This window comes from Bos grunniens, chromosome 26, assembly GCF_055505025.1.
Source record: "Bos grunniens cultivar Pamir isolate PY7600 chromosome 26, Bosgru_T2T1.0, whole genome shotgun sequence".
Lineage (NCBI taxonomy): Eukaryota > Metazoa > Chordata > Mammalia > Artiodactyla > Bovidae > Bos > Bos grunniens.
In genome coordinates this window covers 30,145,484-30,288,112 of record NC_141190.1, presented here as the reverse complement: position 1 = coordinate 30,288,112, position 142,629 = coordinate 30,145,484, and the positions used below count along the sequence as shown (strand labels likewise).

General features: G+C 45.1%; 1 protein-coding gene, 1 long non-coding RNA gene and 1 other non-coding gene across 14 annotated transcripts; all 3 read left to right on the top strand.

Moving 5' to 3' along the window:
- The first annotated feature begins 44,312 nt into the window (after nucleotides 1-44,312).
- XPNPEP1 (X-prolyl aminopeptidase 1) lies at nucleotides 44,313-96,224 on the top strand. Of its 12 annotated transcripts, none has more exons than XR_015155364.1 (21): nucleotides 44,313-44,352; nucleotides 50,817-50,905; nucleotides 56,117-56,241; nucleotides 67,498-67,561; nucleotides 68,948-69,052; nucleotides 72,316-72,408; nucleotides 72,869-73,012; nucleotides 74,704-74,799; nucleotides 76,918-76,999; nucleotides 78,461-78,671; nucleotides 80,739-80,828; nucleotides 81,109-81,159; nucleotides 82,414-82,472; nucleotides 82,610-82,687; nucleotides 84,567-84,638; nucleotides 86,690-86,750; nucleotides 89,033-89,102; nucleotides 89,968-90,141; nucleotides 90,648-91,099; nucleotides 92,333-92,431; nucleotides 95,680-96,224. XR_015155364.1 is itself a non-coding variant. In XM_086377842.1 (21 exons), the coding sequence occupies exons 1-21, from the start codon at nucleotides 44,321-44,323 to the stop codon at nucleotides 95,806-95,808; spliced, it is 2,001 nt and encodes a 666-aa protein (XP_086233968.1). In that variant the 5' UTR covers nucleotides 44,313-44,320; the 3' UTR covers nucleotides 95,809-96,224. The 12 variants fall into 12 exon arrangements, 8 of the variants coding, with proteins under 8 accessions (XP_086233968.1, XP_086233970.1, XP_086233971.1 ...); XM_086377842.1 differs by having other exon boundaries at nucleotides 91,023-91,099; XM_086377844.1 differs by having other exon boundaries at nucleotides 44,313-44,447; nucleotides 91,023-91,099.
- Nucleotides 96,225-124,465: 28,241 nt separating this feature from the next.
- On the top strand, nucleotides 124,466-124,537 carry TRNAI-GAU (transfer RNA isoleucine (anticodon GAU)). The gene has a single exon. It is a non-coding gene; the product is annotated as a tRNA-Ile (tRNA).
- Nucleotides 124,538-135,154: 10,617 nt separating this feature from the next.
- LOC147344303 (uncharacterized) lies at nucleotides 135,155-142,132 on the top strand. Its single transcript, XR_015155686.1, has 2 exons — nucleotides 135,155-135,316; nucleotides 141,499-142,132. It is a non-coding gene; the product is annotated as an uncharacterized LOC147344303 (long non-coding RNA).
- The last annotated feature ends 497 nt before the right edge of the window (nucleotides 142,133-142,629 follow it).

Genomic DNA, 142,629 nt, shown 5'->3' with positions numbered 1-142,629 from the left:
GCAGGGCACGTCTACTCAGCCCCCAACGACAGCAAATGAACTACAGACACTGCCGTTGCATCAATACTGACTCTGGTCACACAGGATTTGGGGTCTTTTGCTGGTCAGGAAATGATCGTGTATTACTTTCCAAAGTTGAATCTGCTATTCCAGTTTAAACAAGGATTCTAAACAGTTTGCATTTTTGTTTTTTTCCATAACACACATCATAGACTGACTATAATTCTAATTTATCAGAGATTGAAAAGACAAACCAAATAAACAACACACAAAAAAATAACCCATCATACCAGAAGGCTGGGAGGAAATGAGTTGCGTCAGAGAAGAATTCCAGCAGGGACTTTTTGGTCGGCGTGTTAGACTTCTTACTTTCATGCAGTTGTTTCCTCTTTTGTCCTAGTCTCTGTCAAGACCCCTCTGAATGGCAAGCAGGACAACCAGTTGACCAAGGAATAACTGCTGGTTGGAAGCATCTCTTAGGTCCACACCATAAATCCTACTCCTTGAATTTTTCGTTCCCTCAAATTAGGTCTACACCATCCAATTATCCCAGAAAGTGAGAAAACCAACGGTAATATAAACATTTAATCTGTGAATTTACAGGAAAACGTAGGCATTCTGCCATGAAATATAATGAGATATAAGATGCTTAATCTGTAGCTCTAAATGGCTTAATTTTGCCAGTGTGCCATTTCATTTTGTTCTGTGTATACCTGAGATCAATGTCCTTTATGATTAAGAAAAAAAAAAATATTCTATTAGATCCTAGTTTGTATTTTTTTTGCAATATAAAATAAATATCTGTGATAACTTTGATTTAAACCTTTGTATTATGGAAAATTTTAAGGTAGAGAGACTATTATAATGATCTCTAAGTTTATGACCAGTCCCCAGCCTCTGCTCCCAGATTATTTTGAAGCAAATTCACATCATATCATTCATCTGTAAATGTTCAGTATGTAGTCCTAAAAGATAAAGTTTCTTCTAAAAACATAAACAATGTCATTATTATAGTATCAAAATTAACATTATCTCTTTAATATCAACCAGTATCCATTCATCTATTGATTTTTAAGCAGAAATATTACAGAAGGTCATGCTGATGAAAATCTAACAATTCTTGCACTGCTACAGGAACTGTGTAATTGTCCCTCACCCCCAACACCCCAAGGCAAGGATGCTTAAGAATCAGATGCACAAAAGTTCTTTCAAGGACTTGAGGCTGAATTCATGTGTCCAAACCTCGCTGGCTGCGGAGACCGGGTTGGATTCCCCAGCACTGTTGACTTTGGTCTGGATGTTTATCCATTCATTTTTCAGACCTCCAGTCGCTTGTTTATCTTGGCCATCCCTTTCCAGCCTGAGACTTCCCACACTCTGCCATCTGGCACCCTCTCTGGTTTCATTCCCACAGCCCCCGTCCTGAGTAGAAACCTTAGCGGAAGCCCAGATCTTGCAAAGGTCCCAAGTGCTGGGCCTGTGTTTTGGTACCCTAGTTTTCCTGTAGAAAAGAGGGGGCCAAAAGGGCATTTTGGAGAGTGTTCTCAAGCTTCATTACCAAAGACTACAACTCTATTGCCAGTTGATAGATTTACAGTTAATAAATATCTCAGTGCCTTGGTGAATATTATCACATTGTGATAAGCTTAGAAATCAAGTGTAGAACCGTTATCTAGTGGTTCTTCTTTTAAAAAAAATCCTTCATATAACTGAATATTCAACTTGCATCCTTAGACCTATAAATTGCTCTAGTCAAGGATAGCAGAATTTTTAGCTATAAGGATTTCAGGTTTAACAGAGCACTTTGGATAGTAAAGAAAAATTCTAATCTATCCCATGCAAACTGAAGCATGTCTATTTGACATTTCTTAAAATTGCCTCCCGTTTTCCTGCTGTCCTGAGAATCACAGGATTTTGTCAGATTTACCTATCCTTGAGGGTTCTATTGATCACTCAGGCCAAAGAGCTTCCTTCTCTAAATTCCGACAAGAGTGACACCATCTGCACCCCCAGGGTGTCTTTGACCGTTTCTGAGAACTTACTATGTGCCCCGCATTGTGCTTCATCCTTAGAGTATAGCACTTACTTTTAGTGTATTATCTCAACTAGACAACTCCAGAAAGGAAGAAAAAAAAAAAAGAAAGCCCACCCTTTAGAGATGAGGGGAATAATGAGAGAGTGAGTAAACAGCCAAGGGCACAGGGACAGTAAGTACAGAGCCGGGTCACAGGGCTCAGAGGACCTCCCCTCCTCTTTAAGCTGTTTTGCCTTAAAGACACCATACTCTACTTTGTGTGTCAACAACATGTTTGTGTACATGTGCCCTCTCCTTAACATTGGCAACGTAAAATCAATTAGTGCAGTGTCTGGCCAATACAGCGGCTGGATACTCAATAAATGTTGGATATTATGATTGTTGTTTTTGTTACCAGCAATTATGTATTGTCTAGCCCAGAACAGTCTTACTATGATGCTGAGTGCAGTGGTAGATGCGGAAGCATAAGAGACTGACCTTATTGTTGCCAGATGGGGCAAATAAAAATATGAGATGCAATACATGGAGCACACGTATACTGGGAAGCTATTTGTTGCTTCTCTGAAATTCAAATTTAACTGGGCATCCTGTATTTTATCTGGCAGCCTTTGTCGAGGGACTGAAACAGCAATCAAGAGAGATGACCACGGCACTACAGAGGAGGAGGCGTGCTCCCTGCCCAGACATATGGTGCTGATTAGTAGTGTTGCAGGAGTCCTGAGAAAGGAGGGCAGATTCGGTATTGGGCAACCAGAGAGGGCTTCACAGAGGAGGTGGGGCTCCCAAATAAGTCAGGATGGGCATTTTAAAAGACTTAAAGGCCAAAGAAAGGATTAATGGAAGCAGCAATAGACCAAGTGGCTTCTAAAATGTGCCTTTCTTGTTGTTCAGTCGCTGAGTCATGTCCGACTCTTTGTGACCCCATGAACTGCAGCGCTCCAGGCTTCCCTGTCTTTATCATCTCCCAGAGCTTGCTCAAACTCATGTCCACTGAGTCAGTGATGCCATCCAACCATCTCATCCTCTGTCTGGAAATAAATTCACAGAATAGAATTGAAAGAAAGGGAGTGGTCCTTTTAAGTTGTTTTGGGAAGCTGTCCATGATACTGATCCAGACTGGTTCAAAAAGAAGAGTTTCTGTGAGGCCAGAGGTATCCACCTTCCTGGTCTCTTGTTAGTAGAAGAAGTGAAATGAGCAAGGTCTAACCTTGGAGCCCCACTAGGCCCCAGAGAAAAGAAGTTGAGATGTGCTGAAGAGCAGGAGCGATCTGACTTTTGCTGGGGGCGGGGAGGGTGGAGGGGTGGGGAGAGCATAACTGCTATCTTGGAAAGATGCTCCCTCACAAGCAAAGGTGCCGGCTTAGTTCCCTCCTGCAGAGAGTGAGGACCTTCTGCATATAGATCCCATGATGCATTGCATAGGGCAGAGCATTTAGTCAGTGCCTGTGGAATACGACCCACTGGCTCAGGGGTGAAGAACCTGCTTGCAATACAGGAGATGCAGTTTCGATCCCTGAGTTGGTAAGATCCTCTGAAGGAAGAAAGTGACAACCCACTCCAGATTCTTACTGTGAAAATCCCAAGGACAGAGGAACCTGGCAGGCTACAGTCCATGGGGTTGCAAAGAGTCAGACATGACTGAGCAGGCATGCCTGTGGAATACAAGGCACAATTTAATTCTCATAGGAATGCTATTTTCTCTTGTAATCCTCACTTTATGGAAGAAGAAACAGAGGTTCAGAGAGCTCAGATATTTCACTCCAGGTCACCCAGCTAGCAAGTGGCAGAGCCAGGTTGCAGATTTACGTCTGCCAGATTTCCAATCCTGTTCCCTCTCTCCTCTACCACCTGGATATGAGTCAGTTCTCTGCCAGTCATTTTAAAGGAAACAAACCTGCCATCTCTCGTCCTTCACTTCCAGGACAACGACTATGTTCTCACTCCCAGTGAATGATGTCTTTGGCTCAGACTGGTAACTAGATTACTCCCGGATATTCAAGTCTTCTTTTTGACGATGCGGCATGTCCGTATGTCTTCACCCCTATCCTTGTGTGCTTGGGAGGGCAAATTCTTCCATGGCGCTGTGATCCAGATCCCTTAGGTATCTTTTTCTAGAATCTGAGGGGGGTTCTTGGCACCATGGAAGCCCCCTAAAACGCCTCCATCTGGCTTAGTGACTCCAGAGACCCCACCTCCTCTCAGATCCTCAGTATATGGTGCCGCCACCAAAGGAAGGTGAGGAATAAAAATGCATTTAATTAAAATAACTTTCCAGGTGCAGGACCAAAATCCAGGCTGATTACAGGCCAGGGTGGGTTTTAACCCCCAGGTTTTACAAATGTCTAGAAAGATCCTACTTGTGATGAGGAGCAGAGGGAAAGACACTTCCAACCACAAAAAGCTGAATGTTAAAGTTGAAGGGCTATGAAAACAATATATCTAATTTATTGGAACATGTTTTTCTAGGAGCTTTGGGTTAGAGCTGTGATTGCCTCCCTACAGGGATTTGTGACCTCATCCTTTCTCTTCCCCTCCCCCTCCACTGCCGGGCCCTAAACTGTAAGTATAGCGTTTTCCTGTCATAACCTAACATATGGTTTGCAGCAGGAAGTGCAAAATCCCAGGAATGAGTTAGAGGCTCAGGTTTCAGACTCAAGAGAGACTCAGGTGAGCTACAAGGAATGGGCTTTGTTTCCTACGAAAACAGAGCTGAAAAGAGCATGTTTAGTGAGCCCTTGGTTTGGAATGAGGTAATTAATTCTCCAGAAACTCCCTCTAGTTTCCGGGGCAACAAAATCAATGTGTTGTTGATAGAAAAACTGGGAACAATAAATTGGTTTACGTTGCAGATATTCTTCTTTTGTTTAAAATTGGGACTTCCTCCCCAACCACCAAAATATAAAACAAACCAAAAAGCACACAAAAAATTTAAACAACCCACACACAAACTCATATAAACTTAACTTTCCCTCACACCCTTGACTCAGCCTCACTCTTTAAAAATTTAAGTTTAGTCCTGTGTGAATATTACTCTGCTCAAGAAGACAGGGAAGTAGAAAGGTGGGTCAAATCCCATGCATAATTGTACACAGAGCAAGAACATTTTGGGGTAATCTTCAGGCCACAGACTCTTACTCTGAGTGGGGTGACGGCAGGGTCAGCATATCAGAATTCCTAGGGGGTGTCAGAGGGAGGGAACTGATATGAGGTTTGTGTTTATCAAAAAGTGCTGAGGATTAAACGAAATAAAAAAGACTGAGAAATTGACTTAGACTACTTTGGCTTTTTTCCCCCTATTTTAAAACCATTTAAGTAAGGTTTAGCTTTTTAATGACCAATTGAATAACTAGGGAAATGATGTGATCTTCTTAGAAATCCTTCTCAGAGCACTTTCAGAACTCCCAGTTGAAATCAAAGCGTATTTTCCCCCTCCCCCTCTGGGCAGTAGGAATCTCTTACTGTACGGCCTGGCAACACAGATGTCAGAACCAAACTGCTTGGACTATATGCTGGCTCTCTCACCTTGCACATCTTATTACATTTAAGATGACATTGACTGTAAAAGTGAAAGTGAAGGTCACTCAGTCGTGTCTGACTTTTTGCAACCCCACGGACTATACAGTCCACGGAATTCTCCAGGCCAGAATATTGGAGTGGGTAGCTTTTCCCTTCTCCAGGGGGCACACCATTATTTTAAGCATCACTAAGAAAAAGAGCTGCCAACTAAATTATGACACAATGCTAATATGCTGTCAATCGTAGGGCATACCTTAATTTCAGTGATGTTAAAATATGACAAAAATTTGTCTTTGAATTGATGAACTGTGGCACTTGTTTAGGAAATTTAATCTTTCTCACTTAACCTTTCTCTGTTTCATCTTCCCACTTAAAAGATAAAAATAATAATGGTACCTACCTCCTGGGATTGTTGTGAGGATTCAGTGATAATGCTGAATCACTTAAAATTCTGGTTCACTTAAAATGCTCAGACCATTCCTTGGTACATAAGAAGCACTGAATTAGCTATTATTATATTCGATACACAGGCTTCCCAGGTGGCTCAGTGGTAAGGAATCCGCCTGCCAATGTAGCAGACGAAAGAGTCGCGGGTTCAATCCCTGGATTGGGAAGATCGCCTGGAGTATGAAATGGCAACTCACTCCAGTATTCTTGCCTGGGAAATTCCATGGACAGAGGAGCCTGGTGGCCTGCAGTCCATGGGGTCGCAAAGAGTCAGATATGGCTGAAAGATTGAGTGTGCGTGCATACACACACACTCAATATACACCACTCTAATTGATAGATACTTTCTCAAACACAGGGTAGACAGTTTTTCATGGTTGTCATTTCTACTACGGTAAAAAACAGCATGGTAACGCCCACACACTGCAGACTGTGATTTTAGAGAAATAGAAGCGGGCCAAATTAGGAGAATGGTAACAGATCACTTCTCTCTGCCTTGGTCTTTGTTTCTTCCAGTACACCCTGGTTCCCACAGACAAGTACTTGGCTTGTCTGGTAATTGTTCTGTTGTGGGGAGAGTTTTTGTATTCATGATGCTCTTGTGGGTTATTTTTTGCCAAATTTGTGTTGCTCTAAGCCCTTCCTGGAGGCACCCCAGTCACAGGAGGGTTCTGACCTCTGAGGGTTGCCAGGCAGGATTTGATGCAAACAATCCATGCTCTGCCTGGGCCAGATGGCTCTACACAGCAAGCACTGTTATTTCATTCACAAAAGTCAGAAATAAGCTGACTTTTCCCTTTTAGCCCTAACAAATGGAAAAGTGAACAACTCTATCTTGATAAGCCAGGCCCATGTTGAAGAAACTCACTTTTGCAAATAGATGAACATGAGTGCAAATGAGAATTCCCAAAGTAAATACTGCTTAGATGTAGTTGACTCAAAATTAAAACCCATAAGGGCAAGACTCCAAGTCCACATATGTTTTCCAGACTCTTGGAAACTCTTGCATTTTGTTGTTGTCCTTAGCCTTCTGCGATCCCTAACTTCCTCCTGAAGTTATTGAAGAAATAGATACTTGGATGATTAGAATGTGATCTAGTTGGCATTCATTTAAAGGCACATGTCTGTTTTTACACCCAACTGAGTTTGATCAGAAAAAAGAAACTGCGTGGGAGTTGGCACCGGGGCTCACTTAGGATGCTTCGCTCCAGAGTTTGAGAAAAAGCAATGACTGGGCTTTAAGAAACATCAATCCAAGCCTCTATTTTGGGCCCAAGGTCACTCTTCACCATTCTCTGGCTCTTAGATTTCTCACCTATAGTGTCTCTCCTACCCCTGAATCTTTTTGATGTAAGGAACTTGGTTCTGCTGGAAGCCTTTATTTTTTAATTATTATTTTTAGAAGTATTTTTATTTGTTTATTTGGCTGTGCTGGGTCTTAATTGTGGTACACAGGATCTTTTTAGTTGTGGCATGCAATCTCTTAGTTGCAGCATGTGGGATCTCCCTGACCAAGGATTGAACCTGGGCCCCCTGCATAGGAGCGAGGAGTCTTAGCCACTGGGCCACCAGGGAAGTCCTTCTGCTGGGTACTTCTAAACAACACATGGAAGTTAATTTTATGTATCAGCTGACTAGGCTATGGTGTCCAGTTGTTTGGTCAAACACTAGTCTAGATATTGCTGTCAAGATAGATGTGTTTAACATTTACAATCAGTTCACTTTAAGTAAGGCTTCCCAGGTGGCGCTAGTGGTAAAGAACCCACTTGCCAGTGTAGGCGATGTAGGAGACAGGATTCAATCCCTGGGTTGGGAAGATTCCCTGGGGGAGGGCATGGCAAATAAGCGATTACCCTTTATAATATGGGTGGGTCTCATCTAATCAGTTGAAGACTTTAAGAGCAAAAACTCAGGTTTCTTGGATAAGAAGGAATTCTGTCTCAAGACTATGATAGAGAAATTTTGCCTGAATTGAAATTTTATTGACCAGCCACACATATTTAGTACTCAAGCCTGCAACACTGGCTCTTACTTGAATTTCCAGCCTGCTGGCTCTCTCTATAGATTTTGGAGTTGCCAGCCCCTACAAATGCATGAATCAATTTCTGAAAATAAACCTCTCTATCTCCTCTTTCTCTTGATATGAATTATTTCCTACTGGACCATTTGCGCTGACTCACCTTGCACCTGACCTTCCTATGTGACCGTCTCAGTTTTGAGCTTGTTTTTCTACACAGGAACTTGCTTCACCTCTCACCTCTACATTTCTAGTTCCATCCTTGTGTCTTTCTCCTAGATGACCAAGATTTTAACTTTCTTTTTGGCACAGTTACTGTTTATTTCCTTCAATAAAATCTTCAGATCTGCCTCCAACTCTGAGACCTCAGAGATTGACCCTGAGAGACCTGAACAGGTATGACTGAAATCAGCTCGGTACATGCACCATTGTGCCCATACTCACAGTCTCCAGGGCTTCTGCCTTTTTGTGCTTCAGTGGCTTATGGTGTTCTTGACCTACAAACAGAAGCTCAGAAGCCGTATTCTTTCCACAGTGCCCCTCTACTTTAACAAAGGGTTAAAATGCAGCCCAACTCATTTCCATCTCCTGGGGGGGTGTATTTCTTATTCATGTCATAGGAACTATGTGGCTCTAGAAGGACATATTTGTTAATTAAAAGGGAGTGTGTACAATTAGTTTTTGTTTACTCATAAGAGAGATTTTAAAAAGTAAGCATAGTTGCATGCAAGTGTGTAAAGTTATTTGACAGTAAATATTTGCAGAGCTCTTAGAGATCCATGAAGGGAGATTGCTTGGCCAAGGCCAAGAATTACTAGAAGCACAGGCTTTGCTGTTGTTGACTCTGCTCTAGAAGACTCTTATCATACAACAAGTGTTTGCCTTCCTAAGTGGCACCTTGCAGGAAGTCTAGGGCAGATTCTGACTTCAATGCATTGCCTGTCTGTCGGAGTCTGAAGGGCCCTCTATATGGTCTCCCAGTATGCTGTGTCCTTTAGACATTATATATTTTGCATTCCTTTGGACTCTGGTGGAATTAGGCCAAGTTAGTGTTATATAATACCCCCATCTCACTCTGTAATGAGCAATTTCTGAGGAGGCAGCAGGGGGATCAAAGCCACCTGCCCTTTGCCAACCCCTCCATGCTCTGCCAGTACACCTGCAGAGAGCTCTGAGGGCTCAGCCTGGAAGAGAGGCTGCTTATTATGTTTCATTGTGTAGATGACACTGGGCCTTTACAAGACAGGCTGGACTAAGAAAAATCTCTGCTTTGTTTCTTGGCCAGGTTTTATCCAAGGTCTCCTAGGGCTGAGGTATCACTAAGCAACTGCCTCACTGAACCCTTGACTTTCACTTCACCTGTTTTGAGAAATTTGATCAACTCAGACAGAGACATGAAATATTCAAAGGAAGCTCCAGCAGCTGGTGTCTCAACAGTTTTCAGGGTTTAAATTAGGGATGTGTCACTTGGTGGTTATAACATGTAATTGTTGCCCACAGTTCAAGTCTGATCCATCGGTGTGCTAAGTCAGACTGAAGTTTCATCACTGTTCTTAGTTGTAAGGGAAGGATCACTCTCTTCCCCATGGACTGCCGCTCTGGGGTGGAAAAGTTTATGAGATAGGGCCCTTTCTGTTGAGATAGAAACTCAGTTCAAATTGGTTTAAATGAAGCAGGACATGAATTGGATCAAGTAACTAAAAAGCCCAAGGCTAGCTTGGCTTCTGGGGTGGCTGGCTTCATGGCTTGAATGAGGTCAGCAAGACTTGGTTTCTCTCCATCTCTAGGTTCTGCCTTCTGTTTGATTGGCTTCATTTTCAGTGGTCAGGTGGTGGGCCCCAGCAGTTCCAGACTCCCCCTTGTGGTGGCAAGGTGGCTGCAATAGTTCTAGCCTCCTTAGTATTAGGTCAGGGGTCAGCAAGACGTTTCTTTAAAGGTGACAGATGGGAAATATTTTAGGCATTGTAGGCCACACAGCTTTTGTTGCAGCCATTCAATTCTTCTTTTAGAGTGTAAAAGCAGCAATAGATAGTATGTAAATGATGAGTATAACTGTGTTCCAATAAAACTTTATTGAAAAACATGCAGTGAACTGGATTTGGTCTGTGGTCTATAGTTTGCAAATCCCTGGAACTAAGTTGGTACTGGAAAAATAGCTGCGCAGCCAGGGGCTAATCTGTTCAGATCAGATCAGATCAGTCGCTCAGTCGTGTCCGACTCTTTGCGACCCCATGAATTGCAGCACGCCAGGCCTCCCTGTCCATCACCAACTCCTGGAGTTCACCCAGACTCACGTCCATCAAGTCAGTGATGCCATCCAGCCATCTCATCCCCTGTCGTCCCCTTCTCCTCCTGCCTCTAATCCCTCCCAGCATCAGAGTCTTTTCCAATGAGTCAACTCTTCGCATGAGGTGGCCAAAGTACTGGGGTTTCAGCTTTAGCATCATTCCTTCCAAAGAAATCCCAGGGCTGATCTCCTTCAGAATGGACTGGTTGGATCTCCTTGCCATCCAAGGGACTCTCAAGAATCTTCTCCAACACCACAATTCAAAAGCATCAATTCTTCGGCGCTCAGCCTTCTTCACAGTCCAACTCTCACATCCATACATGACCACAGGAAAAACCATAGCCTTGACTAGACGAACCTTTGTTGGCAAAGTAATGTCTCTACTTCTGAATATACTATCTAGGTTGTTCATAACTTTCCTTCCAAGGACTAAGTGTCTTTTAATTTCATGGCTGCAGTCACCATCTGCAGTGATTTTGGAGCCCAGAAAAATAAAGTCTGACACTATTTCCACTGTTTACCCATCTATTTCCCATGAAGTGATGGGACCAGATGCCATGATCTTCGTTTTCCGAATGTTGAGCTTTAAGCCAACTTTTTCACTCTCCACTTTCACTTTCATCAAGAGGCTTTTGAGTTCCTCTTCACTTTCTGCCATAAGGGTGGTGTCATCTGCATATCTGAGGTTATTGATATTTCTCCTGGCAATCTTGATTCCAGCTTGTGTTTCTTCCAGTCCAGCGTTTCTCATGATGTACTCTGCATAGAAGTTAAATAAGCAGGGTGACAATATACAGCCTTGACGTACTCTTTTTCCTATTTGGAACCAGTCTGTTGTTCCATGTCCAGTTCTAACTGTTGTTTCCTGACCTGCGTACAAATTTCTCAAGAGGCAGATCAGGTGTTTTGGTATTCCCATCTCTTTCAGAATTTTCCAGTTTATTGTGATCCACACAGTCAAAGGCTTTGGCATAGTCAATAAAGCAGAAATAGATGTTTTTCTGGAACTCTCTTGCTTTTTCCATGATCTAGAGTATGTTGGCAATTTGATCTCTGATTTCTCTGCCTTTTCTAAAACCAGCTTGAACATCAGGAAGTTCACGGTTCATATATTGCTGAAGCCTGCCTGGCTTGGAGAATTTTGAGCATTACTTTACTAGCGTGTGAGATGAGTGCAATTGTGCGGTAGTTTGAGCATTCTTTGGCATTGCCTTTCTTTGGGATTGGAATGAAAACTGACCTTTTCCAGTCCTGTGGCCACTGATGAGTCTTCCAAATTTGCTGGCATATTGAGTGCAGCACTTTCACAGCACCATCTTTCAAGATTTGGAATAGCTCAACTGGAATTCTATCACCTCCACTAGCTTTGTTCATAGTGATGCTTTCTAAGGCCCACTTGACTTCACATTCCAGGATGTCTGGCTCTAGGTGAGTGATCACACCATCATGATTATCTGGGTCATGAAGATCTTTTTTGTACAGTTCTTCTGTGTATTCTTGCCATCTCTTCTTAATATCTTCTGCTTCTGTTAGGTCCATACCATTTCTGTCCTTTATTGAGCCCATCTTTGCATGAAATGTTCCTTTGGTATCTCTGATTTTCTTGAAGAGATCTCTAGTCTTTCCCATTCTGTTGTTTTCCTCTATTTCTTTGCATTGATCGCTGAAGAAGGCTTTCTTATCTCTTCTTGCTATTCTTTGGAACTCTGCATTCAGATGTTTATATCTTTCCTTTTCTCCTTTGCTTTTCGCTTCTCTTCTTTTCACAGCTATTTGTAAGGCCTCCCTAGACAGCCATTTTGCTTTTTTGCATTTCTTTTCCATGGGGATGGTCTTGATCCCTGTCTCCGGTACAATGTTACGAACCTCATTCCATAGTTCATCAGGCACTCTATCTATCAGATCTAGGCCCTTAAATCTATTTCTCACTTCCACTGTATAATCATAAGGGATTTGATTTAGGTCATACCTGAATGGTCTAGTGGTTTTCCCTACTTTCTTCAATTTAAGTCTGAATTTGGCAATAAGGAGTTCATGGTCTGAGCCACAGTCAGCTCCTGGTCTTGTGTTTGCTGACTGTATAGAGCTTCTCCATCTTTGGCTGCAAAGAATATAATCAATCTGATTTCGGTGTTGACCATCTGGTGATGTCCATGTATAGAGTCTTCTTTTGTGTTGTTGGGAGAGGGTGTTTGTTATGACCAGTGCATTTTCTTGGCAAAACTCTATTAGGCTTTGCCCTGCTTCATTCCGTATTCCAAGGCCAAATTTGCCTGTTACTCCAGGTGTTTCTTGACTTCCTACTTTTGCATTCCAGTCCCCTATAATGAAAAGGACATCTTTTTTGGGTGTTAGTTCTAAAAGGTCTTGTGCTGCGACCGGCGTGCGGCCGAGAGGAGCCACCCCACGTCCGAGGTCAGGGGCAGAAGCTGGGAGGACCCCTTGCCTGAAGGGAGGCGGCCAAGAGGAGTTACCCCACGTCCAAGGTCAGGGGCAGCGGCCGAGAGTACCAGACTGTGACGGCGCAGGAACGGCGGAGAGGAGCTACCCCGTGTCCGAGGTCAGGGGGCGGCCGAGAGGAGATACCCAGCGTCTGAGGTCAGGGGCGGCGACGAGAGGTGTTACCCTGCGTCCAAGGTCAGGGGCGGTGGCTGGGAGGAGATACCTCACGCCCCTAAGCCCGAGGCCAGGGGTGGCGGGCGGAAGGAGCAACCCATGCCCGAGGCCAGGGGCGGCGGCCGGGAGGACCAACCCCACGTCCAAGGAGCCCTGGCTGCGCAGGCACAGGAGGGCCTAGAGGAACTATCCCATGTTGAAGGTCAGGAAGGGCGGCGGTGAGGAGATATCCCTCGTCCAAGGTAAAGAGCAGTGGCTGCGCTTTGCTGGAGCAGCTGTGAAGAGATACCCCATGCCCAAGGTAAGAGAAACCCAAGTAAGATGGTAGGTGTTGCAAGAGGGCATCAGAGGGCAAACACACTGAAACCATACTCACAGAAAACTAGTCAATCTAATCACACTAGGACCACAGCCTTGTCTAACTCAATGAAACTAAGCCATGCCCGTGGGGCAACCCAAGAGGGTGGGTCATGGTGGAGAGATCTGACAGAATGTGGTCCACTGGAGAAAGGAATGGCAAACCACTTCAGTATTCTTGCCTTGAGAACCCCATGAACAGTATGAAAAGGCAAAATGATAGGATACTGAAAGAGGAACTCCCCAGGTCAGTAGGTGCCCAATATGCTACTGGAGATCAGTGGAGAAATAACTCCAGAAAGAATGAAGGGATGGAGCCAAAGCAAAAAGAATACCCAGCTGTGGATGTGACTGGTGATAGAAGCAAAGTCTGATGCTGTAAAGAGCAATATTGCATAGGAACCTGGAATGTCAGGTCCATGAATCAAGGCAAATTGAAAGTGGTCAAATAGGGCATGGCAAGAGTGAATGTCGACATTCTAGGAATCAGCGAACTGAAATGGACTGGAATGGGTGAATTAATTCAGATGACCATTATATCTACTACTGTGGGCAGGAATCCCTCAGAAGAAATGGAGTAGCCATCATGGTCAACAAAAGAGTCCAAAATGCAGTACTTGGATGCAATCTCAAAAACGACAGAATGATCTCTGTTCGTTTCCAAGGCAAACCATTCAATATCACAGTAATCCAAGTCTATGCCCCAACCAGTAACGCTGAAGAAGCTGAAATTGAATGGTTCTATGAAGACCTACAAGACCTTTTAGCCTCCCTATAATTGGGTGTGGCCACATGACTGAATTCTAGCCAACGCAACACAAGTGGAAGTTATGTGGACCACTTCTGGGTCAAAGCTTTTAAAAGCAAGTATACCCTTCATCAGAGAAGGCAATGGCACCCCACTCCAGTACTCTTGCCTGGAAAATCCCATGGCGGAGGAGCCTGGTAGGCTGCAGTCCATGGGGTTGCTGAGAGTTGGACACGACTGAGCGACTTCACTTTCACTTTTCACTTTCATGCATTGGAGAAGGAAATGGAACCCACTCCAGTGTTCTTGCCTGGAGAATCCCAGGGACAGGGGAGCTTGGTGGGCTGTCGTCTATGGGGTTGCACAGAGTCTGACATGACGGAAGTGACTTAGTAGCAGCAGCATACCCCTTCATGGGCTCCCCAGGTGGCATAGTGGTAAAGAATTCGCTTGACAATGCAGGAGACACAAGAGATGTAGGTTCAACTCCTGGGATGGGAAGATCCCCTGGAGAAGGAGATGGCAGTCTACTCCACTATTCTTGCCTGGAGAATCCCATGGACAGAGGAGCCTGGTGGGCTACAGTCCATGGAGTCTGACACAACTGAGCAACTGAGTGACTAAGCAATGTGTATGTTTTAATGTTGCTCCCTCAATTGGACCCCCACTCCTCCCCCACTGTCATAGAGATCAGGCAAGGCTTTGTTGGGGTTCATGCTGCAGCTGAAGGGAGCAAAACCAAGAAACAGGTCCCCTTGCCCGCTTCGTAAGAGGAGAAACTTGGGTCCTTAAATGGGGTAACAGGGTGTATCTGTGGGATGGGCAGGAGTCGTGACTTAGGTGGTCTGTCCACCTCTTGGTGGCTCTGTGTGTAGCAATCATGGACAGCACCCTGCTTTTGCCCCCAGCATCTCAAAAATGGAAGTTTGCCTGTGGTGGTCTTTTTATATTTTATTGCTCGTGATTTCCCCAACTGCACATGCATGCAGTTATTTTTAGTCTCTTAAAGTTTATTTATATCTTATTGCTCAAGGAAACGTTTGTCCAGGTGCAGAGCACGCTGGTAGAGGATATTGGAGTCCCAGCCTGCCTCACTCTGGGATTGGACACAGAGGACGAGAAAGTTCCAGAAGTGGCAGAACCACAAGATAAAGGAGTCCGATTCCTGAATCACTGTGTGGAGGGGAGACATTCAATGGCCACGAACACCTGCCTTAGACTATTAGGCAAGTGGGAAATCAATTTCAATTTTGCTCAAATCATTTTACCTTTGGGCTTCCCAGGAGGCGCTAGTGGTAAAGAACCTGCCTGTCAATGCAGGAGATGTAAGAGACAGGGGTTTGGGAAGAACCCCTGGAGAAGAAAATGGCAACCACTCAAGTATTCTCGCCTGGAGAATCCCATAGACAGAGAAACCTGGCAGGCTACAGTCCATAGGGTCGCAAAGAGTCGGATACGACTGAAGCACCTTAGCAGACAGAGCTTACCTACCTTAAGTAATGCAGAAACTGGTGTTCAAAAAGGACTGCTAAGTAAGAAACACTTACATTATATGGCACTCATTTAGCAGATGTGCAGTGAGATACAAGAATATAGAGTGAGCTGCAAAAATGATGACCCATGTAATGCAGTGGCAGAATATTCAACTGTTGCCAGCAGTCATTTGGAATACAGATCAATATGAACCTGTATCTCTAGGGGAAGCCATTAGAAAGATACAGAATGTTAGTGTATGTTAGAGTTGAGTTCCTTGCTACTTAAAACAAGTTACTACTAGAAAAATATGAGCCCTGGCAATACTTGACTAGTTTATAAGCAGAAATAGAAAGGACCGAAGAAGGCCTCCAACTCTGAAACGCCTCTTGATTCTGGATCTCAAACAATAAGAAATAAGATTAGAAGAAAAAATTAAAACCCCAGACTTGGAAAAAGGACAAAAGCCCATTAAGAATTCTCAGTTAAATATAGCAGTTCAGTCTCTGCAGTTAAGATCAGATTAAGGGTTTCTACTCAAGCCTTTCCACTTGAGTTAGGTTTTCAGATGGCCTTTCTGTATCTGTCCCTAAGTTGGGAGAAATCTAGAGAGACTCAGAACCACATTCAGGAAAGAACTTGGGGCCTTGGGAATTTACTAGAAGCAAATTAATGACAAACTGACTAAAATTTTTGGGGGGATTGTATTACTAAAAGAGTCACAAACCTGGATGAAATAATCTTTGATTGGTCAAATCTTACCCTTTTGTCCTAAATTTGCATGAGTATAAAGTGGACTATGAACGCTGTGGAGTCTTCAAAGAGGGCACTTCAGAAGTGGCCCAAAAGCATAGTGAGCAAGGAAGGATATTGAGAGGATGGAGAAAGGGGCCCTAGAGAAAAATAGAGAGTGAATTCATCCCAAAGAGCAGATTGAAGGACTAAGCAGGAAATTTATTCCTTCTTACCAAAGGGTCTCCATACCATCCACCTAGCAGGGTTCCATCATGCTGTTAACCAAGGACTCTGTTTTTCCTAGCGTTCCTTTTTCTGAACTGGGGTCTTGCCAAGGTTATCAAGTCCTATTCCATCATGTTATAGTGGATGTGTGTTACAGGCCAGATAACTTGTCTTTTATTGATAGTTAATATATCATGGGCATATGAGGAGCCACCCACAGATATGATTGAGAAAACATTGCCTCCTTGGGAATCCCATACTTTGAGGTGAATGTAGTGACTACATGGAGCTTTGGTTGTCTTTCTTGAGGAGGGCACAAGTGTAGGCTCTTGATGTGGAAAGAAGGGTGCAAGTGGATAGTTAGTGTCTGGAAGGGTGGACCATGATAGATTGAAGCTATCTACTAAAAATCCATTTCTTCTTGAATGCACAGCTCGACCATACTTCCTGGGCTACATATGTAGTAGAACAGTTACATGAGTGAGTTCAGCCAAAAGAAAGGGAGTGGAAGTGATGTAAGCCATTTCAAGGCCAAGAAGGTCATATGTCCCATCCTTGCTTCGTTCCTTTACTGTTGCCTGGATATAGATAATGATGAGCTCCTAGACCCTGGAGAATAGTGAAACCACAAGCTAGAAAGAGGCTGGGTTTCTTAATCATCACATGGAAACGAGCTGTCTTCAGACTGTTGAGTAAGCAAAAAAATAAATTGCTATTGTTTTTGAGCAATCATAAAATTTTGTGTATTTGTCACTCCAGCTTAGCTTACTTAATTAATACAAGAAGCAAAATGGTCTCTGTGTCTGCTCAACCCTTTTTCTCTCTGAAGATGGGCTTTCGTTGCACTTCTGTATGTAACTCAGATATTAGCTGAAGCTTCTCTTCTCCTTGAGTTCTAGGTGAAACTGGAATGGACCCTAAGTTTCTTGTTATATCAATATCCAAAGACTTTCCCAAGATAGCTCTAAATTCCCAGTGAAACTGCTGTTTTTATGGATTCCTTTCCCTGTGAAGCTCCGCAGCTCAAATGGTCTTTGTTCTGTTCCACAGTAATCAGACATGAAACTTAACCCTTTTCTGACTTACACATATACATCACACACACCACTCATTCACACAAATTCTTTATGAGCATGAGAAACTTTACAGAGAAATTGGTGAGGAAAAATGGAGGAAGAGCTTACAACCACAAAGTGTAAACCTTCAATGAAACAGTAGGTGTCACCATTCTTAAACCACCCACCCCTGGTGAGCCTCACTAGCCCTTCAGTTCACCTAGCCTGAACTTTCCTCTTTAGTTTTCACTCTTCCCCCTCCCTCTTTCTCTTTCTTCTTTTTTATACCAAGAGCCAGACAAAAGCTCTTGGATGCAATGGACAGATTAACAATTTGGCACCCTGGGAAGACTGATAATTGGATGTCTTTTCCATATGCACCCCAATGTTCATTGTAGCACTGTTAACAATAGCCAGGACATGAAGCAACCTAAATATCCATAGACAGATGAATGAATAATGAAGATGTATACACACACACACACACACACACACACATACCCTATATATATATGTATATATACACACACACGTACATACACACACACAGTGGAATATTACTCAGCCATGAAAAAGGAACAAATGGGATCATTTGTAGTAGTGTGGATTGACCTAGAGTCTGTCATACAAAGTGAAGTAAGTCAGAAAGAGAAAAACAAATGTTGTATATTAACACATATATGTGGAATCTATATGTGGAATCTAAAAAATGATATAGATTAACTTATTTGCAGGGCAGGAATTTGCAGAAGTAGAAAATGGACATGTGGACACAGAGTGGGAGGAGGAGGGTGAGACAAATTGGGAGAGTAGTATTGACATATATACACTGCTGCTGCTAAGTTGCTTTGGTTGTGTCCGACTCTGTGTGAACCCCATAGACGACAGCCACGAGGCTCCCCCGTCCCTGGGATTCTCCAGGCAAGAACACTGGAGTGGGATGCCATTTCCTTCTCCAATGCATGAAAGTGAAAAGCGAAAGTGAAGTCGCTCAGTCGTGTCCGACTCTGAGCGACCCCATGGACTGCAGCCCACCAGGCTCCTCCGTCCATGGGATTTTCCAGGCAAGCGTACTGGAGTGGGGTGCCGTTGCCTTCTCCGATGTATACACTACCATGTATAAAATAGATAGCTAGTGAGAAGCTGCTGTGTAGCACAGGGAGCTTAACTCGATGCTCTGTGATGACCTAGAAGCGTGGGATGGGAGGGCTGGAGGCAGGTTTTAGAGGGAGGGAATATGTGTATACATACAGCTGATTCACTTCATTGTACAGCAGAAACTAACACAACATTGTAAAGCAATTAGACTCCAATAATAAAATAAAAAGAATTGGATGCCTTTTCAAATGGGTATGTGGAGGGGAGGCAATGACTTGCCTGGGTGCAAGAGGGCAGAGCAAAGGAGGAGTAGCACACTCAGCCTCTGCTTCGTCATCCTGATCAGTTCCATTCTCGTCCCGAAGATGCACAGCTCACTGAGTAAAATAAACATATTGTGTGTAACTTGACCCATCCTCCTAAAAGGTTGTTTTAAAACCAGTTATCTGTTTTTATACAATCATGTTCCTGGTGGCTCTTCCCAACCCACATGGCTTATCAGAGTATCTGTCATAAACTTACTTTTCTATATCTGAGAGAAGTTTTGGTAATCTCAAATTTCCCTTTCCTTTCATATTTGCAGGGTCGATTTTATAATGAGGTTTCACTGCTGTTTTTAGGTTGGCATTCCAGACAGGGGCCTACCAGCTTGCTCCTAAGACATCATTGCTCAACTGCCTCCATTCTAGGAGAAAAACCAAGAAATCTTTCCTTTTGCCCCAAGCAGTGTGGTTTTCCTCCTACTCTGATGTATTGGCACCAACTTACATTTGTCAGTGAAGGGTTCCCAGCCCACAGTCTATAAGGTTCAGTTCAGTTCATTCGCTCAGTCGTGTCTGACTCTTTGCGACCCCATGAATCACAGGACGCCAGGCCTCCCTGTCCATCACCAACTCCCGGAGTTCACTCAAACTCATGTCCATGGAGTGGGTGATGCCATCCAGCCACCTCATCCTCTGTTTTCCCCTTCTCCTCCTGCCCCCAATCCCTCCCAGCATCAGAATCTTTTCCAATGAGTCAACTCTTCACATGAGGTGGCCAAAGTACTGGAGTTTCAGCTTCAGCATCATTCCTTCCAAAGAACACCCAGGGCTGATCTCCTTTAGAATGGACTGGTTGGATCTCCTTGCAGTCCAAGGGACTCTCAAGAGTCTTCTCCAACACCACAGTTCAAAAGCATCAATACAAAAGTTTTGCACAAGAGGATTGACAGTGATGAAGTAAACAAATCAGATGTTCTCTCTTATTGAGTTCTCAGGGCTTCCCTGGTGGCTCAGTCAGTAAAGAATCTGCCTGCAATGCAGGAGATACAAGTTTAATACCTGAGTCAGGAAGATTCCCTGGAGAAGGAAATGGCAACCCACTTCAGTATTCTTGCCTGGGAAATCCCATGGACAGAGGAGGCTGGTGGGTTACAGTCCACGGGGTCACAAGAGTCAGACACGACTTCACAACTAAACCTTCTTGAACTCAATAAGAGAAGGTTGAGTCAGTTGGTAGGAGGAACAGCGTCCCACCACCACCCCTCAGGTCTTACTGCCATGTGAATCTCCAGATACTGAAACCTGCTGGACTCAGCCTGGAACTTTGCTCCCCACATCTTGCACCCCTGCCTGCCCCTCTGAAATCTTGGTCCTGGCATCACCCTGCATCCATTGACCTAACGCCTAGCCCAGCGCCTGGTGCAAGGCTAGAGTTCAGTGGACGCACACATGAATGTTCTGTGTCCCTTCTGGGTTGAGGTGACTGTGGTAGGAGGAGTTAGATGCCCTGCCTGTGAGTTCTGGCTTTGCCTCTTCCTGTTGGTATAAACTTAGGCAAGTTACTAGAATCCTCTAAGCCTCCATTTTCTTCTCTGTAAAGTGAGGGCGATATTATTTACTTCTTAGGCTGTTGTGAAGTTTAAAATAACAGATGTGTTAAATGCCTGTACGTAATAAGCTCTCTAAAAACATTTAGTGCATCTGAGTATTAGGAAGTTGCATTTTATATGCGGGTTGTACTTTTTAAGACCTCATGTAAGTGAAAAACAAGTCTCATGATGCAAGACTCTTCCTGGCAGAGGATGGTAGCCATCATGATGGCCAGCTGGCAAGAGAATAAGCAGAATTTCCAATTCACCGGGCTCTTGAGTTAAAAATTTTGCAATTTTGAACAGATTTTAAATTTTAGGGTATTTTCAAAAAATGAGTCTTTATTGTTACTTTCACATTGTGCACTTTTAAATATACTCCAATCAAATTTGCTTAAAATACACCGAACTCCATGATTTGAGAGAGAAGAAAATGAAAAATGCACATTGTGATTCAAAATGAAAGATTCTTCATGGTCCCGCACAGCTGCATGTTCCCGCATTGCATTAACCTCTGGATCTGCTCAGCCTTCACTCTGGAATTTTTTAAATGTCATAACAATGTACTTGCAAAATCATATGCTCGTGCACCCTTCACTTCCCCCAAGTGTGTAATCTTGTCAGGATGTTTTATCTGGTGCCATATATCTTGCACATGAAGAATCCATTTCCCCAAACAAACCGTCATGCATGTCCACAGTGTCTATAAATTTTGAATCCTGATGTTATAACCCTCTGACGTTTGGATTGGCCTGACTTGGGCATAATTTGGAGACGACGTTTTTAAGGAACAAAGGGGATGTCACTCTTTTCTTCCTGATGGGTTCCCACTGCAGAAAATAATGTCAGAAACATGCAAGACTTAACCCTGTTGGAGAAAGCCCCAGATGCTCTCCCCAGGGTACCAGGAGATTAAGCAGGCCTGATCTGTAAGCATCCCCACTGTAGGGGTGATAACAAGGTCATTCTGTACTTAGGTTTGGCTTTATAATAATACATCTGGCATCGATAGAGTTTCCTTCTTTCCAAGTGCTTTCCTATTTATGACCTCATTTTGCCCTCACAGGAGGAGGAAAAGGAAAAGGAGGTGGTTGGGACCAGCAAACCTTAGTTTCTCCTGCTCTGGGTCTAGGCAAGTCACTTTGCCTCTCTCAGGTTCAGTTTTCCCATCTGTAAAGTGGTACCATGATCGCTGTTGGGTTCTTGTAGTTGGATAAGCAAATGTGCCCATGATCTGAATGGGGAAGTACTTTGGAAAACTCCTAAAAGCTCTGCAGGTTTATCTCATTTTCTTGTGCTTCAGTTTATTATGCTTCACAGATGCTGCGTTTTTTTTACAAACAAGATTTGTGGCGACCCCTGTGTTGTCAGATGATGGTTAGTACTTTTTTTTTTAGCAGTAGGATAGTTTTAAATTAAGGTATGTGCATTTTTTAGACAATGGTATTGCACACTTAACAGACTATAATATACTACAACTATAATATTTCTATTCAGGAAACCAAAAAATCCGTGACTCTGTTTATTGTGATATTCACTTTATTGCCGTGGTCTAGAACCAAATCCAAAATATCTCTTACAGACAGAAATATGCTGTCATGATAAAAGTCATTAACACACTCGAAAGAACTTTAGAAATAAAACAATGAGGGTTTTTCAACCTTTCTCTTGTGAAGACCCACAGATGAATGGTGATCATGAACAGGACACATTACTTTTGTAGATTCAGATTTTTGCTCTCTCACTTCAAGTGATACCTAAACCATAGGTCAAATGCCTTTGTGTTGGCTCTTTCTCCACCTCATTCTCTCTCATTCAGGAGAGCATATCAGAATGTAAGCAAGAGAGGTGTTATTATGAGAGTAACCTTGATTTCACTCAATTTATTTTTTTTCCATTTATTTTTCCATAGATGCAAACTCGTGATTGCTGTAAGTAAAAGAAGCCTAACCCAAACTGACTTGAGCAAAAGATCAAATGCAATGACCTGTATCATATAAGAATATGCGAGGGAACTTCCCTGGTGGTCCAGTGGCTAAGACTCCCTGTTCCCAAATGCAGAGGGTCTGGGTTCCATCCCTGGTCCAGGAACTAGATTCCACATACGGCAACTAAAGAGTCTGCATGTTGCAACTAAGACCGAGAGCAGCCAAATAAATAAACAGATATTAAAAAAAAAGAAAAAGAATAAGCAGGCACAGAGGCTTCTGCTGCATTCAGAGACACAGCAGTTTAACCAGGGCTTAGACTATTTATCCATCTCTAGGTTCTACTTTAGTTTGTATGGACATTTTCAGACAGAATCTCTTCATGAGTGATAAATGGCTGCTGGCAGCCTTAGGTTTGTATTCTCAAAGCTTAGCACCCTCTGTGAAAAGAGAGCTTTATGTTCTCAGTTCTGTAGTCCTATCACAAATCCTAGGATTAAGACTCTTTGGGTTGACTTGGAAGCACTTTCCGCTGCCCCTGAATCACCCACTGGGCTCTGGCCAGTGGGATGTGCTGATTGGCTGGGACTATATTGCCTCCCTCTTTCTCTGCTGTGGCAGGATGGGGGATGGAGGTGGGGTCAGTCTTGCTGAACCATGTAGACTAAGAGTGGATGTACGGTATTTCCTGAAGGAAAATTGAGGGGCTGTTGTTAGAAATGAGAACTGAACTGGGTGGGCAAAACCAATAGAGGTTCACTACGGTAACATGATATCATGTTGTAAGAAAGTACAACATACAATATGAATTGTTTGCGATTTACCAGTGTGTTAGAATAGTGTGATTGAAAACCTCTGATCTAGTTCAACCCTCTCATTTTCCAGATTTTCTTGTATTTTAACAAGTTTGTTTCAAGCATAAAGAGTTGAAGTTTTACGTGTGATTGTGACACCTCATTAAAGGTTTTCTCAACATAAGGAGCCAACCTAAAGGCTCTTCTCACATTTCCAAGAAAGAAATTGTCCCTCCAAAGGTGAGAAGATGGCTAAGGTCTCCTGTATATAGACAGCACCTGTACTTCTGTGGGAAGAAGATCTCACAAAATTTAATACCTCTGATTTCCCAACTATTTCATACCCAGGAGCCATAGAAGGAAGTGCGTTTTATCACCTGACTTTAGAGGTCAGGAAATTGAAACAGAGAGAGAAAACCAGGTTTATGTGTAGGCAACATGACTAGCTACTCCCAGAGTTATGATTGAGGTACTTCTCAAGGCCTCCTATTTCTGGAAATCTCTAAACAAGCACTTGGTGTCATTGAAATGCTCTCATTAAGAGATGTGTGTAGTTTAACAGCATCAGGGCATTACACTGCCTGGAGGCCAATGCATAATTAATATGCTGTGAGGGGTCAGTTCAATTCAACAGGTCATTATTGAGGACTTATTACTAGCTGTATTGCTTAGGGTGCTTTTGGTCGCAAGGAAAAGAAAATCCAGCTCCAACAGTCTTAAAAAATTATTGTTAAGCTCAGTGCTAAGGTGGCCTTTAGGTGAAGCTTGATTCAGAACTTCACAAAGACCCAGTTTCTTCTCCGACTTCCAGGCTGTCCTGCTTCACCCTAAGGATAGCTGCCAGAATGTTCTGAGAGCTACATATTTCCTTATTTACTTATATCAGAAGAAAACCAGTTGTCCAAGGAATTTATAAGGGTGAGGCATTTTTTTTTCCCCAGAGAACCTCCTCACATTTCACTATTTCAAACTGGGACATGTACTGCTTATTCCTGAACCAAACCCTGTGACCAGGAGGATGGGATATGCTGGTAAGCAAGGTCCTGCCTGACTCGCTCTTCCCCAGATACTGGGAAAGATAACATGGGCTGGGTTGGGGGTGAGCGTGGGCAGGGTTCTTGCCTGAATGGAACTCCATGTACTGTCAATAGAAGTAAGGGGAATAAAATGCATCTCATTACGGGCTGGCTTTTTGTTAATGAATAGAAAGGTATTGAACATTTGTAAACACAACAGGAGAATCAATTTTCAAGGAGAGAGGAGAGAATAATTTTAATCTGGAGCATATGAGTTTTAAGTGCCTGCAGAATATTTGGGCAATATTGTCGAGTAGAGAGTTAATAAGGACCCAGTACCTGCAAAATCGGAGTTTCCCTGGTTGCTCAGTGGTAAAGAATTAGTCTGCAATGCAGGAGATGCAGGTTCGATCTCTGGGTTGGGAAGATCCTCTGGAGAAGGAAATGGCAATCCTCTCCAGTATTTCTACCTGGGAAATCCAATGGACAGAGGAGCTTGGCTGGCTACAGTACATGGGATCACAAAAGAGTCGGATACAACTTAGCAACCAAATAAAAACAAAACCAGAAAATCAGGTCTGGGCTAGAGATTTAGATAAGGTGGTTAAGGACATGACCATGGAGGCAAGCAGGTTCAGCACCAACATCTAGGGAGGTACAGGGTGAGTGAGAAGGAACCCTGATACCTATAGAAGTGGGAAAAGGAAAGGGGACCCAAGGGGCTGGAGAAAGTGAGAAGAGCACTGTTTCAAGAAGGGCTGGAGGAGAGCAGTGCATGAAGGAGGCAGGAATCATCTCAGAAGCCGAGTTAGATGAGGCCTCCACAGTGTCTGTTCAGGTTGGCAGCCGGGAGGTCTGCAGAGGGTGGAAGAGAGCCAGCGAGGAGAGAGGGGCAAGTGAGGGGACAAGGCAGTGACAGGGCTCCTCACCCTGTAAACCTGTCTCAGAAGGTCAAAGGGAGTGAGGGCAAAACTCAGAGAAGACTACCTTTTTCCTGACAGGGTCTTACACAGGTTAGTGCTTTTTGTCTCAGGCTGTTTAACCTTTTGATGTTCCTCTCTCTGGACAGGAGGGCATGTGTGGGCATAGGAGGTGGGGCTGGAGTCTTCTACAGATGGCAGATCCCAAATCCTTCCTTCTCCTAGACTAGGTAAGGGCTGATGGTGCCCCAGAGTGATCTCTAATGCGTCTAGGAACCCAGGTAACTTCCTGCTCTTCCTCTCCACCTGGAACAGCCCAAGGGCATCTTCAAGTGGTAGCTTGGGCATTCTAGGTGGTAGAAGGTATCTGTACTCCTCTCCACCTCCACTTAAAGGAAGTACTGAAGTAAAAGTGAAAGTGTTCATTGCTCAGTCTTGTCTGACTCTTTGCAACCCTGTGGACTGCAGCCCACCAGACTCCTCTGTCCATGGGATCCTCCAGGCAAGAATACTGGAGTGGGTTGCCACTTCCTTCCCAGGGAGTCTTCCCGACCCAGGGATCGACCCCACATCTTCTGCATTACAGGTGGATTCTTTACCCTCTGAGCCACCAGGGAAGCCACCAAAGGAAGTCCTGAGGCTCCTCCAACTCCATACAAAGACCTCCCAGATTGATGTGGAAACTACTTGCCAGGATGTCCAAGCTTCCCCAGTCCTCTCCCTTTCATTTCTAGCTCCATCTTGCTACTCAACCTACACCTGTTTCAAAGTTCCTGTTTGAGCTTGGGAGCACCTGGGCCTCGGGACACAGCACCTGACAAATACTCTTCAATAGGCATTAGCCCCTGTGTCTTCCATCCTCCAGTCTCATGGGACTCACAGGCCCTTCTCCTTTCTAGCTCTTGCTATTGATGCCCCTGTGACCCCCTTCCTTCCTGCTTGTCCCCAGGAAGACACCCTAGGCAGGTGGGCAGAGCCTAAGTTCAAGCTACGGGGACTGGGACATGCTGGTCAGTCAGCACTTCAGAGAGTCAGAGAGAAAATTTCCCCAGGGTGTTTCTGAGACTTGGAGAAGGGAAGGGGAGTTCACGGAATGCCATGCTTGACACCTTTAATTAGCAACCAGAGGGGCTTCTGCACACAGTCTGCTACCAGGCTCTTCGAAGGGCCTGCCGTCCCGTTGCTTTGCAATCATCTCTGCACTTGGCCTCAGACCTGGGCAGTTCCTGGAAGCGCGAGCCACTTCTGAGGTGCAAGAAGTGGATTCCAGGAAACCCAGGAGGCCTCAGAGGAGTTGAAGTCCTTGGCTGGCACCAAAGCGGCCCTCATCTGGACACTGGGCGCTGCTTGTGTGTCAGGGGAGCTATTAGCTTCTTCCCTGGAATGGCCCCCACCCTGCACCTCCCCCTGTAGTGCAGCATCAGCTACTCTGGGTTCCAAGTGCTCCAGCCTTGCCTTCTGCCTCTGCCTGTTCTGACAACTTATTTTAGCAAGAGACCAATCTGATCTTGCTTAGCTTGAGCATGAAAATGGAAGTGTTAGTCACTCTGTTGTGTCCGACTCTTTGCAACCGCATGGCATAGTAGGGCAGTTAAAGTAGATTTTTTTTCTACTTTTAATTCCCTCTTTATGCTAATGGCAAGACTTAGGCAAATAAAATCTTCAGAGAACCAATCAACATTGTATTCTGTTCTTTGAGGAATAAAGAAGTGAAAGTGAGAGTTGTTCAGTCATGTCTGATTCTTTGCAACCCCATGGACTATACAGTCCATGGAATTCTCCAAGCCAGAATACTGGAGTGGGTAGCTGTTCCCTTCTCCAGGGGATCTTCCCAACTCAGGAATTGAACTGGGGTCTCCTGTATTGCAGGCAGATTCTTTACCTGCTGAGTTACATGGGGAACCCTAAGTCAAGGCAGCCACTAGTCACATGTGGCTATTTACATGTAAAGTAAAACTAAATAAAATTAGCTCAGTTTTTAAGTCATACCAGCCAGAGTACTATTCATGGTGTTCTCAAGGCAAGAATACTGAAGAGGTTGGCCATTCGCTTCTCCAGTGGATCATGTTTTGTCAGAACCCTCCACTATGACCCGTCCATCTGGTCCACTGTTTCACTTGGGGCTTATTCTAAACTCAAATGCAAGTGAGCAAAGTATTAGGAATACATACAGGTTGCTTCTCTGGAGTTACTACTTATTAAATGGGTAGGTACTCGGTAAGTACTTCTCTGTAAGAGCTAGATTAGGTACTCCGTAACCACATGTGGCTAGTGACCATCATATTGGACTGAGCAAAATGAATATTTTTCCTCTCCAGAAAGTTCTATTTGGTAAGGCTGGCCTTTATTAATAGAGACCAACTTCACTCGAAAGGTATGGCTTGGGCTGGGCTGGGACAGACAGCAGAATTAAGTAGAAGAGAAGGGGAAGGTCTTCCAAGTGGGAGAAACTGTGAGACTGTGCTCAGAGGTTGGAGTGAACCTGAGAGTTTGGGGCGGCACCTGGGGGGAGAGAATGAGCTGGAACACAGAATTCCTCTTGAGGAACTGCAGAAGCCATCAGCACAGATTCCCAGTGTGAGAATGGAAGGGACAAGGCCATCCACCTCCTCTCAGTTCTCAGCCCCAGATGCCATCCTTCACACTCACTCTACCCCCTCAGGGGGAGAGGGTTCTGACTGGACCCTAGCTGCTAATCTCAGGGGAGGGGCATCTTGGCATCATAACTCTAGTCATCTGCTCTTTTCAAAACGACTGCTGAGAATGGACTAGGATGGGAATCTGGACCTGTGACCTCCCTCTCTCTACAACCTGGATGTCTGATGAGCTGACCCCTAAACCTCATTGGCAGAGTAGGGAGTGGGGTAAGCCTAGAGGTCAGGCCCACCTGAATTCAAGTACTGGCTCAGTAGCCACATAATTTAGTTCCAAGCCTCAGTTTGAAGTGAAAGTGAAAGTGGCTCAGTTGTGTCCAATTCTTTCCGAGTCCATGGACTATACAGTCCATGGAATTCTCCAGGCCAGAATACTGGAGTGAGTAGCCGTTCCCTTCTCCAGGGCATCTTCCCAATCCAGGAATTGAACCCAGGTCTCCCGCATTGCAGGCAGATTCTTTATCAGCTGAGCCACCAGGGAAGCCCAAGAATACTGTAGTGGATAGCCTATCCCTTCTCCAGGAGGTGTTCCCAACCCAGGAATGAAACCCAAGTCTCCTGCATTGCAGGCAGATTCTTTACCAGCTATCAGGGAAGCCCCAAGCCTCAGTTTAAGCATCTGCAAAATAGGGGTGATAATAGCAGTGACCTCATAGGGTAATTATATGTATAATGGATATTCAAAGGATAATGTTTGCAAAAGGTGTGGCATAGTTTATGACAAAATAAATGCTACCCATTCATGATGTTATTCCTTAGACTGAAGCTGTCCGCATGTTCATTGCTGTTGTTTCTGTTTCCCTCTTTAGATAATGTTTGTGTAATTGATTAATCATTTTTCCTTAAAGACTTGTGTTCTTTGTGTTTTATTTTAGAAACTGTCCTTACCCTAAGATCTTAAAGACAGTCTTTTGGATTTTATTCTGAAAGTGCCTTTAAGTAAAATTTTCACTAATTTGCTTATAGGCAATTGTGTGAGTTGTAATAGTGCATCTCTGTAAATTTTCACAAAGTCAACACATCCGTGAACAAAAATCTAGATCAAGAAATAACATCATCCATTCCCTGGAAGCCACATTTTGTCCCCATTGCTCTCTTTCTAGGGTAACTACTAACCTGACTTCTAATGTTACAAAAAAGTTTTTTCTGTTATCGAACTTTATAAAGGCAGATTCAAACAATACCTTTTAGATGTTTGGGTCCTGTTTGTGAGAATCATCCATGTTGTGCATGAGCAGTAGTTTGCTCTTTCTCGTGGCTTTATTCCATCGATTGTATGGATATACCACAATTTATCCACTTTACTGTCTATGGACATGCGGGCAGTTCCTGATTTGGGGCTACAATAAACAGTGCTGCATTTGTATGTGCCTCTTGGTGAACATATGTCTGTCTGTCTGTAGGCTGTGCAGACTTAGGAGAGGAATATCTTGGCCATTCTTCACTTGATATTAGAGTCACCAAATGCTAGAGCAGGGGCAGGGCTTGAAGGACATCCGATCTTCCATATTACAGAGCTGAGGTCACACAGTTCAGCAATTGACAGAAGCAGGTCTCCAAAGACACTTTCTCCTTCCAATTCTTCCTCTGCTTCTCTGAGAAGTCACTTGGATCTCCTTTTCCTTAAGTGCCATGCCAGTCCCCCACCCTCTGTTACCCCCAAACACACACACACACACACAGCTGCTGCTCCAGGGAACTTACAGCCTTTTAGAGCATTCACCATGTGCAAAGGTCCTGAGGCATAAGGGAAGGTCCCACTGAGGAACTTGATGGGGAGGCTGGAGCCCAGAGTGAGGTGGAGCGTTGGACAGAGCCTTGCCCAGGACAGCAGCAGCTTAAGGTTTTTAGACTTTCAAATCCTGTTTGCAGTAGACAGGTGATCATGTCACACTGTTGCAGGGAGGAAGCCAATTTTGACTTCAAGTTGGAAACTGTTTGACTTGCTTTTATTATTATAATCATACTCAGTGGCTTGCCAGGAGGACCCTGCCCCTCTGCTTAACTGTAAATAAAGTGCCTTTGTTCAGCTCCTGGAGATACAGTTTGTCCCTGCCACCTGTGAATAGAAGAGATCAAAGAGATTGCACACCCCTTCTGAAGGCTTTCCTTTCCCTTGAGATGTTTTGCAAGACTCAAGACTCTCTCGCTTTACTTCCCCACCGCATCTCCCTCTTTATTCTGCCTTTTGACTTTAGTTCCTCATTGCTTCTTTCTCTCTGACCTATAAAAGAACCTGGCATCCAGACGCCAAGAAGATGGCTATTTTGAGGCACTAGTCTGCCACTTTCTCAGTCTGCCGGCTCCCCAATTAAAGTCTCTCCCTAGCCCCAACACCTTGTTTCTCGATTCATTGGCCTGTTGTGCAGTGAGCAGAGCGAGCTTGGACTCGGTAACAGCACAACAAGATCTTTAGACAGTTTCAATCTATTACATTTATTTTTTATTACTTAACACCCACATGATTCCAATTCCACCTAACTTCAAAGAAAGGAAGAAAGACCTGGTTGGTGATGAGGTCATATGATTGAATACTTTGTTTTCCTCTCTCTGTTGACGAGCAGTTCCTCCTATGCTCCTACTTCCTGAAGCCACTCCATGGCTTCTTTGTGCCAGAGAGCTGGGGGCCGCCAGGGGGACGGGCTGTTTTCACAGCTGTGCTGAACTCCCACCCGAGCTGTCCATCCCACTGCTCACACACTTGGGCTACCCCAGTGAAGAGGGGAAGGATGTAAATCATGCTCTCCCACATGTGTTCCTGGCTCATTTGTCTCTGAGCCTCACCCAGGGGCCTCTTAAGTTCTGACTATTAAGTGGTGAGCCAAAACTGCCAGGAAAGGTGAGTCTACCCCGCGGGCAAGTCGACCCTGGAGTCTACAGGTGCGCCTCGCTGTACACAATAGGGGCATTGATGGAACCCTAGACTGAGGGACCACACACGAATCGGAGCCACCGCCTCTTCTGAGGGAGGAGGAAACTGCTTTCCCTGTAAAGCAGGGATGGTCTTCTCAGGTTTTGGCAGTTGTGATTTTACGAAGATGTATCGATATCAGTTTTTTAAAATGCACTGTGGGAGTTCACCAGTAATAACAGTACCAACACTGCTTGTGTTCTTTCCGGGCTCCAGACACAGTGCAAAGTGCTTGTCTGGTGCCCAGAGCGTTCTTCTGTTTAGTCTTCGGAATCGCCTTTAGGGTCCTGCGTATTCTTTTCCCTGGGTCACCAGTTAGCAATTGATTAGAAGAGAGGATAGTGCTGCATTGCAGAGCAAACTAGATGGCACTTTCTGGAAATGAGCAAAGCCCAGCGCCTCAAACCTAGGGGGTGGGGGGTGGTGAAGGGCCCCAGCTCACGAGATGGCCTGCTGTTCCCAAGAGTTTCTCTTGCTCTGAGGCTACATACCATCTCCATTTCTCTTTGAAATCTGTGGCGGCCTTGCAGCATCTGCTGCTTATTTTATGAACTGAGGCAAAAAGGAGGCCCCGAAGCCCCCCCATCCCCGACTCTGCTTCTCCCAGCACTCTGGTGTTCCCGTTTTGATTGTCGGATCCCCTGAAAAGTCCTGCAAAGATCTCAGCTGCCCGCCAGTATTTGGCTGGCTGTCTGGTGTGCATCTTTTCTCTTTAACCAGGGTCCCATGCAGAGTGGGAGAACTCCTGCAGACAGCAAAAGCACCGAGGCCTCACATAGGTCTCAGTTACTTGGACTAAGAGCCCTCAATTCAAGTACTTTCAGGAACAAGGCAGGCTGCATGATGAATGGAGCCCACTGGGATGGGCACTGAGTGGTTCTGCTCAACTCCAGCCTGTTTGTTGCAGGAACCACAGACCCAATATTAATAGATTTGGGGGGCGGGGAGGTGAAATCTCATTTTTATGAGTTGGCAACTATTTTTAAAAAACCTTAAAATACCATGTGTGTGTGTGCTAAGTTACTTCAGTTGTGTCTGAATGTGTGCGATCCCATGAACTGTAGCTCACTAGGCTTCTCTGTCCATGGGATTCTCCAGGCAAGAATACTGGAGTGGGTTGCCATGCCCTTCTCCAGGAGGAGATCTTCCTGGCCCAGAAATCAAATTGATGTCTCTTATGTCTCCTGCATTGACAAGTGGGTTCTTTACCATCAGTGCCACCTGCTGCTACTGCTGCTAAGTCGCTTCAGTCGTGTCCGACTCTGTGCGAGCCCCAAATACCACGTGGCCTAAGCTAAAAAAACCTATGAGCTAGGCTCAGTTCTCGGGTACCCAATTCACAATCTTTGGTTTAGGTTTTGACTTGAGTCAGTTTTGTGGTAGGAATTATCCAGAGAATCATCTCATTCTTCTCTTTGCTTGGTGTGTGTATGGATGCAGTCCTTGCTCTTGAAATTATAACTGTCCTGATGTTTGCTGAGCTGGGTTTGCTCAGATCAGTGAGTGACAGTAGAGAACCAGCAGTGCTGGGATCCAGGCTTATTCTGCAAGAAACCAGCTGTGTGGCCTTGCTCACATGAATCTCCTGGGTTGAGCACTCTCATTGATAAAAATGAAATCGCTGGTTGAGGGACTGCTAGCGTTCCTTCCAGTTCCTAAATTTCATAAATCTATAGCTTTAATTTACATAATTGAATTACTTTCCTTTGTTTGTATCTAAAATATCTAGACTAGGTACTTACAGACTCTGGTACCTACACATCTGATTTACTAGAGTAATGGGGACCTTTGAAGTATAATTTTTCCAATGACTTCCCTGAAAAGAGAGGCTAGAGTGGGTTCTCTAAAATGAAGTGCCTCTTCACTTCCATAGTGGCAAAAACCATTTGGAATTTCAGTGATATTTGGGGAGAGTTAATGGAGAAGGAGGGCAAACATTTCAATCAAGAACAGTAAGAACAGGGACTTCCCTGGTGGTCCAGTGGTTAAAAATCTGCTTTGCAATGGACAGGATGTGGATTCCAGCCTTATTTGGGGAACTAAGATCCTGTATGTTGTGGGGCAACCAAGCCCATGTGCCACAACTAGAGAGCCTGCATGTCACAACTACTAAGCCTGCCTGCTGCAACGAAGGCCCCGCGTGCCTCAACTAGGACCCGATGCAGCCAAATAAACATTAATGTGTATTTATATATACATATATGAAAGAATAGTAAGGATGTTGTAGCCACGCGTCCCGGGAAACAAACTCACTCAGAAGGACAATGCAGATAGTGGAGTGCAGTTTATTACACCGGCGGGCCCAAGGCAGAGTCTCCTCTTAGCCAAGGACCCCAACCAGCATTTGTGAAAATCTTTTATACCCCATGTGTACGTGTCTGAACCCACCACTCCAAATTCCTTGAGACTTACATAAACCAAGGAATCCCAATAACCCCATCATTCACGTGCTATGTGCTCAAACAGTCAAACAATTAGCCAATAATCAATAAACCCAAGGTTATACTCTGATAGATACAGAAAAATTTATGGCATGTCTGGAGGAAGAGGTGATTAGTGTATGTTTTCTCTTAGGTGATGAGTAACCTAGATATGATCTTCAAGGTTCCCCAGTCTGGAGGGCGTCTTATCCTTCTGTTTGTTTTCATAGGCACTAAACACAGAGTTCAGAGTCCATTGGAAAGGTGGCTGAGCATGATCAGCATGAACAGGCCTAAGATGGAGTCCAGGCCCTATGAATTCCTTCTTCAAGGACAGACAAGGATGTAAAGGAATTGCAACCGTATTCATCACTGGTGGGCATATAAAACGGTGCAGCCACTTTAAGAAACAGTGCCTCAAAATATTAACCGTAGAGTTACCATATGACCCAGCTGACCCAGCAGTCTAGTTCTAAGTATATATCCAAGATAAAGGAAAACTTGTATCTACTCAAAACAACTTATACATGAATGTTCATAGCAGCGTTATTCATGATAGTCCCAAAGTGAAAACAACTCAAATATTGATTAAAAATCAAATTAATTTTTGACTAGTAAAAATTATATATATTTAGATTTACAATGTGATGTTTTGATATATGTATACATTGTGAAATGATTACAATAATCAATGGGTCTATCACCTCCCATGGCTATATTTTTGATGGTAAAAACACTTGAGATCTACCTTTTCAGTGAATTTCAACTGTATACTACATTATTATTAGCTCTATTCACCATGCTGTACCTTAGGCCTCTAGAACTCATTTATCTTATAACTAAGATAACCCTTTGATCAATATATCCTCTTTTTCCTATCCACCAGCCCCTGGTAATAACTGTTCTACTCTGTTACTAAGAAATTGACTTTAATATTTCATACATTAGTGAGATTGTGTGATATTAGTTTTTCCTGTGTCTGGTTTATTTCACATCATATAATATCCTTTAGACTCATCCATATCTCAAATGAGAGTCTTTCCTTTATTTGAAGACTGGATGATATTCCATTTTGTATATATACCACATTTTCTTGATCCATTCATTCATTGATGGACACTTAGATTTTTTCCATATCTTGGCAATCGTGCACAATGCTATAATAAACATAGGAGTGCAGATTTTTCTTTTGAGATTGTGATTTTATTTTATTTTTGGCAGTATACCCAGAAGTGAGATCACTGGATCACATGGTAATTCTATTTTTAATTTTTAGAGGAACCTCCACACTATTTTCCAAATGGCTGTACCAATTTACATTCCTACCAACTGGGTAGAAGTGCTTCCTTTTCTCTACATCCTTGCCAACATTTGTTATATTTTTAATTTTTTGAAATCATAGACATCATAAGAGGTGTGAGATGATAGTTCATTGTGGTTTTGTTTTGTATTTTCCTGATGATTAGTCATATTGAATACTTTTTCATATACCTGTTGGCTATTTGTAAGTCTTCTTTGGGAAAATCTCTATTCAGGTACTTTGCCCATTTTTGAATTGGATTATTATTATTATTGCTACTGGTTTGTATGAATTCCTTGTATCTCCCAATACCCATAAAGAAAGAAAGAAAGAAAGAAAGTGAAGTCACTCAGTCATGTCCAACTCTTTGCAACCCCATGGACTGTAGTCCACCAGGCTCCTCTGTCCATGGAATTTTCCAGGCAAGAGTATGGGAGTGGATTGCCATTTCCTCCTCCAGGGGATCTTCCAGACCCAGGGATCGAACCCGGGTCTCCCACATTGCAGGCAGACACTTTACCATCTGAGCCACCAGGGAATACAATGAAATATTATTCTGCAATAAAAGGGAATGAGGCACTAACACATGCTACAACATGGGTGAATCTTGAAAGCATTAGGCTAAATGAAAGAAGCCAGACACAAAAGACGCCGTATTGTATGATCTCATTTATATGATGTGTTCAGAAAAGACAACTCTACTGAGACAGAAAACAGATTAGTGGTTGCCGAAGGCAGAGGAAAAAATGGGAGAAATGAGGAGTGATGATGAAAGGTAAGAATTTTCTTTTTGGGGTGATGAAAATGTTCTGAAATTAGACAGTGTTGATGGTTGCACAGCTCTGTGAATATACTGAAAACTACTTACTTGTCCACTTTAAAGGGTGATTTGTTTGGTATGTGAATTATATCTCAATAAAGCTGTTTTTAAACAAGTAGAGTAAGAGGACTTCTCTGGTGGTCCAGTGGTAAGAATCCACCTGCCAATGCAGGGGACATGGGTTCAGTCCCTGGTCTGGGAAGATCCTACATGCTGTGGAGCACCTAAGCCTGTGTGCCACAATCACTGATTCTGTGCTCGAGAGCCCATTCTCTGCAACCAGCCCCAGTGAGAAGCCCATGCACCACAACTGGAGAATACCCATGGTCGCTGCAAGACCATGTGCAGCAATGAAGACTCAGCACAGCCAAAAATTAATTTAAAAAAAAGAGTAAGAATAAAAATATTTAAATGAAGGAATGGATGAGTACAGTGTTGAACAAAAATTAATGAGAAACAGGGGAAAAGAATGTTCTATGACCAGGTTAAATTACTAATACATCTTTTTAGAGATTTCATTTTATTTTAAGAGAGGACTGTTTTTTTTTTTTTTGACAGGCAAATTATGATTAGGGAAAAGGATGGTTAGCAATCAGAAATTGTGATTTTCCACTCTTGGCAATGGTTTTAAGCACAAAATTGTTTTTCTGGTATTTTTATGCAGTGTTTTGAAGCTCAGGCAGCCTGTTACTTTATTTTTCAACTACATTTGTTTGAGTTTGGCTGGTTTGAGTTAGTGATGAGGATGCATTATGGCAAGGGACACTCATGACATCAGTACCAATAGGGCTGCCAAAACTCTGGAGCCCTCGCCAAGCCCCACGCCTTACAAAATCCAAATCACAAAACAGGAAGAGTGGGGGAATTTGCTGAATTGTGCTATGTTTGGGGGAGTTGGTGTTTAAGTGCCAAAGGTGAGAAACATTCTAGCAAGAAGTATGTGTGTTAGTCACTCAGTTGTGTCTGATTCTCTGCGACCCCATAGACTGTAGCTCGCCAGGCTCCTCTGTCCATGGAATTCTCCAGGCAAGAATACTGGCTTGGGTAGCCATTCTCTTCTCCAGGGGCTCTTCCCAACCCAGGGATCGAGCCTGGGTCTCCTGCGTTGGTAAATAACTCTTCACCATTCTGAGCCACCAGGGACGCCTAGCAGGAAGTGCTTGATTAATTGCAAGGGTTATTTCAGTGGAGTGTAAATTCAGCTCATGCTTTGTCAAATTCTCTAAGAGAAGGAATTACAAACTAAGATGTATACAGGGGCCTAGCAGGTGAAATAGACACGATCACGTCACCCTATCCCAAGGGAGTAGCCCCTTCTCTGGCTGGTTGCGGCTACATAGGAGAAAGGACGAGTGTTGCCAAACCAAGCTTCTGATCTTCAAAAAGAAGATGAAGACGTAACTTTTACATTTTTATTTGTTTATTTAACGAACTCACATCTTTTCTTCCAACCCTTTTTTTTCTCTTTTGGCTATGCCATGTGACCTGTGGGATCTTAGATCTCTGGTCCCAGGCCCCTGGCAGTGAAAGCTTGGAGTCCTAACCACTGAATCACCGGGGAATTTCCAAGATGTGTGTGTGTATGTGTGTGTGTGTGTGTGTTTAAAGAGAGAATGTCTCCTTTTGAAATGTTGCTATCTAACTAGAATAAAGGATGCAATGACCCACAGAATGGGAGAAAAAAATTGATATTTCTAAGTCATATATCTGATGCTGGAATTACATCTAGAAATATAAAAAATGCTTACAACTCAATAATGAAAGAAATAATCCAATTTAAAAATGGGCAAAACATCTGAACAGATATTTCTCCAATGAAAAAATACAAATGACCAAAAAGCACATGAAAATAAGCTCAACATCATCAGCTACCGGGGAAATGCAAGTCAAAACAGTGAGGTACGATTTCGCATCCAGTTAGATGGCCAGAATCAATAAGAAAAATAATAACGCATATTGGTGGGGATATGGAGAAACTGAATTCCTCATACACTGATGTTGGGAATGCAGAATGTGTAGCCACTTTGGAAAGTATTTCTGCAGTTCCCCAAATGGTTAAACACAGAGTGATAATATGACTCAATGTTTCCACACATAGGTATATAATCATGAGAAATGAAAACACATGTTCACACAAAAACTTAAACATGACTTCATAGAAGTCATATTTATCCTAGAAGTTCATAGAAGTATTATTTACCATATCCCCAAAGTGGAAACAACCCACATGTTCATCAGTTAAAATATAGGTAAACATTATAGGGAATATTATTTGGCAATAAAAAGTACTGATACACATGACACCATAGATAAACCCTAAAAACATTATGCTAAGCTAAAGAGGCCAATGACAAAAAAAACACATATATTATGATCCCATTCATACATGTCCAGAAGAGGCAAAACTATAGAGACAGAAAGTGGCTTAGTGGTTGCCTAGAATGGGGAGGATGAAGGGAATTGGGGAGTGATGCTAAAGGGTGTAGATTTCTTGTCGGTGTGATGAAAATGTTCTAAAATTGATAGTGGTGATGGCTGCACAGCTCTGTGAATATACTAAAATGCCTCTGGATTGCATATTTTAAATAGGTGAATTGTATGGTATGTGGATTATACACCCATAAAGCTGTACTAAAAAAGAATACAGTGAGGGCCACAATAAAACATATCTGCGAGGCTGCCAACTTCAGGTTCTCTTACTAGGACTTGATCAAATGAACAACAGGTCTGGAAGGGGCTGGTCCCATCTAATTTTTAGGAAACCAAGGAAGAAGTTGCTCTACCAGTTCTAAAGTCATGTGCCTTTTTAGAGGCAGAGCCAGGACCGGAGTTTGTCTTTTGATTTTTGACCATTAGGCCATGCTAAAAGTGAAAGTGAAGGTGCAAGTCGCTCAGTCGTGTCCTGTCTTTGTGACCCCATGGACTATATAGTCCATGGAATTCTCCAGTCCAGAATACTGGAGTGGGTAGCCTTTCCCTTCTCCAGGGGACCTTCCCAACCCAGGGATAGAACCTAGGTCTCCCACATTGCAGGAGGATTCTTTACCGACTGAGCCACCAGGGAAGTCCAAGAATACTGGAGTGGGTAGCCTTTCCCTTCTCCACGGGATCTTCCTGACTCAGGAATCGAACTGGGGCCTACTGCAGGGCAGGTGGATTCTTTACTAGCTGAGCTACCAGGGAAGCCCTTCTATCCAGAGCCCCTCTTGCAAGGCACAGCCAGGAAGGGAATGTGAGAAGTCAATGTCAGGAGCAGCGAAATATACTCTTTCTTTTGTTGCATCTTACAAAGGTCCCCCCAAGACTTCTTGAGAAAGGGATAAAATACGGTTAAAAGGAATCCTCCTTAAGGGAAGAGACAAACATTGCACTTCCCCGAGCCTCTTTTTTTTGTATAGCATGGGAGGGTGTGTGTATTTTAGAGTCACTTACTCAGTATGTTTCTGATTCATTTACACTTAGCTCATCAATATGTTGTTTGTGCAAGAAACTTTTGATGTCCAAGAAATCTTCTGGGCCTCTTGAGGTTTTTTTTTTTTAAACCAGAAAACAGAGCTTTGCCAAGAGTAAATGGAACTCAGATATCAAAGGTCTGAGTTCAGTTTTCATTGAATACAAAGGGTGAGTGGATTCTGATCTGAGCCAAATGCATTCTCCCACCCTTAATTTACAGTACATTGTTTTGGCAGGCTCTACGATCCTGAAAGTTGGCTTTTCTTCTCTGATTCCTTTCTAGGGTGTAACCACAGGCCTATCTTTTAGTTAACTTTACAGAAAATAAGACCATATTAAAACAATTTATGAGAGCCTCACTCATCACTGTTCCTATAACTATCAATTTTATTAGAACAAATTGAAATGTTTGAAAAGGTTAAAATCATCCACTGAAGTTGTAATTTTGTTTAATAGCCTACAGGAATCTCTATCTTTTCAGTCCTCTCATTTGGGGCTTTACCAACAGGGATGTCCCACCTCCCCAATCAATGGTCAGGCCATCAACCAGTTATCAAGTTGAACATTGAAGGACTACTATAACTTGTGATACTCATATTTGAGGGATGGAACAACTTCCCTTCTTTTACCTTCTCTCTTCAAAGGTGAAAGGATCAGAGAATTGATCAGTATTGATACTTCGAATTTCTTTTAGATTAAAAAAATCTCAGAAGAACCAAAGAAGCAAAGAAAAATTAAGATCATCACAAATTCTGCCACTTTGAGGTAAGCATTATTAATATTCTGTGAATTGCTTTCTTTTTATTCTTGATTATTTATTTATTTTAAAAAATTTTGGCCATACTGCACAGCATGTGGGATGCTAGGTCCCTGACCAGGGACCGAACCCTTAACCCCTGGCAGTGGAGGCATGAGTACCAACCATTGAACCATCAGGGAAGTCCCCGATTACTTTTTATTGTAAAAAATAAATCTATATCAGTATTAAATAGGTGTGCATGCTAAGTCACTTGAGTCATGTCCGACTCTTTGTGTGACCCTATGGACTGTAGCCCAGCAGGCGCCTCTATCCATGGGATTCTCCAGGCAAGAATACTGGAGTGGGCTGCCATGTCCTCCTCTAGGGGCATGGGACCCCTTCCGACCCAGGGATTGAACCTGCATCTCTTATGTCTCCTGCATTGGTAGGCTTTTTTTTTTTTTTAATTGTTAGTGTCACCTCGGAAGCCCAATATCTTAATTCACAATTGTCAATATTAATACAATTATACCCATTTCATACATAAAATCCAGTTGTACAGAAGGAACATAACTTACTTAAGTGATTCAGTGAGGGCTCTTTGATTGCAAGTGACAGAAAATTCATGTCAAACTGACCTAAACACAAAAGGAAACTTTCTGGCTGAGATCTAAAAAGTCCAGAGGGAGATCTGGTTTCAGGCTTTCAGGATACAGGGCACAAATGATATTATGAGGTTTCTGCTTCTCTTTCTCTCTCTGTGCTCTGCCTTCTGCTGCTTTAGTGCCATTCACATGTTGCATGGAGAGCCAGCAGCTCCAGAGTAGGTGCTTCTGGGTTCTTGCCTGGCAAAGGAGAACAAGGCTCTCTTCCAGCAATTGCCTCGGAAATTTTGTTGCATTGGTCCTGTTTCTGAGCCTGTCCCTGTGGCTTGTCCTGGAATCCAAGTGTTTCACCAAATAACTTGGACTGAGAGTAAGAGAGGGAAGGATGGAAGCAAAGATGGATCCTCAGGGGGAAATGCAAGAACGGTTACCAGAAAGATAATGGGTGAGTGCTGTGTGGCCAAAATAACAGTTCCACAGTTCATATACTTGAAACGTTTAGAACTCACTTTGTATTGTTTCCTAGGGCTTTTGTAACAAAATACCACAGACTGGGTGGCTCAAACAGAAATTTATTAACTCATAGCTCTGGAGGCTGGAAGTCCAAGACCAAGGCGCCCTCAGTATTGGTTCCTTCTGAGAACCATGATGGAAAATCTGTTCCAAGCCTCTCTCCTAGCTTCTGGTGGCTTGCTGGCAGTCTTTGGAGTTCTTTGACTTATAGAGGCATTGCTCTGATTTCTGTTCTCATCTTCACATGACATTTTCTCTGTGTTCAAATTCTCTCTTATAAGGACATCAGTAATTTTGATTAGGGATCCACTCTACCTGAGTACAATCTCATTCTAACTAACTATATCTACACTGCTCTACTTCCAAATAATGTCACCTTTTGAGGTTTTGGGGTTGAGGCTTCAACATATGAATTTTGGTAGGACACAATTCAAGCCATAACATATATCCATAAAATGTTTCTTTGTTGTTGTTGTTTGGTCATTAAGTCGTGTCAGACTCTTTGCAACCTCAAGGACTGCAGAATGCTAGGCTTCCCTGTCCTTCACTGTCTCCCAGAGTTTGCTCAAATTCACTTCCACTGATGCAGTGATGCTATCTAACCAACTCATACTCTACTGCCCTCTTCTCCTTTTGCCTTAGATCTCTCCCAGCATCAGGGTCTTTCTTTGGTGGCTTAGATAGTAAAGAATCTGCCTGCAATGCAGGAGACTCAGTCTCAGTCCCTGGGTCAGAAAGATCCCCTGATGGAATGGCAACCCACTTCAGTATTCTTGCCTGGAGAATTTCATGGACAGAGGAGTCTAGTGTACTATAGTCCATAAGGTCGAAAAGGACTGGACACAACTGAGCGACTACAATGTTTCTGGTTACATTTAAAATCCATCCAGTCTGAGTTGGAATGATGAATCCAGTTGCTTCCTGCTTTCCACTGTATGGACTAAAAGACTGTATGAGGTGAACCCTAGTCAGTTAGTTCAGTCATTTACTTGTGTCCAACTCTTTGTGACCCCATGGACGGCAGCACACCAGGCTTCCCTGTCCATCACCAACTCTTGGAGCTTGCTCAGACTCGTGTCCATCGAGTTGGTGATGCCATTCAACCATCTCATCCTGTGTCGTCCCCTTCTCCTCCTGCCTTCAATCATTTCCCTTCTCCTCCTGCATCAAGGTCTTTTCTAATGAGTCAGTTCTTCACAACATGTGACCAAAGTATTGGAGCTTCAGCTTCAGCATCAGTCCTTCCGATGAATATTCAGGACTTATTTCCTTTAGGATTGACTGGTTTGATCTCCTTGCAGTCCAAGGGACTTTCAGAAGTCTTCTCCAACACCACAGTTCAAAAGCATCAATTCTTTGGCGTTCAGCTTTCTTTATGGTCCAACTCTCACATCCATACATGATGTGAGACTAAGAGATTGTATGAGGACTATGAGATTGTATGAGGTGACCTCTAGGGTTCCTTCCATATAACCTAGTGATGATTCAGCGTCTGAGGGCGAGGAATCCATCCTGTCGCCTGAATGTACATCTCAGTCCAACCACTTACCAGCTTGTGGACTTTGGGCAAGTGACTTAACCTCTGCAAATCTGTCTCCTCAACAGTAAGATGAGGATGACAGTCTTTTACTCCTTGGGTTGTTGTGGTCGAGGCACAAAGTAAGTATTAGTCAACGTGACTGTTCAGACATGTGCGGACTTCAGAGATGGGAGGAGAGCCTGACATAACCCCAGTGTTCTCACCCTCTGCTGGTGATTCGGCTCAACAATTTCTCCCTGAGGTTCTCCTGAAAGAAATTCAAGATGGGGAGGGATGCTTTGTTATCCTGCAAACAGAAATTCAAATCCGGTTCAGAGAACACAAAGCATTTCTCTTTCTCCCCTAAAGCCAGATGCGATAAATCTTGAGCAGACTCTAGGCGATGTGATTATGAAATACCTGCTCCCTTTAGGTTCCACTTAATCTGTCTCTCTGACATCTATTTTTTTTTTCCCTTACAACTTGATCTTTCCCACCATCTTTCAGATGTGGGCTGGAACCAGTCATTTTATTTACAATCTTTTTTTTGGCTTCATAAATTTGGGGAAATGAAACAGACATCTGCTACTTTCCAAGGCGCCACATCTTTTAGTTCTTTTATACTTTTTCTACAGGCCCTAATTTAGCTTGTCTAGATGCTGACTGAATAACAACTAGGACTCCAAGCTCTTGCTGCAGTGTAACTGCTTGCTACAGATGTATCAGGGCTTCACCAAGGTCAAAGGAAGAGGTGTAGATTGCTTTCATTCAGCAAATGTTTCTGAAGTGCTGACTTTGTTCCCAGTGTTGGTTTAATCACCAGGTTCATAACAATGAACAAGAGAGCCACCGTCCCTACCCTTGAGTACTGCACATTCTGGGGACATTCATTCAAGCAGAAAATATGTAAGGAGAACTTAGGACACGTCAGGTACTGTTCATCGTTAAACAACACAGACACCATTTCTGCACTAATGGCTATCATGTGTGTGTGTATAAGGTGCGGGCAGAATACAATATACACATACATATATTTTTTTTATCATGTTAAAAGGTAGTAAGTGCTGTGGAAAAAAACAGAGCAGGGTAAGGGGATTAGGAATTTGGGGGGGAGTTACAATTTTAAATAGGGTGAGCATGGTAGGTCTGTTGAGAACGTGATGCTTGAGCAAAGACTTGAAGGCAAGAGGACGGGAAGGTGAGGAAGGGAGCCTGGATATTTGGGGGAAGAGCAAGTCCACGGGCTCTGGGGCATGAGTGTGCCCAACTTTTTCAAAGAAAGCAAGGAGGTCAGTTTTGCTGGAGCTGAGTGAGCAATGTGAGATCAGAAGGAAATGGTTAGGGACAAGTCAAGCAGAGTTTTTACCCTGAATGAAATGACGAACCAACAGAAAGTGCTAAGCAGAGCAAGGACATGATCTCAGACGTGAAAGGGCTGACCTGGCTGGTAAGTTTAGGCTCGGCTGTGCAGATGCCGGTGCTATTAGCGAAGCCAGAATAATCAATCACAAGGGTGAGAAGGTACGACACAGACCTGGAGGGGGGACAGGTTGGGGTAGTGAGAAGAAGAGGCTGGATTACGGATTTGTATTGAAGACAGGACCAACACGATTTTCTGACAGACTGGATGTAGGGTGTGAAAGAGGAGGCAAGGATGCCTCCAACATCTATCCACTGACTGCGGGAGCACGGTTCTGTTTTGGTGCGTTGGGCCAGGAGTGCCGTTCGGACATAAGTTTGAGATGCCTATTAGCTATCCAAGTGGAGTGAGCAGCTGGCTTTTGCCTGTAAAATTGATTTTGGGAATATGCTTACGCTTCAGGAAGTGAGATCGTGTTGAGGCACTTTCAGAACTGGGCACGTCCTCCTCCTAAAAGCTAGAACATCCCTGAAGGGCAGCTCATCGCGCCGCTGCAGCCCCTTCGGCCGACAAAGCCCTTCTTTTCCCTCTTTGGGGAATGGCGAGAAAAATGAACCGAAACCACAAGCCACGGCACGGCCTCCATTCCCTCACTAGCCGCGAGGAAACAAGCTTGGGGATTGGGATGGGAACGCAGATGGGTTCAGAGGAGTGGGGCGGTCCGGGGTGAGTGGGCGGGGCCTGGGGTGGGCGGGGCCTGGGGTAGGCGGGGCCGCGGCGCGGGCGCACGCCTCAGAGAGGGGCGTGGCCGGCCTGGCGCGCGCGCCGGCTTCCTTTGCTCCTGCAGGTCCGCCGGCGATCAGCTGGTCTGCGCTCCACTGACGTGGGCCCGGCACGTCACCGCCGAATGGCAGCCTCCAGAAAGGCACCGCGAGTAAGGTGAGGGCGCTCTGCCGGGGATCCGGCGTCCGGGCAGCGCGCGGCCCCCCGGGCCTGGGCACGCATATTGCACCCCGGAGGGCAGGGACAAGCGGGTGAGGAGCTGCGTGCGGCCCACCGCAGTCGGGCGCCGGCTGGGGCTGGCTGGAGCCCCCCAGCGAGGCCACAGGGGAGGGAACTATGCAGCCGGGCAAGTTCCGGTTGGTTTCCAGCGGTCGCGGGCACCCCCAGGCAGCCCGAGCCAGGTCCCCGGACGTGTGTGTGTGCGGAGCTGCGGCTATCGGCCCGAGGGGGCGGTGGCCATCGCCGCCCCTTCCCCGGCCGGGTGAGAAGGCCCGCTCTGGCAGGAAGTTGACCCCTACTGGCTCTTCTCGGGGTTCGGGAAGGCGGGCGAGCCCTGCCCTCGCCCCTCTACCCTGGGAATCTAATCCTCAAATTACAACCCTGACAGTATGACACCTGCAGTTCGCCTTACTGATCTGTCACCGCCACAAGGATAGGCAACCGCGGGCCCTTCCCCACCCAAGTGTTTTCAGAGGCTAGGGAATAATACTTGGGCATAATCTCCAGGGAAGTCCCACCGGTAACCTGCCCTGGGTTCTCCCTGGATTCAGGGAGGTGAGAAGGATAATCCCCTGGTCTCACATTAACAGGGTGCAGCCTGTACTTCCCCTATACCCAGGGAATACTTACCAGAGCAGCTAACAAAATGGGAGGAGGCTGCTAACAAAATGGGGGAGAGATAAGTTGAGGGTCACAAAGGTCAGAAGCCAAGCACCCTGGCAATCCACAGGAGGTCAGCCATCCTCTAACCAGCTGAAACTTGAATGAATAGGCTTCGCAGCCTGGGCAGACTCACTTGCTGAACACAGACCAAGGCTTGTGCTGGTGTTTGTGAGTGGAGGGATCCCAAGCTGACCTTGAGTTGAACTTGGCCTTGCCACAGCATGTTAGGGATGAGTAGAGAACCTGCCCACCCTGTGAAAGGATGTCTGATGTGTGGCTAACCTGCACAGGGAAGGAGCTGCCTGTGTGTTAAGTGCTGGAGGTGGGTTCAGACAAGTGGATCCTGAGTTAGGGCCCTAGGCTGAGAAGTAGCCTTTGAGGACCAAGTTGGTCTTTGCTGGTTTCATAGACTCACAACATTTTAGGGATAGAAGGGTTTTTAGGCATCAACTGAGAGAGCCTCTTTACCTCACACAGGAGGCCACTGAGAGCTGAGAGAAGGGGGCCATTTGCCCCAGGTACTTCCCCTAATGGCAGAACTTGAGTGCTATCACTGTAAACATGACTCGGTTTAGATGATGGAAACTGAACTCAAATTGACTTAGTTAAGGGGTTGAGCCAGCTTCTAGTGTAGCTGAGTCCAGGTAACCACACCAGCTTCAGCCTTGGTTTCTCTCTTGTACTTCTTGGCTCTGATTTCTTTAGTGTTGGCTTCATTGTCAGGCAGACTTTCTCCTTTGGCAGATTATGACAATTGTAGTCTGACAGCCCCAGCAGAAATAGGGTCTTTTTACCTAACGGTTGGAGCAGAAATTCCAAATCTGATCCTCACTGGACCGATTTGATCCTGTGTTCATCACTGGTTTGGAAGGATGGATTGATCCTTTGTCCTTCGCTGGTTTGGAAGGATGGATTGAGCGGGCCTGGATCCCAGAACTTGGTGGGTGAACAGGTGAGACTCTTCCAACGCTGTGGGCTGAAAGTGGAGAAGAGACATTTTCAGAAGGAAAACCAAGGTGCTCTGACCAAAAGAGGGAGGGTTGGATTCTGGGTAGGCAAAAATAACATTGCCCACTTCACCCTAGAATCTGTTCCATTCTACCCTTGTCTCATCTTACAGGACATGACTGAGCATCTTGGTCCTTGTTTTGCCCCATCCTGAGTGATATACATGTGTGATTCTCATCCTAGACTGGGGGCATGGGGAGGGTAATAACACTGCTGGGATTTCTTTAAAAAGAGAGAGGGAGAAAAATGTGCCATAACCATCTTATAAATAGATTGAATAGGAAGTTCTCTGCATGCTTCTTTCCTCTTACTCATCTTATGGCACATCATGACATCGAGAACGTGTTGGCTGGAGAAGGGGCTTCCCAGGTGGCACAGTGGTAAAGAATCTCCTGCCCAGCAGGAGACATGGGTTCGATCCCTGGGTGGGTAAGATCCCCTGGAGAAGGAAATGGGAACCTGCTCCAGTATTCTTGCCTGGGAAATCCCATGAACAAAGGAGCCTGGCAGGCTGCAGTCCATGGGATTGCAAGAGTCAGACACGATAGTGACTAAACAACAGCCACAGGCTGAAAAAGTCCTGGGCAGGAGAAGAGCACTGAAGTGAACCTTGGGAGGCCTAGACTCTAGTTCTAGACTAGCTGTTTCATCAGATAGCTCTGAGGCCTTGAGCAATTTGTTGATCTCTGTTTCTCAGTTTCTTTCTAGAGGTGGGAGCTGAGTTGGATCATCCCTGAGGTATATTCTAGCTCTAATATTTAATGATAACCTTGCTCCGAGAGCCTGAGAATGTGTCTGTCCAAGTTAGTGAAGGGTGGATGGATTTTGGACTCTGCAGAGACCAGGATATGACAGGAGCATGATTGTTTTAATGTTTAGCTGCTTTGTGGCTCCTTTGATCCTTACAGGAATATGGAGTTGGTGATGCTGACAGAGAGTGCTTGAACTCAAGTTCTCTGGGAACATCACCTGTCAGACTGATTTCTCGTCTTGTCTTTGCAGCTCCTAATGTTTATGGCCTGTGGCGAGTTGTTTCTTCTCATGTAAAGTGAATAATAGGGCTGCTTTTGAATAGTTTCCCTCCAGCTCTCTTGTCCTGTGTGTGAACCAGTCAGTTGAGTATGTAGAGAAATTGACTTCCTTGGCTCACCGTCTTTTAAATGTGTATATGAAGTCAAGGGAAATCAGGTAAGAATGTGACTTGTTTTCTGTCCAAGGAAAAGAGGTTTTTTACTTTGTAAAATATTATAACAACTTTATTGAGATATAATTCATGTACCACACAATTTACCTATTAAAAAGTACAATTCAGTGGTTTTGAGAATATTCCCAGAGTTGTACAACCATCACCATGATCAGTTTTTAGGACATTTTAATCCTCCCTGGAAGAAGCCCTGTACACAGTGCAGTCACTCCTTATTTCCAGCTCCATCCTACGTCTAAGCAACCACTGCCTACTCTCTCTCTATGGATTTGTTTCTTTTGGACACTGCATATGAAATCATACAATATATGATCGTCTTTGGCTTTTTTCACTTAGCGTAAAATGTTTTCCAGCTTTACTACGTTGGATTACTACTGATTACTACAGCATATATCAGTTGGAGAAGGCACTGGTGACCCACTCCAGTACTCTTGCCTGGAAACTTCCATGGATGGAGGAGCCTGGTAGGCTGCAGTCCATGGGATCGCTGAGTTGGACACGACTGAGCAACTTCACTTTCACTTTTCACTTTCATGCATTGGAGAAGGAAATGGCAACCCACTCCAGTGTTCTTGCCTGGAGAATCCCAGGGACGGGGAAGCCTGGTGGGCTGCTGTGTATGGGGTCACACAGAGTCGGACACGACTGACGTGACTTAGCAGCAGCAGCAGCATATATCAGTAATTATTCCTTTTTATTGCCAAATAATATTCCATTGTATGTTTAGACCACTTTTATTTATCCATCAACTGATGGATGTTTGGGTTGTTTCTACTTTTTGAATATCATGAATAATGCTTCTGTGAACTTTGTTGTTAAGTTTTTAGGTGGACTTGTGTTTTCAGTTTCCTTTGGAATGTACCTAGGAGTGAAATTGCTGGGTCATAGGCTAAGACTGTATTTAATCTTTTGAGGAATGCTGGACTGTTTTCCAAAGCTACTGTACTATTTTACATTCCCACCAGTGAATTTCTGGTTGTTCCAATTTTGCCATGTCCTTGCCCATACTTGTTACTGTCTTTTTTTTTTTTTTTCATTATAATCTTCCTAGGGGGTGTGAAGCGGTATGTCATTGTGGTTTTCATTTGCATTTCCTTTATGAATAATGATGCTGAAAATCTCATGTTGATTATTGGCCACCTCTCTATCTTCTTAGGAGAGATGTCTATTTGGAGTCTTTGACCATTTAAAAGTTTTAATATTTTTCTTTTTATTGTTGAGTTGTAATAGTCCTTTTTAAAAAAAGTTTTATTTATTTTTGGCTGTGCTGGGTCTTTGTTGCTGGGTGCCGCCTTCTCTAGTTGTGGTGAGTGGAGGCTGCTTTCTAGTTCAATGTATGGGCTTCTCATTTTAGCGGCTTCTCATTTCAGGCTCTAGGGCATGTGGGCTTCAGTAGTTGCGGCTCATGGGGTTAGTTGCCCCTTGGCTTGTGGGATCTTCCCAGACCAGGGACTGAACCCCTGTGCCCTGTATTGGCAGGTGGTTGCTTAACCACTGGACCACCAGGGAAGTCCCTATAGTAGTTCTTCATATACTCTGGATACCAGAATCTTATCATATATTTGAGTTGCAAATATTTTATTTTATGGGTTGTCTTTTCACTTTCTTCATGGTATCCTTTGAAGCATTAAAGTCTTTAATGAAGTCCTGTCTGTTTTTCTTTTGCTGCATATGCTTTTGATGTCATATCTAAGAAATCATTGCCTAATTCAAAGTCAGGCAGATTTATGTCTATGTTTTCTTCTAAGAAAACATTTATGTCTGTGATCCATTTTGAGTTAATTTTTGTATATGGTGTGAAGGTGGAAGTTCAGCTTCCTTCTTTTACATGTGGATAACCCTTTGTCCCATCATCATTTGTTGAAGGGACTGTATTTTTCTCCGTTAGATGTTGTTGTTGTTGTTCAGTCCCTAAGTCGTGTCCTACCGTTTGCAACTCCATGGGGTGCAACGTGCCAGGCTTCCCTGTCCTTCACCGTCTCCCAGAGTTTGCTCAAACTCATGTCCATTGAGTTGGTGATACCTTCCAATCATCTCATTCTCTGTTGCCCCCTATTCCTCTTCCCCTCAGTCTTTCCCAGCATCAGAGTCTTTTCCAGTGAGTCAGCTGTTTGCATCAGGTGGCCAAAGTAGTGGATCTTCAGCTTCAGCATCGGTCCTTTCAATGAATATTCAGGGTTGTTTTCCTTTAGGATTGACTGGTTTGATTTCCTTGCAGTCCAAGGGACTCTGACTCTCAAGAGTCGTCTTCAGCGGAACAGTTCAGAAACATCAGTTCTTTGGCACTCACCTTCTTTATGGTCCAGCTCTCACATCCATACATGACTACGGGAGAAACCATAGCTTTGACTATACGAACCTTTGTCGGCAAAGTGATGTCTCTGCTTTTTAATACGCTGTCTAGGTTTGTCATAGCTTTTCTTCCAAAGAGCAAGTCTCTTTTAATTTTGTGGTTATAGTCACCATCAGCAGTGTTTTGGAGCCCAAGAAAATAAAAGTCTGCCACTGTTTCCATTCCGCACACGCCCCTCCCCATCCGACCCCACCCAAACTTTTGCTATGAAGCAGTGGGATCAGATGCCGTGATCTTCGTTTTTGGAATGTTGAGTTTTAAGCCAGTTTTTTCACTCTCCTTTTTCACCCTCATCAAGAGGCTCTTTAGTTCTCTGCTTTCTGCCGTTAGAGTGGTATCATCTACATATCTGAGGTTGTTGATATTTCTCCTGGCACTGTTGATTCCAGCTTGATTCATCTAGCCCAGCATTTCCTATGATGTAGTCTGCATGTATGTTAAATAAGCAGGGTTACAGTATACAGCCTTGAAATACTCCTTTCCCAATTTTGAACCAGTCCATTGTTCCCTGTCTCGTTCGAATTGTTGTTTCTTGACCTGCATACAGATTCTTAGGAGGTGAATCTGGTTGTTGTTGTTTAGTCGCTAAGTTGTGTTCAACTCGTTTGTGACCCCATGGACTGTAACCACCCGCCAGGTTCCTCCGTCCATGGGATTTCCCAGGCAAGAATACTGTGGTGGGTTGCTATTTCCTTCTCCAGGGGATCTTCCTGACCCAATGATTGAACCCATGTCTCCTATATTGGCAGGCAGATTCTTTACCACTGAGCCACCAGGGAAGCCCTCATTGATACATAAGGCTATCTTTATGCCAGTACCACACTGTCTTGATTACTGTAGTTTTATTAATTTTGAAATCAGGAAGGGTTGAATCCTTCAACTTTGTTCTTTTTCATAATTGTTTTGGTTATTTTGGGTTCTTTGCATTTTTGTATGAATTTAGAATCTGCTTATAGTGGAAGAAAATTCATGAATTAGAGACTGAGATTGAGATTTACCTGCCATGGTGATGTTTTATCTGAAACTTACTTATTTCATCACTGATATTGGGGTGAGAGATTTTCCATCTCATAAAGGAAAATTGCTAAGTCAAGTTGATGTTCCTCTCTGACTAAACCTTGCCACGTTTACTGAGGTCAAAGTCTGCAATAGCCTATTCTTTCTCTTCCTTAGGGCAAATTACCAGGATTTTCAGCTGAAAAATTTAAGAATAATTGAACCTAACGAGTTGACATACTCTGGAGACCCAGGTGTGGAAACAGGTAATAATTTTGCCTCTTACTTTAGATGGAACATCTCAGAAGGATTTTAGATTCCCCTACTTCAGCACCAAGTTGAGAGAGAAGGGAGGGTAAGCGATTAATAATTGATCATGACTAGGGCTGAGGGGATGTATGCCTGGAAATTAAAAACCATTTTGTCTTTTGGCTTCCTGAGTTGTTGCTTATTGTGTGTATGTATGTATTTTATGTATATGTGTGTGTGTGTATGTATGTATGTATACACATATATATGTTACTTTTTTCAGTAGAAAGTAAAGAGAGATAGTTTTTGAATTCATTGTTCTTGGCATGGTGGGATGGTGGTGGTAGTGGTAGAGATAGGTTGTTATTGAAAAAGTTCTAGTCTGATTTTTCTAATTTCTAATATAATTTATTGACATCCTTACAGATTGGCTTTCAGTTTTCATCTTAAGACTATGAAATAAGTTTATAATGCATTACTGTGCTTTATAAATTGAACAGGCATTCAGGAAAATCCTCTGGGGAAAAATTTCTGGAACCATATCCTCTTCCCAGAACTGATTAGTTATATTGTTGGGTTGCCAGAAACCCAAATTCCGAAAAAAAGTGGTATATTTCTGTATTTCCAGTCCCTTTTCTGCGGACTACCCAGGAGAACTACAGTGTTTCCTTGTAGTTGACTGAAAAAGATCAATCCCACAAAGCACATTAGAAACCATAACTGATCTCTCTTTGGGAGATCAATGCTGTAACTATATGCAGTTTTAGGTCCTTTTTCTTTAAAAATGTAGCTGTATCCAACACATTTTGGGCCATGTTGGAGGAAGGAGAGGAAGGAATGAGAAGAGGAAGTAGGAAAGGGAAAAGTGATAGAACCATTGGATTTAGAGTTTGGTGAGAATTTCTCTTTCTTTTTATTACGTATGAAGAAATAGAGCTTCAGGGAGCTTCAGTTGTCTGAGGTTGTAAATTCCAGCTGGAAACTGGAGCCCACTTGTTTTGACTCCTTTGGTTTTAGAGTTGCTTTAAGAGAACTGCCTCTGTTATGTTCTCTAGATAAGATGATGTATCAGTGCATGGGCTTGGTAATTGAATCCTTGGGTCCTTATCCTGATGACCCACTTGACTTGGGTCATCAAGTGTTTGACTTCTGTTTATTTATCTGTAAAATGGGAAGAGTTGAACCTCCCTGGGCGGGGATTATTATGAGGATTAACCACTAATGTATGTAAAGTTCTTGACCCTTCCTCAGCAGTGGGACAGAGCAACAAACTAAAGCTCTGGGTGCTGGAGGAGCAGCTTGGCATCTGTGAAAATGCTAAGATGCCGAAATTGGAGTAAACCAGCCCCTTCTATTCTCGTAACAAGACGTGTAGGAATCCCAGCTGGTGCTTCAGATTCAGATTGAAGTAATATTTCTTGAGCTTCTACAGCGTATCCGTTGCCGTGTATGGTGCTTACACACAGGCTGTCATGTTAAATTCTTCTAGCCACCCAGTGAGGTAAATAGGGGGTGCTCTTCATGTAATTCCAAGCAGCGAAAAGTCTTTTGTTTGTGATAAAGGTTGAAGGCTTAGGAACTTATTTCTAAAAGCAGATCCACATATGCAAGAGACTTTCAAATGAGTCATTCTTTTTAGAGCATGATTTAAAAATACCTGGCAATGTATGCGCTAATTTTACATCATGCACTAGGTTTGTTGTTCTTGGCTCCCCACGTCTCTGCACACCCTGATTAGCTTTTGGCTGCTTCTAACGTTTCTGAAAAGTAATGGGATGTGGAATGAGCAGATGCTAAAATACGGCATCTTCTAGGATCCTAGCTTTTTTTCACAGAAGATTCATCGCTGTTATGTTGAGTCTGAAAAGATAGGCACAGAGCTGTGACACTCATTCAGCCATCTTCGAGTGAGCTTATGCGTGTATGAGATGCTGGGCTAGATACATGGATTCAGGGATGAAGATGACATGGCCCCCGCCTTAAGGAGAAGCAATATAGCCACCATTTCTCACCATTTTTCATATTGCTTTCATAGTTACTGTAGTTAATTGTGTATCTACCTCTAGTAATTGCAAACACAACATTTACTATGTGCCAGGCACTGCTTCTAAATGCTTTCCACATGGCAGTCCATTTAATCCTCATAAAAACTAGCCTATGAGGATCACAGCCATGGTTTTCGTTTCCTCCATCCTGACTGTCATTTCAGCTGCCTGCGCAGTGGTTGGGTCTCGTGATTGTACCTGCTTTGTCTCCTCCGCAACTCTAGCTGCTCACCCGTTCACTCACTTGTAAGGCCTGCTGTCCTGCAGCCACCTTTTCTCATTGTGTCCATCTCCATGATAGCTGCCTCCATGGCCATAGCCCATTTGTTGCCTCAGCCACAGCCATCCTATCTTCTGGCTGTGGTATTGGGAATCTTTGCATTGAGTCTCATACAGGTGACAAAGACGTGTCTGCATCAGACCGAGGACACTGACCAAATGTGAGGGGCACGAAGGATGAGGAAGGCAGGCTCAGGGGAGATGTTAATAGTGGTGAGGGTGGCAGGGGGCATTGTGGAGGAAAGAGTGAAGATGCCCCTGTAGTGGAGTGAAACTAAGGATGCTGGTGATCCTGAGGGAGGCCAGTCTGGAGGAGGAATGTATTGATGAGGCGAGAGATGGTGATGAAGGTCAGAGTGCGTGCTGAGGAAGCAGGCTGTGTTGACCAGGAAGCAGAGATGTCCTTGACCGGCTCCATCTTGCCTTTGATGGTTTTCAGTGTGTGCTTGCCGTGCTAAGTCATGTCAGTCGTGTTGGACTCTTTGTGACCCTATGGACTATAGCCAGACTCCTCTGTCTGTGGGATTCTCCAGGCATAAACACTGGAGTGGGTTGCCATTCCCCCAGGGGATCTTCTTGACCCAGGGATTGAACTCATGTCTCTTGTGTTTCCTGCATTGGCAGTCGGGTTCTTTCCCACTAGTGCCACCTATAACTGAAGACTTTGTGCTTGCCATTGGGTCTGTTGACTTTACTGATGAAGTTAGTAACTGATACTATTGATCCGTACTACAGTCAGCTCAATAAACACCTAGTCAGTGCCAGCAAAATCCTTAAATCAGGATGTGTCCAAATAGAAGTCACATTCTTCTATTTGGAAGAACAGAGGAAATTAATGATGTCAAAAGAAAATACACTGGTTTCTATCATATAGTTGCTTTCTAAAATTCCAGATGCTCAGGCTGTACTCCTCCCTAGGTAGCTGTCATGTGCCACCAAGGTTGGAACTGTTCCAAAGGATGTCTACGTTTTTGCTTGATTTTTAAAAATATTAAATTGCTCAGAAATATGATTCGGAAGCACAAATTTATTTTGAAACCCCGAAAGACATCATAATAAAGTTTTCGGATGCTAGCAAGCTTGTGAAGTCACAATAGGTTTTATTTTGAACCCAGTGGAGGTATTAATATATAAGTTTAGGTCATTAGATACTTCTGATCCCTCTTTTTTATGTACATAAGAAATTATAGGCTCAGTAGGACAGACAAAAGGAAAGGATGTCCCTCTGAAAAGTATTTAGAAGGAACTGTAATGCAGGGATCATGGACATGTTTGATTCATGAACAGGACTGTTTCTGGTGTCTCTCTCTTTTGGAAACTTCTGTCTTTTGGAAACTTCTGAGTGGGAGCCCTAAGGCCAGTAACTGAAGCTGCCCTTGCAGATTATGAATAAGATGGGGCACTTTCCCAGTGAGTCCCAAGATTAGTATTATACCCTGTAGGGGAATCTATTGGAGATAACCATAGAGACTGAGGCTTTTATAGCCCAAGGTGGTGGTGGTGATGGAGAAGCACCAGATAAAACTGTTAAAGAAAAAGAACCAAAACAAAAAAAGAGGTCCATACCTAGCAGACTATAAGCTACAATGAGTCAGAGTATACACTTTTTTTGGCAGATTTATTGATTTATTTTATTTTTGGCTGTGCTGAGTCTTCCTTGCTGCACTTGGGCTTTGTCTAGCTACAGCAGGAGGGGGCTGCTCTTCATTGCAACGCGTGGGCTTCTCATAGCAGTGGTTTCTCTTGTTGCAGAGCATTGGCTCTAGGGCGTGTGAGCTTCAGTGGTTGCAGCATATGGGCTCAGTAGTTGTGGCTTCCAGGCACCAGAGCAATAGCCCAGTAGTTGTGGCACACAGGCAGGCTTAGCTGATCTGCAGCATGTGGGAGCCTCTGCAACCAGGGCTCGAATTCATGTCTCCTGCATTGGCAAGTGGATTCTTAACCACTAGATCACCAGGGAAGCTCAGGGTATAAATTCTTAAAGATAACCTGTAGTACAATGGCCTCAATATAACTCTCCATTATTTACAGGATGGTGCATTAGGATGTTTTTGGTTAAGCCAAGTATTTTTTGTTTGTTTGAAAAATTGGTTGGTAAAATCCCAAAGTCTGAAAACACCAAATGCTGCCTAGGATGTGGACCAGTGAATTTATTAACGGTGACAATGCAAAATGGTACAGCCACATTAGCAGACATTTGGTAGTTTCTTACAAACCAAATATCCTCTTATCATATGATCCAGCAGTCATGCTCCTTGGTATTTAGCCGAAGGAACTGAAAACTTACGTCCATACAAAAACCTGCAACATGGATGTTTATAGTGGCTTTATTCAAAATTGCCAAAACTTGGGAACAACCAAGATGTCCTCCAGTTTGTGAATGGATAAATATTAATAAGCTGTGGCACATCCAGACAATGGAATAATAGTCAGCAATAAAAAGAGATGAACTATTAAGTCATGAAAAGACATGGAGGAACCTTAAATCCACATTGCTAAGTGAAAGAAGCCAATCTGAAAAGGCTTTATACTGTATGATTACAACAGTGTGACTTCTTGGAAATGGCAAAACTATGAAGGCAGTAAAAAGATTAGTCACATCAAGGGATTGGAGGAGAGAAAGGAAGGATGAATAGGCTGAGCAGAGAGGATTTTAGGGCAATGAAAACTATTAAACTCTTAAATCATAGTGATAGGTACACATCACTATACATTTGTCAAGACCCATAGAATGTGCAGCACCAACAGTGAACTCCAGGGTAGACTATGGACTTTGGAGGATCATGGCGTTTCAGTGTAGATCATCAGTTTTTATACCACGTACCTCTCTGGAACTCGGTTGGTCATTGAGTTACGTGGGGGCAGTCTGACTGGTTTTGGAACAAACTCTCCCTGTTGTTGCAGACAGCAGAATGGCTCCAAAGATAACTTCAGAGCTGCTTCGGCAGCTGAGACAAGCCATGAGGAACTTGGAGTATGTGACGGAACCAATCCAGGCCTACATCATCCCGTCGGGAGACGCCCATCAGGTACTGAGTGGAGATGGGCTGGTGATGGGATTCATCAACCCCTCCTTTGGTTTCCTCCTTTCTCCCCTCAGCATGTTTGTACTCTAGGATTCTAGTTGTCAAACCACATCTAAGTGTGTCCTCCAGGGCTTGGCACAGGGAACTGTGTCCATTTGAACAGTTTCTTAACCATAGGATTTCTCAGAGCCTTTGATATACTAGGGTGCACTGTGTAACTCTTAAGAAGCAGATGAAATACTCAGCATTTTCCAGATTTAAATGTCTGTGGAATTTCCAGTCATCTCAGAGTGGAGTAGGGGACTCCATGTTCCAGGGAATTCCTTTGTCTGTTGATCTTCAGTAGCAGTTTCTATACAATAATGGGTTCGAACTTGCTCCTTGAAGAGGGGAGAGAAAGGGGAGAATAGTATGTAAAGAGGAGAGGCCGCTGAAGAGGAGAATCTGGCAAGTGAAAGTGGTTGAAAGGTTAAAGGAGGAGGTGGGAGAGCAGGTGTTAAGTGTAGAAGCAGAAGATCAAGCAGGACAGGGAGTTGTTGGATGTGGGAAGACGTGGTGGCCGGGTACATTAATGTTAAGTTTAGTAGGCAGTGGGGAGATAGAGAGAGACGTGGGATTTAGGGTGGGGGTTTGGTAATGGAATTCTTCCATTCGCCTCTGTTGTTTAGATGAACAGGATTCAGAGTTTCATCTTTCGTCTTGACTGAGGACTGAACGTGAGTAGGTAGCAGAGCTAGCACAAGTCGGGCCTCAGGAGTGTAGGTAGCAGAGGAGGCGGGCATCCACCATTTAAGAAGGACAGACCTTGGCCTTATCCTCAGGGAACTCCTTTCTTCTTCCCCTGCCTGGGTACTTCTGATGGGCCCTTACCTGCTTCCTGTCTGTCCCAGAGTTCAGCCTTTGGACTTGGGCTTCAGGTCACATGGATTCTCTGCCAGATTCATCAGTGGTGTTTTTCATTCTCTTGCCTTTTAAGCATCAGGCAGTTGCCCTGGACTGATATGACTGTAACTGTCCTATCTCAGTATTGGGTGGGATGGTGGAGCACATCAGGTAGCAGTTGGTATAGGGTCTTCCGTAAGTCCCTGTATCAGTAAGGTTCTCCAGAGAGACAGAACCAAACACATGCATATGGGGAGAGAGGGAGAGAAAAGAGAGAGAGATTATGATATTTTGAGCAGTGGCTCACACAACATCAGCTCCCTTGGTTCTCAGGCTTTGGTTTGAACTGGAGTTACACCTCTGGCTTTCCTGGTTCTTCAGCTTGCAGAGGGTACCAGGGATGTTTTCACATCAAAGGCCTGAGAACCAGGAATGCTGAAGTCTGAGAGCAGGAAAAGATGGATGTCTCATCTCAAACAGGAGAGAGCAAATTTGCCCTTTCTGCTCCTTTTTGTTCTTTTTAGACTCTCAACGGATTGGATGCTGCCCCTGTATATCTGAGGGTGATCTTTATTGGGTCTGCCAACTCAAATGTTAATCTTTTCCAGAAACAACCTCACAGACACACCCAGAAATAATGTTTTACCAGCTTGCTATCTGGGAATCCCTTCACCCAGTCAAGGCCACCTAATATTAACCCTCACAGCCTCGCACACTGTTGTCTGAAATCGGGTCTGTCCTTTCAGAGTCTCACAAGCTGTCATGGAGCCCCAGCCAAACTCCTAATAGCTTTGCTTTATTTGTGAACCTTCACCTCCAGGTGAGGCCTCATTGTATGGAAAGATGTGACCTGTTAGTATTACTTGCTTCAACCTTTGAAGATTTTTTCCACTTAAGAGTGTATGGAAACTTTGTGATGTTGGTGTTTCAGTTTTCTTTTGCCTAAAGTTAGGATAAAATCTGCCTGTTTACGGACAGAGGAGCCTGGCAGGCTACAGTTCATAGTGTCGCAAAGAGCCGGACACCACTTAGTGACTAAATAACAACAAATAGGCCCAAAGCAATTTCTTATTCAACTTTGGGAATGGCAGCGACACTGGCCAAACCCCAGGTGATGTTCCAGGCTTCCGCTTAGTGTTTCATCTCCTATAATGGGTCTGGAATTTCAGAATTGGATGGCCCCTCCATGGATAAGAAAGCTGAATCTCTAATCGTGGAAAAATGTCCTGAAAACAGAAAGTTAAGCTTGCTTGATATTAGCTGTGATTTTTCATTGCAGAAGTTACTGTTTAGGCTCATAAGCTTATATTCTTGGACTCTTGCTGTCCTCTTCTCTTTCACCACACCCGCCCCCCATTTTTCTTTTATAATCTTTGACTATCATTTCTATTGCTGTAGCCTAGCCATCCGCCTTGCCAGGCAGGAGAAGCTGTGTTTTGTGTGTCTGATGCATGTTTCCTGACTGCCATAACAGGGCTAAGTGTTGGGTACTGGCTAAGTAGAGGGCCAGCAGTTGGCATATTGGTATGTGTATGGGCTCTAGAAACTGTCTGGGTTCTGGTGCCAGATTTGTCACTTAACTAGCTGCTTGATCTCAAGTTAGTTACCTCAAATTCCTAAGTGGTAGTTAAACTCTCTGGGTCTCAGTTTCCCTATCAGCAAAAAAGGGATAGTGACATACCTATCTCATAGGGCTGTTACTAGGATTAAATGAGTTAAAAGATATAAATGCTTAAAGTGTATCTGTCACCTAATAAGTCTCTTTATATTTGTTGCTATTATTACTATTATAGCGATGAATGAAGGGAAATGTTCCCTTAAAGAGTAGATAGCCCCTGTCACAAATATAACACAAAGTTCAACTAGTAAATCTCAAGGGAAGAACCCAGTCAGTCCAATAGAAATATGTGAGGCATGTATGTAGTTTAGCAATTCTAATATTTATGGTGGAAAAAAGGAAAAAGAAACAGTGAAACAATTTTTTTACCCCAGTATGTTTAACATATTGTCATTTCATCACATCATCAGTATAAAAATCATCAATGATATAATTTACATTCATTTTTTTATACTAGGGCTTAAATTCCGGTATCTACTTTATTACAGAACATCTCAACTTAAGTGTAGAGTGTAGACTGTTCATTGGAAATATTTGATCTGTATTTAGATTTCATAAGATCTACAGTTGAAAAGTGGACTTAGGTGCCAAAGTTTTTCCAAACATAGTTAAAAAAATTTATAATAATAGAGTCTTGAGCATCAGTTTTAAAATTTAAGTTAATTGAAATAAAATTAAACATTTAGTTTCTCAGTCACATTAGCCACATTTCAGGTGCTTGGTAGCCACATGTATCTGGGGGCTACTGTAATGGTCAGCACAGATTTAGGTAAAGTACAGACTGAGCTCATTGGTCAGAGAGAATATTTGAAGCTGGCAGGGTAAGGAAGGCTGCATGATGGAATTGCATCATGTTCACATTCCTATTTAAAGGTAGCAGGGACCCACTGTGGGTCTTTGGACAAGAGGGTGATGCGATCAGTCAGTGGGAGCAGTGTTCAGTGTAGACTGGAGAAGGGAGACACTGGGAACTGAGAGCCCTATTTGGAGGTCATTGCGGGATCCTGGAGTGAGGGTGCAGAGGTCCTGGACTTTGGTGCTGTCCTTAGGAGCAGGGAATAAGGGAAGGATTTAGAGGAGAAGCAGTGGATAGACTCGGAGAAGGCAATGGCAACCCACTCCAGTGTTCTTGCCTGGAGAATCCCAGGGACGGGGGAGCCTGGTGGGCTGCCATCTATGGGGTCACACGGAGTCGGACACGACTGAAGCGACTTAGCAGCAGCAGCAGCAGATAGACTGAGCATGAACCTTGCAGGCAGATGAATGAGGGAATGGGGAAGTTTGGAGACTGGGAGGGTTTGTGGTGCCATCCACAGAAAGAAATGAGAAGACCCACGTTCTTGTTTCGGGTCCGTGAAGAGGAAGGGCAAAGCTGGGATGACTGTGAAGTGGGGCCTGGGTCCGCGCCAGGACTTTGAGGCCAGGAAGGAGGGCTGGCTTTGCTTGTGACCTGCCGCAGCAGCCTCCTCAGTAATAGAGGGGCTGCTGTTCTCTGGGGCTCTTGTCCCCGGCTGTTTCCTTTCAGGCTGGATTCTGGGCTGATGGGATTTCTCCTCTGGGTCAGGGAGGGAGGGTGTTGGAGAAAGGAAGAAGAATCTTGAATTCTGTCCTTTGTGTACTTTCCAAACCAGAAATGCAGACACCCACACACTGTTGCTGGAGAGAATATGCATCCCAAATGCATGATTGTGCAAGGTCTTGGCGCTCCAGGGGTCTGCTCTTCTCTGTCCTCAGCAACTCTAAGGGTTTTTTCTTTTAAATTCAGAACAAGGGTTTTGGTGTTAATGAGTTTGGGCCCTGAGGGACTTTTACAGCAAGGATGTGTCCTTTTTCTCTTGTAATCTTCTTGTACTGTCGAAGTCAAATGTTGGGATTTGTGGGCACCGCTGGCCCCAAACCAGGAGAATCATTGGTTGGGGCCAGAACTGCCCTGGCACCACCTTTGAGAAATCTGAACTCTTCATCCCCTCCTTCTGTAAGGCCCCTCATTCTGCTTTTGGGCACAGCTTAGTCAAAAGATCACGTTCTGGCAGGGCTGACTCCGCCAACTTGAGTTTTTGGCTGTGTTTATGGTTCCTCCTTCTGGAAGACATGAATCAGATTTTCCTAGACTCTTTGGATTCTACTCCCATTCCTCCCGGAGTTGGCTTCCTGTTTTTTATTTCTTAAATAGGCTCTCTCCTGGGGTGGAGGTAGTGATTTTTATCCCACAGTGATTTCAGCCACTGTCTTAATTGGAGTAATGTTTGCTGTGGGAACACATCTCAAAGTTGCAGTGACTCGGTGCTGTATATAGAGCCTTATTTCGTTCCTTTGGCAGTCCAGAGTGGGTGCTCCTGGTTGGTGGGTGACTTTCTTCCACTAGAAAGAGGGGTGATTCAGGGATCCAGGCATTTTCCATCCTATGATGCCACCATTCCAGCTGGCGGAAGGGGAGTAGTATGGACAGGGCACATCCGTCTTGCATTGCCCTGACCCAGACAGCACTTCCCAACCAATCTGCATTGGTGAGAACCAGTCACGTGACCCCACCTAGCTGCAAGGGGGTCTGGGAAATGAAGTCCTAGATGGGAAACCAACCATTTTCAGTGACTGTACAGTAGGGAAAGGGTATCTTTGACTCTTTGGACTGCTATCCAGTGTTTTTCCTGTTACCTTGACTTCAGTTCAGTCAGTTCAGTTCAGTCACTCAGTCGTGTCCGACTGTTTGCAACCCCATGAATCGCAGCACTCCAGGCCTCCCTGTCCACCAACTCCCAGAGTTCACTCAGACTCACTCAGAGTCCATCGAGTCAGTGATGCCATCCAGCCATCTCATCCTCTGTCGTCCTCTTCTCCTCCTGCCCCCAATCCCTCCCAGCATCAGAGTCTTTTCCAATGAGTCAACTCTTCACATGAGGTGGCCAAAGTACTGGAGTTTCAGATTCAGCATCATTCCCTCCAAAGAAATCCCAGGGCTGATCTCCTTCAGAATGGACTGGTTGGATCTCCTTGCAGTCCAAGGGACTCTCAAGAGTCTTCTCCAACACCACAGTTCAAAAGCATCAATTCTTCGGCACTCAGCTTTCTTCACAGTCCAACTCTCACATCCATACATGACCACTGGAAAAACCATAGCCTTGCTTAGATGGACCTTTGTTGGCAAAGTAATGTCTCTGCTTTTCAATATGCTATCTAGGTTGGTCATAACTTTTCTTCCAAGGAGTAAGTATCTTTTAATTTCATGGCTGCAGTCACCATCTGCAGTGATTTTGGAGCCCCCCAAAAATAAAGTCTGACACTGTTTCCACTGTTTCCCCATCTCTTGGTTTCATTTAAAAGAGACGAAAATACTGAGGACTGGATGTTACCTCAGTGTTTGGAGTTTGGTGGTTCTCATCTCTGTTCACAGTCTGAACTCGGGGACTTCCTGTGCACACACAGCCATTTAGTCTTTCGGTTTCATTTTTTTTGAAAGCCTCATATATCTGAGGCATTGTGCCAGGCTTATGGCTTACGGAGGTGAAGGGCCAGTGGGGGGCACAGATGTCACCCCGCACAGGCTCACGTAACTTGAGTCATGCTTACCATGGCACCCAGCCATTGCCTTGCTTGCCCTGTTCAGTCTGCATGTGTCCATGTTGCTCACTCTTCTTAAAACCCAGCTCTGGTCACGTCACTACCCACTCTTGAACTTTTGTTCTCTATCTAGAACTTGCAGGAGAAAGTTCAAGCCTCTAAGTGTGGTGTTTGAGGTCCTTGACCATTGTCTTCAGCCTGCCTTTCCAGGAATCTCTGCTGCCACTCCCTAGAACGTTCTGCCTCAGCAGTCAGACTAATCGTTCACTGTCCTGCCACAAACCTCTGCTTCTGGGCCTTCTTGAACTTTCTCCCTCCCTGTGTTACCTTCCTGCTTCTCCTCACCTGTCTGTGGTGGGCCAGGTCTAACCTCTGAGCTTGGCCTGAAGGATTCAGATCACATCTGAGTTTGAAACTATAGCAGATACCATACTGCATATGCAGCATAATTCATGTGCTGATTATTAGGGCTGATGTTTCACTGACACCTGTCTTATTTTGTTTGCTGGACTGTCCACTCTGAGAAGATATTTTCTTATGTTTCCCATAGGGTCTAGGTCATCATCTGGTAGTAATAAGTGCTGTAGTTTATCAAAAGCTTAGCATGTGCTAGTTTCTTTATGTTACACCTCAACCCTCCCACATGGGTGTTTTTATCATCCCTGCCTTACAGATGAAAAATTGAACCTTAAGGTTTACCCAGCCAGTAAGTGCGGAAGCCAGGCTTGAACACAGGTTTGATTCCTGGGTGTGGGAGTCACCTGTCACATGGTTGATGAAAGAGGTGAATTCACATAGAGGTGAATGGGGGGCATACCTGTGTTCCTGGTTCCCTCAGAGTTTATAATCCAATTGTGCAGACCAGATGTGCAGTCTCTATACAGAATAAAAGATGTTGCTTGGCAATGTGGCAAGGGCATGGACTTTGGAATGTCAGACCTGAGATCAGATCTCAGCTCTGCTTTTAGAGCAGTGGTGTCTTGGGGAGGTAAGTAGGTAATTTACTTCTCTGAGCTGCTGTTTCTTTTCTTTTTTTTTTTAACCTGTAAGTAGGTAGGATGATACCTTCCAGAGCTGCTGTTAAGATTAGAATTAGGGGGAATGAAGATAGTTACTGGCAACTATGCAGTCTTAGCCAGTATTATTTGTTATCATCACCCAGGGTGGGGGGCATGGATCAATGCCAATGTGGATGGTTCTGTGAAATTCAGAGATGTGGGAGGTCTCTGAAAGCTGGGTAGGTCAGAAAGCTTGTGGAAAGGGGCAAGTGTGAGCTGGATTATGAGATATGGCTGAGGCTTTCTTTTTTTTTTTCCTGTAGCTTACTGATACGCTTTATTTGGCTGTGTGTTATTTCATTGTTTGAATTAGATGCCAACATTTAAAAATGGGATGGTATCTCACGAACATACATCTATTTAGCCTCTCCTGAAATACTGAAGGTGGAGCCCACACAGCAGCATGACAGGAATCAGAGCTGAGTAGGAGCTGCTCTCTAGAAAAGGCAGTCCCTTGTCCTGCTTTACTCTTTTAGTTTACCTGCCGTACCCTACGGCTTATGAGTTCAGAACCCCAGTTATAATCCCTTCTGGTCTTCTTCCTGTTGGACAAAGCATTAGCTTCCTGTTGCTGCTGTAGCAAACTTAGTGGCTTATCCTGGCACACATTTATTATCTTCCAGCTGTGGAAGGCTGGAATCAGCAGGGGTTGGTGACTTCTGGAGGCTCTGGGGACAGTCCATTTCCTTGTCTTCTCCAGTTTCTAGAGGCCACCTCCATTTCTTGCCTCGGAGCTTTTTCCCCATTTTCAAAGAGGTGGCTAAAGTCTGAAGTATGAAGAAAGGTTCATCTTTCTTCCTGCTTGTTTACTTATTCCACAAGTATTGGTTGTGGGCCTGTGCCTTGTTCAGGGACAGTGACAAACAAGACAGACAAACACCCTGATCTCCTGGTGTTACATTCTGGTGGGCAGGACAATGCAGTAACAGCATGAAGGAGCCATGAAGGAGAGCACGTGCTAAACCGAGAGACAGAAGAGGCTGCGTGGCTCCTGGAGCTGGATAGTAAGCTTCTCTGTGAAGGCGACAGCTGACCTGAAATATAAGGAGCTAGCCGTGCCATGATGAGAGGGAGGCTTTGACAGGCACAAGGAAGAGCGCGTGCAGAGGCCCTGAAGGAGGAGTGAGATCGGAAAGTGCAAGGAGCAAGAAGCAGGTGGTGTGGCTGGAGTGCTGTGAATGGGTGGGTTGTCGGAGGACCGTTCTGGGAGGAGAGCAGGGCTTGATCAAGCCATGTTCTGGGGACTGTGCTGGGGTCTGAATTTTACCCCAAGTGTGTTGGGAAGTCACTGACGGGTTGTAAGTATGCTGCTAATGAGATGTGATTTCCCAGGTGCTGCCAGTGGTAAAGAATCCGCCTGCCAGTGCAGGAGATGCAAGAGACATGAGTTTGGTACCTGGGTCAGGAAGATCTGCTGGAGTAGGGAATGGCAACCCACTCCAGTATGCTTGCCTGGAAAATCCCATGGACAGAGGAGCCTGGTGGGCTACAATCCATAGGGTCACAAAGAGTCAGACATGACTAAGCATGCATCCCCTTGAAAACCATAACATATACACACACACACATGCTATTATGATGCACACACATATACACACACATGCTAATATATACACACACACACATAGACACATGCTAATATGATATATACACACACACACAGTTTGAAAAGCTCGCTGTGAGTTAAGAGTGGATTGCAGGGGCAGTGGTCCAAGTAGAGATGAGGGAGGCTTGGATGGGGGTATTAAAGATGGAGAGACATTATAGTTTTGGAGAAAAAGCCAATGGCTGTGTTTCTTTGAGCCTTTTCCCTAGTATGCTAAGGCTTTGGCGTATTTTAGGCATTTTGCTGCTCTCTAGGGAGAATGTTCCCAGGCTTTGCCAGCTTCATGGCTGAGGAAAGTGGGGGAGGCTTGGGCCAGTGCTTGTCTGGCGTCTGCTTAGCCTTGTTGGTGTGGAGGTGACAGCTTCGGTCAGCGATGTCTTTCTGGCATGTTGACCACTTAGGTCATGTCTAGACATTCTTACCCCAGCCCTCATCTTGATCCCAAACCAAACTCGTCCACCTGCTGTTAATTCCACCTCTCTTCAGAGAAACTCTAGGTAAACCCCTGGGGGCCCCATGCCTCCTTCCAGGCTTCCCCAGGTTGGGAGCGGGCACTCTTCTGTCCCTGTGTGCCAGAGCCAAGCCAGATCAAGGTCAGCAGTTCTTCTCTGCCAGCCCCTCACCCCAGTCCTTGCTGTGTGTCAAGCGGGAGAGCCCCAAGCCAAGGGGACCTGTTGTCACTCACGTGTCTGTTCTGGGTCTTCTCTCTTGTGTGCTGTGTCCTCTTGTGTGCTGTGATTGTTAGCACAAGGGTTTAGTTTTCCCAGCCTCTCTCCTGCTTTTTCAGCACTCAGGAAGGAGACATTGGTATCATCTCTTCTCTTGTGTATGTGCAGTACCCTCAGGTTTCTGGTGAGTTGTGCGGAACCTGTACTTGCTATTCCTCACAACAGAACTTGGACAAGGGTGGGAACCCACTCCCCCATCTTGGCCTTTTTTTTTTTTTTTTCCAGTCTTGCACTCAATAATTGCTGGGTTAATAAACAAAGGACTCTACAGTTCATCATTGATGCTGGTGGCCATTTCTTTCTGTGTGCTTAGTGCTATCTGGTCAATGTTCCTTTGTGTTTTGGGGATCAAACATTTGCTTGCCGTTGCAGTCAACCATCTGAAATGACCCGTTGTGGAAGTGAGGACTGAGGCTGAGAGAGCCGGGGAGATGCATCAGAGCACGTAACTGGGCCTGCTGGAGGGCAGCTGGGGCTCAGAGATCACAGAGCTCCTTCATGCCGCCATTGTGATTCTCTGTGGCCTTTCCAGCACCTCTGTGGGTCATGGTCTGTGACTGGTCTGAGGCTGCAATTATGACTGCCTTGGTGAAAGGGGAGGCTTTCATCTACGTGGCAGGAATGAAACCCGGGAGCCTGTTTTCCCCCTATGTTGTGTTGATTGTCCCCAAATGCCCTCGGGTCCAGCCAGTGCCTACCCTCCCCGCCCTTCTCTATCCTGAGCATTCTGGTTGCACCACTGGGGGTCTTAGTTCTCCCACCGGGGATCAAACCTGAGCCGCCTCCATTGGAAGCACAGAATCTTAGCCCCTGGAGCACCCTCTCCTAAGCATTCTTAACCCTGCCAGGTCCTTTAGCTCGGGAACAACCTGCTGACAGAAGCAACAGCAGCTCTGGGCTCAAGCAGATCAGATCCTGGCCCTGCTGCTGGCCTGTTAGTTACTTAAAGATTCTGTCTTTGAACCTCAATTTTCTAATTTGCTATTGGTCTTATCCCAGAGAGTCATTTTGAGGATGCAAGATGATGTATTTAGTAGGGCAGTGTGGCACAGGGCTTGAGTTGAGCTCTGGAGCTGACTGCCCGGGTTCAAATCCTGACTCTGCTCCTTTTGAGCTGTGTGATTTTGGACAAGTTCCTTGAGTCTCTGTGCCTTACTGGCACAAAAGTACACACTGTGGCCTCGTACCGTCTCCCCAGGAATGGAACCTCTTACTTTCTTCTCCCTGATCCCATTCCATTCAGAGGCTGGGGAGGACCTGGATTTGAACATGACGTTTTATTTTGCTGAAGCCTTCTGGGTTGGAGGAAGCATTTGTTCCCTAACAGGAAGGGACAGGGTCTGCGTGGGAGAGATTGGTGACACTGCCTTGGATGGGGGATACAGACAGGAAGTTCAGAAATAAGCTGATAGCTAAAGAGAATTAAGTTAGAGAGTTATTGGCACATAAAACAGAAATTCAGGCTTTTCAGAAAAATAACAGATGCCTGAATGTCAGTGGCAAGGAAGGGAGAAGGCTATCAGATTGTTTTTGAGTAAGATCTCAGCGAGGAAAGAGCGGTTTGGATCTATTTCTCTTGCTTTGTTTTCCAGGTGAAAAAAATCGAGGCTCAAGGGAGCAGCCCTTTTAGCCCTTAATTAATTAGGGTCGCCTATAGCGTGCACTAATCTTTTTTTTTTAATGTTCAGTTTGCCTTTTCGGCTAGATTGTCAGTTCCTTGAAGGCAGGTGCCCAGCTTTTGCCAGCCTCTGTGGTCCTGCTGGGCTGTGACTGATCAAGGTCCACTTTCTTGACCTCTCTGTTTTCCAGAGTGAGTACATTGCTCCGTGTGATTGTCGGCGCGCCTTTGTCTCTGGATTTGATGGCTCTGCAGGTGAGTCACTAAATTCTCTCTTTGTCCTTGTGGTACTTGTGTTCGCCTCCCTAAAATAACTGGACCCAGTTTCAGTCTGTGATACAGAACCAAAGAGAAAATACAGACCAGAAGTCCCCATTGACCCTCTGCAGAGGGGGCGTGGTCCCGGCGCCTGCAGCTCCTAGGCTTACGTGTTAGTGACTCTCTTCTCTCATGTGTTAATGATGCTTCTTTTTAATGACTTTGTTTTTCAAGTCAAAAAATTTTATTTTAAAAACAGTCTTGGGGGACTTCCCTGGTTATCTAGTGGGAAAGAATTCGCCTTCAAAGCAGGGGATGCATGTTTGATCCCTGGTGGGGGAACTAAGATCCCACATGCCTGGGGCAGCCAAACCCTCCTGCTGCAACCAGGGAAGCCTGCAGGCTCTTGAGGCTGCCTGCCACAATGAAGACCCAGTACAGCCAAAAAAAATATTGTTGAACTTTTTATTAAATATAACATGCACACAGATAAGTATATCATGAATACCCCTGTGTAACTGGCACTGCAGATAAGAAGTGGGACATGAATGGCATCCTCAGGACCCCTTCCTTCGCTTTTTGGTCCTCTGTAATTCTCTAAGCGCTTAACTCTTGGTTTCTCCCCTTTCCCTTTCAACTTGAATAATAAAGATTAATGTTGAGCTACACTGGCGCGCTGCATTAATTTTCCAAGAGCTGTTGCGCCCTTGAGTTTCAGGGTGGGTTTCCCCTTTAGGCTCCCATCCTCTTAAGTGGCTGGGTTTGACGGGAGCCCCTCTCCTCACAATTAGCGCACTGCTTCCATTGATGTAGGTGCATGTGTTGGTTGGCACATTCCATCTGGTTTAGGCTGACACCTCTGCTGAAAGCCCTGAGTTCTTCTGGGCCTGTGGGAGCTGAGGGCGGTAGAGGTGGAGATATAAACTCCCTGCGTCTCCCTGAATGCTCACAGCGCCCAGGTGGTCTCTCTTGGGAAGGGCAAAACACCTCCCTTGGGGCGTCTGTTGGAGCAGGTGGCTGTGATTGCTGAGAAGGAACCATTTCCAGCTCACTCCTGGCCCTCTGTCCACAGACCTCTGTCCTCCTGGCCTTGACTCACGTCATGCACATGGGCTCCTTTCTATGCAGGGACCAGTACCCGGGCTGCCTCCAGACTGCTGCTTTCAGCGGTTGGGCCACAGCTGGTTGTCAGTGGTACCATCTTCTCTTGCCTGGAGGTTTCCTTGGAGTCAGAGGCCTACCTGCTCCCCTCAAAGTGGGGGTGGGTGGTGGGGCCACACGGAGTCTGGGGCCTCTCACTGTGCTCGCCTGCCTGCTGCCATTCTGGGCAGCTTCTAGGTGTTTGTCAGGAACCTCTCTCATTCCTTTGCTCCCCTCCTCCAGGCACAGCCATAGTCACAGAAGAGCATGCGGCCATGTGGACTGACGGGCGCTACTTTCTCCAGGCTGCCAAGCAGATGGACAGCAACTGGACACTCATGAAGATGGGTGCGTAGAGGCACAGCCGTCTCAAGCTTAGCTGGCTGGCTCAGGAGGAGACCCTGGAGCTCCTCAGGGCTTCTGGATCTTAACCCTTTTATGGGATCAGGGACCGCTTTTAGAATCCAAGGTGTCTTAGTAACAAACTACCGTAGATGGGGTGGCATCTACAGAAATTTAGAGAAGGGATACGTGTATATGTATGGCTGAGTACCTTCACTCTTCACCTGAAGCTACCAAAGCATTGTTAATCGGCTGTTGTTGTTCAGTTGCCCAGTCGTACCCAACTCTTTGTGACCCCATGGACTGCAGCTATACCCCAATACAAAATAAAAAGTCTAAAGTTTTGGCGGGAGAAAGTTTTTTCAGCGGAAATTTATCTTTTCATGGCTGGTGGCTGGAAATCTAAAAGTCTAAAGTTTTGGGGGGAAAAATTATTTTTTCAACAGAAATTTAATTTTTCATGGCTAGTGGCTGGAAGTATGAAATGAGGGTGCTAGTGTGGTCAGACTGGTGAGAGCTGACTTCCTGGCGTGCAGACAGCCACCTTCTCACTTATCCTTACATGGTTCTCTCTCTCTCTTCCTCTTAGAAGGTTACCAATCCTACTGGATTAGAATTCTACCGTATGACTTCATTTAACCTTCAGTATCTCCTAAGCCCCTGTCTCCAAACATTGGTCACATTGTGAGGTAGGGTTTCAATGTATGAATTTTGAGGGGAAACAGTCCAGTTCATGGTACAAGGAAGAACAAGGAAGTGACAGGCTTCTATATACATACCATCACGCATTCAGTTTTGGAAGGCCCTGGCTCAGAACCCTCGTTTCAGTGAGGAGTAGCTGAGGGCCAGAGAGGACCTTGTGCCTTTGACTCATGCCCTGGGGGCCTTCCCACTGCTCTCTGCTGCCTCATGATTTTAAATGAGGTGAAGGTAAGGGGCCCCTGGCAGCTGAGCTAGGAAGCTCTCCCTCTGAGAATCCTGGCAGCTTAGCCACAGGGCAAGAGCATGGGTCTGCAGCTTTCTTGGGCAAGTTACTTCATCTTCAGTTTCCTCATCTATAAAGTGGAATGATAATTGTACCATAAAATGGCGAGGATTAAAGAAATAATATATGGAAAGCATGGAGCTCGGTGTTTATTGGATAAGGATAATGTGTGTGTGTGTGTGTACACGGGTTTTTCATTTAATTGCGTGCTGTATTTTTCCTTGTCATCAGAGTAGTCTTTTGAAATATGGTTTTAGTGATTGTACAAAGGTGCAGCCTGCTGCATTTTGAACTTGGACAATAGAAGGAGGGGAAAGCAGCTGCCAGGGCTGAGTGAGGAAGAGGAGAAAAGGCCAAATCCCTGATGTTTCTTGTTTGTTGTTGGAAGTTATGAGGAAATCGGGTTGTTACCAGACTCACAGTTCAGGGAGCAGAGGGCTGTTGATACTGAGTTGAGCTGACCCCAGGATCTATTACTGAGGTTGTGTGTGTGTGTGTGCGCGCGCGCACGCCTGCATGCTCCACACACTTTCCATATGCATGTATGAATGTTTGGCTTAGGGAGGAATTAAGAATGTTTTTATCCTGGCAATGGGTTTATTTTAAACTTGGGTTTCTCAAAATTCTTTTAAAATATAGAAACGTCAACACTGCAGCTTGGTGTTGTCCCAGTTGCGTTCTCTCTCACACACACGCACAGGCCTTCGGGATTGTGGGGCTGTTAGAAGTGGATAGGCCTCTAGGCCTTCGTACTTTTTGATTACATGCCTCTCTGTTGCTGGTTCATGCGCCCTTAGCATATATGTATATTTGTTTATATGTTAGATGCATGTGCTATGTCCATGTGTATTTCAGATACAAGCAAAGTTTAATATCTTAATTTTTCAGAAGAAGTACAAATGGAAGTTCTGATACTCTCTGCTTGCACCCCAGGGTCTCTTTTAATGTGCTCCTGGGATGTGAGCATCTCTCTTTGGGGCCTAAACTCCAGCTGTTAAGATATGTCAGTGCTTTGGGGGTTATCTGCCTCTTCCCTAGACCAGCCCTGGGGGAGGAGTCCTTCTTCCCTCCAAGCCGTCTCTAGCCTCTGCCCGCAGCCCGCCTCCTCACTGGCTCTCCTGTGTAGGGAGGTTCTGGTAGGTGTGGCTGGGGAGTGGTTGATCCCTGGGGTTTTGCCCAGCATCTGTCTGCTAGGAGATGATATGACTTCACCCTGTGAAAGTTATACTAGGGGCATTCAAGGAACTTGCTTAATAATTGGCTTGTTTAGCGGTTTGAGGAAAAAATAGGAAAGAATCAGATAGGAAAATCACTCAGTGCAGTTTCTAGGCAGGCTTTTAGAATTGAGATTCGTGAGCTCATTTCTTTATAAACCTTTGACCGTCCGTTATGTGGTTATCAGTACTCAGGGAAGGTAGTAAAAGTCAGTACTGTTTTGGAATATGTGAACTTTCACTCTTTGATATTTTACCGAAATGTTTGTTAATTGTTTAGCAAAAATCTGATGAAAAAGTATACATCTGAAACGTACAAGATATACTGGGTTGGATTAAAGAAGAACTGGGATATCACAAATAATTGTAGTTCTTTTTGTGAAGCTTACTCCGTGTCCTATGACTAGTCTCTCAGAAACAGAAAGGGTTGTGTGCTCTTGGTAATTGGAAAGCCCAGGGAGCCAGTTAAAGACACAATGTTGGGTTCCTGTGTGTTCCTCTTACAGTCTTTGGATAGGTTTCTGCTGCTGAGACTTGAGCTCAGCCCTCCAGTCAGGCTGATTGTCTGGCAGGGCCTTTCCTCTGCAATGATGCCCTCCAGGTGAGGCGAGAGCCCTGCGCGTGTGTTTGCCTTACCTGGGTGGGACGTAAGGGGGACTCTGAGCTTCCGCCTGCACCGTCTCACCACTCATTCTCTCATCACCATTAGTGGGGAAGTCACAGAAGGCCGAAGAGATGATCTTCGGGATGACATCATGCACCTGTGTTGCAGTGATTCCCAGGATGCCTTTTACCCGGGGTCCAGGGAAAATCCTGCTTCTTCTTTCTTCTGTCTCACCCTCCCCTTATATACCATCTTACTTTATGCTTTCCTTTTATAGCATCTAACTCTTCTTCTAGCCTTCCAGGATGAAGAGAAGTTCAGATTTTCCAAGTGCTGTCAATCCTTTTTAAAGAAGGTGCTTGATAAAGACCCTGTTCTCATGCTATTGGCGAATTGCACCCTTCTGGGTAGGATAGCGAGCTCAGGATCCCTGGGAGTTGTTTCTCATCAGTTCTTCCCTCTGTAGGTCTGAAGGACACACCAACTCAGGAAGACTGGCTGGTGAGTGTACTTCCTGAAGGATCCAGGGTTGGTGTAGACCCACTGATCATTCCTACAGGTGAGTAAGCCGAGGCCCTGCCAGCTTGGGTGAGGACTGGGGTTCTAGATGCCTCCCCAGCCTCCTCGTTTGCTTGTGGGTGGTGGAACCTTTGGGGGCTCAGCATGACATGAGGTCACAGCGGAGGTCAGGGTGAGGAGAAGACTTAGCAGAGGGCCGCAGGATCGCCTGTCAGAAGGTGCCAGGCTCTCAGAGCCCTGCTGCCTGTAGAGGGTGTTGAGTTCACAGCAGGATCGCCTGTCAGAAGGTGCCAGGCTCTCAGAGCCCTGCTGCCTGTAGAGGGTGTTCAGTTCACAGCAGGATCGCCTGTCAGAAGGTGCCAGGCTCTCAGAGCCCTGCTGCCTGTAGAGGGTGTTCAGTTCACAGCAGGATCGCCTGTCAGAAGGTGCCAGGCTCTCAGAGCCCTGCTGCCTGTAGAGGGTGTTCAGTTCACAGCTAGACCACCAGTGTTTCTCCTCAGATTACTGGAAGAAGATGGCCAAGGTTCTGAGAAGTGCTGGCCACCACCTCATTCCTGTCAAGGACAACCTAGTGGACAAGATCTGGACAGACCGCCCCGAGCGTCCCTGCAAACCGCTCATCACACTGGGCCTGGATTACACAGGTCAGAACCACGGCTACGCCCTGCAGGCCCTGGCCATCGTCCCCTCCACCTGAATGCAAGTCCTCTGGAGCCAGATCATCGAGCCGATGGGAGGATTTGGCCCCGCTCGGGCACGTGGGGCATTGGGGCAGCAGGAGTTCAGTTTGTTTCCACTGTTGGCACCTGCTTGGGCATAGTTTAACTCTCGCAGAGCTCTTCTGGGCAAAACCATGGGTGCTGCTGAGATGGCTTTTTCTTTTTACCATTCAGTTCCTCACTGCCCCTCTCACGCATCTGATGTTGGACACAGAGCCTAGAGGTTTCTAGATTCCGTGTCCTTTTCTTCTGCCAGCACTTGTAGGTTTACCTTCCCAGGCCCCCTGCCCTTTGTCTGTCCTCTGCCGTAGAGGCTTTGGGGAGTGGGTGGGTTTCTTTGGCTTGTGTGATAGTGGTGAGTGAGGAGCAAGTTCTGTGAACAGTCTGTGGGAGATGAAAGTGTGGATTTATGGAAGAGTGAGGAGTGCAGAGGGAAAGGCCTGGAGGTGGGGCAGAGGGGAGTGAATCTTGCTGTAGAAACAGCAGAGGAGAGGTGGAGCGGGGATGTCTGGAATGCAGGCACATTGCCCAGAGGGGTCCTGGGAAGAAAGCATTACAATCCAGACTCTCAGCCAAGTTTTAAGCAGAATTCCCGAGCTGATCTTCACAGCAGCGTTTGGTTGTGGGGACGCCCCTAGCTTGCTTCCTTGTGACACTCTCACAGAGGGTATTGCAGACTAGGGAGGGGGATGGGTCCAGTGAGGGGCCCTGGGTCAGCTAAACATTGTCCATCAGCATGCTTTGGATTCTGTGAACTGAAGGAGAGGCTCTGACCTGTTCTTTACAGAGCAGGGAGAGCAGGTTTGGCTGGTGAGACTTCGGGTCAGCAGACACGTGAGTGCCTACCATGTGCAGGGCACTGCCAGGGACTGCGTGCATGAGACAGATGCCTGCCCTGTTCACAGGTGGCTGTACATGAGGTCCAAGTGCTGTCTCGTGTCAGGTGGTGGTGAGCTTCTCTGGGGCCCACAGGAGTAGCAGGGAGTGGCCGGCTGTGTCTGACAGTGCATGTGTGGTTTGGAAGTGGTAGTTGCACTGAAACAGGCTGTGGAGAATTCTAGATCTTAGCACTGAGAGGCAGGTCTTGAGGCTCTAGAAATGTAAGGTAGAGGGTGATATTTGCCTGACCTCTAAAGATTCGGTGAGTTCTCTCTGCTGGTTAGTGTCTTCTCAAAGCTCCCTGTGCTTCCTCTATGGCAGCAGTCTTTATACAGAAGTGTAACTAATTGCTGGTTTAATTATCTGTCTTCCCTTCCAGATTGTAAGCCCCATGAGGGCAGGGCTTGTGTGTAGCTCAGAGCTGTAACTGCAGTGACCAGCAAAGCATCTGCAGATATTGATGCCTGGGCAGGAGAGATGGTTCATAGACATTTGTTGGATGAACAAATGGATTAATTTTGTTGTGAGGCAGTCTGGGCTCTGGATAGTCAACTAGCTTAGACGGAGTCACTTCTCTTGTATGGGATTGGTATCCAGGCATTCTGTCTGCTCAGATAACATGCTCCCTGGATGTGGTGCTGGTTAAGAGTGTTTGGAATGGGCTCTTTCACTTGGCTCTCAACAGTCCCCGGGACCAGACCAGGGACTGGAGTGGCAAGTGTGTTTGTTTCTTGCAGGCATCTCCTGGAAGGACAAGGTTGCAGACCTTCGGTTGAAAATGGCTGAGAGGAACGTCGTGTGGTTTGTGGTCACTGCCCTGGATGAGATTGCGTGTGAGTGCTCTGGTTTCACTGTTGGGGTGTGTTACCCAGTCTCTCAGTTGGTTCTCTGGGAATCTGTGTGCTCACAGAATTCAGTTTTCTGCATGGTCAGAGAATAAGCAAAAGACCATCACCAGTGGGTATATGGCATGCCAGGTGGGATGGAGAAGGGATTATTTTGGATGGAGAATTACAGGGCGTTGGGGAGGAGATTGTGGTTGGTCTGGAGCAGTATTACAGCGAGGCGCTGATGCTGAATATGTGGTGGTGTCCCCCTCTGGCCAGTCTACTCATTACTGTGACACCTCCGAGCAGGGGCGCTTTCTCCGAACTTTTTGTGTCTGTTAACATTCGTTTGTCTCTATAGGTATGGAAGTGAGCTCATAGGAGATATTTTTTTCTTTATACTTCTCCTGTATTTCCCAGATTCTTCACAATGAGGATGTTCTAGAAATACTTCTACTTCGGAAAACTCAGGAGCTGAAAGTTTACCAAACCTTTTGGTGCAATAGCAGTTTTTTAATCTTTAGATCTTAGACTATCCTCATGGAATTGTTCAATGCGTTCTAGAACCTGAATGAATAAGGTTGAACCTTCTTTTTCTATTTTCTGACTGGATTTGACCCAAGGTACCTGAGAAGAGACACTGCTTTATCTTTTTATTTTCTCACTAGAGAAAGATGGCTTACCGCACAATCTCTAATGCCTAGCCCCCAAACTTTGTCACGTGTATCAGTGATTTATATCCCTAATTAACTTAATAACATCAACATCAGAGAAAATAACATATGAAGCTAATTTCTCCCCTTGATTATTTAAATATCCCCTGTTTTCATTGTGGAAAATCTGGGAAGTACAGAGCAAGTAGAAAAAAAAAAAAAAAAGTCACCTATAATCTTCTTGCACAAAATCAGTTAACATTTCTGTGCATATATAATTTTGTAACTTGATTTTTTCCACTCTATTTACTCTAAGCATATATAAACATAATTTTAAGTGAATATTAAATATCCCATCATGTGGTTATAGTGGAATTTACTTAACCATTCCTCTCAGGATGACCTTTGAGTTATTCCACATTTTCTCATGATTGTATTACAGGACTACCATCAAAGTCTTGGTGCATCGCAATCTGTGTCTTGGTTTCTGATAATTTTCTTTCAGCTTTTGGAGGTGGTGTTATGGGCTGGAGGGTGTGTGCATGCTAGGGCCTTTGACCTTATTGCCATGTACCTGCCAGAGAGGTTGCACAGCACGTATGAATACACCCCTCTTGCCACACTCTCACCGACCCCAGGTACTATCATTTAAAAAGAATGCTAGTTGGGTTTGATGGGTAAAACATGTTGCCTCCATGCTGTACTTGAAGAAGCCATGGTTTTCAAATAGAGGCAGTGCGTTTGATACCAGTGTCTTTTTTGCACTCTCATTGTCAGGAGAGCAAGTGTTAGGCTGCGGGAGGCCCTGGGATGAGAGCTGTGCTCAGCACCGGTCCCTCTAGTTTCTCCAGCACGCAGTGACCTCGCCAGGGCCCTGACACTGGCCATGCAGGTCCTCCACCCAGCCGTGGTTCCGGGTGGGCCGCCGGCTCGGGTTTCATTCATGGGCCCAGAGCCCCACTGACTCACTGCTTTTGTTCCTCTGCTGGGAAGCTCCGCCTCCCCGGGGCTCCTGACCCTTACACAGAGGGCCTCATCTGGCCTCCCTGGTGGGTGGGTCTCCGTTTTTCTACCCTCAGTCTCTTGCCTCAGAAGGGAGCGAGTGCTTGGCTCCCGCCCTTGTACTTGGGAGTGCCAGAGGTTTTTCTGCGGCAAGGCCAGGCCTGGCGGGTCACCGCTGGGTGGACCATTTCAACTCTTTGTCTGGAGGGCAATTCTCGGGTGTTCTGACTAATAACTCTTTCCGTTCCCTTCCCGGGGTGGTGATGTGGCAGCGAAAGACACAGTTCTGGTGCCCTCATTTGGTGGATATGTGCAACTGCAGCTCAGAGGCGAGACAGGGAAGGGAGGCTCCCGGCCTCTCTGAGAGGTCTACCCTGCCCTTCCCGGCCAGTGGAAGCGCTCCCTGCATCCTCCCAGCTGCCCCTTAACTCGCAGTCGGGCGGGTGACAGGAATTTTTTTTTTTTCCAGGGCTATTCAATCTCCGAGGATCAGACGTAGAGCACAATCCTGTATTTTTCTCCTATGCAATCTTAGGACTAGAGACGATCATGTGAGTGCTGGCCCCGCACCTGAAAGTCTTCCCCAGCTCCTTGGAGCCCCAGTCCACCACCCTGGCCCGGGCCCACTGGTCTCCGCCTGATGTGCGCCAGGGTCCTGCTTTTCTCCTGCCCTTTCCTGCCTCCCTTTCCCTTCTGCCTTCCTTAACAATACTTATTAATTTAGATCCTGCCTCTCTTATAATCCTGAAAATTATTGGTAGTGCTAGAAGATAAAAAAATAAGTGTCGAGGACATTAGAACAAAACCAGAGAGAGTAAGCTTAGTTCACAGAATTCCTGCTGCAGAGACTTGTTTAGGCAGCACATTGGACTCCTTGCAGCCAAGGCAGAGAGGGATATGGGCTTTGTTATACACAGTCCTGGGTCCACAATGCAAATAGACCTCACCATTCAGAAAGTCAGAAGTGATGCAGGAAACACCCCTGAGTCGTGCCTTGTTGAATTGTCTTTTAAACTGCTGCTTGCGGCCTTCCTGCCATTGCTCTTCTTGTTTGAGTGGCTTTCTGCATTCAGACATGTTTATTGAGTGCCTATTATGCGCTAGAGTCTCCACTAGGTGTTGGGATGAATGAGGCAGACAGGGTCCTGGGTTAGAGTTGGGGATTCCGATGCATAGTTGGCACTCACTTGTCAGTGGGGCAGGTATGGATGTTATTGGAGGGGCCTGACCTGATCAGAGGAGACAGTAATATTGAGACAGAGATTCAGGGTACTTGGGAGTTAGCTCGGTGAGGAGGGAATGAGGAGGAAGAGAAACAGGTGATCTAAGCTGGGGAGCAGCATTCTCAGAGACTGGGCAGGAGAGAGTGCAGTGCAGGTGAAGGACCCAGAGTGGTCCAGTGTGGTTGAAACCTGGAGCGGGAGACCGGCAGGTAGTCAGGGCCACATAAGCAAGGCCTTGTGAGTCAGGTTTAGGAGCTTGGGCTCTTGCCCTGAGGATGCTGTGAGTTTCCACAGGAAACCACATGGTCAGGCTTGTAAATCATAGAGAATTTATGACTGGAGTGAAATTATGGGGTGGATTATGATGATTGGAAAATAGGGTGGATAGGGAAGACTAGTGGCAGGGAGACCAGTTAGGAGGCCATGGCACTGATCCATGGGAGTTGGTAGTGGTTAACCCTAACCCTGACCTGGGCAGCAAGTGGGCAAGGCTACAGTGAAAGCAGGAGAGGTTTGAGGGGTGCTTAGGACGTAAGTTCAAAGATCTCCATGAAGGAGGGAAAGAGGGCCATCAAGGAGGACAGTGCCCAGGTCCTGGCTTGGGGGACAGGGTGGAAGGTAGCAGGCACGGGGCAGGGAGCACAGGTTTGGGAAGGGCATGGAGGGAAGAGAAGCTGCTCATTTGGGATGCTGGAAGGTGGAGCCTGTCTCTTGAGTGTGGGTCTGTGTTCTTGTCCTCTGATTCCTGCGCCCACCTTTCCTCTCACCTCTCCTCTGGCCCCTCTGCAGGCTCTTCATTGATGGTGACCGCATAGACGCCCCCATTGTGAAGGAACACCTACTGCTTGACTTGGGCCTGGAAGCCGAGTACAGAATCCAGGTGCTTCCGTACAAGTCCATCCTGAGCGAGCTCAAGATCCTGTGTGCCAGCCTTTCCCCAAGGGAGAAGGTGTGGGTCAGTGACAAGGCCAGCTATGCTGTGAGCGAGGCCATCCCCAAGGTTGGTAGCCCCAGAGCCGATCAAAACCTGCCACTCTGGCTACCAAGCCCTTCCAAGTCCTGGCATCGTGCGGCTTCTCTCTGAAGCAGAGAGAGGTTGGTTGTTCAGGCAGGTTCCCAGGACTGGGTGTCATATCAGAGGTGTCATCCCTGCAATGAGCCCTTTGGGCTCTTGGAACCCAGTGAGTCCCGTGTTTTCCAAGATGTGGCATGAGAGATGATTTTAGGTGGTGTACATTCATACTTAGGTTTATTTAAATGTATCTATTTTTAAAGCATTTTAACATTTAAAGAATGGACCAGTGGTTACCAATGTGGAGAGGGAAAGGAGGTGGGGCAAGATTGGGGTACCAGATTCAGAGGTACAGACTGCTATGTATAAAAAAAGAAGCTACAAGGATATATTATATAGCACAGGGAATTTAACCAATATTTATAATAACTTTAAATGGAGTTTAACCTTTAAAAATTGTGAATCACTCTATTATACATCTAAGACATATAATATATTGTGTAGGAGAAGGCAATGGCACCCCACTCCAGTACTCTTGCCTGGAAAATCCCATGGGCAGAGGAGCCTGGTAGGCAGCAGTCCATGGGGTCTCGAAGAGTCAGACAGGACTGAGCCACTTCACTTTCACTTTTCACTTTCATGCATTGGAGAAGGAAATGGCAACCCACTCCAGTGTTCTTGCCTGGAGAATCCCAGGGACAGGGGAGCCTGGTGGCTGCCGTCCGTGGGGTCGCACAGAGTTGGACACGACTAAAGTGACTTAGCAGCAGCAGCAGCAGCAGCAGCAGCAGCATACTTCAATTAAAAAAAGCATTTTAGTGTGTAGTTGAAAAAACACAATTAGCATATGAGACCATGTATTATAAAAATTATTTCTTAAGAGAGAGTTGATTTCAATAGACTGTTGATTCAAAGATCATCTAAAGAAGAGTCTTAAGTAAATAAGGGTCCAGTGAGTAGGCAACCCAGGTAAGCCCTGTGCAGATGGTGTGAGAGTGTCTGAAGTTTGGGAAACACTACTCTGTATCTGTCCCCCACCATATTTTATAGTTAAGGAGACCTGAGGCCCAGGGATTTATCAAAGGTCAAGTGATAGTGATAGTGATGCCCTTGACCGAACCCCTGCTGGGTGGTGCTAAGCAGCTGACATGTACCCCCTCATTTTCACTGAGGCCTGGGGCAGGAGTCCATGCCGCCTTAGTTGAGACTTTTTGATTGTCCTACTCTGGGCCTCTGGCTGCCAAGTGGCCTTTGGCAAAGCCAGCAATATCCTGTCTCCTTCACTAAGCAGGGGCCATGCTGGGAGGAGTCCAGGCCTGGCCTTCTAGCCCGGTTTTCCCATTGCACCCCTGTCACTATCACGCTGTGTGATGGAGTTCCTCAGAGCTTTGCTTCCGCTGGGGTCATGCCTGCCTTTGTTTCACGAGGGGCAGGTATGCAAGAGAGAGAGAACAAGCAGTGTGGAGAGAGGGAAGCTCCGTGCAGGCGCAAGGTGATACAAAATTACTCCCTGCTCCCTGTAACACAGGGCTGGATTCTGACTTGTTCTCAGTTGGGAAGGCTCTTCCCCAGCCCTTTAAGACCTGACTTTAATGGTAGCTGATGCCTGAGCATGAGGTGGGAAGGAACAGGAGCCCCCCCCCACCTCATGGGTCACATGCATCCCCAGACAGTGGGAAAGGCCTCCTTTGTGCAGCCAGGAAGGGGTTATTTCGGTCAAGCTTTGATCTGTTCATGAACCCTGACCATGACCACGGAGGTTTGAAAAGCAGCATCTTGCTGCTGGCTGGCAGCCAGCTGTCTCAGAGAGCTGAGGGGGTGAGGGGAAAGACGAGAAATAGCTTGTTTGATGTACTTTATCTTTTTGGATGAGCTCAAGCCCCTTTCTCCAGCCCAGAGTCACCACCCAAAAAGGGCAGGTCTTTGGGCCCCAGGCGACAGCAGGGAGGGTCTGAGTGGGAGCTCTCTGCGATCTGTCTAAAGTGAGGAGTCCTGGCTGGAGGGGTGATCTTGGTCTGGGGTGCGTGAGTCCCACAGTACCGCCTCCCGCCCCAGGATCATCGCTGCTGTATGCCTTACACCCCCATCTGCATCGCCAAAGCTGTGAAGAATTCTGCTGAATCAGAAGGCATGAGGCGAGCTCACGTGAGTAAAGCAGCCTGTGCAGAAGAGGGGTGTGTGCTGGTCAGAAGGCCCGACTCCCTTACCTGCTTTGTGGCTTTGACCATGGTGCAGGTGGGAATGTCTCTGAGCCTTCCAGAGTTAATGAGAGAATGAAATAAATACTGGAGGGGTCATGGGAATCACTTGCATGGAAAGCCCTGACTGCTGGTGGTGTGTGGTCCTCTGCGTTAGGGCTGGGCCTTGGATCTGCCCATCTGATTTTCAGTCACAACTTTAAAAAATGTCTCTCTTATTTGCACAGATTAAAGATGCCGTTGCTTTATGTGAACTCTTTAACTGGCTGGAAAAAGAGGTTGGTTCTTAGTTTTTGTTTAACACGTGGACATAGATTATTCAGAAATTATCTACATGTGATTCTAACTGTGACTCTGGTTGACCATGAGGTCTAAGATCTTGATCTAATTTTAGTACTCTCTTTTAAGAGTTCTTTGTGGAAATTTGTTGTGTGTGTTTTTAAAAACTGTAGAAAATAGTAACAAAGATGAAAAAAGAAATTCCTTAATAGAATGGATCCTTTCTGGGTTAAGAAATTGTCTTGTAATGAAGTGGACTTTCATTATAAGGAAAAATGACTACAGGCAAGCTGCTTGTATCAAGAGAAAAAATGTCTTTGTGTATATTCTGAACTTTAAGCCATAAAGCTTTTTATATTAAATTGATTCTTGGTCATTAGTTTCTTGCCTTTTCACTCCTTGTAGCTGATAGGGACGTGATTTCTTTGTGCTCTTACTAAACGGTATCGTATTCCCTTTAAATACTTTATGAGCAACTCTTTGAAAGTAGCTTACATTGGGAGAAGAAAATACTTTGATTCCCACAAGTTTTTCCCGTCTGGCAATTGTTCATCTGTGTATGTCATTTTTTTTTTTTTTTTTCAGCGTGGGTCATTTTCACGTGTCTCTCACTGTATCGCTATCACTCTGTATTCTGTTTTATTCACTTAGTATCATAGTGTGAGCATTTCCCATTTTCTTTGAGATTTTAAATAAATAATCAAAATGGAGACTGTGTTTAGTGGCTAGGCTGCTTTATTTACCCATTCCTCCTATTTTCAAATGTTAAGAGTGTTTTTTGAATTTTTTTTTTTTTTGTAATTACCAAGCACCTTGTAATAATATCTTTGCATTTATCTTTATTTAGGATCTTTTTCTTAGGATATTGTAGGTGGGAATGCTTTTGAAGTTTTAAATTTAGGTGTATTAAATTTGGGGAAGTTTTAGGATATAAAACTGAGGGAAACAGTTGGGGAAAAATTCAATGGATAGAAGTCCTTTTACTTTTACATAGCTTTGGTTAAGAGCCTTTGGGAATTCCCTCCTTGTTGAAGATGAGACATACGCTGTGTCTTGTAGGTTGGACAGTTGGAATGTGGAGATTGAGGAAAAAGTAAGCTTTTAATGTACTCCCTATAACAGAGGAGCCTAGCAGCCTAAGTCTGTGGGGTCGCAAAGAGTCAGACACGACCGAGTGACTAACACTTTTCATAGTATGTGGGAGACCCGTGAATTTATCACGCCCCAGTCATTTATAAGCAACTTTCTCGTAGGTGCCCAAAGGTGGTGTGACAGAGATCTCAGCTGCCAACAAAGCTGAGGAATTCCGCAGGTAAGGATCACTGTGGGGGCCCTGTGAGTCTTGTGCTCCTGTCCTTGGCACATTCAGGGAAGCTGGGCGAGGCCCTGATTCCTGGCACAGTAAGAACCTTTAGGCCGCTCTGCTCTGTGTGTGTCTTTCTGTTCCAGGCAGCAGGCCGACTTTGTGGACCTGAGCTTCCCAACCATTTCCAGTACGGGACCCAATGGCGCCATCATTCACTACGCGTAAGGCATGCGGAGGAGCACGCTGCCTGGCTTTGCTGCTGCTTCTGCACAGGAGCCTGAGCAGGGGAGAGATATTGTTTTATCAAAGGCCCCTGCGCCCACCTCCATGTGTCTGTTGAGATTGTTCTTCTGTGTGAAATAAGATCTTTGAGGTCTTCTTGTCTCTCAGTCCGAAGCCTCTGCCTTTTGGGAGCGACTCTCTGGCACCGATGTTGCCCATCGACATTGTCCATGATGTAGTCAAATGGGTCATCCCTCTTTCCTTCTGAGACTGCAGTGTCTGTTGTCATAATCCCCGAATCTTAACAGTTAGAAGTTTTAGTGTTTTTCTTTTCTGACAGTGGCAGCCTTCTTGACACACTAGTCCAAACATCTTGTGAGCTCCATGACCTCCATACCAAACAAACTTACCATTAGGTTGTGGAGCACCCTGTTGTGTTTAAGGAGATAATCTGTACCGTCTCTTTCCTCCCCAGCCTTTGGGGATTTATTTGTACCACATGAGCCTGTGGACCCACAGAGCCAAGCTTCCTTCCACTGTGAGACCAGGAGGGCAATGATGAATTTGGGAGAGCTAGACCCACCTGTGGAGGTGGTGGGAAATGGATCTAGGCTTCTTGCATGGGCTCCAGCTTCAGCTTCGCCTGGCTCACATGGTTTTGCCTCGTGTGGGGTATCTTGAGTTCTTTGCTTCCCATCTGTGACGTGCATCGTGATGGAGCACTCTGGCTGTCTCACTGTGCTGTACTTGGGCACAAGTCCCCCCTCCACCCTTTTTACTAATCGCTTTTAGAGTTTTTAGTCTTGGGACAAATTTTGAAGCTGCTGTGTGGGAGTTAGTCACGGGTGTGGCTGTACGGTTCTCTCATATTAATGCTTCTGTTCCAACATTAAACTATCAAAAGTACTTGAGTTCTTGTCTTATATTTAGCACAGGTGATGAATTTCCTGGCTGGATATGACCCTAGAACTTAAAAAAAAAATTTCAGTCCAAGAGGGGAGGATCTCACTTTCCCTTTGTGTTTTTTCATTGTGGCTGTTGGAAGCCTGTTGAGAAGCAGGGTGCTGGGCCCATATCTGGTGGCCTTTTCTAGTCATTGGGATCGAGAGCCTACTGGCCCCCTTACTGCCTGCAAATGAAGGAGAACCTCTGTGAGACCCTCTCTGCACTGCAGGGCAGAGACTTGGAATGCTCATGTCCCATCTAGCTTTTCCCAGTGAAGTGTATTGTCTGGAAGGAGATATGGAGGAATCAAACTACTTTAAAAAATACCTCACATTCATTTGAAAATAGTGCTCTAGTATAACAGCATCATGATCTACTCCTTCCCCCAGCAAAAGTCCCTTTAGTTTTTCTCCCAAAGTGAGACACTCGCCTTCTGCCCCTCTGGTGGTCTAGGAAGCAAGTGGGGAGGCTCCTGGTGGGGTTAGGTCTGAGGGAGAGAAGTGCAGGCTTGAGGCAGGGGACTGAACCATCCTCCCCCGCCCCCACCTTGCCAAATAAAGACAAATGACTCCAGACTGCTCTCTTCACATTTTCCAGCTTGGTCCTCTTGCTTCTGTTGATTATTTTTGTAGTTTTTACAGTTATCTCATGAACACTTATTTTGTTCTAGTCTCAAATGGAGGTAGATATAAAGAAATATGTTATTCCTCCTTCTCTTGAGCTCCTTATCTAGTTGGGGAGATAGGTTGACTAGTCTTGAGTAGATGGTTAATATTACTTGCAGTAATTAACCATTGGGGAAACTTGGGTTTGATATAATTTCAGGCTTACATAAGTTGTTGGACTAGTACAAAGAACTCTCGTATCCCCTCCTCCCGGCTTCAGGAAGCATTTACATTTGTGGAATAATTACTTTGTAATTAATTTTCTTAGGCCGGTCCCTGAGACGAATAGGACCTTGTCTCTGGATGAGGTGTACCTCATTGACTCGGGTGCTCAATACAAGTAAGTGAATCGGGGCGACTGGAGAGCCTGACTCCACTAAGTCAGGGCAGTTGAGTAGGTGGACAGGCCAGGCTCCAGCCGAGATTTCTCAGCGGGTCATCTCATTCTGCGCCGGTCACTGATGGAATTGTTCCCATGTCTTGTCCTTTTCCTCACCCCTTGTTGAAATAGCCCAGTTGTGATTCTGTTCCCACAAAAGACTGTTTGTTAGAAATGTTTAGTCCTTGGCTGGAAGCTGTTAAATACTAAATAAATAACTGAAAGTAAGCTTTCAGAACCACTGGGAAGTCTTCTGCCTCAGCCCATAAACCACCTGCCAGCTCCCCAACTTGCAGTGACCTCAGGGCCTTGGGGAGTGAGGGCTTAGTTTTGAAAGGATGAATGAGAAATGAGGGTCATCCCTGAGTTTCTGAACTTCTTTCTTCATGCCCTGCTGCTTTCACAGTCATTAGCTAGAATAGTTCCCCAGAGAACCCACGATTTGATTGGGTCTTGAGGTGGAACCCACGAGGAGGAGCTGGAATAGGTGTTGTCTGCATCGAGAGAGCATGAGCCAGGCCTTTTAATCCTCCATTTTCCACTGCAGCTGGGACTTGGCCTGGTGGAGAACCTTGTTATTAAATGAGCTCAGCTAAGTATGTGGAAGCCACAATCTAGCCTGGGAAGTATGGGCTGGTGTTAATAACAGCCCAGAGCATAGAGTATTGAGATTACTTGGGTAATGGTGTAACTTTGGGTCACTGCTACATTTTAGCAGCGTTCTAGAAGTTATCGTTTTTTTGTTGGGGGTGGATTGGGGTGTTCTAAAAGGTGCATTTGGGTATTTTTAGGTTCTAGTAAACTGCTTGCCATCCTGACAGGAGGAATGAGTTTGACCTTCTTTTGCCAGAAGGTCCATTTCCCTTTCATTCATGACCCCAGGAATGGTGTCCTCCATGAAACAGCGCTCACATTGTAGACTCGAGTGTGTGTGTGTCAAGGCCTGACTGGGTTCACTCCCACTGCACTGGGCCATCCTTGCTTTCACACTCTGTCTCATTTTATTTTTTATAGTAACTTTATTGAAATGTAATTCCACTTATTAAAGTGTACAATTGGTGATTTTTAGTTTGTTCATAGAGTTGTGCAACTATCACCACCATCGATTTTAGACTATTTTCATCACCCCCCAAAAAAGAATCACTATTCCCATTGGCAGTCACTTTCCATCTTCCCCTAGCCAGGGAACCACTAATGTGCTTTAGTCTGTATGCACTTGCCTGTTCTGGACATTTCATATAAATGGAATTATGTAATATTAATATATGGCATCAGTGTCTGCCTTCTGTCACTTGGCATAATGCCTTCAAGGTTCATCCATGCTTAGCACGCATCAGTGCTTCATTCCTTTTTATTGCTGAATGCTGTTTCATTCGGAGAAGGCAATGGCACCCCACTCCAGTACTCTTGCCTGGAAAATCCCATGGATGGAGGAGCCTGGTAGGCTGCAGTCCATGGGGTCGCTAAGAGTCAGATACGACTAAGCGACGTCACTGTCACTTTTCACTTTCATGCACTGGAGAAGGAAATGGCAACCCACTCCAGTATTCTTGCCTGGAGAATCCCAGGGATAGGGGAGCCTGGTGGGCTGCTGTCTGTGGGGTCGCACAGAGTTGGACACGACTGAAGTGACTTAGCGGCAGCGGCAGCTGTTTCACTGCATGTATATAGTGCGTCTTGTTTACTCATCAGTGGTTGAACACTTGGGTTGTTTCCATGTTTGGGATGTAAAGAGCACTGCTGCCATGAACATGAGTGTACGCCTGTTTTTGTGGATGTTCTCGTTCTCTCGGGGGTTTACTCGGGGGAGTAGAAGTGCTGGGTCATAAGGTCACTCCATGTTTAAGAAACCTTTTATGAACCAGCAAACTGTTTTCCTAAGTGGCTGTACTATTTACACGTCCACCAGTCAGCGCATGAGGGTTCACTTTTCTCCACATCTTCACCTGTCTCTTATTTGAGGAAGAGCTTCTCTGGAGTGAACACTGTAGCTTGTCCTTTCTTTTGGGCAGGGATGGAACCACAGACGTCACCCGCACCATGCATTTTGGAACTCCTACGGCTTACGAGAAGGTAAGAGAACGCTCGAGAGGCCCGCTACTTTCTCTGACCGTCCCCTCTCGTGAAAAGGGATTGTATAAATAAGTACAAGTTACACGTGGGACAGTAAAATAGCTCATTACTGTGGAGTCAGGCTTATCTGCTTTATGACATCCGCTTAATTGATTATTGGAGAGACTTTAAGAGCATTCTGTCTGCTAAGGTCAGGCTCAGATTCAAGTTTAAACAACTTTGGCCTTCTTTGGGGAAGGGAGCAGGGTAGTGAATTTTTTTTTTTTTTTAATGAACGTGTCTAGATTTGATTCTCAAAGCTACCCCCCTTCTTTTTTCAATTTCAGTGTTCCTATTTATAGGCTCAGCTCTCTAGGAACCCTCTGAAATGACATGCATTGCTCAGTGTCTGGGCTTTCCAGCATATAGCTATAAGGTAGAGAGATGTATGCTGGGAGTCTAGACACTGGGCTTCAGACCTCTGCTGTTCACAGGCTCCATGACCTTGATCCTTGACACTTAGACCATCATAAAAATGGGGGCAGAGTACTCACCTCCAAGGCTGGCTGGGAAGGTTCTGTGAGCCCAGCTGGCTCCTGGATCTTAGCCACTGCTTGGCAAATACTGGTTGAATCTGAGTCTCTCTCTTTTCCCTGGGAGCTGCTTCAGGAAGCTTGTCCAGGGAGGAGGGCTCTGTGGGATGCAGCAGGGCAGATTTCCTAGTGCTGGTCCCTCGTGTCTTTCATTAGTTGGCACCAGCACCTTGGATGAATTTGACCTTGGGTCCAGATACCTTTAGTTTGGGGTTTCCTTGGTGGCTTAGATGGTAAAGAATCAGCCTGCAGTGCAGGAGACCTAGGTTCGATCCCTAGGTCAGGAACATCCTTTGGAGGACGGAATGGCTACTCACTCCAGCATTCTTGCTTGGAAAATTCCATGGACAGAGGAGCTATGGAGTCGTAAAGAGTCAGACACGACTGAGTGACTAACACACACACCCCTTTGGTGTGTGTATTACCAGGGATTCCTGTGCTGTGTTCAGTCTGGACCAGATTGGACAGTGTGCAGTTTAGTGCTGATTTTGCACCTTACTGGCAAGCCACCACCCATCCAAACAGTACTTTTCTTGTCTGGGCGGTCAGGACTAAACGCTGAGTATAGGTAGTGGCGAGGTGCACAGAGTAGCAGCAAGACCACCTGGCTCCAAGGCCAGATGCTGCCACTTATGAACTGTGTGACCTGGCATGTTGATTACTTCATCCCCCTGTGAAGTGAGGATGGCAGGAGTGCCTCTGTCCTGAAGTGTGGGGTTAGACATGTAGTGCTTAATATTGTGCCTGGCACCGAGGAGTAGCTTGATAGTGTTAGGTAGTGTCATCAGGACTTCTTACTACTTTTTCTCAGTCTTTGTGAGGCTCTGATGGCAGAGAGTTCATTTCAAAGGAAAGACTAGTGGGATCGTCTCTTGGACAGTTCTCTTTTACTACATTGAATTTCAAGATTTTCTAGAAAATTGGTCCCAAGGCCAAGTTTTTTTCCCACCATTTTTTTTCCTGTTCCTCTGATTTTCTCTGTGGTATTGCTATAAACAGTGGAAACAGTGGCTGACTTTATTTTTTTGGGCTCCAAAATCACTGCAGATGGTGATTGCAGCCATGAAATTAAAAGATGCTTACTCCTTGGAAGGAAAGTTATGACCAACCTAGACAACATATTAAAAAGCAGAGACATTACTTTGCCAACATAGGTCTGTCTAGTCAAGGCTATGGTCTTTCCAGTGGTCATGTATGGATGTGTGAGTTGGACTATAAAGAAAGCTGAGTGCCAAAGAATTGATGCTTTTGAACTGTGGTGTTGGAGAAGACTCTTGAGAGTCCCTTGGACTGCAAGGAGATCAAACCAGTCCATCCTAAAGGAGATCAGTCCTGGGAGTTCATTGGTAGGACTGATGTTGAAGCTGAAACTCCAATACTTTGGCCACCTGATGCGAAGACCTGACTCATTTGAAAAGACCCTGATGCTGGGAAAGATTGAGGGCAGGAGGAGAAGGGGACGACAGAGATGGCTGGACGGTGTCACTGACTCAATGGACATGGGTTTGGGTGGACTCTGGGAGTTGGTGATGGACAGGGAAGCCTGGCGTGCTGCGGTTCATGGGGTTGCAGAGTCGGACACGACTGAGCCACTGAACTGAACTGATTGCTATAAAACCGTAAGAGGCAAGGTTTTCAGAACTACCTGAAAACTGCAGGATGAAAGCATCTATGCCCATCTTGAACATGCCCCTGGGTTTTCTTTGGCAGGAATGCTTCACATACGTCCTCAAGGGCCACATAGCTGTGAGCGCAGCGGTTTTCCCGACTGGAACCAAAGGTAGGTGGTGCCTTGTGTCACATGGCAGGCTTCTTCTTGTTCAGGCATCGAGCATGTCTAAATTTGGGTGAAAACACATGTCCTCCCCTTGCCATAACAGCCTGCAGACTACTGCAGGCCCAGCCTGGGCAAGTGGCGTTGCTGCTGGACTGAGCGGAGAGGACCTCCAGGGAGCCAGACTTAGGATCGGGCCCAGGGTCAGCTGTACCTCCCTCCTGACCACTTGTGTTGGGTGACCTCGGGGGGGTGGCTCTCAGGAGAGGGCAGCAAGGCATGAAGGCCCCCAGGGAAGCTGGTGCAGCCTCCTGTCTGCCCCGGGTGTTGGGCCAGTGCTCCTTTTAGGACTCGGGTTGGGATTTTATTTTACTGGGAGCCTGACTTGAGAACTAGACCTTGTTGCCTGAGGACTGGTGGGTGGGCCATTGCATGGGAAGTTGATAAGACCCGGTCCTTGAATCTGCTTAGATTGCCCGGGCACTCATCTCCCTGGTACCACTTTCTTCATGCTTGCAATCTGGTTAGGATCTCATTTTGCAGTTCCAGAACTGTAGGGTTCCAGCACTGGGAAGGGAACGTTCATGCCATCTACTGCAGCCTTTACCTGCTGCTGGCAACGTCCCTGACCAGCATCCTCCAGCTGTAGAGTGAGCTCCAACTGGTGGGGGAGCCGTCCTGCTCAGGAACTCTGGTTGTCAGAAAGTTCTTCTTTGTGCTGGACTGAAACCTGAATCCTCCAGTAACTTTTACCCTCTGGTTTCTGTTTCATCTTCCGGAGCCAAACCTAACAAATCTAATCTCTGAAGTGCTTTGCAAGTTGGAAAGTGCTGTACAGATATCACCAAGTGGTCCTTTATGTGTCTTTCAGGCCACCTCCTTGACTCCTTTGCCCGCTCAGCGTTATGGGATTCTGGCCTGGATTACCTGCATGGAACGGGGCATGGTGTTGGGTCTTTTCTGAATGTTCATGAGGGTCCATGTGGCATTAGTTATAAAACATTCTCTGATGAGCCCTTGGAGGCCGGCATGATCGTCACTGATGGTAGGTGTCCCTCACCTAGAGGCTGCGCGTGGATCCTCTGCCTTTTTGAAAGCTCTGTGTTGTTTCTTATTTTTTATTATAAAGTGGAAAAAATTTCCCCTTCCATCACTTTGGGCTTCCCTCGTGGTTGATATGGTAAAGAATCTGCCTGCAATGCAGTCGGGAAGATGCCCTGGAAAAGGGAATAGCAACCCTCTCCAGGATTCTTGCTTGGAGAATTCCATGAACAGAGGAGTCTGGTGGGCTACAGTCCACGGGGTCACAAAGAGTCAGACCCAACTGAGCGACTAACACTTTGACTTCCCGTCACTTTGAATTAGACAACAACCACATTTGCTAATTATAAAAGTAATAAATATTCATTTTAGAAAATGTGAGACTGTGGAATGATATAAAGAAGAAAATGAAAATTATTTGTAATCCAATTTGTAATTCAGGGGAAACATGACTTAACATTTGTATATGTTAACTTCTTGTTTCTTTATATATCTGCATACCTTTTTTAGTATCATTGAAATTACACTGGACGTATGGTCTGTATTCTGCTTTCTTACCTAATATGTCCCTATATTGTTACCAAATCTTGGTGAATGTCTTTTAACACCTGCATCATTGTGTCTTACGGCTCTGCCCCATACTTTGGCCGATGTTCTGTTATTTTACTCCCTGCCCTGCAGCCAGTTCTCAGGAATTCCAAGCCTTTCTGTCTCTGGACTTCTAGATAAAAATGCCCCATGGAAAGGGGTGTATCTGGGCTCTTGCACTGGATTGAGTGGCCCTTCCTCTGTTCTCCTTCGAAGTGTGGTCTGCCCAGCAGTGAGAGCTTCTCTGCATGTCTTCATCACGGGCTGCTCCTCATTCAGGGGTTTGGTTTGTTTTAGAGCCAGGGTATTATGAAGATGGGGCTTTTGGAATTCGCATTGAGAATGTTGTCCTGGTGGTGCCTGTTAAGACCAAGGTGAGTAATGATGTATTTATTTTGTTTTAAAAATTCCCTTATTCCTTCATGGGGGAAGATGAAGGCTTTTGTCCTTCAAACCAAGAGCATGCCATTCTAGGGCCAAAATGGAGTTTCCTTCCCTTGGTATTGGGGTCTTTCCTGGAATTCGTTCTCTTCTGCAAAGCTAGAAAGAAAATCCTGAGTAAACGGGGACCCTGAACAGGGACCCTGAACGGGACCTCAGGGAGCCTCAGGCAGGCCCCTGCTTCATGTAACGTGGGGCTCTGAGTTTACTGGAGGCACGGTCTCATCATGAAACCTTCACTGTGTGTGTGTGTGGGCGTCGGGGGAGCGAGGGTGGAGGGTGCTTGTTTAAAAGCTTCCTCCAGATGTTGAAACTGAACCTCCATGACTGGGACCTGGGAACTATTTTCAACAAATGCCCCAGATGGTTGTTACCAGGTAAAACTGAGGAAGCCTGAGCTAGCCGCTGGGTCAGGTACCACAGATAGGCGATAAGACAGGTGTGGTGCCATCTCCCCATCACAGTACCAAGAGGAGGCAGGTTTTAGGTGCTGGGCTTTACCTCCAAGACCTGTTTGCTCCTCCTCCACAGTTGGAGGGAAGTGACTTCCTAGGCCTGCAGGGAGGCTGGCCACCGGGGTCTGCTCTCTGCCTGCACACTGGCATCTCTGGCGCAGCCTCGCCTCTCCCCATCCCACAGGCCCTGCCAGGAAGGGAGACCCAGCATGGCCCATGTGCCCTGCTGTTCCATGCCTCGTGCACTGGACGGACCTCTTAACGTCACCTGAGGGGCCTGGCTGGGGCAAGGCAGGCCGCGTACTTGATGTTAAAAAAAAAAAAAAAGATCTACTGGGGCCTTACGGCTTAGCAGAGGCTTGAGAAGCAAACCAGAGATGCGCCTGCTTCTAGATGCCCCGCCCCCACCCCCCACCCCGATGCCTTCTCCCATCACAGCAGACAGGAGCCTTGTGCACCTGCTGACCAGGTCCTCAGCACTCAGTCTGGCCTTTCCTGAAGGCGCAGGCTGTGGTCTGCACAGCGGAGCAGCTCTTGGAAAGTGGCCCTGCGTCTTGTCTCCTTCATCTGTTAGAAATGGTGACCGGCTAACCACTCTTGATTTCTTGCTACACCTGGCTGAGGGGTGGTCATGTCTTGGGTGGGTGACCTCAGGGTGGATCATCGTGGTGAAGAGGAATAAACGCTCCTATTGTCTTCCCTTTCCCATAGTATAACTTCAACAACCGGGGAAGCCTGACCTTTGAACCTCTGACTTTGGTTCCAATACAGACCAAAATGATAGATGTGGATTCTCTAACAGACAAAGAGGTAACAAGGGACTCCTGGGGCAGGGGGCAGAAGTGTGTGTGTGGGGTCGGGGGTGGAGAACCGCCCTGAGTCCTCCCGTCCATCCTCACTTTTAAGTCCTCTCTGCCCTGTGTCCTCCCCTCCATCCTTACTTTGAAGTCAGAGTCTAGGCCGGTTGAGTTGGAACATCCTAGGTTCCCCAAGGACTGTAGGTGCTTTTCCTGTAGTTGTTGGCTTTCGAGGTAGGTAGCAGCCGTTTGCCCCCCCTTGGAGGCTGTAGTGTTCATAGGTGGGAATGAACAGTGTGCTCTTGCCTCTCGGGAGGGCAGGTGCCATAACTGCTGGGAGGCATGTTTAGCAAACATGGACCATGTGTCTTCCCACAAAAAGCCAGGTGGGCAGGGGGACTGTTGGCTGTTGCACACACCAGATTGTTTCCTCGTGTTGCTTGAAACACTAAGGAACTGAGAAGCACAGTCTATGATCATATGCGTGGTTTTCACACAGACGAGGAGGTGGGTGGTTGCTCTGGGCTCTGAAACCCTTCACAAAGCAGAAGCATGGCCGTGCTCACCTGTCAAGCTCAGAGGGTGATAGGTCTTGAAACCCCTTCAGACCCTCGGGTGGGTCCCCAGGCTCAGATCCAGAATTCTGTAGGCAGACTGGAAGGGTCAGGCAGGCGATCAAGGTCAGAGTAGGGATGAGGGTCAAAAATGGTAGAAACACCATCACTCCAGCTATCTGCTGTGAAGTGATCAGGCTTGAGCCAGGAAGATAGAAGCCAAAAGGATACCAATTCCAGAGCAAAGCAGGTGGCTGGAAGCCCAGCAAAAAGCAGCCAAGCAGGAGCCAAAGGCAGGCCAGCGTGGTGGGAATAAGAGGTGGTTGTTACCAGGGGCAGCTGCTGGCCTCATCCCAGGGGCTGTGAGATGGGACTGTATTCTCAGTGGAGCCCACGTGGGTCTTGTTCTTGGCACCAGAGGAAGGTGCCTCTGCGGGCTGAGGAGCCCCTGCTACAGGCCTGTGGGATGGGGTTCTGTCCACCAGAGGCCCCTTCTTCTGCCTCATCCAGTTCACAGATGGCTGACAGGAAGGTCATCCACTTCTCAGTCTGATGCCCTCTGTGTGTGGGCACTTCTTCTTGACCTTCAGTGCCCTTAGTTCAGCCAAACTTTCCTGCTCACAGGACCGACACAGGCTCCTGAGGCTGCTTTATTCATTCAGGTCAGAGATGGATATGGAACAGGAAGCAGCACCAGGTGTGTCTGTTCAGCAGGAAGACTCTCTCCTGTGGTCCTGGGGCTCTTCCCTGGTCCCCGCAGGGGTAGCCTAGGTGGGAGCGGATGAGAACGCAGAAGTGAGCATGGGAGCCTCCCTGCTTACAACCCTCAGCCCCAAGGAACCAGTCTCTTCTCATGGCCCCCAAATGCAGCTTCCAGGGTCTTAGCAAAAGAGTCTCCACTAAGAAGCTGCTTTGCACTCTTGGATGCTGAAGGCTGTGTCGTCTGCCAAGTAATCCCGGGTCGGAGAGGCCTTGCTGTCCATGTGAGTTGTACCGGTCAGGAGACATTTCTCCCATGTGACTTTCCATTTTATCCAGGGAAACAGCGCATGAGGAAAGTTAAGCGAGGCCAGTTTTTCCTTGAGGGAGAGTTTTGTTACCCTGTGATTCCCCCATGACATTGGCAAAGACTAGTACACTCTGTCTGGTCCAGTGTTCATGACTATATCTTATGGACTCAAATCACTGAACTATTCTTTTAGTCAGTCAGTTTTTGTAGGACAGGGAATATCTTCTTACCTTGGAATCATTAGCAAGTTTCCACAAATAACAAGTAGAGGACAGTATTTAATATAACCAAGCAGAGTACATTTATTATCTCTTGTAGCAAAAGGGTTCATTTCCCATATACCACTCAATAAATCTGGGACTTCATTCTGTCTTTAGGCATAGAGATACCCCACAACAAGATACTGCCCACTGGGCTTTGAAACTCCCAGTCCTTGCCCTTTACTGCCTCACAGTCTTAGCAGTTTTGGGGTTGCATCTGCATTCCCATCCATCTGTCACCAGGTGGCAGCAGAGGACTTTGGACACGAGTGGGTGCTGCAGGCTGCCAGGGCCTTTGTGGTGATGCTTTGGCTTCTGATGGGGGCCCCCTTTTCCCCCAACCAAAAGGGTCTTGGGAGTTTCTCTGTGGCCCCTCATTGCTCCTGTCTCTTGCACTGTTGAGCTGCCTTACACCCCTGCCTGGCCTTGCTGGTGACATGTAGCAGCTTGCTTGTTTTTGGTACCGCACCCCCCCCCCCCAAGGACCCCACCTCCCAGACAGACTAGTAACTCTTATCAGTGGGAATTGGAGTCCCAATTGGGTCAAAGCCATTGGCAGCATCATGCCATCTGTCTAATGTGAAGTGGGCAGGCCCCCTTCATGGACAGTAGAGAGTGGGTTCTGCTCTAGGTAGAACTTGCTTTCTTCCATACTTCAGCCTCCCTCCCTCCTCATGAGGAGGAGATCTAACCTTTTACACATGCACAGCCTCTGTCATCAGGTCCAGCATGTCAACACCGCCCCCCGCTCCACACACATCCCCCAAGTCCTTCCTTTTTGCCTCCTTTTTTATCTCCTGGTGTGGTGGTCCTATTCAGTTGAGCGTCTGAAAGTCAAGCTTACTCCCCACCCCACTCTGCAGCACAGCCCTTGACCACCAGAGGCTTTGGGTGCATCTGGATGGCCACACTGGCGAGACTGTCATGGACCTAGCTGATCCTCCTTTATTCAGCTTTGTAGGTGGATACAGAATAGGAAATTCAGTGCCTCGGTAGGACAGCCTCACATGTGTCTTCACAGCGGTTGAGGCAGTAAGGGTGGGTGCAGGAGCCACGAGAAGCCCTGCCCCTCTCTCTCTCATCGTGGCTTCCAGGCAGGGGGGCTATTGAAGGGAACTCTGGTTGCAAGTCTCCCTGCACTCAGGGGAGCCCAGAGCCACAGCCTGCCATCAGGCTTTCACCGTTCCCCCAGAGTCACTGAAGCCCGTGTGCGGCAGACAGTTCTGGGAACGTTTTCACCATCAGCCCTGTGGCTCACCCTGTCTGTTTCCAGGGAGGCAGAACACAAGGAAATCGCTGTCCCTGGGCAGGGAGAGAGGGTCCTGTGCTCCTTTACTCTCAACCTGTGAGCTCTGCACGTGGGGCCCCGCTGCTCGATGGGCAGGCTTTGGTGCAGGTGTGATGGTGAAAACGCGTCTGTCTTCCCTCCCTCTTGCAGTGTGACTGGCTCAACAGCTACCACCTGACCTGCAGGGACGTGATCGGGAAGGAGCTGCAAAAGCAGGGCCGCCAGGAAGCCCTCGAGTGGCTCATCAGAGAGACGCAGCCCATCTCCAAACAGCCTTAATACCTCCTTGGTTTTTATAAAAAACAAAAAACCAAACAAAAATGCTCTGGGGAAAGGAAGAAGCCCGGCACACCCCTGACATCTCCCCCATGTCCCCTCCTTCTTCCTTACTGCCCCTTTTTACTTTTAGACTCTGAGAAGAAATGAGAATGTTCTTATCCTCTTTGATATTTTCTTGCAGACACTCAATCTTTTATGATTTTTTTTTTAATTGAATGAGCCAAGAATAAGTTGCTGTCCCAGAAGGAGGGTACCTATAAGCCGAGCGCTCGATCGGGTGGGCGCCCTCCGGCCGGCGCTGGTGAAACAGGCAGGGCTCTGCGACGGCCACGTTCCCGGTGCTAGTCCCTCATTCATGATCCCCTTCATGCGCACGAGACTGTATTTATGACCTGAGATTAAAATGTCAGAATGGGCTTCGTCTCCGCTGTTTCTGTCCTCCTGGCACCGTATACTCTACTGTGTGTGGGGTAGGCTCCTCTTTAGGGCACATGTTCTAGGTCGGGGGCGGGGGTGCCTTTTGGGGAGACATCCCTGGCCTCCCTCTATCTCTTCTGACTTAATTTTCAGCTTCTTTTTCTTTTCTCTAAAAGCCCAATGTTTTTGTTGAGTATTTTTATTTTCCTTCCTTGCCTCTGGTTTTAAAATGTCATTGATATACCAAAAAAAAAAAAAAAAACACCAAAAAACCATGTCTACAGTGACAGCCTTCTGTGATCCAGTCTACAGTGGACAGTTTGGAAGTCCCATTGTCTCACTGTTTGTAGGAAGTGGTCTTTGGCTGGTGCCTGCGACTTCCTGTCCTTGGGCCTTCCCTGGACTTGCACACGTTGGGCAGCCTCAAGGGCTGGCCCAGCTTATGATTCTGAGGCCTCAGACTGTGAGGACTGGGTTGGGAAAATGAACCCCTCAGCCCTTAGCCGGGATGTCTGAGGTGTGGTCTACGCTGTCTACTGGGGTTTCTCAGTGGGACTGAGCCCTTCTTGCTGACGTGGGATCTTGTTCAATGACGCACCCTTTATTTTCTTCCTTCCCTCCTGGGACTCATTTTCCTTTTCTCCCCCCAGTGTTTCCTGGAGTCATCTCCCAAGAGGCCATTTCCATGCAAATCCTTGTCTTTGGGTCTGCTTCTTTAGGAACCCAAGACATACCCTGTACGTATAACCACTATTTGCAGCATATTTTTTGCCAGTTTCTTTCTTTGTATTTAGTATTCAGTAGTATGTAGAATGTGTGTACACAGATAAAAGAATATTTTTGCACACATGCACATCATGTACAGACATCGGGCCATTCTATACATATGCAATTTCCTTTTTTAACTTGGCAATATATCCAAGTTATTTTTCCATATTGGTACACATAGATCCAGTTGTTTTTAATGACTGTAGACTATTCTGTTGCATGGCTGTATCTTTTTAAAACCAGTCTCATTGAATCTTAAATTACATCTTTGATTTGGGCGGTAAATCAAATCATCTTTGATTTGTGAGAGGTAAGTAGAAGCATATGTTGGCTTTTCACCAAAGCATGGCTGGCACGGGCCAGTGCCCATTACTTTCTCCAGCTGGGGAGCAGAAAACGAACTAATCTGTATTTACTAGGGCTTCCCTGGTGGCTCAGATGGTAAAGAATCTGCCTGCAATGCAGGAGACCCAGGTTCCATCCCTGGGTTGGGAAGATCCCCTGGAGAAGGGAATGGCTACCCACTCCTGTACTCTTGCCTGAAGATTCCATGGACAGAGGAGCCTGGTGGGCTACAGTTCGTGGGGTCACAAAGAGTTGGACACGACTGAGCAACTAACACATTCACTTCAATCTGTATTGAACCAGGGTGGCAGCAAAGCAAACTTGACTGAGAGGGTGAACCTAAATTGCCAGAATACCTACGAATGGACTTGTCAACATTTACACCACCCCTCCTGCCTTCTTTCCTCTCAAGGATCATTGATTCCAATTTGCTGTGTGGGAGGAAGCAAGATAGACAGCCAGTTCTCGGGCTATATTTGTAACAAAGCTAGGAAAACACAGAAGCAGTGCCACACAGTGACAGGATATATTTTGATCAGCCAGAGATCAATCCTTGAATGCCTTTGGTTCACTCTTGCTCATATTTATAATATGTTCCGTAAGATTAGACTTAAAACAGGCGTTTTCCCTCTGATGATAGAACTTACTAATCACCCTCTCATCCACCTGAAAGTTGGAGCCACACCCCTACCCCCTTGAGCACCCAGACCATCTTCTCCTCTGTGACATGTGAAACTTACCCTTTCTCAGGAAATGGGAGCTGTGAACTGCAGCTGTTTTGGAGTTTAAACAGACTGTAACTCAACTGTGACGGCAACTCCACTGTTCGTTCACCAGGCTGTTAAGCCTGTCACTTCCCAAGGCAGCCTCAGAGCAGAGTTTGATTTAATTGGCTCAAGCCCAAGAAACAAAAATTCCCTGGTGCCAAGAGCTTCCTGCCCGGACCTGCGTGTCTTGGCATGAAGTTCAAGAGACATAAACTAGGCAAGATGGCCCCAAAAAGACCGAGGACCAAAATAAAACTGTGATGTGCAAGAGCTCAGAGGAGACGATGGGGAGTTAAAAATGAGGATCAAATGAATCACTGTTCTTCACTTTAAATGATAAACAAAAGTTTGGTTGCAAAAGCAGGCATTGTGCTAAATTTGTGGAAGAATTTCAGGGAAGCTGCTCTTCTGTGAAGTCTTTGTCTTGTTTCCTTTACTGTCTCTTGAAGTTTTAGGTACAAGATGGGATTCAAAAATGGCTATGATACGGGGCCTCTGCTGTGAATAGCCCAGAGGCTGCCTTTTGAAAGCTTGCTCACCCTCTGGTTAAAAATCCATCTGGGGGGCTTCCCTGGCGGCCCAGTGGTTAGGCATCTGCCCGCCAGTGCCAGGGACATGGGTTTGATCCCTGGTCCAGAAAGATCCCACATGCCGTGGAGGAACTAAGCTCCTGCACAACTATTGATCTCATGTGCCCTAGAGTCTGTGCCCTGCAACAAAGGAAGCCACCGCAGTGAGAAGCCTGAGCATCACGATGAAGACCCGGTTCAGCCAAAAAAAAAAAAAAAAATCTGTGTTGCTTATGCTGTGAGGGGGGCCCGCCCCACCATCCTCACTCTCAGCACCTATCCAGCCTAAAGGCCGGCGCCAGCATTTAGCCACCCTGCAGTAACAACCATTTATCGTCAGGTTGGAGCAGGTATTCATGTACTCACAAGCTGAGAGCGAGGGCTTGCCCTTGGTTTTTCCTGGCAGCTGGGGATTTATACCAACAATGACACAAAGACTCACAGGCTGCCTTTGGTGACACCTTTCAGCTTGAGCCCTGCTGGCTCCTAGGGAGAGACAGAAGCGGGGAGTCAGAGGGCTGGGAGAAGACAGGAGGGGTGCTTGGTAATTTTAATGCCAGTACTGTGGTGGCTGGTCCCTGAAAGCAGATGGAGTACAAAGAATGAGAAACTCATAGGATCAGAATTTGAAAACAAAAATTCAGATTCTGGCAAGGTAATGGCTGTTGTGTCAGAGGTTTTGAATCTCTTCAAATCATTCCCTAAAAACACAGAGAAGCCGGGATAGCACACTAAAACTCGTGGATGAGATTTATACCAAGTATATGGGACATGTATCCCCACAAACTTAAAAAAAATTTTTTTTTAATTGTAGTAAAAGTCATATTATTAAACAGTTTTAAGCATATTTTACTGTACATTTCAGTGGCACTAAGTCTATTCACATTGTTGTGCAACTGTCAACAATCATCCACGTCCTGAATTTTTCACCTTCTTAAACTGAGTCAGTGCAGGGTAGCCAATGTGTTGTCAGCAGCTGTGCAGGACACCGAAGGAAATTATGAAGGGGTGCTCGATGGACTCGAGAACCCCAAAATAACCATCAGAAAAATTATTCTACCTTAAAGGAAAATGAATTCTTTAGTAGTCAAATGAATGATCCAGTCACACAGTAGAAAATATATGAGATTGTCATTAGCTTTTGCAGCAACATTTTGGAGAAGAAGAAATGGATTAACACAGGGCTGTGGTTACAGGGTGTTTGTCATTGTTTATTAAGCCTCAAATTTCTTTCACGTGTTTTGTATCTGTGCTGATTTAGCAATAATTATGTTAAAACCTAACAGTGACCAGGTGGGTAAAATTAGAGCTAATGGGTTGGACCATGATGGTAGGGGTGGGGAGATGCAGATGCCTCTGTAACTGCACACATTTAGGGAAGGAAGTTCTCCTTGAATCGATCTTGATGGAAGATTCCATCACAGACACCATCGTCTCACCAGACAGTTATTTTTTGAGACCTGGGAACACTGGGATTTTCTTACTTTTTTTAGTTTCATGTTTGTCCGTTTGCCTCCATGGCTCCTTCAGGGGCGGGGAGGAGATGAGTTCTTCTTTTGAGGTTTCTCCATAGGGTGCATGTTGAATGGATGCTGGTATGCTGCTGCTGCTGCTAAGTCACTTCAGTCGTGTCCAACTCTGTGCGACCCCATAGACGGCAGCCCGCCAGGCTCCCCCATCCCTGGGATTCTCCAGGCAAGAACACTGGAGTGGGTTGCCATTTCCTTTTCAAATGCATGAAAGTAAAAAGTGAAAGTGAAGTCGCTCAGTCATGTCCAACTGTTAGCAACCCCATGGACTGCAGCCTACCAGGCTCCTCTGTCCATGGGATTTTCCAGGCAAGAGTACTGGAGTGGGGTGCCATTGCCTTCTCTGGATGCTGGTACAGGCAGGCTCAACTGCACCACAAATGGTATGTTTATAGCAGCCCGGACCATTTTCTTACCTTCTGCCCCAGAAGTCAGTGCAATGTCTTTTTTTTTTTTTTAAACCTGAGTGCCTGTCACAAGGCACTGCCATCTCTTCAAAGTCCTGCTTTGGCTCTGAGGGCCTGAGGACACAGCCCCTGGCCCATCCTCCTCTTCCCTGAAACCCTGGGCTGAGGACTATCAGACTTGAATTGATGCTTTCTTGCTCTGTTTTCTGGTCCTGTCCTGTGAGTGGGTTACAGACTTTTCCCTTGCCTGAAGAAACCTCATCTAGTCTTTCTTCAGAATCCCTTGGACTGCAAGGAAATCAAACCGGTCAATCCTAAAGGAAATCAATCCTGAATATTCATTGGAAGGACTGATGCTGAAGCTGAAGCTCCAATACTTAGGCCACCTGAAGCGAAGAGCCAACTCATTGGAAAAGATCCTGATGCTGGGAAAGACTGAAGGCAGGAGAAGAAGGGGATGGCAGAGGATGAGATGGCTAGATAGTATCACTGACTCAGTGGACATGAGTCTGAGCAAACTCCAGGAGATAGTGAAGGACAGGGGAGTCTGGAGTGCGGCAGTTCATGGGGTCACAAAGAGTTGGACACGACTTAACGACTGAACAGGAATGAAAAGATGCTCTATCCCAAACATTTTATCTGGGAAATGAAGAATAATCATGAGATATTATTTCATAAATACCACATTGACATAACTGAGGCTTCCCTGGTGGCTCAGACGGTAATGCGTCTGCCTACAATGCGGGAGACCCTGGTTCAGTCCCTGGGTTGGGAAGATCCCCTGGAGAAGGAAATGGCAACCCATTCCAGTACTCTTGCCTGGAAAATTCCATGGACTGAGGAGCCTGGTAGCTACAGTCCATGGGGTCGCAAAGAGTCAGACACGACCGAGCAACTTCACTTCACTTACGTTGACATAAAATTTTAGATATGATAGTTCCAACATATTGGTAAGATGTTGAAAACTGGTACCTTTATGTACTGCTTAGAGGAGATGGACTTGGTATAAAAGCTGAGGAGAGTATGGTTTATATAGTGAATCCTAAAGGAAATCAGTCCCGGATATTCATTGGAAGGACTGATGCGAAGCTGAAACTCCAATACTTTGGCCACCTGATGCTAAGAGCCAACTCATTGGAAAAGACCCTGATGCTGGGAAAGATTGAAGGTAGGAGGAGAAGGGGACGACAGGATGAGATGGTTGGATGGCATCACTGACTCAATGGTCATGAGTTTGATCAACTTTGGGAGTTGGTAATGGACAGGGAAGCCTGGTGTGCTGCAGTCTATGGGGTCGCAAAGAGTTGGACATGACTGAGCAACTGAACTGAACTGACTGAAGTTGTTAAAATATAAAACAACAGCATGAAGGACTAAGAAAGAAATGGAGGCATACTGTTTCAAAGTTCTTATAAGGACTGACATGAATTTGAGTGAACTCCAGGAGATAGTGAAGGACAGGGAGGCCTGGGGTTGCTGCAGTCCATGGGGTTGCAAAGAATTGGACATGACTTATCAACTGAACAGCAGTCTTTTTTAAAAAGAGAATTTGAAGCTATTGTTATGGGTCACTGTGTGGACCCACTACATGGAGGCTACAAATCCCTCCCCCGATTTCTGTCTCCTTTCGAGAAAAGTCAGACGTTTTAGTTCTGCAGCTTCCCAGGCACAGCTGAAAATCTGTGGACTTCTCTCCTTTCAGAATCAGTCATCAGAGGGGGTTCCAATCAGAAAGCTGAGACTTGAAACTCTGCCCAGTACATCACAGGGCCCAGAACCCTGGAGCTCAGACCAGCAGGGCCCACCATCCTGGCCCAGTCAAATTTCAAGCCAACATAATTTAAAGAGAGAATTTGCTAAGCAGAGACAAACCCCAATATACCAACCATTAAACAAAACAAAAACCAACCAAACTTCCAGGACACTATTACAAAATAGATACGCAAACATCATCTCAGAATAGAGGACAGTTAACGTAAACACATTTTAACTCATGGTAAAACTTATGATATTGGCTTCACTTTTTTTTTTTTTTCATTTCGGGGGATTGTTTTGTTGCAAACATCCTTATTACACACAGAACCATGGAAGATGCTAAATGGAAGAAACCAGGCACAAAATAGGGCACCCCCCAGGAGTCACATAGAGAAAGGATGAGCACAGGTGAGGCTCCCTCCAGGAGACACAGGTAAGGCTGGTCTACGTGGCCAGAGGTCAGGATCTGGTTACCTGGGCTTGGGGGTAAGTAACTAGAAGGGAGCATGAAAGGCTCTAAAGCTGCTGGTGATGCTCTGCTTCCTCATCTGGGTGCTGGTTTCATAGCATGTCCAGTTTGTGAAAATCCAGAGAACTCTGTACTTATAAAACTTGTACTTTTCTGTATGTCTTATACAGGAATTAAGTGTTAAAAACACATGCTTCATCATTGCCTACCCTGAGTCTTTAGTTCTTTGGGACCCACTGATCAAGTTCAACCTCCATGTTTGATAGAGGAGGAAACGGAGCTCCTGAGAAGGGAGGCACCCATTCTGGGTGACAAAGCAAGTCACTGGCCAAAGTGAGTCTGCAGCTTGAAGCTTAGCTCCGGGACTCCTCGCTGCTTCCGGCTTCCTTGTTTTTCAGGAACCATGGAGCTGAAGGCTGTGCTAGTGCAGGATGGGTCCTGGCTGTCTGGGGTGGTGGGTGGGGCTCAAGGAAGGTGAAGAGGCTCACCTGGTAGGGCTCAGTTGATGGTTGAAGTGTGGAGTGGGTGTTGCTGATACCCTCACCACGGGAGCTGTCCTTAACCCTAGGCTCTTCAATTCCCCTGCTGAAGAGCTGTCTGCTTCCATCGGCAAGTCCTTTGCTCACAGCAGCTTCATTTTATTTATTTCTTAAGAGAAGAAACTTCTCCTTTTCAAGGCAAATTCTTTGCCCACTTATACACTTGAGGGTATTATTAATTTATAATAATCAAATTGTTATTGAATTATTGTGTATTTGCATGTTTTATCTCTTTCCCCCCATAGAGTCGTATCCTTCTGACTACAAATATATTCGGTATTTTTCTCTCCAACAAACAACCCCTTTCCTGGTCCTGATTAATGAATCAGTATGTATGTGGGAAGTGCCTATGCTGGGCCCTGTACAAGGACAGGATGGACAGTGTCCCCGGTCACAGACGGCAGGTCCTGCTGCCTCGCAAGTTATTTTCAATGTTTCAGACTCTGAGGACGCTGCAGCCCTCTGCACTCTTTCCGGCTCCTCATGCCCCTATTTCTCTTCCACTCACTGTTAACTGACTCCACCCTCACTACCATTTTGCTTTGTTGTTTAATTAATTTGTTTTTTAAAGCCAGCGTCCTTTGAGCCAGATGAACACACGCGTAGGTTGCCTGGGACGGTCCCCTCTCGCCCGCCTTCTCGTAGCATGGTTAGGACTAGCGCCCCGTGTAGCCCTCGCGGCAGCGCTCTGACGTGGGTGCTGAGCTCTCTGGCCGCACTGCCTCTTGGTAGTCATGTACAGTGGCCTCTTTTGCTCATTTGTGTTAACTTTGTGTCAGTTTTGGCCAAGTGTTGATTAAGAGCTCAGGCTTTGATAAAAAACAGGTGTGACTTTAAATTCTAGAACCTCATCTATACACAAACCCTCAGCTTCAGTGTTTTTATCAGAAATCAGAGGAACAAGAGTTACCTACTTCATAGGGCAGCTGCTGGCTTCAGAGAGGGAAGTGCTTAAAGTACCTGGTATGGCTCTGGGCATGAGGTAAGTGCTTGGTAAGTAGCTTCCTGAAGCTCCCTCCTCCCTCGACGCCTGGACTCCCCAGGGGCTCCTCCAGCTCTCTGATGCTTTCTAGGTTCTTCTCTGGCTTTTCAGCCTCTCCTGCCCTAACTTGCTTGAGTTCTCAGCATCCCAATTTCTGTGATTCAATCGTCTTGTTATGCAGAGTGTTGGCTGTGGCAACAGATGTTCCAGTTCGAATCCTAGTGGCGTTTCACCAGCTGAGTGTGCTCGGGCACGTTGTTTAACCTCTTGGTGTCTCAGTGACCACGCCTGTGAAATGGGCAGCCTCCCTCTAGCGGGTAGTGAGGATCCTGTGGGCTGAGACTTGCACCGAGTGCCTACCACTAGTGAACATCCCATCAGTGCTGTGCTAGTCCCAGCCTCTCAGGGGTCCCGATGGTTCCCTCCTCTCCCTTACCCCATCTTATCCATTCTGCTCCTGGGGCCCCCCAAAACCCTCTCCTCTCCCTTCCCACTGCTGCTGCCCTAACTGTTCCAGAGCCTTGTTTCTTCTTGACCTATTCATACCCGTATCTCTGCTGCAAGTCCCCTCCCTTTCCAGTCCTTTTTCCATGTGAATAGCAATTGAATATTTTCTGAAGCACATTTCCGATTGCATCACTCTTCCGCTCTAAAACCTCCTACGGTCCACAGACTAGATCTCAAATCTCCAGTGTAGCTGTTTTGGCTTCACCATCTGGATCCCACCTGCCTAACCAACTTCATTCCGCTGCTGTGCCCTGCCTGTGCCGGATGAACCAGCTCAATGGACTTGATCTTTCTCTCTCACATCCTCCCTGTGATACCCACCTCAGAGATTTGTCCCCGCTGGCCTCTGAGACACCCATACCCTCCCAGATGCCTAACTTCTACCATCCTTCAAAGCCCAGAGGAAACGTCACCCTCTCCTTGTAGCCTGCCTGGATTATTATTATAACCCAAAGTGGAAGTTTTCTCCAGAACTCCGAATCTCTCCAATGGCTACTGCACTTCTTACTCTGCATTTTGTCTGAATATAATTTATCCACAACAGGTCACCTGCCACTGTTCCTGTGTCTTCTTATCTCCTGCCTGTAGTCATTAGCCCTGCTGTCTCCCTCGGCGTGTCCAGGACAGAAGCGGTTTAATGCCACTATGTGCAGTGCCTGTGTGCAGGCTCCAGGGTCGGTGCTGTGAAGACCATCCAAGTCTCTCTGCCACAAGGGGACAGAAAGCTGTTGGGGAAAGAACACGTGCACCTGCGTGCATGTATGTGCACCACACACACACACACACACGACTTAAGAACATTCTCAGAGAAGCCCATCACATACTCTTGGGCAGCTGAGGCAGCACCCAAGAGAACTGATGAGTTCTGAGAGGCCGCAGAGTGGGAAAGGCTTACCTCGTGGGTAACCAGGAGCCTCTGCAGAACAGAGGGTTTGCACAGAGACCAGAGGCAGGAACATGGGGGACTGGCTGGCAGGAAGTGGGACCTTGGCAGGGGGCAGTTGGATCTGTTTCCTCATTGGTCGGAGGGACAATTCCCGTCCCAGCTATGAGACCTCTCTGAGTCTCTGTTTCCTTATCTGCCTACATCATGGCCTAGTGACCACAATCACAGGCTTGCTTGTCAGAGTGACTTGGGTTTAAATCCTGGATCCTCCTCATTATTGACTGAGTGACTTTGGGAAAGTCATGTGAGCCTCAGTTTTCTAAGCCTGCCAGGATGGTAGGAGGCAGAATGACACAGTGAACTGGAGTGCCAGGTGATCATATAAATGCTCAGTTCAGCCGAGGATGCCATTCCAGAGCTGCAAGCTCTTTGCTGTCTCTGGGGGATGTTGCAAGCTAGGCTCTGTAAGGGCTGGGCATGCAGTGCTTAATTAAATCACAAGTTACATCCCAAAGCAAGATAGGTCTAACGTTAAGTGATGCAAGATGCCAGGATGTATGAGCATTATAGACACAATTATGATGAAGGTCCCCATTCTTACGGGGTTTGTAGACTGATTAGGGAGATAAAGCCACCTTGAGCCAGCCTGTTGAGCACCTTGATCTAGCGGTCAGAGAAGGCAGACCAAGAAGGTGAAGCAGCTGGAAAACCTGCCTTAGAAAAGTTTTAGCAAGAGGTCTGGGTAAGTAGTCGGGGGTTGTTCAGAACTCTGGGAAATTCAACGGAGAATTTTTATTATCAGATATGTACCTAGGCAGAGTCTTTGATGGGGTAGCCCTTAAATGTTATGAGCAATGGGAAGAGTCTTAGCTGTTCAGATTTTCAATCACAAGGCAGAATGGACTCTGATGACTGTAGGAAAGAGCTAGAGCCTAGCTTTGTTTGTCAGCTAAGATGTGTCTAGAGAAGACCGTATTTCAGAATGGAAATCAAATTCTGGTGGGGAAGAACTGTCTTTTAAGGGAAGCTTGTTTGCACTGACACAATCACTTGAGAGCATCAGTTTGAGTCTTTGTATCCAGAATTTACTGAAGCGTAGAATGAATACACTATACATCATCTGCCTTAGGCACTGCATTGTAAATATTTCACGGCTTTAAATATATGCCGTGATTAGGTGTGTGTTTTGGTAGTTAAATGAATACGGGCTTAAAGCAATGAAATGAAAATATTTCAAGTTCAGCATATTTTCATCTGAGGGCTTTAAGAATACGTCATAGAAAAAATTCTATCTTCAAACCTGAGGTTCTCCTGGCGCTTCCCTTGTTGTCCAGTGACTAAGACTCCATGCTCCCAAAGCAGGGGGCTCAGGGTTCAGTCCCTGGTCAAGAAACTCAACTAAATTGCAACTCATGCTGCAATTAACTCTGGGCACAGCCAAAAAAGAAAAAAAGCTGAGTTTCTCCTGGTGATAGCACAACTGATGGCTGAAAGATCCTGGGTCTTGGACTTTAGGTTCTTATTTTTCTTTTATAAAAGAAAATTCCCTAAAATGTTCTCAGCTATTTTACAAATTTGTTTCATATTAGCTAATATTACTCCAAAAGCCAGTTTTAAAATAAATTAACCAATAAAGATGGAAGACAAGGTTTAAGTGTTGAAGTGGCTTTGAAATAAAATGAAAAAACCAAATAATGTTCAACAAATCTTTTTGAGCACATACTATATATTGAGCTGTTTATTATCCAATTTGAGAGGACACTTAGCAGCTCTTGGTACCTCAGAGATCGGGTTTAGATGGATTTGAATCCCTAAATCCATGGCCTGTGAAAGTCCGTATTCCTCTAGCCTTAAAGGAATGTACCATTTAAGAGGGGAAATAAGGCAGGTTCAGGAATAAAGGAGAGGAAGTCAAGTCTGTAGAGGAGAAAGAGGCAAGTGTTTAGGAGAAAGAGAGAAATTGTTACAGTTGGAAGAATCAGAGAACACTTGGAACAATGGAGATGGGTTTAGATGAACAAAAGGATACACCTTTGGACTGAGGGTTTAGTGTGAGCAAGGGCGTGGCAGAGGGACGCGTAGGCAGGTGCGTGAAGGGAAGAGCGAAGCTTAGACTCGGGATGCAAGAGAAGGCCAGACTGGGGGCATTTGGGAAGTTAAGGACTTTGTCTTTTAACCTGTAGTCCGAGAAGAAATTATCCAGATTTCCTGTTCATATCCTCTGATATTAAAGACATTCATAGATGATTTGAGCACCTATTTTCAATTCTTTTGTGCAAATACCCAGAAGTGGGCAAATTCCCTTCATCCTGATCTGATGGACAATCCCATTCCATTTTCACAGTTTGGTCTGATATCCATCCTTCCTGAGCAACTCAAAAGCACCATTTCCCTGTTTGGCTTGAATGTTCCCTTTAAATAAGACTCATCTTCTCTTTGTTGAGAGGCAGTGTGGGATGGGATTAAGAGACACGTGATTAGGAGCCAGGAGACCTGCAGCCCAGGACCAGACCTGTCACTGTTTAGCTACCTGTGTGTCCTTCAGCTTAGCTAAAAGTCAGTTCACTTAGCTCAACCCTTTATTCCTCTCAAGGCTGGGATTAGTATCAAGGCCACTGGTGTTTTGGAAAGTATTTCCCAAATATGAACGATTGCTCCATGGAGGTATGTACTAGGGCCTTAAAATTTCAAGCCAGAAAGGGTTTTTAGAGATTAACTGCTGCCAAATGCTGTCATCTCACAGATCTAACTAGTCTCAGAGGGGTGGGCTATTTAGGGGCTGAGATAGGGGTAAACTCCAGATCGTCTGACTCTGAGGTCTGGGCCCCTTCAGCCTCCACACAGTCAGATGTCTTTTGGAGGCTCAATCAAATCCTTTGTCCTTTCTCTTCTTACTGGGAAAAAAACAACAGTGAAAACTGTCCCTCTGTGTTGTTCATTGAGTCACTTTAGCTCAGATTTATCCCCGAAGTCTGGCTGTTTTGTGACCTTTCTTGAATTCCATTCTCCAGGCGTGGGAGGGAAGTCAGTTCTTCCTTAGCGCCCCCACCCCTGCTGAGTATCATTGGGAATTCTCTTATTTGTATTCCTCTCAGAGCCACATTTAATGCACCAAAGCACGTGTTTAAAGCAATAACCAGCCTGAAGTTTATGAAATAAAAGATTGATATCAGCTTCATGAAACTCAGGCAAAAGCAATATCTTTTCTATATCTTGCTATGCCTTTAACTTCAGAAACCTTCATACTTGGTGGCCACTGAAAAATGAAATAGCAATAATAATAATGACAATAATAAAAAAGTGATGTCTTTTAAGAACTACAGTTTTGAGTAATGTTGTCTTTAATTTCTTTATTGATTTAATGACAAGGGAAGATTAGACTTACTGTTTTCTTCAGTTTCCAAGTACATTTCACCTTAAAAGAAAGATCATAGCATGTAGCTTAAAGGTGAACATTTTGCTTGTCACCTGGCCTATTTATGCAAGGTGGGGGCTCGGGCAGCTGAAATGCATGACTATAGCCACCCTGTTTTCTCACGAGGAAATGGAAAACCAGGAGATAGGAGAAATATTTGCTTTTCTTATGAAATAAATTATTCTGGAAAGTAAGTCAGCTTTATAGCTGTTCTCCCAGAAGGTCATTTCATTTTACAAGGTAGACTATTTATTTGCACATAGAAGGTGCGAGTATAGGTTTTTGGCCTCTATGACGCAACATAATCTGGCTTCATCAAACTTCCCAGGCTTATCTCTTGTTTCTAATCTTTCCAAATCTGATGAGTTGGTTAAACTGGACATTTGTCATTTCCCACGTGATTCTTTTGTAGTTTTATAAGAAGACATTTTTTTTTTATGTTGCTTTTTGATTTTCTTTTTCCCCTTCCTTTATCTTTATTTATTTTAATTGAAGTATAATTGATTCAAAAAGCCTCTTGATGAAAGTGAAAGAGGAGAGTGAAAAAGTTGCTTAAAGCTCAACATTCAGAAAACGAAGATCATGGCATCCGGTCCCACCACTTCATGGGAAATAGATGGGCAAACAGTGGAAACAGTGTCAGACTTTATTTTTCTGGGCTCCAAAATCACTGCAGATGGTGACTGCAGCCATGAAATTAAAAGACGCTTACTCCTTGGAAGGAAAGTTATGACCAACCTAGATAGCATATTCAAAAGCAGAGACATTACTTTGCCAACAAAGGTTCGTCTAGTCAAGGCTATGGTTTTTCCTGTAGTCATGTATGGATGTGAGAGTTGGACTGTGAAGAAGGCTGAGTGCCGAAGAATTGATGCTTTTGAATTGTGGTGTTGGAGAAGACTCTTGAGAGTCCCTTGGACTGCAAGGAGATCCAACCAGTCCATTCTGAAGGAGATCAGCCCAGGGATTTCTTTGGAAGGAATGATGCTAAAGCTGAAATTCCAGTACTTTGGCCACCTCATGCGAAGAGTTGACACATTGGAAAAGACTCTGATGCTGGGAGGGATTGGGGGCAGGAGGAGAAGGGGACGACAGAGGATGGGATGGCTGGATGGCATCACTGAATCGATGGACATGAGTCTGGGTGAACTCCGGGAGTTGGTGCTGGACAGGGAGGCCTGGCGTGCTGAGATTCATGGGGTCGCAAAGAGTCAGACACGACTAAGCGACTGATCTGATCTGATTATATAAATTACAGGAATACAATATAGTGATTTACAATTTTTAAGAGTTATGTTCCATTTATAGTTATGATAAAATATTGGCTATATTCCCTGTATTGTACAATATATCCTTGTAGCTTATTTTATACATAATAGTTTGTGCTTCTTAATCCCCTACTCCTATAGTGCCCTCCCCCCTCACTGGTAACCATTAAAAAAATACAAAAATATAGTGAATGTAACAAAAAAAGAAGTAGACCCACATGATTATTTCCAGTTTTACTTTTATCCAGACACCCTCTGCCCTTTAACTGGAGTGTTTGATCTACGTACTTTCAGCTGGGTTTGAGTCTAGCATCTTGCTGTTTGTTTTCTATTTGGGCCATCTCTTCTTTTACCGACTGAGCGACTTCACTTTCGCTTTTCACTTTCATGCATTGGAGAAAGAAATGGCAACCCACTCCAGTGTTCTTGCCTGGAGAATCCCAGGGTGGGCTGCCGTCTATGGGGTCGCACAGAGTCCGACACGACTGGAGCGACTTAGCAGCAGCAGCAGCAGCAGCAGCAGCGTTCTTTTACCTCCTTTCCTGCATTCTTTAAGATTAATTGAAAATTACTTAGGGCGTTATTCTATCTCCTGTAATAATTATTTTAAAGCCCTTTCTGCTACTCCCATTATGCCTTTCATTTCTGTATTTGTTTCTATTGATTGATTTCTCTCTTGGAGACGGGTCATGCCAGGCTCCTCTGTCCGTGGAATTCTCCAGGCAAGAATACTGGAGTGGGTTGGCATTCCCTTCTCCAGAGGATCTTCCCAATCCAGGGACTGAACCTGAGTTTCCTTTGTCTCCTGCTTTGCGGGCAGATTCTTCACTGTCTGAGGCACCAGGGAAGCCCTGACAAACTTAGATAGTGTATTAAAAAGCAAAGACATCACTTTGCCAACAAAGGTCCGTACAGTCAAAGCTATAGTTTTTCTAGTAGTCATGTATGGATGTGAGACTTGGACGATACAGAAAGTTGAGCACCAAAGAATTGATGCTTCTGAATTGTGGTGCTAGAGAAGACTCTTGGGAGTCCCTTGGACTGCAAGGAGATCAAACCAGTCCATCCTAAAGGAAATCAACCCTGAATATTCTTTGGAAGGACTGAAGCTGCAGCTGAAACTCCAATACTTTGGCCACCTGATGCGAAGAGCTGACTCACTGGAAAAGACCCTGATGCTGGGGAAAATTGAAGGCAGGGAGAAGGAAAAGGGGAATGGCAGAGGATGAGATGGCTAGATAGCATCAGCAACTCAATGAACATAAATTTGAGCAAACTCCAGGAGATAGTGGAAGACAGAGGAGCTTGGCCTGCTACAGTCCATGGGGTCACAAAGAATCAGACAGAACTTAGTGAATGAACAACAGAAATTTCCCAGCATTGCTTGTCTGCGGTTAGGAATAAACAAAGTGATTAAAAATAAAAGAGGAGAGGCAACTAGAACTTCTGCCCAGACTTCAAACAAAGCTTGCTTTTCAAAGGACTTCCTCAGCTTACAACTCTTTTCCTTCTGGCTCAAGCCTCGGCTAGAAACATAGGCAAAGGTGTGTCAGGAGGAAGAATGTTTGATTTCTGAGTGAGCTGCATTCTTTCCCTGGGACCCTAACCCAGTGAGCCTCAGGTACAGGTTGGTGGTTGCAGAAACAACCTGTATATGGAGCTTCAAACTGCAGGGGTGGTGAGTAATGGATCTCTGCTGAGTAAGCAAGGATCAAACCAAATTGTAATGACAATATAAAAAAGAATGCATGTATGTATAAAGGGGGCTTCCCAGGTGGTGCTAGTGGTAAAGAATCAGCCTGCCAATGCAGGAGACTTAAGAGACCCTGGTTTGATCCCTTGGTTGGGAAAATCCCAGGCAGAGGGCACGGCAACCCACTCCATAGACAGAGGCTCCTGGAGGGCTACAGTCCATACGGTCACAAAGAGTTGGACATGACTGAAGTAACTTAGCATGGCATGTATAAAGAATATAACTGAATCACTTTTGTACAGCAGAATTTAACAAAACAACGTACATCAAATGTACGTCAATAAAATAAGCTAAAAAAACAAAGAAACAACCAAAATCTAAATGACAATGACTTCCTTGACTAAAGCTCCTAGGATCACAGTCCTTGTGACCACCATCTTCTCCTGAATACACATGCAGAAGCAGCATCCTTTACGCTCATTGCTTCTCACATCTTCAAACTGCAGAATTACAGTGTGACATTTATACTGCAAGTTTAAAAGTCCAGTAACCTTAAAGGTAATTCTTCCATTTGGAAGTTCCTGTCTTCTCTCTCTTGTTTTCCAGTTTAGTAGTTCACAAATAGCGAGCTGAGTCAGGGACAGAGAGCAGGAATAATCTTTCTTTGAAGAGACCACTGGCCTATCTATCTGTCTGTCTATTTATCTATATTGCATGTTTTCTTTCATTCAGTTTGACAACGTTGAACTTTACCTGAGCCCTGAGCTCCTGGAAACGGTGGCAGTTAAGAAGTTCCCCTAACCTTTGCATCCCTATAGTCAGTTTACCACAAAGAATTAGCCTTCCGCACGTGGCTTAGATGAAGCCGACAGTGCACACTTTCCCAGGACTCTCGCCAGACTTGTGGGTGGCTGCCTTATTTACCTGTGACAAGGCCAAGCACAGCTCATGCCCCCTTTGTCTGAGCCTGCTGACAAGGCTGGACACAGCCCCTCCAGCTTCCTGGTCTTTGTCTCATGATTGATCAGCTGAGGTTAGAACCGTTTGTCCCCCGAAACTAGCTAACCACAGAGAAAAACATTTCCTGGTCTGACAACTGATTGAAACTTGCCCTGCTTGCAAAACAACCTGACTGTAAATCGCCTTATCTGTAGCTTATTTATTCTCCTTTGCTTCCCATTAAAGGGAAGCAAAACAACCCCTCTCCCCGCCCCCCGCCGCGGAGACATTCTGATCCTGAGATCTTTTTATTGCAATAGCCTGAACACGATCAGTCTTCATATTCATTTGTTTTCCTCCTTCAGCTTTACTGAGATATGATTGACTGTTTCTTGCCTTTGACAAGCTGCCCAGGCTTTACTGAACCTCTAATATACTTGCGGGGATGGGGGCAGCAGAGATAACTATGATTCTCTTCTCTCAGAGCTCATTATGGAATTGAGAAAAGATCCATAGATCAAAGGAATCCTTGTACCTGGCAGACTGTAAAAAGTGCTCAGCTAGGTGAAGAGTACCCAGATAACGGTACAGATGGAAAGAGGACTTTACCTGGGGAATATGAAATTTAAAATGGGTGTGGAAGAGCAATGGGGTCTCCTGCTAGCTGTACTGAGGCCTGAACTGGGAGAGTTCTCTTTTATTATTATTAATAAAAAGGTTTTTTTGGCCACACCATGTAGCATGTGGAATCTTAGTTCCCTGGCCAGGGATTGAACTCATGTCCTCTGCATTGGAAGTGCAGAGTCTTAACCACTGGACCACCAGTGAAGTCTCTGAGCTGTGTTTGTGTGTGCTAAGTCACTTCAGTTGTGTCCAACTCTTTGTTATCCAATGGACTGTAGCCTGCCAGGCTCCTCTGTCCATGGGATTCTCCAGACAAGAATACTGGAGTGGGTTGCCATGTCCTCCTACCCTGAGCTGGGAGAGTTCTAATTCCACCTTGCATCAGCTTTTCTCAGGTCATCCCAAGTAAACACATGATTGGAGTAAACCTAGTGTCCTTGACACGCAAATATAGCTTCAAAAAAAGTCTTCTGGCTCCTATTGCAACCAGACTTCTTCTTTCCATAGAGCAGATTAGTGGCAGATGCTGTCTGCTTTCAAGAGTCTGAAAGCTACCAGAGTAGGCAGCATGAAACCAGCTGACATGGGGAACATAGAGTCCACCCAGCCTCAGAGAAGTGATAAAGGGACTGAGGGAAGGTAATTTACACAAACCCAGTCTGGTCCTGCTGGAGGAAAGTGGATTGAATGGAATCATCAATTAGTGGTTCATCATGGCTCCAACCTGGCCTTCCCAGGTGGTGGTAGTGGAAAAGAACCCGCCGGCCAATGTAGGAGACATAAGAGACGGTTTCAGTTCCTGGGTCAGGAAGATCTCCTGGAGGAGGGCATGGCAACCCACTCCAGTATTCTTGCCTGGAGAATCCCATGGACAGAGGAGCCTGGTGGGCTACAGTCCATCAGGTCACAGAGCATCAGACATGACAGAAGCAGCTTGGCATGCACGCACGCACATGGCTTCAGCTTCACCTTAGTATACCTGGGCTCAGATAGCAGCAAGTGGTTGGTTTCCCTCCTTTCAAGCTTGAGGATGGGGGGAAGGGGAGATAAATGGCCAAACAAAACTGGATTGCAGAGTGTAGTCTATCACAGCTTCCAGGGAATCATAAAGGGCACTGTCTTTGTTATAAATCACAAATATGCATGAACTTAAATGCACATTACAGTAGCTGAAGCCTGGCCTAAATTGGTGCATTTTGTTTCAATAGCATTTGATTATTCTTGTGATGTTATTATTATGATCATAGCTGTTGCAATTTGCCAGTATATAGAGACGACTTGTCTGGAGAGAGGCAGCTTGAAATCAAGAATAACAGAGATGATTTGCCGTGAGTACCCATTTGGAGGGCAAATGGGCCGGCAGCATTCCATTTCAGGAAGCTTACTCAGTGTGTTTGGGAGAGCCTGGCATGTCCCACTAGGGATAAAGGTGCCATGGAAAGAGAATTATCCTTAAAGTCAAGCCTTGAAGAGCAGCAGGATCTTGTATCCAAGAAACTTAGCCCTGCCCTCAGGATGCAGTTTTTGAACACTGTTCATCAAACCAGTGCTACCAGATCTCTGCATACCCTGTTCCCTCTGTAGAGAAAGCCCTCTTCTTTCTCTCTAAAGCTTCGTCCACTTGGTGAACTGTCTTCCTTCAAAAAAGAGCATCCCATCATTAGACTTTCCCCTGGTCTCTCTGGGTATAGCAGATGACTAAGGACAACCATCCACATTTATTAATACCACACATAAGGTAGTCTGGTGTTAGCAGGGTTCACTTATCACAGAATTATTTACCTATTTGTGTGTGTGTTAGTCGCTCAGTTATGTCTGACCCTTTGCAGCCACGTGGAGTGTAACTTGCTGCCAGACTCCTCTGACCATCGAATTCTCTAGGCAAGAATACTGGAGTGGGTTGCCATTCTCTTCTCCAGGGGATCTTCCTGACCCAGGGATCAAACCTGAGTCTGCTGCTTTGCAGGTGGATTTTTTACATCTGAGCCACCAGGGATGCTCTATTTGTTTATTTGCTGACCAAACTTTTTTTTTTATTATTTTTTTCTCACACCTTCAGGAGGTGTGAGTAAAAAAGACGTTAAAAAAAAAAAGAAGTTTGGTTAGGGTTAGGTGTGAGTAAAAAAGACATTAAAAAAAAAAAAAAAGTTTGGTTCCAAGTATGAGATAGCAGAAATTTGTGGTGATGATGAGGGGTCTTCCCCAGGACCTCAGGAGACAGGAGATGGAAGACATGGCAACAGTTCTCCATTTAGACCTAGAGCTGGACATGGGGTTTCCAGTGGATCCAGAACAACCTGTCACATTCCCTCTGCTCTGTGACTGAGTCTGCACCATGGCAGCTGTACAACCCACTGGGACATCATCATCCCTTGGGTCAGGTGCAGTGTTTCAGGTTGGATGGAAAATAATCACCTCTTCAAGCTGCCTGGAATCATTCTTGTTGCTACCGTTTCAGGGGAAAGCCATAACAGCATTTCTGAGAGGAGAGTGGTTGCTTCCTTTTGTTGTTACCAGATATTTTTTACTGACTTTTTTTTTCCAGCATGCTTTCTCACCAAACTTTCTGTTCAGTTCAGTTCAGTTCAGTCGCTCAGTCGTGTCCAACTCTGTGACTCCATGGACTTCAGCACACCAGGCTTCCCTGTCCATCACCAACTCAAACTCATGTCCATCGAGTCAGTGATGACATACAACCATCTTATCCTCTGTCTTCCCCTTCTCCTCCTGCCTTCAATCTTTCCCAGCATCAAGGTCTTTTCCAAGGAGTCAGTTCTTCACATCAGGTGGCCAAAGTATTGAAGTTTCAGTTTCAGCATCAGTCCTTCCAATGAATATTCAGGGTTGATTTCCTTTAGGATTGACTGGTTGGATCTCCTTGCAGTCCAAGGGACTCTCAAGAGCCTTTCCCAACACCACATTTCAAAAGCATCAATTCTTCGGCACTTAGCTTTCTTTATAGTCCAACTCTCACATCCATACATGACCACTGGAAAAACCAAAGCCTTGACTAGATGAACTTTGGTGGCAAAGTAATGTCTCTGCTTTTTAATTTGCTGTTTAGGTTGGTTATAGCTTTTCTTCCGAGGAGCAAGTGTCTTTTAATTTCATGGCTGCAGTCACCATCTGCAGTGATTTTGGAGCCCCCCAAAATAAAGTCTCTCACTGTTTCCATTGTTACCCCATCTATTTGCCATGAAGTGATGGGACCTAATGCCATGATCTTAGTTTTCTGAATGTTGGGTTTTAAGCCAACTTTTTCACTCTCCTCTTTCACTTTCATCAAGAAGCTCTTTAGTATTCTTCTCTTTCTGCCATAAGGGTGTTGTCATCTGCGTATCTGAGGTTATTGATATTTCTCCCAGCAATCTTGATTCCAGCTCCTGCTTCATCCCTTCCAGCATTTCTCATGATGTATTTTGCATACAAGTTAAATAAGCAGGGTGATAATATACAAACTTGAAGTACTCCTTTCCCAATTTGGAACCAGTCTGTTGTTCCATGTCCAGTTCTAACTGTTGCTTCTTGACCTGCATACAGATTTCTCAGGAGGAAGGAGGCCGAAGGAAAAGTGTTGGTGGCTCCCTGGGAACCCAGGCACTTCCATCAGAGGAATCTGAGTCCAGCTCAACTGAACTCTCAGATGCGTTTTCTTTGGATACAACACAAGACAGTGAACAGGAAACTGGTGATTTTCTAAAATGGCAGAGTAGAAGCACATGCGCTCATCTTTCTGTTCAGGGAGAGACACAACTGAAGTCCATTGCTGATTAAATTTGTGTCTGATTAATAAATAACAACTATTCGGATCAAAACAAAACAAAACTGGACTTCCCTGATGGTCCAATGGTTAAGAATCCATCTTGCAGGGGACACAAGTGTGCTCCCTGGTCAGGAAATTAAGATCCAACATGCTGAGGAGCAACTAAGTCCAAGCCACAGCTACTGAGCTCACATGTCACAACTAGAGAGTCTGTGTGCTGTGACTCTCAGAGCAGCCAAATAAATAAGTAAATACATTTATTTAAAAAACAAGAGGTCTGTGTGGTTCCCCTTCATATCCACCACATAGTGTTGGCCCATGAGGACACTCGGTAAATACTGGTTGAATACATTTCTTCCTCGGTATAATAAAAATCCTCATAACTTTGTGGCAAGGATCAAGCAAAATTCTAAGTATTAAAGTTCTGGTAATGAAGTAAACACAAAACATTTCTGTAATCTCCTAACTGGATAAGAAGAATCTGGATGAGAAATCACAACACTGCTCACAAACCCAGCTGGTGTCTGTCAATCCTGCTGCTGCTGCTGCTGCTAAGTCACTTCAGTCGTGTCCGACTCTGTGTGACCCATAGATGGCAGCCCACCAGGCTCCCCCGTCCCTGGGATTCTCCAGGCAAGAACACTGGAGTGGGTTGCCATTTGCTTCTCCAATGCATGAAAGTGAAAAGTGAAAGTGAAGTTGCTCAGTTGTGTCCGACTCTTAGCGACCCCATGGACTGCAGCCCACCAGGCTCCTCCATCCTTGGGATTTTCCAGGCAGGAGTACTGGAGTGGGGTGCCATTGCCCTCTCCGGTCTGTCAATCCTAGTCTTTGAGAATCCAGAGCTCCTACTTCACTGGATTAGCAGAAAAAGACAATCCCATCTTGTGAGTCAGAAAGGGAAAGGTGTTGCCATAAAAAAAGAGCAAAGCATGGAGATGTAGTGAATGGCAAGATAGAGTGATGCTTTGAGACAAAACCTACCCATCAAAAATTGTTTGTTGGCATTGGTTTTGCCACACTATTAGAGGCTGGTTGGCCTCTGAAATCTAGGGTCTTCTCCTTCTTGGAAGGTCCAGGGGATGAGCATAGTTGCTCCCTGGCACTCGCTCCTTCAACAGGATGGAGGGAAACACAGGGCATCAGGAAGGGCAGAGAAAGACACCCAGGGGAGCAGGCGAGCCATATAAGACACAAACCTCGCTCTCAGTGGACATATCACCTGTGGAAAGATGAGAGCAGCACAGACATAGCAAGTCAAGAGGGAAAACAATTAAGTCAACCACTACGGTGCTGAGGACTGCCGAGACATGAAATGTGTGGATGTCGGGATCTTGTGGAGTGCAGTAGCTAGAGGAGGTTTTCAGCGAAGACAGTGATCAGGGAAGGCCAGGGTGACTTAAAGAGGGGGAGCAGAAGGGAGAGGGGACGTTCTCAGCAAAGGTACTATGGGTGAGCTAGGGGCAGAAAGGGCATGATGTGTATGAAGGAGCCGAGAGGCAGGCTGGCTCGAGGTGGGGCTGGACCAGTGGGTCTAGACAGGGACACCAAGTTGCGGCATGTGGAGGCAGGCAGGCAGCTAGAGGAGGGGCCTGGCTTAGCAAGGGACAGAAGAGGCAATCATGAACTCATGCTTGGATGACTTTGACAATGTCGCTTAAAAAATGTCAGGCAAATCCCTCACTTGACTTAGTACAACTGTGTGTGTACTATTTAATACAGAATGTGTTTGCAGAAAACCTCAATGCACAGAATTATCTTGGAAGCAGAGACATATTTGCCTTGGACTCCTAGCCCCCACAGGCATTACCACTTCATTCCTCTAGGGTTAGAACCTCAGAACTAGAAGGCTCTAGGTCCCTCTAGCTACCAAACTTCACAATTTTTTAAACAGAATTGAAGCAGATGGCTCCTTTGAGACTGCCCTCTCCCCCAACAAACCCACATACCCTTTCCTTGTTTCACTGTATTCTGAACCAAATGTCAGTTTTTGATGAGGAAGTTAAGTGAAAGTAGTGAAAGTGTTAGTCACTCAGTCATGTCCGGCTCTTTTCGACCCCATGGATTGTGACCCACCAGGCTCCTCTGTCCATGGAATTTTCCAGGCAAGAATACTGGAGTGGCTAGCTGTTCCCTTCTCCAGGGGATCTTCCTGACCCCGGGATCAAACCTGGGTCTCCTGCATTGCAGGCCGATTCTTTACTGGCTGAGCCACTTTATTTAGTAAATCCTTGAGTTCAGTAAAGTATCCTTCATTGTCTGGTTTATTTCTTCCTGGCACTATGCTTCTCAACATCCCTGGTAAATTTAAGTGGAAAATATTCATGAAAAAGTCCTTTCAGCTATATGTATTCTCTAAAATCATACCATGACCCTCTCTGGGGATGCCAGCTAAGTTACTTGCTTCTTGATAACAACTTAGTAAAAAAAAAACTGCAAGGAGAATACTTATTCACTACTGCTTTTTTTTTTTTTTTTTTGCAGGAACATCTTAGTAATTAGTTTTATAATTGCTAGACCTCTGTTGGCTCCAGTAAACAACTGCTTGCCATTTTAAAGCATGGCTGAGTTATAGAGATGACTAGATGTCGACAAGTGCGAGAATTATGTGGCACCAGTGATATATAACACCTCTGGTTTCCCTCTGCATAATCGGCCAGCTCTTCCTGCTCCATCCTAACAAACTGGGAGAAGGTCTGCTCATGGGGCCAGAGAACAAGTCTCCCTTGATCACAGCCACTGGGAGAACACATTGGTTATGCTGACAAGGAAGTTACTCAGTCCTTAAATCAGAACGCCATCTTCATCCCCCGGGACAGGAAAGCAGAACTGCCATCCTTCCACTGTTCATAGACATAAGACCCATTTAAAGGACATCTCAAGGCATCTCTCAGGCACTGCTTGTGACAGTTGGATGTCACTAAAAGGAAGCTGTCAGTTTGGCACATGGGCTCATCAGCACATTTAGCACTCTGTCCTTTGGAAGGGCCAATATCATGTGAAAAATCTGAGTAACTGGAGGAGTAATCTGGGGAGTAATCTGAACAAGGAAGAGTATTTTTGCCCCTGCAGCTGACTCTTCTTTTTTGTTGTTGTTTTTTCTTTTTAAAAACCAACTTTATTGTGATTTGTCTACAATCAAATGCATGTGTTTTAAGTGTACGGTTTAACATTTTGGCAAATATATGCATCCATGTAACCATCACCATGATCAAGATACAGAACATTTTTATCACCCTTCCAAATGTTTTCATGTCCCTTTCCACTCAATGCCCCTCACTCCTAGCTCCAGGAAACCTCTGGGTTTTGTTACTATGGATTAGGTGTACCTACTCAAAATTTGTAAATGAATGGAACAATATGGCACACACTCTTTTGTTTCTGGCTTCTTTTAATCAGCCTGTGGTTTCTGAGATTCTTCCATGTTGTGCGTTTCAGTAGTCTTTTCCTTTTGTTTTTGAGTGGTATTCCATTGTATAAATGGAGAAGGCAATGGCACCCCACTCCAGTACTCTTGCCTGGAAAATCCCATGGACGGAGGAGACTGGTGGGCTGCAATCCATGGGGTCGCTGAGAGTTGGACACGACTCAGTGACTTCACTTTCACTTTTCACTTTCATGCATTGGAGAAGGAGATGGCAACCCACTCCAGTGTTCTTGCCTGGAGAATCCCAGGGACGGCAGAGCCTGGTGGGCTGCTGTCTGTGGGGTTGCACAGTCGGACACAATTGTATAAATCTAGCACAATGTATCCATTTACCTGTTGAGGGACATTTGCATTGTTTTCAGTTTTGGACTGCTATAGATGAAGTTTCTGTGAACAAATGTCTTTTTTCTAGACATACATTTTTATTTCTCCTAGGTGAGTATCTAGGAGAAGAACTACAAGATCATATGGTAAATGTAGATTTAAATTTTTAGCATATTGCCAAATGATCTCTAAAGCAATTGTACTAATTTATGTTTCCATTAGCAACACACAATGTTCCAGTTGCTCTGTATCCTCACCAACACATGGTATCATTAGCCTTTTAACTTTAGTCATTTTAGTGTATGTGAAGTGGTAATTGTGTTTCTATTTTCATGGTGACTAATAATGTTGAGCATCTTTTCATATGCTTATTGCCCATTCATGTAACTTCTTTTGTGAAATGTCTGCTTCCACTTGATCATAATTTCTTGGCTTCTTAATATATTTCTGGATTTACCTTATAAATAAAAAAATAATTAAAAAATCCATGTTCAGAAGGGATGTCTGCCTGTAGTTTTCTTTTCTTATAATATCTTTGTCATACACTGATTTTTATATGTTTATCATTTAAAAATGCAATCAAAGTTATACGTTTTCCTGCAGACACTTCTTCTTATTTTATTATTTATTTAAATTGAAGTATAGTTGAGCCACAACATTACATGTTTCAGGTGTACAACATAGTGAGTCGCAATTTTTAAAGGTTGTACTCCATTTATAGGCTTCCCTGGTGGCAAGATGGTAAAGAATCTGCCGGCAACGCAGGAGATGCAGGTTCGATCCCTGGGTTGGGAAGATCCTCTGGAGGAGGGAATGGCTACCCACTCCAGTATTAATTCCTTGGCTACCCACTCCAGTATTAATTCCTTGGACTGAGGAGCCTGGTAGGCTACAGTCTATGGGGTTGCAAAGAGTTGGACATGACTGAGCAACTGACACATATGCACTCCACTTATAGTTATCACAAAATATTGGTTATATTCCTTGTGCTGCGCATGGATTCATTGCAGATTCTTGTTTGGTTGCGTCATACATATTTTGACATGCTATTTTAATTTTCATGAATGCAACATGTTTCTCATGTTTCTCATTTCTTCTGTGATTTCTGTGACACATAGGCTATTTAGATGTATGTTATTTAATTTTTAAATACATGGAGATTTTTAAAGATATCTTTTTGCTATTAATATCTAATTTAATTGTATTTTGGTCAGAGAACATATTTTCCTTGATTTCAATTTTTCAAATGTGTTGATTCTTATTTTATGGCCTAGCATCTGATCTATTATGGTGAGTATCAGATGTGAAATTGAAAACAACGTACATTCTGCAGTTTAGGGTAGGATGTTCTGTAGATATCCATTAGGACAAGCTGGCTACAGAACAGAATAAAAGATAGGATGCTATAGCTATTCTGTTACAGCCAGAAGCAAAATCTCTTTCCTTTACATTTGAATGTACATCCCATAATTAAACCAGATTGAAACAGGTCCCCAAAGCCCTCTTGAAGCAGATGTAATACTAATCCATATTTAGAGATGATTCCTGATCCAGTGCTTTTAGCTGGTTCCTTTCTAAAAAGAATAGTTTCTTGGTATCAACATAATTTTTTTCCCACTGAAAACAAGTAAAATAGGAGGTTCAAATGATCACTTCTGGCTCCAGCACCATGTAGAACTGTGTATTAAAAAAAAATGACCAAAGAAAAGTTTACAATTTCTAGATAATATTACATTTTGTGGATAGATAATTTAATTTTATTAATAGCTATAATTCAGAAATTACTTATTACATGACAAAGGAATTGAAAATTATGGTCAAATAGGGAGTTTCTTACCTTCACCCTATATCCAGAATCCCATTAAAAATAGCTCTATTAAAATAAATTTTAAGAACCTGTCAATTAAATTAGACTGTGATCAAGTTCATTGACTAAAATATATCTTGCAATAAATGATATGGTGGCTGAGAAAAGGGAAGAAGAGACAGGAGAGAGAGGATAATACCCTATTTTTAATAAAAAGTTACTTAAGTTTAACTGCTCTAAATGATACATGCTTGTTTAAAGCAAATATAGTAACAATATTTTGTGTGTTTATAGCACACGTAAAATTAAAATACATGACAATGATAGCACGAAGGAAACGAGGGAGTAATTGCAAATACATAGTCCAGTTCAGTCGCTCAGTTGTGTCTGACTCTTTGTGACCCCATGGACTGCAGCATGCCAGGCTTCCCTGTCCATCACCAACTCCCGGAGCTTACTCAAACTCATGTCCATCAAGTTGATGATGCCATCCAATCATTTCATCCTCCATCGTCCCCTTCTCCTTCCACCTTCGATCTTTTCTAGCATCAGGGTCTTTTCCAATGAGTCAGTTCTTTGCATCAGGTGGCCAAAGTATTGGAGTTAAACACATAGTTAAGAGGTCCTTAACAAGTGTAGTTCAGCTAGATTTCTACTCACTACTTTTATTATGAATACTATGCTATGTGTATTTTACCACAGTAAAAAAATGGAAAAAATAAGAAAATTAGATGTGGGTAAATATAAGTCCCACAAAATCTTATATCATCTTAGAGTGTTTGGAGGGGGCACAGAATTTTTATTGCTATTTTCTTGGTTGCACAGATGTTCGTATGTCTTTCTTTGATTTTTCCAAAGGGCAGTATTTCTCAATATTGTCTTTTTAAAGTGAGAGCAGAAATCTGAGCACATAGTTGATTATCAAATATCACTATCTAAAAGATTCTTAATGTATTATTGAAGTAGTGTGGAATAGTCGAAAAAGTTCATTTGACTTCAGGTCAAGAAATTTGGTCTTGATATATAGTTTGTCACCTACTTGAGGGTTCTATTCCAAACACTGTAGACTTTATTAATTCATAAAGAAAGTGTGCCGGACTAGAAACCCAATGGGTTCTTTTCAGCCCTTAAAAATCTATAATTCTGATTGATCTGTGTTGCTGTGGAGATCAACCTGGGAAACCAGACTTCTGAGTTTGCCAGTGGTATAATATCAGTGAGGATAACTCCTGTTGTGAGCAACAGAAAACTAAAAACAATGCCCCACACCATCATCTTAATCTTAAGAGATGAGCTCTGTGAACATGGATGTTTACTTCACCAAGCCCAGCTGGGAATAGTATCCCACCACCTTTGCAATATTCTATTAGTTAGAAGCATGTCTCAGGTCCTGCCTGCACTCAGGGATAGTGATGAACCTTGTTAAAATTTTTACTGAGGTTCCCTTCAGTACGGCTTCCCTGGTGGCTCAGGTGGTAAAGAATCTGCCTGATATGCAGGAGACCCAGGTTCGATCCCTGGGTTGGGAAAATCCCCTGGAGAAGGGAACAGCAACTCACCACAGTATTCTTGCCTGGAAAATCCCATGGGTGGAGGAGCCTGAAAGGCTACAGTCCACAGGGTTGCACAGAGTCGGACATGACTGAGTGACTAACACTCCCTTCAGTAAGGCATTAATTCTACATTCATAAGATTGCTTCCTTTACTCTTTGCAACACTTAGGGTCAAGTTTTGGCCGTTTTTGATGGTCCCTGGAAATGGCAAGAGAACTAATCAGCTGGAGGAGACAGGAAGTTTCTGCTCAAGGCATTGTGTGGGTTTACATTTCTTGATCTCCCCTTTAAATCTAATCAGCAGTAAGCTACTGTTACTCCAACACACAGTGTTCTCAGTACTAGGGGAACACTTGTAAGTGCCCTGGGGGTATAAAGAGGCCAGGAGGAGAGGGTTCTGAAAAGGGAACAGAATGGATCTTGTTTTCAGGGACCAGGTGAGTTCCTTCAACCCAGAGACACAAAGTTCAAATTAATTTTCATACTTGATTCCCCATGAATGAAAAATACTTGAAAGCAGATAAGCAGCTATTTCATCTGGGTCAGTGATTCGAACGCTGTTTTTATTGATACAACCTGTCTATTGGAGGGTGTAGGTTTTTGGTTTGATGTATAGAAAGGATGCATTCAGCATCTAAAACTCATCATCTGGATGTTTCTAGGCTGAGGCTCCCTTAACTCCCCAAGAAGGGCAAGATGGTAGAATGGGAAGAACCCAGGGTTTTGGAGACAGATCCAGGATTTTGTTCCAGTCTGCCCTGGCTCTCTCTGTATCATTCACTGAGCAAGTTATTTCCCTGTGTTTGAGCTTCAGATCCTTCATTTGTAAGCTGGACTTAATAACATTCAAACTGAAGATCAAAAGAGTGGATACTAGTGAAAGAGTTTATAAAGTACAAGTGCTTCAAGTATGAGGTGCTATCTGATTATCCAATCATGGTAGATTTTTCACTGATGTCTTCGGTCGAGTAAAGGGATATGTTTATCTGTTGATGCTAAGATAGAAAACCATAACATCTTTGCTTGGATCGTAGAGCGCTAGGTGGTAGGACATTGATCTGCCCCAATATAGAAATGCTCATATTTCATACATTTTAAGTCTGAAAGTTTTCTGCAATGCTCTGCAAAGCTGTATAAAAAAACAAATGGATTTCAGAGAAATTGCCATAAACATGTAATGGGAGAACACATGCTGTTTGGGGGATAAAATTTTACTTGTTGATGGACAAAAATTATATGCAAACACTGCAGGAAGCTATGTATAACATAGAAGTTTTTAACCGTGAAATGTTAGCAGAATTTACCCTCTTGATTCCAGAAAGTTTTTCCTTTGATCACAGAAGCAAGACAGGCCAAGAATGAGAGCTCTACTGATTTTCTCCCATGGGACCACGGTGTTTCTTGATAGTTGAAAAAGGGAATCTTGTGACTTCCCTGGAGGTCCAGTGGTTAAGACTCCATGCTTCCAATGCAAGGGAATTCCATGGATTTGATCCCTAGTTGGGGAACTAGGATATTTGATGCTGTGTGGTGTGGCCAAGGTAAAAGAAAATAAAAGAAAAAGGGATTCTTTAATATCCCCCCTCCTTGCTTTTGTTCTAGTTTCTGATGAATTTGGCCACAGAAAAGTAGTATATCTTGCTGTCTTTGGATAGAACTGATTTCAGCACGAGTTAAAGAATTCACCCTAGAGAAAAAGTAAGATGACGAGAGAAGAATCCGATTAGGATAATTTTCTTCATTCCAGTGTGGCTGAGACTAGGGCCTTCCTGCCAGCACATCCTCTGTGTCTTTGTCCAGTTGATTTTTAAATAACTTGGGTGATTGGTCTCATTAATTTTCTTGGAAGCTCAATCTACCATGTACTGGACCTGATGCTGAGGAAGTTCTTCTTGACATAGTATAGTTGTGTACAGTTTCTTCATACATTTTTCCCTTTTCGGTTCCATTCTGTAAGGAAATCATTGAGAGTTAAAAAAAGAGAAAAGAAAGTAGTTAGGAGACAGACTGGGTAGGTGAGCAAGAGTTGCTGGCTGGGAAGAGGAGGAGAGGAAGTGGGTTGTGCCAGGAGGTGCCTGAAGAAAGGGCAAGAGGAGGGAGACGGTCCTCAGGGATGAACCAAAAAAGGCGGCGGGGGTTCAGAAGCAGCAGCAAAGTTTCCTTCTTAATTTTGAGCTCTCTCTAAGCTGAGGTGTGCCTCAAGACACCGCTTTCACTTATCTTTTTGGATTTGCTCAATTTTTAGGTTGCTAACTTTAAATGGATACTGAATTATTGCCCAAACTCCATAGCTGTCCATGTTAGCTGGCATAACCCAAGGTTCGAACACCTGTCCCTGAAGAGCTGGGAGTGAGGGTAAGGAAGTACCAGCTACCCTCTTCCACGTGGGAACTTGACCTGACCCACGCCCCGCTCCCTAGGTCACCTCCCCAGTTACTCCATGATCGAGCTCCAGCTTACGGGGTAGATCTCTGAAGGAAGCACAGGAAGGCAGGCGTACAGCACACAAGAGAGCTCTACTTTCTCCAGAGCCAAAGCAGAGCCGGGTTCACCCCATCTGGGCAGTCAAGGGCAGAGATTCCAGGAAGATGTTGAGAGTATAAAAGCCTCCCCTGACAGTTTTAAGGTTCTCCTGTAGAAAGACATACACACCTTTGAGAGATATTCAAAGAACTATTTTGTATCGGTCAGATGCAAGCCTACTTTGAACATTCATGCCTTGCTCCACTCTTCGTAGATACTGCCCCACAAATCCAATCGTTTCACATACCTCAGTGACTCACCATTGTTCCTGAAATAAAATTCAAGATTGTCCATGTGAGCCACAAGACCTACCTGACCTGGTCCTGGTTTGGCTCCTGGGACCCGTATCTGACCAGTCTTGCCTGCATTCTAGTTACACTGATCAGCATTGTTCGGTTTTCTCAAATGTGTCACCTTTCTTGTGCTAATGGACGTCCAGATGCTCTCTCCCCATCTCCACCTCTCACACCATTTGCTTAATCAAAGAAAACTCTGGCCACTTCCATTCCTGGACTAGTTTGTATCCCTGTCCCTCACCTGAGCTCTCCCAGGACTCTACCTCCAGAGCAGGTATAATTTGACACACAATCACACAGGTGCACAAGCGAACATGTCCACTGCACTGCACTGTAAACTCAAAGAAGACAGCGACCTTGTCTGCTTTGCTCACCACTGTATCCCCTGGACCTTTGAATTTCTGTCCTTTCTGGAATCTTACTCCTTCCTGTAGGAAGAATGTGTAGGTTACAGCCCATGCTCAGTGACAAGCCTACTTGTAGAAAGGTATGACCCTTCTGGAAATGGCCAGAGATTAACCACCAGGATCCAGAGACCTGTGGGTGGACTGGTCAAAGTAATTAGAACAATTAACACCAACTGTTTAAACTGAGTAAAGGAAACCTTTTCCATTTGGAAACTAATTTGCTGCTGGTTTAAGTCATCAAAGCAACACTCCAAGAGTCTCAAAAGTACCTTCTGGTGGGTTCCCAGGTTTATTAAACACATGCCCAGAAACACACACCACTCCATGCATCTCAATCATTCTTACAAAGTAATTAACAGTCTCTTAGTATTTTATTTCCTTTCCTGTTGTGCTTTCCCTGACTTCCTAGAAATATGTATATGTATATACATATATGCATGTGTATTTTCTTTCTCTGATTTAAATTGTTAACTCATTGAAACACACCTTTGTTTCTTCCCAGAAGCCAGTGCATTGTTAAATAATACAATAATACTTAAGGATAACAACCTTGGAGTATGTCTTGGGGAAACTAAGAGGCTTTTAGATAACTTTTAATTTTTCTTATATTGTGGGTAGCTCACTGGAATATTTAAGTCCAAGTTAACTCTGTATTAGAAGAGTGAAGAGATTCACTGATGTTATACAGATAAGCACAAATCATCAATTACCCAGAAGCTGCATCATTTAAAGATATGAATAAAGGGAACTAGGGAGTAGAAACCCCCAGTGGTTGCAGGGGTCCATGAGGCACATCAATAAGCTAATAATTTGGGGAAGGAAGGAGACTGTTTCAGAGGTGTTTTGGGGAAAGGGGTCATGAAGATTTGGAGAAATGGGGATGAAAACTGTTAGGGGCCTTGCGAGGAAGACATGTGGCTTGAAGAGTGTGTTAGCAGGACCATGATACCATCATCACCATATGGTGTTAAGGTTGAGCTGGTGAAGAGCCTCCCAGGCAGCCTTGGCCAGTGCTGGGAACACGAGGAAGTGGCAGAAGAGCTGGAGCTTATGTTCCCAACTTTTCTATCAGTCCTGAGTAGGAACAAGGAGGGCAGTAATGGATGATACTACAGTGGCCCTAAATGAACTATCAAGGTGAAGTTCCACAGGCCCAGGAGCAGGTGGTCAGGAAGGCGAGAGAGTCAGGACCTCCTGTCTAATTAAAGTTCTCCTTCAGCTCCACTCCAGGGGGTCTTTGCTCAGCCGGACTCCTCCTGCTGTCACTGCTGTTTCACTCACCGGGCACTGGGGTTTGATGTTCCTGGCAGTTAGTATCATTAGTGTGGGGCTGCCTTGTCCCTCTCCAGTTAGATCAAGAAGACCATGGTCTACCTCCCGCCACTGTCTTGGCCACCTTAGGGCATGGTACAGAGATGGATGCCACACAAGTCTATCAGGGGTAAACAGCCTTGCCCTGCATCCAAGTCACACGTGTAGAAATCACCGGGTCCCTCCCATTGAGCTTTCCTGACATCGTTTGGTCTTAATGCTAAACCTTCCCACCGAAGAGCTCTGTATTCTCAAGCCTGGCTGCTTGTTGCAGATCCACTCCAGTAGAATATCAAAGAAACTGTAGCATGCCTCTCTCTGAATCAACTACAATAGTGGACTTTTCTTCTCTCAGGGCTACAGTTGTTCAAACAAACCCTAGTTATTGAGGATGCAGGTGTGCCAGCTTCATTCCCTGCTGCGTGCTTTAATTTGCCTTCTCTCTGGGTCACATTGTTGGCCTCCTTCTGGATGTTTCTGAACGCACAACCATGTGGGTGGTCTGGGAGGGCTCTTGTGCTTCCTTACTGGATTCTGCAAAGATTATCTTCTTTTTTAAAAAGTATTTTGAGTTCCATGGAGTTGTTTTGCTCTTGCTGCTCTCTGAATACATCCATAATCATGTCTATTCCATTGTCCTCTGTTTTAAAAACTTAGGTGCCTGATCTGGAGCCAAGATGAAGTGGGAAGAGAAATCAGATTCTTTTCCCTTTTTCAAGCTAAAAGTTTAGCAGGAGAAAATCCTGGTGTCTTCAGTTTCAGCTATTAGGATAACAGAGAGGAAGATGAACTAGAACAAATTGTAATCTGTGCTTTGCTCCCACCTGGCCAAATGACTTTGAATTAGTTATTTCAACTTTTGTGGACACTATTTTTTTCATTTAAAAAATAAAGAGCTTTCATTAAATAGACCAATTTGAAGACCCATTTTGGTTCTAACATTCTAGAAAGATGGTACACAAACCTCGAAGGCTTAAGGAATGTATCTGTTCAGTGGGGGAATTTGATCATTACTAATATAAGGATTACTGGAAACTGGAAAGTACAAGGTTATGCCTTTCATTTTCCCCTGTGAAAATGAATCCCACCCTTGGGGTTCCTGTGTGCAGTGATATTACACAAGGCAAGTGAAAGAGATAAGAGAAAGTGTAAGTCGCTCAGTCATGTCCGACTCTTTGCGACCCCATGGACTATACAGTCTGTGGAATTCTCCAGGCCAGAATACTGGAGTGGGTAGCCTTTCTCTTCTCCAGGGGATCTTCCCAATCCAGAGATCAAACCCAGGTCTCCCCCATTGCAGGCGGATTCTTTCCCAGTTGAGCCAGAAGGGAAGCCCAGGAGTACTGGAGTGGGTAGCCTATTCCTTCTCCAGCAGATCTTCCTGACCCAGGAATCAAACTGGGGCCTCCTGCATTGCAGGTGGATTCTTTACCAACTGAGCTATCAGGGAAGCCCCAAAAGAGATAAAAGAAGAGACAAAAAAGTACTTACTCTATTAGTAAGCATAAGCAATTGTATTATAATTTTCACAATAACGCTATAAGGCAGATATTATTATCTCCACTAAACAGATGAGAAAACTAAGACTTAGAAGGGTTAAGTAAAGCTAAGTCAACTGCTTAAGACAACAAGATATACAATAAGTAAGTTGCCTCAGATTCAAGCGCAAATTTTCTGATTCCAAAATTTCTACTTCAAAATGTTATTTAAAAAAGAATACTATACAACAATAAGAACAAAATCCGTGCCTCCAGCTTAGATTTATTTCAAACATTTATGCCAGTGATTCTACAAGGGATTTTGAGTGATGGGCAAGAGGAGAAAAATGTTGCCTCCTTTCGTAGTAGGGAAGATTCTTGGAGGAGATTGTCTTTTGAGCCCTTCCGTAAGCCTCCACAGCACATCCGTCTCATTATTTTAGAAGGACAAATCTGTCACCATCATCATCACCATCACCATCATAAACAGCAGCAGTAGGAACAGAATCACCATCACCTCTTATGAAGTGGGATGTAGGAGAGCAGTCCCCCTCCTCTGCCCCCAGAACCACGTTTAGCACCAAGACCAAAGCCAGAGCATGACCCCAAGACAAAATTGCAGAGCAAACAAATGTCACGGTCTTTGTTAACATTTCCGAAAACACTAAGATGTTACTGAGTAGGCTCCAAAATCACTGCAGATGGTGACTGCAGTCATGAAATAGAAAGACCCTTGCTCGTTGGAAGAAAAGCTATGAAAAACTAGACAGCATATTAAAAAGCAGAGACATTACTTTGCCAACAAATGTCTGTCTAGTCAAGGCTATGGTTTTTCCAGTGGTCATGTATAGATGTGAGAGTTGGATTATAAAGAAAGCTGAGCACCAAAGAATTGATGCTTTTGAATTGTGGTGTTGGGGACGACTCTTGAGAGTCCCTTGATCTGCAAGGAGATCCAACCAGTTCCTCCTAAAGGAAATCAGTCCTGAATATTCATTGGAAGGACTGATGTTGAAGCTGAAACTCCAATCCTTTGGCTACCTGATGTGAAGAACTGACTCTCTAGAAAAGATTCTGATGCTGGGAAAGATTGAAGGCAGGAGGAGAAGGGGACAACAGAGGATGAGATGGTTGGATGGCATTGCCGACTCCATGGACATGACTGTGAGCAAGCTCCAGGAGTTGGTGATGGTCTGGGAAGTCTGGGGTGCTGCAGTCCATGGGGTTACAAAGAGTTGGACACAACTGAGTGACTGAACTGACTGATTACTGAGTAGATCCCTTAATAACCAGACCAAAGTGTTCTTGGAAATATTAAGGCAGTGGCGCCACCTAAGCCCAGGTGGCGGGTGCTCCTGGTGCCTCACCCAGATTGCCTTGGTCGGGTTGGTGCCCACCTCCCCCCGCTGCTGCTAGTGACTCACACTTGCAGTCTCTTCCACATGATAACCCCTGGCTGACTAGACCTGTCTCAATCTTCCTTCAGCTTATGGCCTTTGTCTGTTCATTCAGTGGCCTTTCCACAGAGAATTCCCAAAGACTGCAGACTTAAAACAAGAAGGCAGAGTTTCAAGTAGAAACCCAGAGCAGCTCTAGAAGTAGACTCATCAGCAAGGGTATAGAAAAGGGAGTCTGCTTTATCTGTTTACTGCATAGTGACCTCCAAGAAAAATAATCCCACCACATTTAAGCATCTTTCCTCCATGAGATGTAGATAAAAATAATACCCATGTCATAGGCATCATCCTTTTTTTTTTTCATTTTCCCTGATACTTTTGTGAGGTTTAAAGAAGAGTAGGAAAATGCCGCATATATTTTGTGAAGAACACTTCTCACAAAGGCAGCTCACAAAGCCTCAGTGACTGTAACAAAAGGCAACTGATGTGAACAGCAAGAAAGGGAGTCATTACTACCCAAAATATCTCAACAGGGGAGTGTGGTTGACCTTCTGAGGCAGAGTCTAGAAGGCTGTAAAAGTGGAAGCAGCCTCCTGAAAAAACGCGCTGCTCTCTTCAGTGTAAAGCAGCGGTTCTCTTTAGTTCTGACTGTGTCACAGGTTCTGTGGCTCTGTCACCACACTTCTCCCAAAAGCAATTGGTGTGAAGAAAGGCCATTGCTCCCAGGAACCCATTGAGTAAGGACTTGCCCAGGGCCTTTTCAGTCTGGCCCCTAGACAAGCTCTCTAGCCTCCTCTCTCATGATGCTTCCCCTTCTGGTGGTCATGTATGGACGTGAGAGTTGGACCATAAAGAAGGCTGAGCCCCGAAGAATTGATAATTTCAAACTGTGGTGCTGGAGAAGACTCTTGAGAGTCCCTTGGACAGCAAGGAGATCAAACCAGCCAATCTCAAAGGACATTAACCTTGAATATTCATTGGAAGGACTGATGCTGAAGCTGAAGCTCCAGTACTTTGGCCACCTGATTTGAAGAGCCGACTCACTGGAAAAGACCTGATGCTGGGAAAGACTGAAGGCAGGAGGAGAAGGGGACGACAGAGGGTGAGATGGTTGGATGGCATTGCCAACTCAACGGATGTGAGTTTGAGCAAATTCCAGGAGACAGTGAAGGACAGGGAAGCCTGGTGTGCTGCTGGACACAACTTAGTGACTGAACAACAACACAATTCATCTTGTCTGTGGCCTAATCATTTTTTAGGTTCAAAGATACCTAATTTAGAGGTGTCGGGGTGAGAGGATGAGTGGATAGATGGGGGAATTAAGAGGCACAAACTTCCAGTTACAAAATAAGGAGTAATGGGGATGAAAGGTGCAGTGTGAGGGATACAGTCCATAATTATGCAGTCTCTTTGGTGACGAAGGCAGCCGGCGGATACAAACTTCCAGTTATAAGTACTAGGGATATAACGTACAACGTGGTTAATAAAATTAATGGTGCTAAATGTTATATATGAAAGCTGTTAAGAGAATAAGTCCTCAAGTTCTCATCACAAGGAAAAGTATTTTTCCTTTTTCTTTTCTTTTTTATCTATATGAGGTGATGAATGTTCACTAGGCCTACTGTGGTAACCATTTCTTGATGTATGTAAGTCAAATCATTATATTGTACACCTTAAACTTACAAAGTGCTGTATGTCAATTATACATCAATAAAACTGGAAGGATAAAACAGCAAAGATACCTAACTCCGTTCTTTAAGTGGAGCAGAGTGATCCTTCCTCCAAGCTCTTTTGGAATGCTGCAGGCAGCCTTGTTAATGACTTTACATTGCATATAGAATAAAATCCAAAATCTCTTCCTGTCTTGCAGTGTCCTGAATAATCTACATTGATTCCTGTTCACGCACCACCTTGTGTCTCAGAAAGTCTGTAGCCACCCTGGCGTCTAATTCCTCAGAAGCAGGAAGGCCTCAGGGCTTTCGTCTATTTTATTCTTTCAACCCAGAACAGGTTTCTCCCTATTGATCATTTGTCCAATTTCTACTTATTCCTCTGGTGGTGTAATGGCACTTTCTTATCTGATTTCTATTGCTTATAGTATTTGACCTTGGGAAATCTGCTTAACTTCCCTAGGCTCTGGTCTTCTCATCTATATAATGAGAATAATGATGGTAAGTACTTAAGAGGATTGTTAAAAGGCTTAAACAGGTAACCCAAGGGAGTCTGGGAAAACAGCAGTGGTGGCATAATTTTGTCATTTCTCTGGAAGGAAATGGCAACCCACTCCAGTATTTTTGCCTGGAAAATCCCGTGGACAGAGGAGCCTGGTGGGCTACGGTTCATGGGGCCGCAAAGAGTTGGACATGACTGAGCGACTGAACACAAGTATACCTATAAAGTTAAACAGACCAATTAGGTAGGAAAAACCCCAACTCCTCCAAATTTATAGTCAACATCTATAAAAAAGCTAGCTGACAAAGTATCTGCATGAACAGTAAATATGAGTAGGTGGAGTCAAACCATCAAAATTCCAAAACTGGAATTATAGCCACACGAGTGTTGGGAAAGCGAAGGAAAGCAGTGGGCATCTGATGGGTACCACAAGCAGACAGGTATGCAGTGGAGGTTGGAGGGCCAACCTGAGAACAGCTGCTGAAACCAGGAGATTTTCAGACTCTGCCAGCCTGTGTGCCTCTGCTGAGTTCCCAGGACCCTTGCGTCCTGGCATTCAGGACCCGGTGAACTTTCAATGCTAACCAGACGAAGTTCCTTCTAAGATGACACCCCTCATTGAATTGAATCTGCCGGGAATAAGATTCAAAGTGAGCAGCAGGGGTCAACAGAGGCAAGGAAGGAAGAAAGTTCCGAAGGAATGAGGAGAGACCAGGGTGAAATTTTCAGAAAGAACATGTTCTGAACATTTCACAAAAACAGCAGAAGAGGGAGCTCGAGAGCCATGAAGCGAGGAAGGAAAACAACCAATTCCATGTAAAAATGAATGACAAAAAGATCAAGATCAAATTTCATATAAAAGTGTTAAAAAAAAAAAGGGAATAAGGAGCAGCATAAGATTCCTACAGTCAAAGGAGGCCAGAGGAATATGTTTACACAGCTGATGGGAACGTATTCTTAGGCGTGGAGAGAAAACAGGAAGAGGAGCTCATCAGTGTGGCATCTGTGAGGGAAGGCTGTGGGGAAGGGAGGATGGAGGAAGTCGTGGGTGTTTTCTCATCCTCTCCCTCTTGGAGAACCAGGCGGAGCCTGCGGGGGTGCCTTGTCAGCCAGAGGCAGAGTTCCAAAAAGCAAACCGCAGCAGTAGTTCCGAGAGGATCCAGAGCTGGAGGTATGATGTCGCATGGAAAAAGGAACCGAGACTCTAGACCAGAGCAAAGATGATAAGAGCCCCACAGAGTTCTGCAGGGTGAGGAATCAGGCAGAGCCACAGCAGCAGGAGTGATGTGGGAAGGTGGTCACTGATGGAGCTGTTCAGTGCCTACTTCATGGTCAATGTGTAGGCGGCTTAATGGGCATCAAGCTGGTTTAAAGCTACAGAGTGGGTAACAACATCCATGGAGGGGCTGATGCTGAAAAAGGAGGGAAGATGTTTTGGAGCAGGGCAACACCACCAGCACCAAAACAAAGGCTTGGGATCTGGAATGTGTAAGGTCTCTGTCTCTTAAATCCACTCTCTGACAACCATCTTCTGTGCTTCCATCTTGCCTACTCTGGATCTGCTTCATGAGCAATTACATAACCTCATTGTTGCTTTTTGATTTCTTTCTTTTTTTGCACTGGGGTCTTTGTTGCTGCATGTAGGGTAGGCTTTTTCTAGTTGCAGAGAGTGGGGGCTACTCTCTAGCTATGGTGCACAAGCTTCTTGTCGAAGTGGCTTTTCTTGTTTCGGAGCATGGGCTTTGGTGTGTGGGTTTCAGGAGTTGTGGCACGCAGGCTCAGTGGTTGCTCAAGGGCCCCAGAATGTGGGCTCAATAGTTGTGGTACAGGGGCTTAGTCTCCCCGGGGCATGTGGAATCTTCCTGGCCCAGGGATTGAACCTGTGACCCCTGCATTGGCAGATGGATTCTTAACCACTGGACCCCCAGAGACGTCCCTCACTGATGCTTTCAAATCTCTTATGCTATTAACGTTTCCCCTGTTCTCACTGCTCTTGTGTCCTTTCTTCCCTTCTCACTCAGTCAGGCTCCAAGGTTCTAACTTGCAAACACTGATGTCAGTCCCTTTCTCCACTGTACTTAAGTAGGAACCTTGGCCCTGGTAAACCAATCTATAAATCAATAATTGTGCAATATCTTTTTCCCACTCTGACCTTTCCTAGCAATTCCACTTGCTTTCTTGACATTTCCACTTGGAGGTCTAACAGACTTGAAATTTAACTTCCCGAAACATCATCGATTTCCCTCACTTTCCTACTCCTATCAGTCTTCCTCGTGTCAATAAACAATGCTGCATTTACTAGGTATTCAAGTAAAAAACTAGTTGTTCTCTTTCCCTCAAACACCACATTCAATCTATGAATACATCTTTGGTGTCTTCTTCCCAAACACGCACTGAATCCATTTGCTCCTTTGCACCTCCACTAAACACCTCTGGTACAATTCACTGGGCTTCCCTAGTGGCTCAGTGGTAAAGAATCTGCCTGAAATTCAGGGGATGCAGGAGATGCGGGTTCAATTCCTGGGCCAGGAAGATCCCCTGGAGAAGGAAATGGCAACCCACTCCAGTGTTCTTGCCTAGAGAATCCCATGGAAGCAAGCCTGGCAAGCTACAGTCCATAGGGTCACAAAGAGTCAGACACAACTGAAGTGACTTAGCACATAGCACAGCAGTGTTCCAACTGACCTCCTTGCCTCTAAGGTTGTCTCCTACCTCCATCCATTTCCACACAGTAGCTGGAGCAATTATTTACAATATAAATCCACTCCACTGCCCTAAAACCCCAGAGTTTTCTGATTGTCCTTAGAATAAAATCCTGAATTAAGCTTTCCCGGGCCTGGCTAATTTGCCTCTCTGACCTACTGAGCCCTCCTGCCCACTATACCCCAGTCGCACTGATATTTTATAAGGTATCCAGAGACTGTCAAGCTTGTTGTGATCTGAGGCCTTTAGGACAAAGAAGGAATGGAGGTGTGGTGCACAGTCCTGGGGAGCCTCCACTAGGGAGCAGGACCTTATCTTGGGAGGCAGGGAGGATTTCCCTGAAGGAGTGACATTTGTCCTGGGATAAATAGTCGTGGACTATTAACTATGTGAAGGGCTGAGGAAGAGAGCTACAGATAGATACAAGAGCAAGTGCAAAGGCCCTGGGGCTGATGACAGGGTGGTGTGTTTGCGAAGGGAGACAAGTATCACAGGTGGACATAAGTCAGCCTGGGCAGAGGCTGGATCCTTGTGTCTAACAGGCCATATCAAGAGTGATTTGCCTGGAACCAGCCTACTCATGGGGCTTCCCAGGTGATGCAGTGGTAAAGAATCCACCTGCCAATGCAAGAGACTCAGGAGGTATATGTTCGATCCCTGGGTTGGGAAGATCCCCTGGAGGAGGAACTGGCAACCCACTTCAGTATTCTTGCCTGGGAAATCCCATGGACAGAGGAAGCTGGCAGGTTGTAGTCCGTGAGGTTGCAAAGAGTTGGACATGACTGAGCAAGAGCATGCACACATGCACAGCCTATTCATAAGGCTGGCTATTACTAAAATCCGATTCTTAGCAATTCATTCTTTTAGATTTAGGTCTTGGTCTCCATTAAAATGTGAAAACACAGAGAAGAGGAAATTCCACTGATATCTTGGTATAAATGATGTCTCTGTGAGCAGGCTGTGTTAGGGCAAGAGTGGGAGTCCTGAACGAAGAACAAAGAACATGGGGCGGAGGGCCATTGCTTCTTACTTCCGCCCATAGAGGCCCTTATAGCATTGCCTCAATGGAACCAGGAGGAAAATATCTCCCGGCTGCTCCTATTGGTCAAAGCCTCCTCCTCTCCAGAGGGCCTGATGGGTGTGTGTGGTCTGAAGAAACAGCAGGAGTTCAGGCCAGTGGGTTGTGAAAGTCTGCTGAATTGCTCTGGTGTCTGGGTTTTTCCATTTCGGTAAATTCTAGGGACCCAAAACAGGTACCTCTTAAAGTTCCTGAGCTTTTGAAAATGAGAATAATATTAGATCTGGGCCAAATTTGCCACACTGTTGAGCAATTCTAGACATATTATGGTTCTAGGTTTCAACTTTTTGTTCCCTTTGGTTCTTTAATGAGTAAAGAGTTCATTTTCATTTTTCTTCTGTGGTTATTTCTGTCTTTCACATGTTCCCTTGCTTTCCCTTCAGTGTCCCTCTTGCCCCTTCCTCTTATTTTGCAAGTGGATTAGATAAGCCAATGCTCATTGTGTGTCTCTGTATCCTCAGCTTGACCACCAGCTTTCAATCTCTAAATCTCATTTCTGGCCACATATAGAAGACTTGATTCCTGCATGCTTCCGCATCACCTGCAGGAAGAGCTGAACCTTGTGGCTCAGACGGTAAAGCATCTGCCTACAATGCGGGAGACCCAGGTTCGATCCCTGGGTGGGAAGATCCCCTGGAGAAGGAAATGGCAACCCACTCCAGTACTCTTGCCTGGAAAATCCCACGGATGGAGGAGCCTGGTAGGCTACAGTCTGCTGCTGCTAAGTTGTTTCGGTCGTGTCCAACTCTGTGTGACCCCATAGACGGCAGCCCACGAGGCTCCCCCGTCCCTGGGATGCTCCAGGCAAGAACACTGGAATGGGTTGCCATTTCCTTCTCCAATGCATGAAAGTGAAAAGTGAAAGTGAAGTCGCTCAGTTGTGTCCGACTCTCCGCAACCCCATGGACTGCAGCCTACCAGGCTCCTCTGTCCATGGGATTTTCCAGGCAAGAGTGCTGGAGTGGGTTGCCATTGCCTTCTCTGAGGCTACATTCTATAGGGTCACAAAGAGTCGGACATGACTGAGCGACTTCACTTTCAGTTTCTCTCTCCCTTTAAGGTGGACCTGATGAAGTATAGATCCCTCTGCTTCTCCTAGTTTCCCTTATATGAACCTATTTTCCAAACCTGGACTCCATTAGAGGTCGTTAAGCCTCTGAAAAGTGAAAATGTTAGTTGCTCAGTTGTGTCTGACTCTTTGTGATCCCATGGACTGTAGCCTGCCAGGCTCCTCTATCTACGGAATTCTCCAGGCAAGAATATTGGAGTGGGTAGCTATTCCCTTCTCCAGGGGATCTTCCCAACCCAGGGATAGAACCTGGGGTCTCCCACATTACAGATAGATTCTTTACCATCTGAGCCACCAGGGAAGCCCCTGAAGCCTCTGAGACAATGACAAAATTCCTGTCTGTGCCCTAAATACCAGTGGCAGAGAAAGGTAGTATCATGTCCTTGGCCCAGACCCTTCAGTTCAGCGTGATGGGCTGACAGGAGTCCCGAGGCCAGCAGCTCTCTTTAATGGGCAGGATGTATTTTCTAGTGATTCATCACTTCCTCCATAAATTATGGATATGCATCTCTGCCGAGGGTGGTGACTTACGGAGGGGCCCTTTAAGCAGTAAATCCTATCTCCCTCCATCCTCTGGGCAGTAACGACATTGCTCAAGTCACAGAGAAATACAGGGCTGCCCTTTGCAGGGCACTTTTTTAAAAAGGAAATTTTCACTTCGTAAAGCCTCAGCCAGGAAACTTTGGGGGAAGATGCACAACCTGAGTCTGGAGAGCCTTGTTTGCCTCCATTCTCACTTAGCAAGGAGGCCTGGCTGGAAGCAGGGCACAGATTGGTAGGAATCAAAACACATGGCTTGGGTTCGATCCTTGGTCCGGGAAGATCCACATGCTGTGGAGCAACTAAGTCGCTGCGCCCCAGCTGCTGAAGCCTGTGTGCGCTAGAGCCCGTGTTGCACGGCAAGAGAAGCCACCGCAATGAGTGCCCACACGCTACCACTAGAGGGCAGTCCCCACTCGCCATGACTAGAGAAAAGCCCCTGCATAGCAACGAGGACTCAGTGCCGCCAAAAATAAATAAATAAAATAAAAGTTCTTAAAAAAAAAAAAAAAAAAAGCATGGCTTTGGGGTCGTTGTTGTTATCTGGAGGCAAAAGAATATCTATTTGTGGGCTGATACAGGAAGAGAAAGAATGTATCAGAGGGAACGGAATGCCTCCCGCCCCACCCAGAGAAGGGACCATGGCAGAGAACGGCCAGGAAGGTCTCTTTTTCATCCACCAGAGCCATCTGCCTGTTCCCCTGCAAAGCTCCATGGGACCAACCTCATTCATTTCTCTTAAGTCAACATCTCCCCCTGGGCCAGTCCAGATTTCATACCAAAGATGTGCAGACACCCAATCATTTGATTTAAAATCTCCCATGAGTGGTTGAGCAGATCTCACACTGGTGCACACTCTCTCCAGGTCACACTCCTTGAAGCCCATCACCTCCTCTCTCAGTATTCTGTCCTCATCCTCCTCAGAGGTCACCTTCCCTTTTCTCAACCACTGACTTTCTCTACTTTCTATGCCTGACTCATGCCTCATTGACTTTATCCAGCTGCATGAATTTATCAAGTGGATATATTCTCTGTGGATCCTATTTTTCCTCTCTTTTCATATCTTCCTATTCTCTATTAGTCTTCTTATACAAGTCAATGAGGTTTTACTACAGAGGAGATATGCAGATACCACTCAATGAAATCAGAAGCTTCACAAGGAAATAGTCCTAGGGTCAAGGAATTAATTTATCACCAAAGGCTCTAGGAGTATGACTCTGTCCTAGGAAAAGAGATCAACCAGAACTGTGAAGGAGATGCTTCTGGAATTTATTGCATAGAGCAAGTAAATCCCATCAGCTCATAAATGTATCCCTGATATTAAAATTTCATTTGTTGTTGTTGTTCAGTCAGTCTTGTCCGACTCTTTGCAACCCCAGTCAGTCTTGTCCGACTCTTTGCAACCCCATGGACTTCAGCATGCCAGGCTTTCCTGTCCTCCACTATCTCCTGGAGTTTGCTCAAACTCATGTCCATTGAGTTGATGGCACTATCTAGACATCTCATCCTCTGCTGCCCTCTTCTTTTGCCTTCAATCTTTCCCAGCATCATGGTCTTTCCCAATGAGTCAGCTCTTCGCATCAGGTGGCCAAAGTATTGGAGCTTCAGCTTCAGCATCAGTCCTTCCAGTGAATTTCATTAAAGGAGGGTAATTAGTAAAAATTGTCTGAAAGGGCTCTTTGGGGGGATAATAATGGAAAAAATGTTTGAAAACACTGTTGTAAAGGAAGTAGGTTTGAGCTTAGGATTAGAGCAAAGATATAGGTTTCCCACTTGCCTTTCAGTTTGACTAATTCATACAGATGCCACATTGAGTTGTGAGAAAGAAAAACAGCTAATTGATAGTCTAGAGATCAAGAAAAAGAGCCTTAAGAAATCTAAATATATCTGTGGGTGAAGGTTTAAACTAGACTCTTCATATTTGAGAATTGTTTGGTTTTTCTTTGTCTTTTTGTTTTTTAAGCCTGATCATTCTTCTGCTCTTTTTGTCACCTGATTGCCATGAGTGTGATCAAGAAAGCAGGAGTGACATAGGAAGCAAAGAAACCTCAAAACCAGAGAAAATAGTACTTCCTCCGGGACCGTGTATTAGAGTTTACAGAAGCGAGCTGCAGAGAGGTTGAGCACAGATGATGCAGGAAATGCTCATTAATCAAGACCCGATTGCCTGTTTTTCAAACAGTTCAGTGACAATATAGTCGGAATTTTCTTTTTCCACCAGAGTCTCTCACACTAAGCATCTTGAATGAGACTTTATGGGCATCTCTCCTGTAGATTTACTGCTTTTCCTGTGAGAACATCTTCCTCCTTAAACACTGGGCAGAGGGAACTTATTCTGTGAACAGCTGTGCCTGCTTGTCAAGGATCGTGGCAAAGGCAGAACCAAATGCCACATGTGTTGTTCTCTGGAAACCACTTTGGTCAGACTGTGCTTCATGTCAGCATATGAACTCTGAATTTTCACAGTGCACATATTTATTTTAGAATGTTTCTATTCCTTTCATCCCACTTCTAAAATTAATACATGCAGAAATACACACACCACCTTTAATGAAGTAAAAAGTAAGTAATAAATGGAAAAATATTTGCAAATTCTATTAAGAGGAAATAGTTACTGTTATTAATGTTCATAAAAATTATAAATGTTCAAAAATGTGGACTCATAAATCACAACCAAAGAAATGCCAAGACCTATAAAATTATTCTAAATGTCACTCCTCGCTAAAAAATTTAAGATATATAAATTGAAAATTTTAAATATATTCAACTATTTATTCACTCAAAAAGTTAAAAACAGTGTTATGATGCAATATAGCAATTCTACTTGTTGGAGTATTCCCGAAAGAGTTGATAGCAGGGGCTTAAACAGGTATATGATACCCATGTTCACTGCAGCATTATTTACCATAGCCAAGAAGTAAAAGCTGCCAAGTGTTCACTGTTGGATGAACGGATAAACAAAATATGGTAAATGCTTACAATGGACTGTACACATTAAACATGTGTACTTCTTTGTACATCAATGATGCTAAATAAATACATAAGGGACTCACAGAAATCAAAAGCAAAAAAACTCAAAAAATTCTTCAAAAAA

Bases quoted from the DNA above. Each gene is read 5' to 3' on its own strand.
- XPNPEP1 (XM_086377842.1), top strand. From the start codon at position 44,321: ATGGCAGCCTCCAGAAAGGCACCGCGAGTAAG. The intron at 50,906-56,116 runs GTAATAATTTTG...CTGTTGTTGCAG, and splicing joins AGACCCAGGTGTGGAAACAG to ACAGCAGAATGGCTCCAAAG. The intron at 67,562-68,947 runs GTGAGTCACTAA...CCCCTCCTCCAG, and splicing joins TGGATTTGATGGCTCTGCAG to GCACAGCCATAGTCACAGAA.